At 43.4% G+C, this 144,179-nt stretch overlaps 1 pseudogene; it reads left to right on the plus strand.

Annotated features, from left to right (window-relative positions):
* The first annotated feature begins 90,613 nt into the window (after positions 1 to 90,613).
* LOC124726798 lies at positions 90,614 to 90,731 on the plus strand (annotated as a pseudogene).
* Positions 90,732 to 144,179: the final 53,448 nt, after the last annotated feature.

The raw sequence follows: 144,179 nt of genomic DNA on the forward strand, positions 1-144,179 counted from the left end.
ATGCAGTCCTGATTGTGGCGCTCACCTGCACGGCGCCAAACACGCATACGACCATCATTGGCACCAAGGCAGAAGCGACTCTCATCGCTGAAGACGACATGTCTCCATTCGTCCCTCCATTCACGCCTGTCGCGACACCACTGGAGGCGGGCTGCACGATGTTGGGGCGTGAGCGGAAGACGGCCTAACGGTGTGCGGGACCGTAGCCCAGCTTCATGGAGACGGTTGCGAATGGTCCTCGCCGATACCCCAGGAGCAACAGTGTCCCTAATTTGCTGGGAAGTGGCGGTGCGGTCCCCTACGGCACTGCGTAGGATCCTACGGTCTTGGCGTGCATCCGTGCGTCGCTGCGGTCCGGTCCCAGGTCGACGGGCACGTGCACCTTCCGCCGACCACTGGCGACAACATCGATGTACTGTGGAGACCTCACGCCCCACGTGTTGAGCAATTCGGCGGTACGTCCACCCGGCCTCCCGCATGCCCACTATACGCCCTCGCTCAAAGTCCGTCAACTGCACATACGGTTCACGTCCACGCTGTCGCGGCATGCTACCAGTGTTAAAGACTGCGATGGAGCTCCGTATGCCACGGCAAACTGGCTGACACTGACGGCGGCGGTGCACAAATGCTGCGCAGCTAGCGCCATTCGACGGCCAACACCGCGGTTCCTGGTGTGTCCGCTGTGCCGTGCGTGTGATCATTGCTTGTACAGCCCTCTCGCAGTGTCCGGAGCAAGTATGGTGGGTCTGACACACCGGTGTCAATGTGTTCTTTTTTCCATTTCCAGGAGTGTAGTTTGAGCAGAGAGTGTGACTTGCACCGTTTGAGCCGAAGCAGCGCTGCTCTGAGGTGCGGCGGGGCGACACGGAAGAGGTCAGCTGCAGCAAGTGGAACCAACAACGTCTTGTGAAGGCGAGCGCCGTCGACAAGATGGAACCCTGTAGTGCATATTCTGGGGCAGGACTGGCACAGTGGGCAACGTGTCCTTAACAGCGGACTGGGCCTGAATCTGTTGAAATGAGAAGGCTTGATCAGTTGCATCGAGTGGCAACAACAACAACGTCCCTAGGTCAGCGCCGATGCTATAGTAGTGACAGTGGAAAAGCCAGCAGCGCGTCTTAGGGCCAAAAATCGCCACAGCGGCCTTATTGACGAACTGGGCCCGGATGTGTTTTGGTCAGCAGACGGGGAGTTGCTGTGACTACGGCTTCTCCCTACGCCGGATAGGAAGACGAGTCTTGTAGTGGCACCGGTGCTGTGGACTTGTTTAGAGAGCTTATGGCGGGTCCAAGTTGTCGTCATGGACCATTTGGAGAAAACTAGAGAGTTGGTTGGCGAACACCAACCGATATAGAAGTGCAGCTGACATATGATGTGGTGAGTAGCCTGGCAGTCTGTGTAGTCAACCGTCAGTCAAGTATTTGGCCAAGCTACCTGGAGGACGGGCATATCTTTACCCCAGGACCAGATAAATGGTTCGGCCGGGATGGTTCCTTTGAAAGGGCACGGCCGATTTCCTTCCCCATCCTTCCCTCACCCGAGCTTGCGCTCCGTCTCTAATGACCTCGTTGTCGATGGGACGTTAAACACTAATCTCCTCCTCCTCCTCCTCAAATGGTTCGATGGCTCTGAGCACTATGGGACTTAACATATGAGATAATCATCCCCTAGAACTTAGAACTACTTACACTCAACCAACCTAATGACACCACACACATCCATGCCCGAAGTAGGATTCGAACCTGCGACCGTAGCAGTCGCGCGGCTCCGGACTGAAGCGCCTAGAATCGCTCGGCCACAACGGCCGGCGTCGGAGGCTAGAAACGATGGCAACCACTATCAGTTACGGAGAAGAGATGGTTTGTTATTGCTATAATACAAGGAGTATTACGAATGTCTTTTTATCGGCCTGTAGTGTTTCAGGTTAGCTGACAAATTACTGTCAGAATGAGATTATTGTACGACGGGTACTGTGTGAAGTGAAGACTGCCAGCTAGTGTACGTGTTCTGAATACGAATAGTTCGTTGCAGGTTCCGATATCACACGGTGTGTTCATTTGTGTGTTTTGTACTGTGTCTTATCTCCATGGAGAGGGTGTGTTCTAGTGTTGTACAAGAGGGAGGTCTGTATTCTGTTCGTAATCACGCTCCATCTCTTCCGATACAAAATTCAAATCCATCAGCCATTAAACCTTAGGGCCGTGGAACAGCGATTGTGTTTCGCCAACACTGTGGTCCACATTGATGTGAATATGCTTTGATTTAGCGACGAAGCCCGCTTTCATTTTGATTGCTTCGTCACTAAGCAAAATTGGGCCATTTGGGTGACTGAGAATCCACATTTCGCGATCGAGAAGTCTCTTCACCCTCAACGGGTGACTGTGTGGTGTGCAATGTCCAGTCATAGAATAATCGGTGCGACGTTCCTTGACGGCGCGGTGACTACCGAACAGTACGTCAAGGTTGTGGAAGATGATTTCATCCCTATTATCCAAAGTGATCCAGATTTCGACAAGATGTGGTTCATGCAAGACGGATCTTGACCTCATCGAAACAGGAGAGTGTTTGATGTCTTGGGGGAGCACTTTGGGGACCGCTTTCTGGCTCTGGAGTACCTAGGGACTATTGGAATGGGCCTCGATTGGCCGCCATATTATCCGGATCTGAACACATGCGACTCCTTTTTGTGGGGCTATATTAAAGACAAGGTGTACAGCAATATATCCCAAAACCGTTTGCTGAGCTAAAAACAGCCATTCAAGAGGTCATCGACAGCATCGATGTTCCGACACTTGTGCGGGTCATGCAGAATTTCCCTATTCGTCTGCGCCGCATCATCGCCAATTATGGCAGGCATATCGAATATGGAATAACCTAAATCCGAATACCTATAGTGACCATTACATGTTGAATATAGCGTGTAAACGCCATAGTTTGCAACTAATTTACGTTTTTTTCATATAGTTCAATAATTGACGCGCAGTAGCTATAAGCTTTCTGAAGTTTATCTTGCTGCTGTTGTCTGTATACCTTTTCTATGTAGCAGTAGTAAATTACCGGTAAGGTTTTTTGTACGAGGGTTATTCCGAAAGTAGGGAACGATCGGTCGCGAAATGGAAACCACAGTGAAAATCCGATGAAGTTTTGCACAGGTTTGTTGGGCAGTGTCTCTACTATGCCCGTCGATCGCATTACATTGTTCTTTTTAGTTCTGAGCACACAGGGCGCACATAAAGATTCCTTGAACAATAGTATCTCCCGCTAAGTACGAGGGCCTGGTGAGAAATTTCGCCTGAAGCTATGCAGCCAACATTACATAGCTGTCGTGCGTTTTCTTCTTCAAGACAATTCTCAGCCGCATTCTGCAGGGGCAATGAAGATGCTCCTGCATCGTTTACAATTGGAAGTGTTTGATTACCCGCAATACACCCCGTAATTGTCTCCCTCTGAGTTTCATGTCTATTCACATGAACCGCTGGCTATGAGGACAACATTTTGGCACAGACAACGAGATGTCGGCCAGCTTAGAGAAGTGGCGGAAAGCACTGGCGGCTGTCTTCTATATAGAGGGTATTGGAAGGTTGGTACAACGCTACGACAAACGTCTAAGTTGGATCGGCGACTATGGAGATAAGTAGCTGGTAGTTGTAGCTAACTGTTGCAAATAAAACAGTTTTCATTTTCGCTGTGGTTTCCATTTCGCGACCTATCTTTCCTTACTTTCCGAATAGACCTCGTAGCAGAGGTAACTCCTAATGTGATTTTCTTCATTTCTTATACTGCGACTATTGTTGTTGTTGTTGTGGTCTTCAGTCCTGAGACTGGTTTGATGCAGCTCTCCATGCTACTCTATCCTGTGCAAGCTTTTTCATCTCCCAGTACCTACTGCAACCTACATCCTTCTGAATCTGCTTAGTGTATTCATCTCTTGGTCTCCCTCTACGATTTTTACCCTCCACGCTGCCCTCCAATACTAAATTGGTGATCCCTTGATGCCTCAGAACATGTCCTACCAACCGATCCCTTCTTCTGGCCAAGTTGTGCCGCAAACTTCTCTTCTCCCCAATCCTATTCAATACTTCCTCATTAGTTATGTGATCTACCCATCTAATCTTCAGCATTCTTCTGTAGCACCACATTTCGAAAGCTTCTATTCTCTTCTTGTCCAAACTATTTATCGTCCATGTTTCACTTCCATACATGGCTACACTCCATACGAATACTTTCAGAAATGACTTCCTGACACTTAAATCAATACTGGATGTTAACAAATTTCTCTTCTTCAGAAACGCTTTCCTTGCTATTGCCAGCCTACATTTTATATCCTCTCTACTTCGACCATCATCAGTTATTTTGCTCCCCAAATAGCAAAACTCCTTTACTACTTTAAGTGCCTCATTTCCTAATCTAATTCCCTCAGCATCACCCGACTTAATTAGACTACATTCCATTATCCTTGTTTTGCTTTTGTTGATGTTCATCTTATATCCTCCTTTCAAGACACTGTCCATTCCATTCAACTGCTCTTCCAAGTCCTTTGCTGTCTCTGACAGAATTACAATGTCATCGGCGAACCTTAAAGTTTTTATTTCTTCTCCACGAATTTTAATACCTACTCCGAATTTTTCTTTTGTTTCCTTTACTGCTTGCTCAATATACAGACTGAACAACATCGGGGAGAGGCTACAACCCTGTCTTACTTACCTTCCCAACCACTGCTTCCCTTTCATGTCCCTCGACTCTTATAACTGCCATCTGGTTTCTGAACAAATTGTAAATAGCCTTTCGCTCCCTGTATTTTACCCCTGCCACCTTTAGAATTTGAAAGAGAGTATTCCAGTCAACATTGTCAAAAGCTTTCTCTAAGTCTACAAATGCTAGAAACGTAGGTTTGCCTTTCCTTAATCTTTCTTCTAAGATAAGTCGTAAGGTCAGTATTGCCTCACGTGTTCCAGTGTTTCTACGGAATCCAAACTGATCTTCCCCGAGGTTGGCTTCTACTAGTTTTTCCATTCGTCTGTAAAGAATTCGTGTTAGTATTTTGCAGCTGTGACTTATTAAGCTGATAGTTCGGTAATTTTCACATCTGTCAACACCTGCTTTCTTTGGGATTGGAATTATTATATTCTTCTTGAAGTCTGAGGGTATTTCGCCTGTTTCATACATCTTGCTCACCAGATGGTAGAGTTTTGTCAGGACTGGCTCTCCCACAGCCGTCAGTAGTTCCAATGGAATATTGTCTACTCCGGGGGCCTTGTTTCGACTCAGGTCTTTCAGTGCTCTGTCAAACTCTTCACGCAGTATCATATCTCCCATTTCATCTTCATCTACATCCTCTTCCATTTCCATAATATTGTCCTCAGGTACATCACCCTTGTCTAGACCCTCTATATACTCCTTCCACCTTTCTGCTTTCCCTTCTTTGCTTAGAACTGGGTTTCCATCTGAGCTCTTGATATTCATACAAGTTGTTCTCTTATCTCCAAAGGTCTCTTTAATTTTCCTGTAGGCGGTATCTATCTTACCCCTAGTGAGATAGGCCTCTACATCCTTACGATAATCCTCTAGCCATCCCTGCTTAGCCATTTTGCACTTCCTGTCGATCTCATTTTTGAGACGTTTGTATTCCTTTTTGCCTGTTTCACTTACTGCATTTTTATATTTTCTCCTTTCATCAATTAAATTCAATATTTCTTCTGTTACCCAAGGATTTCTACTAGTTCTCGTCTTTTTACCTACTTGATCCTCTGCTGCCTTCACTACTTCATCCCTCAAAGCTACCCATTCTTCTTCTACTGTATTTATTTCCCCCATTCCTGTCAATTGCTCCCTTATGCTCTCCCTGAATCTCTGTACAACCTCTGGTTCTTTTAGTTTATCCATGTCCCATCTCCTTAAATTCCCACGTTTTTGCAGTTTCTTCAGTTTTAATCTACAGGTCATAACCAATAGATTGTGGTCAGAGTCCACATCTGCCCCTGGAAATGTCTTACAATTTAAAACCTGGTTCCTAAATCTCCGTCTTACCATTATATAATCTATCTGAAACCTTTTAGTATCTCCAGGGTTCTTCCATGTATACAACCTTCTTTCATGATTCTTAAACCAAGTGTTAGTTATGATTATGTTGTGCTCTGTGCAAAATTCGACCAGGCGGCTTCCTCTTTCATTTCTGTCCCCCAATCCATATTCACCTGCTATGTTTCCTTCTCTCCCTTTTCCTACACTCGAATTCCAGTCACCCATGACTATTAAATTTTCGTCTCCCTTCACAATCTGAATAATTTCTTTTATTTCATCATACATTTCTTCAATTTCTTCGTCATCTGCAGAGCTAGTTGACATATAAACTTGTACTACTGTAGTAGGTGTGGGCTTCGTATCTATCTTGGCCACAATAATGCGTTCACCATGCTGTTTGTAGTAGCTTACCCGCATTCCTATTTTCCTATTCATTATTAAACCTACTCCTGCATTACCCCTATTTGATTTTGTGTTTATAACCCTGTAGTCACCTGACCAGAAGTCTTGTTCCTCCTGCCACCGAACTTCACTAATTCCCACTATATCTAACTTCAAACTATCCATTTCCCTTTTTAAATTTTCTAACCTACCTGCCCGATTAAGGGATCTGACATTCCACGCTCCGATCCGTAGAACGCCAGTTTTCTTTCTCCTGATAACTACATCCTCTTGAGTAGTCCCCGCCCGGAGATCCGAATGGGGGACTATTTTACCTCCGGAATGTTTCACCCAAGAGGACGCCATCATCATGTAATCATACAGTAAAGCTGCATGCCCTCGGGAAAAATTACGGCTGTAGTTTCCCCTTGCTTTCAGCCGTTCGCAGTACCAGCACAGCAAGGCCGTTTTGGTTATTGTTACAAGGCCAGATCAGTCAATCATCCAGACTGTTGCCCTTGCAACTACTGAAAAGGCTGCTGCCCCTCTTCAGGAACCACACGTTTGTCTGGCCTCTCAACAGATACCCCTCCGTTGTGGTTGCACCTACGGTACGGCTATCTGTATCGCTGAGGCACGCAAGCCTCCCCACCAACGACAAGGTCCATGGTTCATGGGGGGGCGACTATAAGACTGCCTATCTGTAAGGCAGCAGAAGTAGAGAATGAATGCTGCACTTTCTAATATGTTTTCGTGGTTTGTGTCCACTTGTATGTCGCAGGGGCTGAAACACATTTGAATTATGTACTGTATTGCTTCAAAAGCTTCTTTACTTATTTTATTATTATGTCACGCCAATTTTTGGTTAAGCAATGCCTAACATTCAATTGTTGCCCTCGTGTTTGAGTGAAAGTATATTACTAATAAAAGCTTTTATGAAGTAAGATCACGTCGGCACAACTCTCAGCCCACACTGGTCGCCACCGCAAACCTACACCACACTATAAAAGCGACTCCCTAGCGTAGTCTTAGTCGCAGACAAAATCTTACTTTCCCCTTCATTTACGTATTGATTCATGTTTCTAGTCGCTTTTTTACGACTTCTAAAGGCTTTTTAATAGCTCACAGTTTCTTTTACAGCTATATTAATATCATCTGCGTATGCCAGCACTTCACATCCCTTATTTTTGTTGTAACAGTACTTGATAACGTGATCAAAGATGTACACTACTCGCCATTAAAATTGCTGCACCACGAAGATGACGTGCTACGGACGCAAAATTTAACCGACAGAAAGAAGATGCTGTGATATGCAAATGATTAGCTTTTCAGAACATTCACACAAGATTGGCGCCGGTGGCGACACCTACAACGTGCTGACATGAGGAAACTTTCCAACCGATTTCTCATACACAAACAGCAGTTGACCGCCGTTGCCTCGTGAAACGTTGTTTTGGTGCCTCGTGTACGGAGGAGAAATTCGTACCATCACGTTTCCGACTTTGAAAAAGGTTGGATTGTAGCCTACCGCGATTGCGGTTTATCGTATCGCGACATTGCTGCTCGCGTTGGTCGACATCCAATGACTGTTAGCGCAACATGGAATCGGTGGATTCAGGACGGTAATACGGAACGCCGTGCTGGATCCCAACGGCCTCGTATCACAAGCAGGCGAGATGAAAGGCGTCTTATCCGCATGGCTGAAACGTATCGTGCAGCCACGTCTCGATCCCTGAGTCAACAGATGGGGACGTTTGCAAGACAACAAACATCTGCACGAACAGTGCGACGACGTTTGCAGCAGCATCGACTATCAGCTCGGAGATTATGGCTGCGGTTACCCTTGACGCTGCATCACAGACAGGAGCGCCTGCGCTGGTGTACTCAACGACGAACCTGGGTGCACGAATGGCAAAACGTCATTTTTCCGGACGAATCCAGGTTATGTTTACAGCATCATGATGGTCGCATCCGTGTTTGGCGACATCGCGGTGAACGCACATTGGAAGCGTGTATTCGTCATCGCCATAATGGCGTATCACATGGCGTGATGGTATGGGGTGCCATTGGTTACACGTCTCGGTCACCTCTTGTTCGCATTGACGGCACTTTGAACAGTGGACGTTACATTTCAGATGTGTTACGACCCGTGGCTCTACCCTTCATTCAATCCTTGCTAAACCCTACATTTCAGCAGGATAACGCACGACCGCATGTTACAGGTCCTATACGGGCCTTTCTGGATACAGAAAATGTTCGACTGCTGCCCTAGCCAGCACATTCTTCAGATCTCTCACCAACTGAAAACGTCTGGTCAATGGTGACCGAGTAACTGGCTCCTCACAATACGCCAGTCACTACCCTTGATGAACTGTGGTATCGTGTTTGAGCTGCATGGGCAGCTGCACCTGTACACGCCATCCAAGCTCTGTTTGACTCAATATCCAGGCGTTTGAAGGCCTTCATTACGGCCAGAGGTGGTTGTTCTGGGTACTAATTTCTCAGGATCTATGCACCCAATTTGCGTGAAAATGTAATCACGTGTCAGCTCTAGTATAATACATTTGTCCAATGAATACTCGTTTATCATCTGCATTTCTTCTGGATGTAGCAATTTTAATGGTCAGTAGTGTAACAATGTGTTATATAAAAACAGATTCCATGTCAAATTATGGATCGCATGTTTACTTTCGGAAATTGTAGTATTATTCTTGCCTGCATTACAACCTCAAAATTACCAGGAAAAGTACAAATAATTAATGACTTAAGCTTCTCATTGTTGGCGCTATTGTGTTTATAACGTCAGTGGAGCGTAAGGTATTAAGGTGTTCACTTCCCTTTTGGTTATGTAACGAGATGTTACCGTGAACACACTTCCAGATGAGATTTGTACAGGCGATCTGGATCCGACGACACGCTCGTACATGTGCCGGAGCGTAGGGTGGCCGTGTGTTCGTAATGTGCCTGCCTGCCACACGATGACGATGTGCGCTTTGATGGAGCGAACTAATGAACGGATAGCGGCTGTGCTCATTACAGCCGATGAAACGCCGCGTCTCTACAGCTCTAAACAATGTGACAGACTATTCCACGTTCCATCGCCTGAACATTCACTTGTCAGCAAGTAGAGTGACTATTCGCAATATCCGTTATTTGAGTGTTGTTCAGTTAAAATTTGAGTACATTGTTAAGCTTCTATTGTTTATTGCGTTCACTGGTGATTATTCGTAACAGTTCTATTGCCGTATTTTGCGGAGCATAAAACGCTACAGACTATAAGACGCACCTAAATTTTTAAGCAATTTTTTTAAAAAAAATGACATTTTTACCATTTATATTATCAGAGTGCAAAGCCAGACTAAAAAAAATTCTTAGTTTATGAAATCGACGTGACCTTTAAAATCCATGAGAACTGTCATCTGAACTTTTTTTGCTCTTTCTCTTCGCCATCGTCGTTGTTCTCTGTCATCGCTGCCATCGAAAGCGTTACTTATGATGAATCGCTTGAAATATTTAACAATAACGCCTCCTCTCACTCCAGACCACGACTGTCTTATCCACTGGCACACTTGTTTGATTAAGGTCGTTCTATGGCTCCCTTAGGTGTGAATTCATGTTGGGTTTCATCTGTCATCCATTTGTTCCGTTTCTCTCTCACATACACTTTGTAAGTAGGCTGTTTCGGTTTTTATGTTGGTAACGCCACGTAGAGCTCTGTATGAAAATCACTGACTGTGCTGTGTGCAGTCTGTGGCTGGTTTGCATTGTTGGAATTTTTGCTATTGTTGTGTTGGGCAGCTGGATGTGAACAGCGCGTAGCGCAGTTGGAGGTGAGCCGCCAGCAGTGGTGGATGTGGGGAGACAGATGGCAGAATTTTGAGAACGGCCGATCTGGACGTATGTCCATCAGAAAGACTAAATTTTTAATACTGTATATAATGAACTGATATATACATATATGATGATTATTGAATATTATTAAGGTAAATATATTGTTTGTTTCCAGAATGAGATTTTCACTCTGCAGCGGAGTGTACGCTGATATGAAACTTCCTGGCAGATTAAAACTGTGTGCCGGACCGAGACTCGAACTCGGGACCTTTGCCTTTCGCGGGCAAGTGCTCTGTCAACTGAGCTACCCAAGCACGACTCACGCTCCGTCCTCACGGCTTTACTTCTGCCAGTACCTCGCCTCCTACCTTCCAAACTTTACAGAAGCTCTCCTGAGAATCTTGCAGAGCTAGCGCTCCTGAAAGAAAGGATATTGCGGAGACATGGCTTAGCCACAGCCTGGGGGATGTTTCCAGAATGAGATTTTCACTCTGCAGCGGAGTGTGCGCTGATATGAAACTTCCTGGCAGATTAAAACTGTGTGCCAGACCGAACTCGAACTCGGGACCTTTGCCTTTCGCGGGCAAGTGCTCTACCAACTGAGCTACCCAAGCACGACTCACGCCCCGTCCTCACAGCTTTACTTCTGCCAGTACCTCGCCTCCTACCTTCCGAACTTTACAGAAGCTCTCCTTCGAACCTTGCAGAACCAGCACTTGCCAGCGAAAGGCAAATGTCCCGAGTTCGAGTCTCGGTCCGGCACACAGTTTTAATCTGCCAGGAAGTTTCACACAGTTTGTTCTCTATCAAAATCTTTCATTTGCTACCTATGCCTATCAGTAGTTAGTGCCTTTAGTAGTTTGAATCTTTTATTTAGCTGGCAGTATTGGCGCTCGCTTTATTGCAGTAGTTCGAGTAACGAAGATTTTTGTGAGGTAAGTGATTCATGAAATATTAAGGTATAGCTTATTGTTAGTTAGGGCCATTCTTTTGTAGGAATTATTGAAAGTCAGATTGCGTTGTGCTAAAAATATTGTGTGTCAGTTTATTGATGATCAGAATAAGTAAACAGAGAAATGTCTGAGCACGTTCAGTTTTGCTCAGCTGTTTTAAAATCAAATAACGTAAGGGGTTTACTAGCACAGTAATTCATAAATTTTTCAAAGGAGAAGTTTCACATTCCCTCCCACACTCTGTTAATCCATAACTTCATAGCACCCTCCTTCATCCAACCTTTGTCTTGTAGGTGAACAACAGTCTTTCTTGGCAACATTCTGTTACTCGACACATCAAATGTCAGAGGAGTTTCGTCTCTATCTGGCTAAGTTCCACACTGGTTTTCTTTCGATGTTGAATAATCAAGCAATGGAAAGATAATGTTTTCTCTTCTTACTCTTGTTGAATTTTCTGAGATGTTTTGGTTTTGGTTCGCATGCTAAGTCCATGACTCTTCATACACCTATAGCACCAGCCAACTCCACCCTTAAAGTCTGTTACGTTCCACTGTAGCGCTAGCTTACGTGAGTGTATTTAAATCACTTTTGTATTAATTCCAATGAAGGTTTGACGGTTCTTCAATCCATTTCAATACATCTTCTTCTAGCTTTTGGCATTTTGCATTCGGTCCTCTATTTGCACATTTAGTCTAACTCATTTTGTTTCAATTTTTCTTTACTAGTCCGCCAATCTTAAATAGTTTTCTCATTTGGTAGAGAGGCAGCAGAGGAGTGACATAAAATGCACAAGCTAGCAATAATTAAAATTTAATGTACAAATAGAAATCTGTACGCAAATTAAAAAACAAAATTACGCACCCGATTAAGAACTAGGCTAATTACATGTGGAAATCAAGACCTCGACAACTCATAAATTAAATTTGGATGCCGGTGGCTTTCAAATAGTCTATGAGCAAGTTACGTTTATCAGAATGCTGGAGTAAAACAGAAACCTTGGCGTGGAGGGGGTAATCTCTCGCAACCAATTTCTAATAAAGTCGTGTACTTGGCACATGCTAATATGATGTAGTTAAGTGCGGCTACTGCCGTTGTGTCCTTATCGCAGTGTCCAGATGTGATAATCTTCAACCGATACAGGGGCGCGGGGAAACATCCGTGTCCCAGTCTCATGCGAATGATAGAAGTTACATGACGTCTACGAGGTGAACCATGGTCGAGAAGAGATGTTCGGTTGTATGGCCGCTAGGTATCCGCCCTTACAGCGCCGAGAGACATGCCATTCACAGTTTCAGGCGTGATAAACAGTCTTCCGTATCGTCGAAGTGAGATCCGTGTAAGGGATCGCCGTTGGGCGTAACTGGCCTCCTGTAATACTCCTATTGGTAAGGCAGTCAACAGTTTCATTATGAAGAATTCCGTAATGTCCTTTAATCCAATGTAACTGAACGACAATACCCAAGGTCTGCGCCGCCAAGACGCCCAGAACATACCTGTTGGTCTGTTTATCAAACGCGGGATGTTGCAATCTATGCAACACACTTTGACAGTCCGTAGACGAACATGAACGTCCGGGTATCATAATGAACAGCTTCCCCGTTGGCCAGAAAATCCGCCGTGTAGATAGAAGATGCAAGTGAAAAAGCAAACATTTGGTAGGCGCCACTAGAAGGGCAAAGGAAGGCATATCCCAAACCCGCCTCAGATTCAGAACCGTCCGTACAGGTGTGAGCTTACTGTGACCATTGTAAGCTGAGAAAGTACTTTAGTTGCGAGTGACGTTGTTCTCCGTTCGCAAATCGATCGGCGGGTACGCCACTGGGGCTGGAGTGAAGAAAAGACTAAACGAAAAACGGAAACAGAGGAGTTTTGTGTCCTGTGGAATGCGTGGGAAGAGATGGCGCCATTTCTCGCAGCTGCTATCTGGTAACGTGTTCTGGCCATTCGTCGTCCGTGAGGTGCTGTATGAGTCTCCAGAATCGAACCACCGCCTTAAGAGAGGCACAATCAGATAACGAAGATCAAGTGAAGAGAAAAATATTAGACAACATCAGCCGTCTTACAGACAACGGCAAGGCGAATGCTTCCACTACCAGGACGTTGGGACGTGTTGATTTCATGGCTAGGAGGACAAGACGAATCACCTTATAATGGATGACATCGAGCTTGCGCAAAGTTGGTTGCGTTGCAGTGCCGTAGATAACGCTACCATACAGAACGGATCAAGTTCTTTTACAGAGCCAAGAGGATAATCGGTTCCGCTCCCCATCATAATCGGTCAGGCATACGCAAGACATTCACAGTGTTATCCAATTTGTCGATGAGATACCCAACATGTCACGTCCACGTGAGATTGTTGTCGAAGTAGACGCCAAGGAACTTAGCATGTGCCCGAACAGGAAACGTGTACGAACCAAGTTCGAATGAGATGATAGTACGCCATTCCAATGAATATCACAACTGATTTGTCACGTGACAAAGTGAGCCCATGCGCCCAACATTTCACATGCGTCGGCAAACCAAAGGCGTGTCACCCAAAATCACGACGAGTGAGGGCATATACAGACGCCGTCCGGGTACTGAAGAACTTTGACGGTGGGGCTGAACACAGTCTCTAGGTCGGCAACCTGAGGGAGAAAGGGGGGGGGGGGGGCATGAGACACTAGGCGGGGTCCATGCAACACATTGACCTGATCGCACATATATACGGTACGCCTACCAAGCAAGAAGAAGGAGCCGGGAGATGAAGCAGTTGCAATTTGTTGATAAGCTCAGGTATTAGGGTATGGTCGTACGTCCTCGAAAAGGCAAGTAATAAGACCGTTAAATATCCATTACTGAAGTATGTGTTTTCAATATGCATCGCAAGCGAGATAATATTACCATAAGTATTTCTGCACTTACGAAACCCGTTTCGCGTCCGCGGGGGCAAGTTCACATGTTCCAAACACCGCTCTAACCGAAACTTGAGGAGACGTTCGAGTGTCTTACACACGCTGGACGTCAGTGCAAAGGGGCAATACAACGTCGCTTGTTCATGGTCTTTCCCAGGCTTCAGTATGGGCACCAATTCCGAGTCTTCCACTCATCGGGAACGTTCCTGTCCCTCCACATGTCATCAAAGATGTTCGCAAAGACACGTTTTGCATCATCAGGCAAATTGACAGTCATGGAGTCGTGGATCCGGTCATAGCCGGGCGATGTATCCGATGAGGATGTCAGGGCCCGGAAGAGTTTGGCGAGACAGAATGGCATGGTTAAACGGTTTCGTACATCGGAAGTGGCACATGTCGCCGCGAGTTCGATGGGTTCCGGAACGGCAGTTGGAGGTACGACGACGGCAACAAACTCATCTATCCAGATCTGCAATCGCTGGGGAAGTACGGTTTCCGTTTGAGCGAGTTCACCATCGACGGTACGAGTTAGCTGACGTCGACGTGGTACCCTATGAATTTTGTGGCGTCACTTCCTGATACGTCTCGTTAAGAAGCCATTCCGTGACATGAAACAAAAAATAATTTCTGCGATATTATGGTAACGTGCCACGTAAAGTAGAACCAGTAGAGATCGAGAAAGCTCCCTACGACACGAGCAGAAACACGCCATACTGTATCTGTCGTGTTCAGCTGAAGACAATATTCGGTGGGGTTTCTACGTTTCACCCTACGAATATATGCTGTTTCTAATCACCAGCACGTTGAACATCTCAAGAACGAATAATTATTGGTTCGATTTGTTGTAATAAAATGACAGGAAACGTCATATTAGCGGTTAAATATTTTCGTATTTAGTTATTTTCACGTTATAACTCGCTTGTAATGAGAGTAAGTCATTTTATGACAACGACCAATTTAAGATTCGTGAAAACGTGTCCTCCTTATTATGATATAATTTAACATTTCGTAGACGGAAGTAAAGAAAAAGCGTGTGTCAAGAAGCGACTAGCAGCGTAACGTATTTGGTTGAAGCACCGCAACGCAACCTTCGCCAGCACGGTAGCTCAACGAGTTTGATCGGGGTGTTAGTTGCCCTCTGTATTTAAAAAACAACAAAAAGAAACTGAGTGAATGGATAAACAACGAACTTCAACGGTTGTCATGGGACGTCCGCATTGACTCTACTATTTTTTCCACCTTTGCGTTCTCTAAATGGTTGTGGGAGCTTAGTATGAAATTAATAGAAATAATTTCTGTAATATTTGAAGTTACATAAATAAAAGTGCCCTCTCCTTCAGGAGTGTCTGTGTGTGTGTGTGTGTGTGTGTGTGTGTGTGTGTGACTTGGTGAACTTATACAAACTGACGCGTTCCCTAGTTGGACATGGATCTTCCATTCATCTCTTATTACACGTTGAAGGATATTAAAGGTTTCAGTTGAGAGAACAACATGACTAGTGTACGCTCTGGAAATGAAATGTTCGTTGTGACAGGGCTACAGTAGGAATTCTGATCGCCTCCATTTTAGTGTACAAACTGTATGACTTGCGAGACTAGTAAATGCGACAGCAGCCTCTGGAGAGCGCTGAGAGTGCAAAATCACGTCAACCAGCTCGTGAGTATTGGAACAAGAGTGACACGGAGCCACTTTGCATTGTTGCCAGATGTATCCAAGAAGGCGGCGATGACGCCATCCAAGATGGCGACGTGTAGACTTGGCAATAGAGCATGACATCACTCAAGATGGTGACCATGACGTCATTCAAGATTGCGGATTTTGGCGGGAAGTTTGAATTTCGGTGGGAAGAAGGTCAATTGGGCTACCTCCACTAACCTAACCGCCACCCCTCCCCCAGAAAAATGGCGTGAGGTTCAAATTCCACCAGGATAATCGCAGGAAGATGGCTCACTTGGCCTACCTCCACTAACCTAAGTCACCCTATTGCACGGACAGAAAAATTTAGAGGACTGAGTCCACATGTTATTATTTGTTCTTCTTGTACTTCTGCATTTCAAGTATTAGATCTTTTCTTGTTATGCTGATCGTCTCTTCCCCGGCCTTCCCAATCTTCTTCTGTCTACCAAATTGAAACTGCTGACTTTGAATAGTAGTCTGTCACTATTCATTATGTTGGGATTTTCACTCTATCTCCTTTTGTTTTCAGTTTCGTTAGTTTTGTTAAATATGTGCAGTTCTTTCCTAATTTAACTGTCTCTTAATCTGTGTACTCTGGTACAGCATTTCATGATGATGCGAAATCTCATTGAGATACTTGGATCAGATACATGTTATCGTTTGTAAATGACACACGACTCACTTCCGTAGAATAATGTGGGGATGGTCACTACTTTACAAAACTTGATTTGTCTTATTTTTTGTTTCTATTTTCTAAATCAGGGAAGAGTGCTGTGCCACAGAACATTTTTCAGAATTTCGCCCTGTAATACTAGTGTTCACTTTGTGTGTGCTGCAGACTTCTTCTGCAATTACAAAAATTACTCCGGAAATGTAGTGTTTTTTCTGGCGTGAAAAACTGTTCAGTGGTACAATATAATGATGTACCTAGGGACAAATATTCTATTCAGAGTGTTTAAATTGAGAAAATCTCGTCAGTTCTGTATTTAACAGACCATTTATCACATAATTACTCTACTACAAGCCAAAAATCAGCAAGTGAAATCAAATTAAGCAGAAGTATTACCAAGAAGCTGTTACAAGATAAAAACATTTGAAATGGAAGCTATTGATAAATAGCACAAATTTTCGTTTTCAAGACATGGGTAACTTTTAAGAGGTTAAGGAACTCACTTTTTTGCAAATATCACGAGCCTTATGACAGAAGATCTCCTTCCGCTTCAAGACAGAACATACTGCACGACCGATGAACTACGGCTCAACCGTTCACACGTTATGTAACTGGTTTTAGAACATATACAGAGTTTTATTCACCATAAAATTTGTAACTGAATAGTTAACAATAATGTCCTCTAAGTAGCTTTAACCTGTTATACAGCACTTAAAAATGTAGAAATAGCAATTTTTACAACGTTGCAGAAAATACCTCATGTCTCACAACGACAAAAACAGCAGAAAATGCCACAAGCTGCTTACGGTGGCTTCCAGTGCGCACTCCTTCACGTAATTCTGAAATCGGTCACTAGACTGATCCAACAAACAGGAAAGAACGTATGTTTGTAGGTACACTATCCTACAGGTAAAACACTCAGCGCTACCTGCTTATTGTTGGACATATGCTTCCAGACTCTGCTACTTTCTTGTCTATACATTTGTCATACTCGTATATCAAACACGAGACAGTTAAAATAGCTGACTTATTTTACTACTTTAATATTTACCGCTATCTTTGTTGTGATGGGGCCTCATATTATAACAGCCATTGATCTGGTTTTATTTACGGTGAAAGACATACTGTATATGGTAAAAGACTTTGATTTTCTGTCACTGTTTAGACTGTGACATCTTTTGAATGTGCGCTCTTCGCCTATGACGCTACCAGAAGGCACTTTCTCACTTTAAGTAGCCAAAAAAGCCTCGTGCTTGAATATCATTTCTTTTCTGTCGCCCTGCGACCAAGAACGAAGTGTTCGGATTAAGCAGGGTGTAAGATAGGAATTTAGCCTTTTGCCCGTACTGTTCGATGGAATGATGGAAACAAAATAAAGGTTCAGGAGTGGAATTAAAATTCAAAGTGAAAGGATATCAACGATACGATTCACTGACGTCGTTGCTATCCTTCCTGAAAGTGAAGAAGAATATCCTGAACTGAATGAACAGTATAATGAGTACAGATCATAAATTGAAAGTAAATAGAAGAAAGACGAAAGTAATGAGAAGTAGTAGAAATGAGAACAGCGAGAAACTTAACGTCAGGAGCGATGGTCATGAAGTAATGAACTTAAGGATTTCTACTATCCATGCAGGCAAATAACCAATGACGGACGGAGCAAGGAGAATATAAATAGCAGACTAGCAGTGGAAAAATGGCATTCCTGGCTAAGAGAAGTCTGCTAGTATCAAACATAGGCCTTAATTTGAGGAAGAAGTTTCTGCGAATATACGTTTGGAGCACAGTATTGTATGTTAGTGAAACATGGGCTGTCGATATACCGAAACAAAAGAGAATCGAAGCATTTAAGATGTGGTGCTGCAGACGAATTTGAAAACTAGGTGGACTGATAAGGTAAGGAGTGAGGCGGTTCTGGGCAGAATCGGAGATGAAAGGAATATATCTACATCTACATCTACATTTATACTCCGCAAGCCACCCAACGGTGTGTGGTGGAGGGCACTTTACGTGCCACTATCATTACCTCCCTTTCCTGTACCAGTCGATTATGGTTCGCGGGAAGAACGACTGCCGGAAAGCATCCGTGCGCGCTCGAATCTCTCTAGTTTTACATTCGTGATCTCCTCTGGAGGTATAAGTAGGGGGAAGCAATATATTCGACACCTCATCCAGGAACGCACCCTCTCGAAACCTGGGCAGCAATCTACGCCGCGATGCAGAGCGCCTCTCTTGCAGAGTCTGCCACTTGAGTTTGCTAAACATCTCCGTAACGCTATCACGCTTACCAAATAACCCTGTGACGAAACGCGCCGCTCTTCTTTGGATCTTCCCTATCTCCTCTGTCGACCCGACCTGGTACGGATCCCACACTGATGAGCAATACTCAAGTATAGGTCGAACGAGTGTGTATATAGGAAACACTGATAAGAAGAAAGTTCAGGTTGATAGGACATTTGTTAAGGCACCAGGGATTGACTTCCACGGTACTAGAGGGAGCTGTAGAGGGCAAAAACTGTGGATGAAAGAGTTTAGAATGTATCCAGCAAATAATTGAAGTCGTAGGTTGCAAGTGCTACTCTGAGATGAAGAGGTTGTCACAGGAGAGGAATTCGTGGCGGGCCTCATCAAACCAGTCAGAAGACTGATGATTCAAAAACAAATCTTGCTTTATTAGTGGTTACTGCAGAGACGTATTTCAGGTGCCACTGAGTTACGTAAGATTGTTGGCTTATTGTATCAGCTTGGTTTCTAGCCACCAGACGACCTGTATCAACAGACACTGTGTCGCGGACTGATACAGGCTAGACGTCCGACGCCCCTGAGGCACGTGCGGCTCCAAGTCGCGAGGAATTCGTTTGGGAACCTGTTCAACGGCGCCCTTCCTGCGGCAGCTCGCCGCTGGTAACTCGATTGCGACGGTGGCGCCGCGGGCGGCGGCTGGCGGCGTGATTGCGCCGGTGGTGGGCCGGACGCCCCCACAACGTCGGCGCAGCTGTCATAACACGTCACCCTCCCGGGAGAGCGCCGGCTGCCCCGCCCCGGGGCACTCGTCTCAAATTAGTTTGTCTCCGGTAACCGCGTCTGGCCGCACAGTAATCGAGCGACAATGAGGGAGAGATTTAGTGTCGCGCGCTACGGCGGCCGCGCCTGGGGGCTCGGGACGGCTGGCTGCCGCGCAGAGGGAGCTGCCGTGTACGTTTGCAGGATACACGGTGGCAGGACGGAAACTCCAACTGTAATCAGCAACTTTGCTTAGCCAGCACGTTGCAGCATCCCACAGGGATTACGTCTGTTGCCATCTGAAAATGCAGAGGGTTTTACCTTCCTCTGTCCTCCGTCTAGTGGTCGGGCGTTCATACGCGTCACTGGTAATATCAGGAACACGGAAGACAGAGGGTTCGTACCTCGCTGTCTGATATCAGACGAAGTTGAGAGGGAGTAATTCCTTCTAATCAAGACAGGGACATTAGTAGAACGTCTGGAGGCAGAAGAAAGAGCGGTGGCTCGGACTTTTGGTATCAGTTTAGCGGATATTAAAGATGTACGTACGTGCAATTTTGTTTTTCAGTCATTAGTCATCTGGTTTGATTAGATTAGATTAGATTTACTTTCATTCCAATTGATCTTTAGTGAGGAGGTCCTCCAGGATGTAGAACATGTCAGAAAAAACAATAATACATGACAAATATTTGCAACTGAAAACCCGCCAGGTTAGCCGAGAGCGCTAATGCGCTGCGTCCTGGACTCGGGTAGGCGCACCGGCCACAGATCGAATCCGCCCAGGGGATTACCGACGTCGGTCGGTGTGCCGGCCAGTCTGGATGTGGTTTTTAGGCGGTTTTCCACATCCCGCTAGGTGAATACCAGGCTGGTCCCCACGTTCCGCCTCAGTTACATGACTCGCAAACATCTGAACACGTTCGCACTATTCCATAAATTACACTAGACGCAGACAGCAGGGGTCCACTAATTCCGTCCTGGGGGGTATGGGGTGGCGGCAAGAAGGGCATCCAGCCACCCCTTTCCACTAACCTTGCCAAATCCGTTCCTAACAATGCCGACCCTGCGTCAGCGCGGGACAAGAAACCAGTGAAAGAAAGAAATATCTGAAACTGAAACAAATAAGCTAATGAACCTTCCACAGGTCGCAAGTGGAATGATCGTAATTTTTTTAATGAACACTATATGAAAGAATCATTTTTCAAAAACTAATGCACTGAATTTAAAATAAAAGAATTTTTTTATTTATAAGGTAATAAATGTGTAATAGAACTACTACAATACTTATTTACAATGAACACATCACTGCACTGAAATAGTGCAGAAGTTATATTGTACTTTATATATATACGAGTAGAAGTCAGTTGGTTCTACTGAGAAATTCATCAATGGAGTAAAAGGAGTTGGCCACAATGCCGACCCTGCGTCAGCGCGGGACAAGAAACCAGTGAAAGAAAGAAATATCTGAAACTGAAACAAATAAGCTAATGAACCTTCCACAGTTCGCAAGTGGAATGATCGTAATTTTTTTAATGAACACTATATGAAAGAATCATTTTTCAAAAACTAATGCACTGAATTTAAAATAAAAGAATTTTTTTTATTTATAAGGTAATAAATATGTAATAGAACTACTACAATACTTATTTACAATGAAAACATCACTGCACAGAAATAGTGCAGAAGTTATATTGTACTTTATATATATACGAGTAGAAGTCAGTTGGTTCTACTGAGAAATTCATCAATGGAGTAAAAGGAGTTGGCCACCAATAAATCCTTTAGACTTCCGTTAAAAACTGAATTTCATTGGTTGTTAAGCTTTTTATGGCTGCTGGCAAGTTATTGAAAATGTGTGTTCCTGAATAATGCACACCTTTTTGTACAAGAGCAAGTGCCTTTAGATCCTCGTGAAGATTATTCTTATTTCTAGTACTGATTCCATGAATTGAGCTGTTGGTTTGAAAAAGTGATATATTTTTAATGGCAAATTTCATTGAGGAATAAATATATTGGGAAGCAGTAATTAGTATCCCTAGTTCCCTAAACAGGCTTCTGCAGGATGTTCTTGAGTTCACACCACATATAACTCTTACTGCACGTTTTTGTGCTCGGAAAACTTTAGCTTGGATTAATGAATTACCCCAAAAGATAATCCCATATGACATTATGGAATGAAAGTAAGCAGAGTATGCCAGCGTTTTCATTTTTATATCCCTATGTCTGACACAATTCGCACTGCAAACAGCGATTTGTTAAGATGCTTCAGCAGTTCTGTAATATGCTCCTCCCAGTTGAATTTATTATCAAGCTGTAATCCCAAGAATTTAACAAACACTGTCCACTTCTTCTATCTACTTGTTATCGTATGTTAGGCATATACTCGTGGGACACCCCTTACAAATTTGATGCGGTCACCAATTTCTCCCTTACGCTAACCTTTTCATCTCTTAGTGGCACTAGCAGCAGAAGTCCTCAGTCATTTGTAGCATGTATTTCGAAGTCTGTCTTCCCCTATAGGTTTTATCCTCTACAGCTCCCTCTGCAGTAACATGGAATTTTTTCCCTTCTGTCTTGACACATGCCGTATCACCCTGTCTCTTCCTTTTCTGAGTGTTTTCCGTATTATCTTCCCTTCGCCGATTTTTTGAGAACTTTCTCATTTCTTATCAGTCCACATAATTTTCATCATTCTTCTGTGGTACCACATCTCAACCCTTTCGTAATATTCATGTAAAATGACACTATTTCTTGAATGTAAAACCACACTCTGTCAGGGAGACGTCAGCGCATCACACAGAAACTCAGCAAGTATTTTTTTAAGATACCCCAGCATCTCGCTGGTTCTATGTGAACTTATTCTTCCCACAATCGTAATGGCTGATTGCAGACTACCGGCCAAGTCCTTGTCTCGTTGAGTAGAAGGATTCTTGTCATACCACCAAAGTTAAACGACTACGGGCATGGACGGTCTTGATGGGTAACCGCCTGGGTATTCCACATGCTGTTGGCTTCCATCCCTATGCTTTTGAGGCAAAGGGATGGAGGAGGGTTGGCGCCGCAAAGTAGCTGATTTTTAGACTTTCCGTCAATGTCATGGTTTAAATTCCAAACTACGCCGCAATATCTCAAGAAATGAGGGCATGTGATACTGTTGACGGTGCTTTCCCCATTGGACATGGACAGCATGAAATCTCATTGACTGTCACCCAACATACGGTCCAACAATAGGACTGATGGTCTGGGATGCTATTCTTTTCACGGCAGGATTTCGCTGCTCTCTTTTTCTGCTTTTCACTCAATCTGTGTTATGTGTACATTAAACTGTTAATTCTATTCAACAGTTCCTGCAAGTCTTCCTCATTTTCAAAGACGATGGTAACGTCACCAGCGAATCTTATCATTCATTCCTTCGATCCTGCATTTCTTTCATTTACGTCGTTCCTTCTTTGATGTGTAGATTGAACAGTACGGGCGAAAGACTGCATTCTTGCCTTATATCCTTTTTAATCCGAGCACTTTCTTCTTCGTCTTCTACTTGTGTTTTCCTTCATGGTTCTTGTACATGTTACCCTCCTTTCCCTGTAGCTTACGTGTAATCCGTCTTTCGCCATTTTACACTGTCGATCGCTTTTTATAGCTTTATTAATCCTTCAAACGTGTCTTAGTTTCAAGTCTAGCCTCCAACAAAAAGAGCAACGTCTGAACTGCGCCTCTGGTGCTACTCAAAAAGGTTTTTCTTGTTTTGTTTTAATGGAAACCCTTGTACGTATTCCTTACATACTATTGGTTTGAATAGAACCGAAGAACGTTTTTTTAGTCAACAGATGCTCGTTTAATTGGCCAGTTAGCTATCAGTTTCAATACTGTCCGTCATCCTTTGACTCCCTGTGGTCAAAATCACTTACCCAAGTAGATGTGTCGTTATACTCACTGTACGTAGTTAAACGACTTTGAAAGTTGCTTAGCAGTGGGTTTCTGATTATGGTACTGGGTACGTAAACAGTCATTTTAAAATGTTAAACTGTCTCTGAAGACTAAAGGAGACCTTTTCCTCAGTTCTATTCTGTCCATACGAAATACATCCGTGAACATACATCTATGACTGTGATAAGAGTAAAGTGGTATTCCCAGAGCGCACGTTGAGTTCAATCGTGAACGGTACGCTGCGAATTGTGCATACTTTTCACTCTATTAGCAGGCTTCCAAGTGTGATTTAAAGATGAGGCCATGTGCGTGACGTCACATTAAGCCAACAAGGACTGTCAGGACAAAGTTGCTCACCGAACTGGCGTACACAACCACGCTGACATTCGAACATTCAACTTCTTTGTCCGGGCGCCAAGACATCTTGTCGTATTTTCAGGCAAATGATAGCAGTTTCACTATGTGTGCTTCCCTGTCTACATCACAATTTCGCCAGCACTGCGATGTGCAAACATGGCGAGTAAGGTTTCATCTGGAATGGAATTGTGATCAACGACGTTACGTTCTCTTTTCACTGGCGAGCGCAGGATTTGTCTTCCGCTCGATAGTCATCGTAGAAGAGTGTGGAGGCAGAAGGGTACCAATGCAAGTCTTATGGTTTCATACCCACGGGTTCAGCAAAAAAGTGGCTGAGTCTTGTTTCGGGCTGGCATAAGTAAGTCGCTATAATTGGCAAAGGTACCGAGCGAGGTGGCGCAGTGGTTAGCACATTGGACTCGCATTCGGGGGAACGACGGTTCAAACTCGCGTCCAGCCATTCTGATTTCCCTAAATCACTTCAGGCAAATGCCGGGATGGTTCCTTTCAAAGGACACGGCCTGTTTCCTTCCCCATCCTTCCCTAATCCGAGCTTGTGCTCCGTCTCTAATGACCTCGTTGTCGACGGGACGTTAAACACTAATCTCCTCCTATTTTTCACTGTAAGCGGTAGTTGAAGGGCTGTGCAGTACCGGGTCAGGATCCTCCAAAATATGGTTACATTCTCACATTCAAAATTTCTCCAGTGATTTCGTGGTTTAAGATCAAAATGCCGACCTCGGGAACACCTTTCTCCCGAAGGCGGAAATCAGCCGAAGTGGATGACCTGCGCTGTTTTCAGACATGAACCCCACTGTTAGGGACCAGTTGAAAGTTGAAGCCCGTCTATCGTGACGGAAACCTTCGCCACACGCTGGATAACCACAGGATGCCGTCGTTGAACACTGGGAGAGTAGCGACGTCTCGAACACCTATGTACTGCGTGCGTAGGAGGATGGAAGAGTGTTTAGGTACACGAGGTGGAGCAACGTGGTATTCAGTGTTACAGAGCACCACATCCTGATTTCACATTTTTCACTTTCGATCACCGTTGTTACATTGACCATTGTTTCAATTTTGCTTCACAATAAAGCAGTTTTTCTTTTAATCTCTTAAGGCTTGTCCTACGATTCCCCGATACCCTTGATTCCAAACCCACTCCTGTTCACAGACTTGAAGTTCATGCAAAACATTTTTGAACAGTTTCTTTCGCCACATCTTATTCTGTCCAAGTTATACAATGCGCTTTTATTACGAGCTGAGTACGCTTTGTTTTCCGGGTACATATTAATTTTATTCCCATCTTTTATTAATCTCGATCATCTTCCCTCTGTCCATGTCCGCCTCTCCACTTTCTTTCTTCATCTCCTCTGCCTCGTTTCTCTATCTCCCTTCTCATCCCGCTATTTGACAGCATACCCACATGTCAGATGTACACTACTGCCCATTAGAATTGCTACACCACGAAGATGACGTGCTTCAGAAGCGAAATTTAACCGACAGGAAGAAGATGCCGTGATGTGCAAATGATTAGCTTTTCAGGGCATTCACAAAAGGTTGGCGCCGGTAGAGACACCTACAACGTGCTGACATGAGAAAAGTTTCCAACCGATTTCTCATACACAAACAGCAGTTGACCGGCGTTGCATGCTGAAACGATGTTAGCAGAATATGGATTCGGTGAGTTCAGGAGGGTAATACGGAACGCCGTGCTGGATCCCAATGGCCTCGTATCACTAGCAGTCGAGATGACAGGCATCTTATCCGCATGGCTGTAATGGATCGTGCAGCCACGTCTCGATCCCTGAGTCAACAGATGGGGACGTTTGCAAGACAACAACCATCTGCACGAACAGTTCGACGACGTTTGCAGCAGCATGGACTACTATCAGCTCGGAGACCATGGTTGCGGTTACCCTTGACACTGCATCACAAACAGGAGCGCCTGCGATGGTGTACTCAACGAGGAAGCTGGGTGCACGAATGGCAAAACGTCATTTTTTCGGATGAAACCAAGATCTGTTTACAGCATCATGATGGTCCCATCCGTGTTCGGCGACATCGCGGTGAATGCACATTGGAAGCGTGTCTTCGTCATCGCCATACTGCCGTATCACCTGGCGTGATGGTATGAAGTGCGATTGGTTACACGTCTCGGTCACCTCCTGTTCGCATTGACGGCACTTTGAACTGCGGACGTTACATATCAGATGTGTTACGACCCGTGGCTCTACGCTTCATTCGATCCCAGCGAAACCCTAAATTTCAGCGGGATAATGCACGACCGCATGTTGCAGGTCCTTTATGGGCCTTTCTGGATACAGAAAGTGTACGACTGCTGCCCTGGCCAGCTTATTCTCCAGATCCCTTACCAATTGAAAACGTCTGGTCAATGGTGGCCGAGCAACTGGCTCGTCACAATACGCCAGTCACTACTCTTGATGAACCGTGGTACCGTGTTTGAGCTGCATGGGCAGCTGTACCTGTACACGCCATCCAAGCTCTGTTTGACTCAATGCCCAGGCGTATCAAGGCTGTTATTATGGCTAGAGTTGGTTGTTCTAGGTACTGGTTTCTCAGGATTACTCACCAAAATTGCGTGAAAATGTAATCACATGTCAGTTCTAGTATAATATATTTTTCCAATGAATACCCGTTTATCATCTGCGTTTCTTCTTGGTGTAGGAATTTTAATGTCCAGTAGCGTATTTCACAGATATTTAACAAATGTCACACATATTTGTAAAAACAATATTTTACCTACGTCTCTAGTGAATTTCACCCTGCAGTTTCGTTTTCACGCAGTTCAATGTCTACAACGTCATACCTCCTGAATTGTGTGTTGAATAACGGTATACACTGAAGCGCCAAAGAAACTGGGATAATCATGCGTATTCAAAAACAGAGATATGTAAACGGACAGGATACGGCGCTGCGGTCGGCAACTCCGTGTAAGACAACAAGTGTCTGGCGCAGTTTTTAGATAGCTTACTGCAGCTACAATGGCAGGTTACCAAGGTTTAAATGAGTCTGAACGTGGTGTTGTAGTAGGCGCACGAGCGATGGGACGCACCATCTCAGAGGTAGCGATGACGTGGGGATTTTCCCGTACCACCATTTCAAGAGTTTACAGTGAATATCAGGAATCCGGTAAAACATCAAATCTCCGACATCGCTGCGGCCGGAGAAATATCCAACAAGAACGGGACCAACGATGACCGAAGAGTATCATTCAACGTGACAGAACTGCAATGCTTCTTGCAAATTGCTGTTGATTTCAGGCCTGGGTCATCAACAAGTGTCAGCTTGCGAACCATTCAAAGGAATATCATGGATATGGTCTTTAGGAGCCGAAGGTTCACTAGTGTACCCTTGATGGCTGCATGAAACAAAGCTTTGTGACTCGTCTAGACCTATCAGCACTGACATTTGGCTGTTGGTGACTGGAAACGTGTTTCCTGGTCGGATGACTCTAGTTTCAAATTGCATCTAGTGGACAGACGTGTCTGGATATGGAGACAACCTCACGAATCCATGAACCCTGCATGTCAGCAGGTGACTATTGAAGCTGGTGGAGGCTTTATAATGGCGTGAGGCGTGTGTAGGTGGAGTGACATGGGGCCTCTGATATATCTAGATAGGACTCTGGCAGGTGACAATTAGGCATCCTGTCTGATCACATGCACCCATTCACGTTCATTGTGCATTGGGACGGAACCGGGCAATTCCAGCATGAGAATGCGACACCCCATGTGTCCAGAATTGCTACAAAGTGGCTCCAGGAAAACTCTTCTCCGTTTAAACACTGCCCCTGGCACCAAACTCCCCAGACGTCAACATTACCGAACATATCTGGGATGCCTTGCAAGGTGCTGTTCGGGAGAGATCTCCACCCCTGGTACTCTTACCGCCGATTTATAGACAGCCCTGCAGGATTCAAGGTGTCAATTGTCTTCAGCAATGCTTGAGAGATTATTCGAGTCCATGCCAAGTCGTGATGGGGTACTTGCGCATGCCCTACAAGATATTAGGCAGGTGTACCAGTTTCTTTGGCTCTTCAGAGTATCTGTGCAGTTACATTCAGTGGCAAATGTGGATACTGTCTGCAGATTTTGTTGTGAATAGAGCTGGCAGTAAAAAAGTAATACAATAAAACGTAATTCAGTATACGGCAGTATTTCACGCATCTCAGTGTTTATGACGTATCTCTTGACCTACGTGTCCTACAGCGATATAATTTCAGTGGTATGTGTGTATACCGTCTGCGAAATGTTCTGTGAACAGAGTTCGTAGTAAAAAAGTAATAAATTAATATGTCATGCATGATACGGCAGTTTTCCACGCACCTCAGTATTTATGACGTCATATCTCTTGACCTATGTGTCGTACACCAGTATACGAGGCGGCGGACACAGTGGTCGGCGAACAAAGGCGAAGTGTGCTCCGTCTGCGAATTAATGCCCGCACGCACTCATAATTTTACAAGTACCTTTCGTGATATGTATCAATACTGTCTGAAAAATGTGTTAGGTGTAGAGTTAATAGTAAACAAGTAATAGATTAAAATGTCATGCGTGATGTGGTAGTTTTACTGCACGAAGGTCGAAAATGTAGTAAGCGATAAAGTTTCTTGCTTTTATCGTTTTGTGCAGAGTGTCAGCGAGAAAGAGTTTCGTAAAGGTTTGAAATTATACGAAAAGTTTATTGCAAGTCGCTAAGAGGACTCATTCACAAATGCTGCGGGAAATAATCCGGATATTTCCATGGGGTTCTAGGAGTATACGTTCAGATTCACTCTTAGGAGGGAACGTAGAACATACACTACTGGCCATCAAAACTGCTACACCAAGAAGAAATGCAGATGGTAAACGGGTATTTATTGCACAAATATATTATACTAGAACTGACATGTGATTACATTTTCACGCAATTTGGGTGCATAGATCCTGAGAAATCAGTACCCAGAACAACCACCTTTCGCCATAATAACGGCCTTGATACGCCTCGGCATTGAGTCAAACAGAGCTTGGATGGCGTGTACAGGTACAGCTGCCCATGCAGCTTCAACACGATACCACAGTTCATCAAGGGTAGTGACTGCCGTATTGTGACGAGCCAGTTACTCGGTCACCATTGACCAGACCTTCTCAATTGGTGAGAGATCTGGAGAATGTGCTGGCCAGGGCAGTAGTCGAACATTTTCTGTATCCAGAAAGGCCCGTACAGGACCTGCAACATGCGGTCGTGCATTATCCTGCTGAAATGTAGGTATTCGCAGGGATCGAATGAAGGGTAGAGCCACGGGTCGTAACACATCTGAAATGTAGCGCCCACTCTTCAAAGCACCGTCAATGCGAACAAGAGGTGACAGAGAAATGTAACCAATGGCACCCTATACCATCACGCTGGGTGATACGCCAGTATGGCGATGACGAATAGACGCTTCTAATGTGCATTCGCCGCGATGTCGCCAAACACGGATGCGACCATCATGATGCTGTAAACAAAACCTGGATTCATCCGAAAAAACGACGTTTTGTCATTCGTATACCCAGGTTCGTCGTTGAGTACACCAGCGCAGGCGCTCCTGTCTGTGATGCAGCGTCAAGGGTAACAGCACCCATGGTTTCCGAGCTGATAGTCGATGCTGCTTCAAACGTCGTCGAACTGTTCGTGCAAATGGTTGTTGTCTTGCAAGTGTCCCCATCTGTTGACTCGGGGATCGAGACGTGGCTGCACGATCCGTTACAGCCATGCGGATAAGATGCCTGTCATCTCGACTGCTAGTGATACGAGGCCGTTGGGATCCAGTACGGCGTTCCGTATTACTGCTAGGGGGTTCCGTATTACCCTCCTGAACTCATCGATTCCATATTCTGCTAATAGTCATTGGATCTCGACCCTCGCGAGCAGCAGTGTCGCGATACGATAAACCGCCATCGCGATAAGCTACAATCCGACCTTTATCAAAGTCGGAAACGTGATGGTACGCATTTCTCCTCCTTACACGAGGCATCACAACAAAGTTTCACCAGGCAACGCCGGTCAACTGCTGTTTGTGTATGAGAAATCGGTTGGAAACTTTCCTCATGTCAGCATGTTGTAGATGTCGCCATCGGCGCCAACCTTGTGTGAATGCTCTGAAAAGCTAATCATTTGCATATACACAATCTTCTTCCTGTCGGTTAAATTTCGCGTCTCTAGCACGTCATCTTCGTGGTGTAGCAATTTTAATGCCCAGTGTGTACATATATACATTTCTGTGACGTGTATGGATACACAATAGGCAGGGACGCATTTAATTAACTAGGCGTAGTATAGACCGGGATAGCAGAGATTTTAGTGGCTTTAAAAGATACAAGTAGCAAAGAAGCAAACAGTTACGGTTTAAGTCTATTGGATACTATCGAACATGACCTATACAGTGAGACCTGTAGATTGTATGTCACGAAAGGAACTACACTGAACAGAATCGCTAGCGTCAGAGTGCGTGCTCAGTGCCGGGCGTCACTACGCAGCTCGTTTAGACTTTGGCTCTGTTCGCCGCCCACGCTGTCAGCCGCCTCCGCCCCCTCCGCCCCCACAAGCCATTGTCAGCCGCAAGCACCTCACCTGGCGCCCACAGCTACACCCCCGCACTACCCGTTGCCCGAAGAATTAACGCAGAGAGAGCGTGTCGTCCAGTTTTAGCTCCTGGGACCGCCCAGGGGGGTCGCAGACGTAAGCACGGTATTACGTCAACGAGAGCTGTTTCGAAGGCATTCATATTTCTTTCCTTAGCAGGAACTCCGCTCGCCAGCCATTTGTACGCTGCCTTATCTTGCTAACCTCCTCACATTTTCGTATACTAAGTCCCCACATTTCTGACGCTGTACGGGGCAATTGATGCTAGAGAAAGAAAATTTTGAAAAAAATTAAACGTTTTGTGAACTGATTTGTCTAAAGGCAATAAACAAAAATAACGTAGAGAAGCATTACTGACGCAAAGAGACCACTGAATGAAGTTCCAAAAAACTGATATACTCTAGAACTCTTTAAATTTCGAAGATTCTAGGTTAAACATAGAAGTTTCAATTCTGAATCGGCACCTCATTTACTGTACCTGATTTTGTGCGTCAATCAAATGTGTGTCGTCTGTTTCTCTAACCTGTTTTATTTCTTACTTTCAGACAAATCATTCCACAAAGCATATGGCCGTATTACATTCAAGTTTTTTTTTTTCAAGTAGATTCGGTCGTGTTCTGTTTTCGTTACGAGTATGTAGATCCAGAGAAAGCAGAACAGATTCAATTTTTTGTCACTTAATTTACTGAGCTAGCAGCAACTCTTCGTGAAATAGTTCCATTTTCCTTCAAATTACTGATTAAATTTTTTTTCTGAATTGCACTGATTTCTTTCAAGCAATTAAATATTTTTTTTGCAAAAGTAAACCTCACGCTGATCAATTTGATACCCCATTTGTCCAGCTTTCACTCTCTATGTGATTATGATAATTTGAACAAGAAACCATTGCGTAATATCTGAGTTCGCTCCGCTCAAACATTTGACCGAAACTTATATAGGATGTGTCATCCTAGAAAAATCGTTGAGCAAAATTCTTTAACGTGTCTCAGTTCCCCGGAAATGCCACTGTAGGGAAAGGACAGTGGTATGCAATGTGTACAAAACCGAAGATCGAGAACGGAAACGGCAGAAGTACTCTGATTAATAAGGGATGTGCCCCTCGTCTTCTACTTCTAAATCTGTATACGGAAGAAGGAATGGTGGAACAACGCAACAAGCCACAAATAATTTTCAAAATTTTTGTTTCACTGACATAGCCTGTTTGGCGTTGTAATGCCAATCTTCAGATGGGTAGTTTTACCATTTACGCTAATGTTTCCGTCAGCAGCACGTCGCCTGCACAATAATATTTGAATATATAGCTCTGCTTCATATGTTGTTTGGATAGCACAAACGTGCTGATGTGCTTACGTTGTATACACTTATATACTTTCCAGTGGACAGCGCATCGTCTTGAGTGTGTCCTTATGCTTTTTGAGGGCGATGTGTAGCTTTGAGACATGAAAAAATGATCGCAGCAAAGGATAAAAGAGTTAAAAAGTCAAGTCCTGGTAGAAATCCTTGGATAACACAGGATGTATTGAATTTAATTGATGTAACGATAACAATCAAAAATGCATCAAATGAAGCAGGATGAGGAAAATATAAACCTATAAAAACTGAGATTGACAGGAAGTCCAAAATGGCTAAGCAGCACTGAACAGAGAACAAATGTAAGAAAGTAGAAGTATTTTTTACGTTTGTCTGTGTGGCTATCTTCCGCAGCAGCTGTTAACATCTGTTATTATAGGTTATCCGTCTTGAGATGACTGCAATGTAATTAAAAAGAATTACACCAGACGCGTTTAGCTTTTATTTACGAAGCATCTTCTGTGGTATTCTGTAAATTGTATACACACGTTTGTACATTTATTTTTTTTTATTCTTTTAGGTTAAACACAGCGTTTTCTTTATGAAGTTGGACTGCAAGCTACTTATAGTGTAATTAATAAAACATTAAAAGTACAAATATAACCACAAGCTCCATTTACCACTACCATTTCCTCTCAGATCTGTCCCATAATCACTGTCCAGACCATCCCTGTGGTTCCTCCCCCCCTCTCCCCCTTGGAAGGAAAAAAAAGAAAACACCCCTTTCACGGCTCTGCCTACATACAATTCCACCAACTCTCTCTCCCTTTCTGTCTGTCTCTCTTTCTCTGTCTCTGTCTCTCTCTCTCTCTCTCTCTCTCTCTCTCTCTCTCTCGCACGCGCGCACACACACACACACACACACACACACACACGCACACACACAAAATCGTTTCATAGGTTGGCAACACTCACAACGTGAACGAAAACAAACCAACAGGCAAAAACACTGTGGCAGTGATTAATGAAAAACAGTTAAGAAAGTCAATTATAAATAGTGCAGTGCGGGAAATAAGGCAAAATGCCAAAAACTTCAGATGTAAAATGAAGCCTGTCGACACCAACCACTGCTAGCAAGAAGGGAAGGCGCAGACAGATTATGTAAAGAAACACCGTAAGCAGCTTGCAGACCAACTTCATAAAGGAAACGCTGTTTTTAACATAAAAGAATTAAAAAATAAGCGTACAAACGTGTGTATCCAATTTACAGAAGACCACAGAAGATGCTTTGCAATTAAAAGTGATACGTGTTTGGTGTAATTCTTTTTAATTACACTGCGGTCAGCTCAAAACAGGAAGCATATTCCACTAGGGGAAAGATAGATACCGCCTACAGGAAAATCAAATAGGCCTTTGGAGAAAAGAGAAGCAGCTGTATGAATATCAAGAGTTCAGGTGGAAAACCAGTTCTAAGCGCAGAAGGAAAAGCCGAAAGTTGGAAGGAGTATATAGAGGGTCTATACGAGGGAGATGAAGGCAGTCTTACAGAAATGAGAGAGACCACAGATGAAGATGGGATTGGAGGTATGATACTGCAGGAAGGATTTGACAGAACACTGAAAAATCTAAGTCAATGCAAAACCGCCGGAAAAGGAGACATTCCGTCAGAAATATTGACACCCATGGGGGAACCAGCCTTGACAAAACTCATCCATCTGGTGTGCAAGATGTGTGAGACAGGTAAAATACCCTCAGACTTCACGGAGAATGTAATAATTCCAATTTCATAGAAAGCAGTTGCTGACAGGTTATCGAACTATTTAACAATTTATGGTTGCAAAATACTAACACGAATTCTTTATGGAAGAATGGAAAAACTGATAGAAGCCGACCTTGCGGAAGATCAGTTTGCATTCAGGAGGAATGTAGGAACAAGCGAGGCAATACTGACCCTACGACTTATTTTAGAAGGTACGTTGAAGAAAGGCAATCCTACGTTTGTATCATGTGCAGGCGTAAAGAAAACTTTTGACAATGTTGACAGGAATTCTCTCTTTCAATTTCTGAAGGTAGTAGGGGTAAAATACAGGAAGCGAGAGGCTATTTACAATTTGTACGGAAACAAGACGGCAGTTGCAAAAGCCAAGAGGCATGAAAGGGAAGCAGTGGGTGAGAATGAAGTGACACCGGATTGTAGCTTATCTCCGATGTTACTCAATCTGTACATTGAGCTGGCAGTGAAGGAATACAAAGAGAAATTAGGAGTAGGAATTAAAGTTAGGGAGAAGACATAAAATTTTTCAACTCTGTTGATGATAACCGTAATACTGTGAGAGACAGCAAAGAACTTAGAAGAAAAACTGAACAGAATAGTTCGTGTCTTGAAAGGAGGGTGTAAGATGAACATCAACAAAAGTAAAACAAGGATGATGGAATTAAATTGAATCAGGTGATGCTGAGGGAATTAGATTAGGAAACAAGACAAAGTAATACTCAGTTTTTGCTATTTTGGCAGCAAAACAAGTGATGTTGGCCAAAGTAGAGAGGATGTAGCATCTGGACTGGCAATGGTAAGATAATCATTTCTGAAGAAGAGCAATTTGTTAAATCTTCTCTGAAGATATTTTTCTACAGTATAGCCATGTATGGGAATGAAACATGGATGATAAACAATTTAGACGAGAAGAGAATACTCTCTTTTGAAATATGATGCTACAGATGAACGCTGAAAATCAAATGGCTAGGACACAGTTACTGAACAGAGCTGAGGAGACAAGAAAGTTGTGGCACGACTTGACTAAAAGAAGGGATCAGTTGATAGGACACATCCTGAGACATCGAGGGATCACCATTTTAGTTCTGAAAGGAAGGACGGTGTGGCATGGATAGAGTTTCACAGGATAGAATTGCATGGAGAGCTGCATCAGACCAGTCTTCGCACCGAAGACCACAACAGCGACATTAATAAAATCGTAAATGTGGCTGTCACTAACATCGCAGCACACCAGTTGCCTGCCCTTCTGTGCATAATAAACCCCACAGTAGGACATTGTGAGACGTTAGGCCCTTCTGCGAGTAGCGCTCCGTGTTGATTTACACTTTATTTTTTCCTGTCATTCACGGGCGTCATTTGACTCATCTCATCACCACAACTGCAAGTACGTAGTTATTTGGTCTACCCAAAGAAGACACGTCATTCAGTAGAAATGTAATCCCTGCACAGCAGAGCCCATTTTTCCAACTGTGTACAACATGGAATATGAACACCAAGGACGTTGCTGGACGGCGTGGTTTCTATGGAAGGAGGCTCATAAAAATCTAATCTCCGCCCGAATAGGTCATGAAGGCTCAAGGGCACCGACCGACCGCCGTGTCATCCTCAGCCCACAGGCGTCACTGGATGTGGATGTGGAGGGGAATGTGGTCAGAAAACCGTACTCCAGGCCGTATATCAGTTTACGAGATCGGAGCCGCTACTTCTCAATCAAGTAGTGAAGGAGGTCAATACGGGGCAAAAAATCATGGCTCCCAGCGCTGAAATGGCGTTCCAACTTCCAGGTACTGCCTAGAGTGGCTCTTTTACCTCATATAAGTCTTTCTCGTATCAGTACTATGGAGTCTGTCGCACTCGTTGGAGGAGAACTACTCGCATATCTTGGAATGTGAAATAAAATCCGTGCTGAAGATTGTTCACCAAAAGCGGCTAATCAGAAGGGGCCACCTCAGCAGAATTTAGGAGAATACGGTGGGTGTGGCAGTTCCCCATCTCAACAATTGCAGCCATAGTTTTCATACCTGGGGAGCGAGCGTTGTTGAGTTGCAAAAACGCTTTTCGTGGAGGTGCACCCACCACATACTGCCATCAACCGTCTGTGAATACCCGCAGTGTTTCCTCGCTCCTTCCACAGAAACCACGGCGTGGAGCACAGTCTTCATCATCACACTCCATATCCCCCCCAGGTGGAAAACGGGCATCGCTGTGTTGCGATTACATTTTTACTGAATTTCCTGCCACCTACGGTTAGACCGAAGTCCTATATACCTGCATATGTAATAACGAGTCAAATTGCTCACCATGAGTGATAGGAAGAAATCAGTAAGGAACGCCCCTCGAATTAACACACCTAAGACCAAAATCATGGTACTGCCTGAAAGATAAATCCCAACAAATCTCCCAATAAAACGACATAAGTACTGTGCCTCTTCAAACACTTAAGCAAATTTGGGACAATCATGCGACTCAAAGCGAGAGATAAAACCTAGGATTCAACAATGGAAAAAGATTAGAAAGTTATTTGTGTTCCAAGATGCTACTCTAAGCGGGTGTAAAATGAATGTGCGCAACGGAAAATAATAAACGCTAAAATGATGATTTGGCATTGTATGACTACCCCCTGAATCAGATCTTAGGATCTCTTAATGGACTTTAACATATAAATTACAATCTAAACATAAATTAATGATGAAGGCAACTAATCCTACTAAATGATTAACGTTGTTCGTGTTTATATATTTAAGGTAGATTAAGAAAAAAATCTTGATATTACAAAGTTTATATTTCCTAAGTAAAATTACTGATCTGCGCGGTCTATAATCATTCATACCAAACACTAGAAGACAATACTTTCAAAGATGATGTACGGTGGTGTGGAACCTTAGTGGAAATAAACTAACGCGATCACAGCACTTTAGCTATTATAGCCCTAATAATCTGCGATATCACCGTATGTACTGCGTCTGGTGCGTCGAAGTGATGGTTCTCGTACTCGTCTGAGACGCTGGAAGAACTCCAGCCACAAATAAACTCTTTCAAACACTAGGACGGCAGAAGGCGGTCCTCTGACTAATACACTCCTGGAAATTGAAATAAGAACACCGTGAATTCATTGTCCCAGGAAGGGGAAACTTTATTGACACATTCCTGGGGTCAGATACATCACATGATCACACTGACAGAACCACAGGCACATAGACACAGGCAACAGAGCATGCACAATGTCGGCACTAGTACAGTGTATATCCACCTTTCGCAGCAATGCAGGCTGCTATTCTCCCAAGGAGATGATCGTAGAGATGCTGGATGTAGTCCTGTGGAACGGCTTGCCATGCCATTTCCACCTGGCGCCTCAGTTGGACCAGCGTTCGTGCTGGACGTGCAGACCGCGTGAGACGACGCTTCATCCAGTCCCAAACATGCTCAATGGGGGACAGATCCGGAGATCTTGCTGGCCAGGGTAGTTGACTTACACCTTCTAGAGCACGTTGGGTGGCACGGGATACATGCGGACGTGCATTGTCCTGTTGGAACAGCAAGTTCCCTTGCCGGTCTAGGAACGGTAGAACGATGGGTTCGATGACGGTTTGGATGTACCGTGCACTATTCAGTGTCCCCTCGACGATCACCAGTGGTGTACGGCCAGTGTAGGAGATCGCTCCCCACACCATGATGCCGGGTGTTGGCCCTGTGTGCCTCGGTCGTATGCAGTCCTGATTGTGGCGCTCACCTGCACGGCGCCAAACACGCATACGACCATCATTGGCACCAAGGCAGAAGCGACTCTCATCGCTGAAGACGACACGTCTCCATTCGTCCCTCCATTCACGCCTGTCGCGACACCACTGGAGGCGGGCTGCACGATGTTGGGGCGTGAGCGGAAGACGGCCTAACGGTGTGCGGGACCGTAGCCCAGCTTCATGGAGACGGTTGCGAATGGTCCTCGCCGATACCCCAGGAGCAACAGTGTCCCTAATTTGCTGGGAAGTGGCGGTGCGGTCCCCTACGGCACTGCGTAGGATCCTACGGTCTTGGCGTGCATCCGTGCGTCGCTGCGGTCCGGTCCCAGGTCGACGGGCACGTGCACCTTCCGCCGACCACTGGCGACAACATCGATGTACTGTGGAGACCTCACGCCCCACGTGTTGAGCAATTCGGCGGTACGTCCACCGGGCCTCCCGCATGCCCACTATACGCCCTCGCTCAAAGTCCGTCAACTGCACATACGGTTCACGTCCACGCTGTCGCGGCATGCTACCAGTGTTAAAGACTGCGATGGAGCTCCGTATGCCACGGCAAACTGGCTGACACTGACGGCGGCGGTGCACAAATGCTGCGCAGCTAGCGCCATTCGACGGCCAACACCGCGGTTCCTGGTGTGTCCGCTGTGCCGTGCGTGTGATCATTGCTTGTACAGCCCTCTCGCAGTGTCCGGAGCAAGTATGGTGGGTCTGACACGCCGGTGTCAATGTGTTCTTTTTTACATTTCCAGGAGTGTATACTCTAACACTGTCTTCTCCTCTCTGTGTTCTACAGACGAGAAACGCGAACTTCCGACCACAAGGACGGAGTTCAGACAATTTCTCAACGTAAGTACAAGCAGAAGAAGTGCTCTCAATTACTGAACGCTGCGTACTCAACGACGACTTCCAACTTGAAGTCCAGAATCGCATAGGTTCGCAACAGTACAGTTCCTAACTGTTCTAAATATAAACTCTACTGAGAGCAAAGACAGCAAGTCCGTCTGTACCAACAAAAGCTGATATCGATCGACTGTCACAACGGAAGACTGAGTCTCTCCAGCGCTGGCTTCCCAGCAAGTCTTGGCTCCCCACTATCGTAATTCCGAAAGCGAATCATATTCCGGAAACCACGGAATATTCTCCCTCTCTTCAGATTCTTCCGAACGCCGACCAACCATATTTTAGTCGTTTGTCGTCCAGCGCGGAAAGTTTGCGAGGAAAAACCTATACTCGTACAATGTTACGCTTCTGAGTAAAACCCTTGGAAATAACCCAGTCTGCGTGGTTTCTGAGGTGCTGCTTCACCGTTCACTTCACCTACGTCTAAGATTTTCGGCGTTCAGAAGTACTATCCAATTATCCTTCCGGCCCTTACTGCAATAGCGGCCAGCCGTCACCCTCTTGTGCTCCAGAGTTCAGGTGCCAAGACGTCCGTTTAGCTGCTTCCTGTGTTTAAGCAGGACCAACACCTGTGCGAGCCTTCCACTCAGAGCTTGAGTTCTGCCTGCCATTTCATCTCCACTGGCGTTCCAACCTCTACTAGTATAGGCAATCATCCATTACGCCGTTTTTATGATAAAGACAGTCCCTCACCTTTCATGCAATAAGCGTCAACAGTTATTTACAAGGCGTACCTGACAATGTCAGTCTCATTTATATATTCATATATACGATGTACTACTTATCACATGATACCTAATTGTGTTTGTAGATCACGGCAAAGTATGTGGATGAGTTCTTGTAAGGTGCGAAACTATAGCCACCTTACAATGTTGGACATCAGTCTGCAACTGAAAATCAAAACAACCAGAATGACTCGACGATATTTCAGCGCCTGTGATGTTCAGAAGTACGATGCCGTGATCCTTCGGACATGCATGCAAGCCCTAAGGAACATGCACGGCAGTGACCACAGCCATTATCAATTATAGGAGATGTAGTCGCAGTTGCGAATATGGACCACCATCAGCTGTATAATGGTGACGATGATAAAAGCTTGTGCCAGACTGAAACTCGCACCGCTTGTTATAAGCGGAAAATATGGGTCTGAGTCCTGGTCCCGCACAAATTTTCTCTGTCGTCGTTCCGTTAGACAGCTGATGTTGTCCGTGCTCGCAACTGCGAATACATTTCGTGTAGAATAATTGTATGCTTCATATCCTCCGTCCTTCACAGGAGTAACAGTGGGACTTGAATCGAACTACTGAATATGCATAAATAAGTCTCATCGTCTGCTACCCGATTCTACAGGGTTATTACAAATGATTGAAGCGATTTCACAGCTCTACAATAACTTTATTATTTGAGATATTTTCACAATGCTTTTCACACACATACAAAAACTCAAAAAGTTTTCTTTGGCATTGACAAATGTTCGATATGTGCCCCTTTAGTGATTCGGCAGACATCAAGCCGATAATCAAGTTCCTCCCACACTCGGCGCAACATGTCCCCATCAATGAGTTCGAAAGCATCGTTGATGCGAGCTCGCAGTTCTGGCACGTTTCTTGGTAGAGGAGGTTTAAACACTGAATCTTTCACATAACCCCACAGAAAGAAATCGCACGGGGTTAAGTCGGGAGAGCGTGGAGGCCATGACATGAATTGCTGATCATGATCTCCACCACGACCGATCCATCGGTTTTCCAATCTCCTGTTTAAGAAATGCCGAACAACATGATGGAAGTGCGGTGGAGCACCATCCTGTTGAAAGATGAAGTCGGCGCTGTCGGTCTCCAGTTGTGGCATGAGCCAATTTTCCAGCATGTCCAGATACACGTGTCCTGTAACGTTTTTTTCGCAGAAGAAAAGGGGCCGTAAGCTTTAAACCGTGAGATTGCACAAAACACGTTAACTTTTGGTGAATTGCGAATTTGCTGCACGAATGCGTGAGGATTCTCTACCGCCCAGATTCGCACATTGTGTCTGTTCACTTCACCATTAAGAAAAAATGTTGCTTCATCTCTGAAACCAAGTTTCGCACAGAACGCATCCTCTTCCATGAGCTGTTGCAACCGCGACGAAAATTCAAAGCGTTTGACTTTGTCATCGGGTGTCAGGGCTTGTAGCAATTGTAAACGGTAAGGCTTCTGCTTTAGCCTTTTCCGTAATATTTTCCAAACCGTCGGCTGTGGTACGTTTAGCTCCCTGCTTGCTTTATTCGTCGACTTTCGCGGGCTACGCGTGAAACTTGCCCGCACGCGTTCAACCGTTTCTTCGCTCACTGCAGGCCGACCCGTTGATTTCCCCTTACAGAGGCATCCAGAAGCTTTAAACTGCGCATACCGTCGCCGAATGGAGTTGGCAGTTGGTGGATCTTTGTTGAACTTCGTCCTGAAGTGTCCTTGCACTGTTATGACTGACTGATGTGAGTGCATTTCAAGCACGACATACGCTTTCTCGGCTCCTGTCGCCATTTTGTCTCACTGCGCTCTCGAGCGCTCTGGCGGCAGAAACCTGAAGTGCGGCTTCAGCCGAACAAAACTTTATGAGTTTTTCTACATATCTGTAGCGTGTCGTGACCATATGTCAATGAATGGAGCTACAGTGAAATTATGAAATCGCTTCAATCATTTGTAATAGCCCTGTATATCGAATGAAAAAGAAAGAACTTCTGCATATTACAAAACGAGGACACAAAACTCGGGACATGTTATTAGGGGGGAGAGATATCAATTACTGAAGCCCACCCGGTTAGCCGTGCAGTCTAACGCACGGCTTTCCGGATTGGGAAGCAGCACCTGGTCCCCGGCACGAATCCGCCCGGCGGACTTGTGTCGAGGTCCAGTGAGCCGGCCAGTCTGTGGATGGTTTTTAGGCGGTTTTCCATCTGTCTCGGCGAATGCGGGCTGGTTCCCCTCATTCCGCCTCAGCTACGCTATGTCGGCGATTGCTGGGCAAACAAGCTCTCAACATACGCGAACATTACACCACCATTATTCTACCACACAAACATAGGGGTTACATCCGTCTGCTATGAGACGTTCCCTGTGTGTGTGTGTGTGGAGGGGATGGGAGGTAGGGGAGGGGGGGCTCCATCGGGGGCCGAATTGTACAATGAGCCTGAAAGAGTGGTTCGGTGTGGGCGGCGGAGGGGTGAAGTGGACTGAGGTAGTCGTCGTGGGTTGCGGACCACTGGGGCTGCAGCGGGGATGGAGACTCTCCGTCGTTTCTAGGGCCCCGGTTAACATACAATACAATACAATACAATTACTGAAACTTACACCAAAGTGACAGTACTCATGGCATAGCGATGTGAACATACATAGATGGCAATGGTATCCGCATTGGCGGAGCTGTCATTTGTACTCAGGTCATTCATGTGAAAAGGATTCCCACGTGATTGTAGACACACGACGGGAATTAAGAGACTTTGAACGCGGAATAGTAAATGGAGCTAGACGTTCCATTTCGTAAATCTTTACAGAATTCAGTATTCCAAGATCCACATTGCCAACAGAGTGCCTAGAGTACCAAATTTCAGAGATTACCTCTCACCACAGACAACACAGTGGCCGACACCAGCGTTGTCTATGTTAACAGACAAGAAACACTGCCTGAAATACCTGCAGAAGTCAATGTGGGACGTATGACGAACGTATCCGTTCGGACAGTGCGGCGAAATTTGGCATTAATGGGCTATGGCAACAAGCGACCGACGCTAGTGCATTTTTTACCAGTACGACATGGCCTCCAGCTCCTCTCCTGGGCTCGTGACCAAATCGGTTGGATCCTAGACGACTGAAAAATCGTGAACTGGTCAGATGAGCCACGATTTCAGTTGGTAAGACCTAACGCCAGGGTTGGAATATGGCGCAGATCCATCGACGCCATGGACCCAAGTTACCAACAAGACACTGTGCAGACTGGCGAGGGCTCCCCAACAGTGTGAATAGACTTGGTGCTCTGGTCCAGCCGAACCGATCACTGACTGAAAATGCTTATGTTTGGCTGCTTAGAGATCACTTACAGCCATTCATGGACTTCACGTTCCCGAACAACGATGGAATTTTTATGGATGACATTGCACCATGTCATCGGGCCAGAATTATTCATGCACTGCCAACACTCTCGCAATTATGGACAGCTATAGAGGCAGCAGGGTCTTTCAAAGACTTGTTTATTCTATGCCACGTCGAGCTGCTGTACTACACCTGGAAAAAGAAGGTCCGAGATGGTAGTTGGAGGTATGCCATGACTTTTGTCACCTCACTGTATTATTGAAGGAAAGATACATCAGGTCCATTAGATGATGGAGAATCTCATGTATGAAAATCATTTAAAGACCGTACAGTTGTACATCAGACGAAGTTTTCCATGTTGCACTTTCAAGATGAGAGCTAGCAGCATGTGGTGTGCGTACTGTAAGACCTTCGGTACACACACCATCGGATTATTTGACTTGTCGCTCTAATGAAGTAGGCGAGTGTCAGCAATACGTCTCGTGGCCTTATTGTGGCGTGTTTATCTTCTGCCGTTAGGTCAGACGATAGAAATGCCACTTGCACGCTTAGAGTAGCAGATTGATGGTGACTAACTTTAAACAGAGCTTGATTAATTTTCACACACATTTATTAAAATAATAAAAAGCATAGACATTACGTAACTTGATTCTGGATGCTGTTTACAATTGACAATCTGAAGGTCCTTTGGTCTTGGTACGTTTATCTTATTCTCACACATCTCTGATACTTGACAAAGTTTCTATTCATTTATCTTCATGGCTATGTACAGGAATATGGTAATCTTATTAGGCGCAGACTGAAACTTGACTATAGACTGGTACAGACAAATGCACACTAATGCAGACTGACTAATCGGAGGTCTGTACACTCGTTATAATACCTCGCGCGTTCAGGTATCACTGGGCAAGTGTGACCTGCGAGGAGAAAAGGTACTACGTTAGCAACAATCGCATTGGTTCAAATGGTTCAAATGGCTCTGAGCACTATGGGACTTAACATCTGTGGTCATCAGTCCCCTAGAACTTAGAACTACTTAAACCTAACTAACCTAAGGACACCACACACATCCATGCCCGAGGCAGGATTCGAACCTGCGACCGTAGCAGTCGCGCGGATCCGGACTGAGCGCCTAGAACCGCTAGACCACCGCGGCCGGCAGCAATCTCATTGGCTGCGTCACATATTAATACCCGGATCGGCGGAAGCAGAATTTGGTCCGTCTCTAAGGCAGCGCCATCTCGTAGTGCGGAGACGGACGAGCGCTGCGCCTGCGCTGTTGTGCTTAGCGAGGCGCGCTCTAGTGGGAAAGTTGTGTATGCGCTGACTACGCGGAACTATGTACACAACACAGCATCACCAAACTTCCCAAGGAAGTGACATGCTAAGAAAAAGAATCCTCTCTTTGTCAGTATTACAAGGACCAGATACAAAACTTCCAGTGGGATGGATCAGGACGTTCTCGGCAGTAAAACATGCACACCCACGATGGCACCAGACACTACAGTTAATATTAGGAGAGCAAATGAAACGGAAGCTGTGGTTAACTCGGCGCGCGTGGACAAAGGGCGCCGGTTCCTCCAGCCCCCCTCCACGCGGCAGGGCTCGGCTATAACCGTCGCGCGCGCGGCGCCTATTCGCGGCCGCCGCCACGTCACCCGCCACGTCACCGTGACAGCTGCCACGCGCCGCGGCCGGCGTGTGACGTCACCGAACCTCTCCTCTCCTCTCCGGTCCATCTGGCGAGCGCCCCGCGAACGATTTCACTCCCCGCGCCGGGCGGCGGACGCTGGCGTGCGCCCAGGGATTAAAAACAAAACGGAAGCGAGAGAAATGGGACCTCGGACAGGCAATTTTTAAATCCGAGAGCCTCCCGAACCGGTTTCGAAATTAAGAAACGCAGTGAGCCGCGCAATTACTTCGCCATTACGTTGTGATTAATCAGCGCCGGCGGAGCAAATAAAGATGATACGGGACGGAGCCAAGTCCGCACCTGTGCGGAACATTCCAAGGAAGACACACCAACTTTTTGTGTTGGGTTTGTTCAGCAAGAGCTGCCAGCCACATGCTCTCGTGATTATGAGTTTTTTTCTGTAAATATTAAGAATTATTTACTTTTCTCAGTAAAAACATAATAATCGCTCTTCCACTTCACAACGCGTTTCTGTCTTCTCTCCCCATTTCAGTATCATAAACCTGTCTGGTTTATTGCTTATTTAATTTTGAGCAATCAGTAACACGAATGCTGACTTGTATATTATTCATTAACCAGTTTCAGTCAAAAAAAAAGTCTCTGAGCACTATGGGACTTAACATCTGAGGTCATCAGTACCCTAGAACTTAGAACTACTTAAACCTAACTAACCTAAGGACGTCACACACATGCATGCCCGAGGCAGGATTCGAACCTGCGACCATAGCGGTTGCGCGGTTCCAGAGTGAAGCGCCTAGACCCGCTCGGCCACCACGGCCGGCGGTTTCAGTCCAAGTCCATGTTCATGGTAGGCAAAATACTATTACAAATACAACACTGAATATAGTATATTTTACGAGAACACAAGCCACATAATTGAATTCAAACAGTGCAGACCCAGTACACAAAGAATTCGGGATAAGCAGGCGCTAATCAGTTCAACTAAAGACAATTAATCTGGTTCAGGAGAGTGTTCACTAACATCATGGTCAAACACCATCATGGTTAATGGTGTTGAACCAGGATGTTAGTGAACATATGTGATCCTGTTGACGACTCACCCGAGAAATTTTACTCTCTTTAATAGAACTAATTAGTGCCAGCTTCTAACAGTCGTTGTGTATTGGGTCTCCAGTGTTTGAATGTATGTGACATGTGTTTTCATAAGATGTGTGACATTTAGTTTTGGATTTCTAACAGCGTTTTAACCACTGCGAACATGATCCTGGAATGAAACCGGTTGCGATAAAATACAAGTCTGCATCAGTGTTGACATTTCTTAAAATGCGTACATAGTTATCTGCCTCGAAAAGTAGAAAGTTGCCATGTAATTAACGTAATGGAGATTCAGTAGCAGAAATATTATTATTGGGACGATTACGTAACGTCTTTTGTAAGTTCTGTTTCTGGTTAGGTGTAAGAGAGGGCTTCAAGTCGCTTATCTGGTCCGGCTAAATAAGCAGTAAATAAACAGTAAACAAATATCTGGCGAGTACTTTATATGGAAGATTTATTAGACTAGGAAACTGAGCTTAGGCACTAAACAATAGTCAACCAGACACCGAAAACAGTGGTAGATAGAATAAAAAGTGAAAAATGAAAATCTTGGATTATTCGTGACATTGAGTACGGAAGATATGAGAGATGATTATCACAGACATCCATATCTAGATTTATACCTCACTGGTCACTTTAAAATGAGTGAGAGTAGTTTCATGCCTTTCCGATTCGGGAAAAATGACTGCATGTGAGTCTCCATAAAAGCAGAAAACACCGTTCCTGTGAAACACAACTACCTCTTTATTCGCATGAAGTGCTGAGTGCTATTGACAAGGGATTTCAGATCGATTCCGTATTCCTGGATTTACAGAAGGCTTCTGACACTGTACCACACAAGCGGCTCGTAGTGAAATTGCGTGCTTATGGAATATCGTCTCAGTTATGTGACTGGATTTGCGATTTCCTGTCAGAGAGGTCACATTTCGTAGTAATTGACGGAAACTCATCTAGTAAAACAGAAGTGATTTCTGGCGTCCCCCAAGGTAGTGTTACAGGCTCTTTGCTGTTCCTTATCTATATAAACGATTTGGGAGACAATTTGAGCAGCCGTCTTCGGGTGTTTGGGGCTGACACTGTCGTTTATCGACTAATAAAGTCATCAGAAGATCAAAACAAACACCAAAACAATTTAGAAAGAATATCTGAATGGTGCGAAAAGTGGCAGTTGACCCTGAATAACGAAAAGTGTGAGGTCATCCACATGAGTGTTAAAAGGAACTCGTTAAACTTCGGTTACACGATAAATCAGTCTAATCTAAAAGCCGTAAATTCAACTAAATACCTAGGTATTACAATTACGAACAACTTAAATTGAAAGCAACACACAAAATGTTGTGGGGAAGACTAACCAAAGACTGTGTTTTATTGGCAGGACACGTAGTAAATGTAACAAACTTACTAAGGAGACTGCCTACACTACGCTTGTCCGTCCTCTTTTAGAATACTGCTGCGGTGTGTTGGATCCTTACCAGATAGGACTGACGGAGTACATCGAAAAAGTTCAAAGAACGGCAGCACGTTTTGTATTATCGCGAAATATGGGAGAGAGTGTCACAGAAATGATACAGAATTTGGGCTGGAAATCGTCAAAAGAAAGGCGTTTCTCTTTGCGACGGAAACTTCTCACGAAATTCCAATCACCAACTTTCTCCTCCGAATGCGAAAATATTTTGTTGTTGACACCGACCTACGTAGGGAGGAACTATCACCACGATAAAATAAGGAAAATCAGAGCTAGTATGGAAAAATATAGGTGTTTATTCTTTCAGCGCGGTATACGAGATTGGAATAATAGACAATTGTGAAGGTGGTTCGATGAACCCTCTGCCAGACACTTAAATGTGATTTGCAGAGTATCCATGTAGATGTAAATGTAGATGTAGATGTAATCACAGGGATCAGTGTTCAGCCAAATTAAGCTACGCTGAGAAACGCAAAGTACCGAGTATTACTTGTCAGATGTGCTCTGATAAGACTCACTTTTTCTTATTTCATTGGCTTGGTGGACAGGCTTCTGCATTGGTCAAACTTCACTTTTAGACGACTCCAGAGTCGTCTGGGTTGAGAGGCTCTCACTGGGCTGAGCTGAATTGAGTCGCATATTACGAATAAGACGAGACTCAGCCATAATAGAAAAGCAAATTGTAGGGAACGACGAATCATTTGTATCACGTTCAGTAATTTCACTCTTCGTTCTGATGACTTGTTTGCAGTTAGAAGTCCAGCATGCTTTCAACTGCTGGCCGATGTGGCCGAGCGGTTCTACGCCCTTCAGTCTGGAACTGCGCGACCGCTGCGGTCGCAGGTTCGAATCCTGCCTCGGGCATGGGTGTGTGTGATGTCCTTAGGTTAGTTAGGTTTAAGAAGTTCTAAGTTCTAGCGGACTGATGAACTCAGATGCTAAGCCACATAGTGCTCAGAGCCGTTTGAACAATGTTTTTGCTTTCAACTCCGGCAGTAGCTGCACATGCATAAACTTATGAAGTATTTTCTGTCGCTCTGCGTTAACGTTTGTAATCACAGTATGACGTCCACGAATATAAGTGTTTTGTACAGATAAGCGTTCATTTGAACCACATTTCAGATCCGCTATACACATTGCCGAGACGTTGGCCTACTGTCTTCAACGTTTGTTCTATTTGTTTATTGTGAATTTAATTGGTTCAAATGGCTCTGAGCACTATGGGACTTAACTGCTGTGGTCATCAGTACCCTAGAACTTAGAACTACTTAAACCTAACTAACCTAAGGACATCACAAACACCCATACGCGAGGCAGGATTCGAACCTGCGGCCGTAGCGTTGCGCGGTTCCAGACTGTAGCGCCTAGAACCGCTCGGCCACTACGGCTGGCTGAATTCAATTACGTACGTGCGTAGCAAAGTGAGATTACAGAGATCTTGTCTAATTTCATAGTTAAATGAATTCCTTTTGCAAGCTGTCACTTACTTTAATCATAAATATATTGCTGAGTGATGCTAATGTTATTATTTTTACGTACAGAAAAGTGTTATCTTCTCAATAACCTTCAAATCCTGAGCTACACCTTTAATTTTTATATGTGAGCTAGTGAATTTAATCATGGCACTTTTGCTCTCTATGCCTGTGGTCACTTTCAGAACTCAATTGCTTATTCAAATTAACTAATTTAATAAGACTTAACTTTAAATGGTTGCTATACCCATGTACCAGCACATTAAAATAAAAGCATTGAATAGTAGAGGGAGTATGAACAGAACAGTGGCGTATTTAAGTTTACAAAATAATGAAAAGTTTAGTTAATCGTTTTGTAACTACAACTAGCTTATAAATCTTAAACAAAAATGACAAGCGCAAATCAGAAAAGGAATAGTGTTTCATTGTCAAAGCATACATTGCGGTTGAAGCTATACAAATTATCCCCTGGATTAACACATTTTTCAACGCAATCCACTGTGAGGCCCAACTCTATTCAAATGGAATCAACTACAACCAAGTATACCAAAAACTATGGTTCACCTGAGAACAGGGAACTTGAACATCACTTACAACCCTATGCCAGTGTAGAAGTATATTATCCTTTCACCTTATTCGGGCGGCAGCAGAAAACTGTGTTGTGGGCGAGGAGTGGTGCGCTGCAGCAGTTGTAAAATTCTGACTTGTCCACGAAACTTTGCATACTACGCGGTCTCACTTTCTGATTATCAGAATACGGGAAACTTCCCTATCAGAGACCTGAAATGAGGCGAGGGAAAATCAGCTGTCTATGTGCTTCTGTACAAGCACTGATTTCTCTTGTCTTCTCGTTCATCAGAAGAGATGTATGTTGGTGGCAGTAGGATAGTTCTGCAGTTTGACAGAAGTGCCAGTCTTATAGTGTTTCCCAAAAGAAAAATCTTCCTCCCTCCAGGTTTCCCCATCTGGGTTCACGGAGCACTTTCTGAATACTTGCGAGATAATCAAATCTTTTTTTTTTTTTTTTTTTTTTGTGGGTCATCAGTCTTGTGTTTGCTTTGTTGTGGCCCATCATGAAACCCTCTGCTGTGCCAACATCTTCACCTCAGAGTAGCACTTGCACGCTGCTTCTTCAGTTATTTCTTGGATATATTCCAGTACTCTACAGTTTTTGTCCTCCACCACTTCCTCAAGCATCACGGAAGCTATTCCCCGATGTCTTAAGACATGTCCTATCATGACTCTTCTTGCCAGTGTTTTGCAAATGTCCCTCTACTCCCTGAGTTTATGGAGAATCTCCTGAGTCCTTTTATTAGCTCCAAACGTATGTTATTAGAAATTTCTACATAAAATTAAGGCTGATATTTGATACTATTTGACTTCTTTTCGCATGGCATGCCCTCTTTGTCTGTACTGGTTACCTTTTTATGTCCTCCTTGTTTAGCCCGTCATGTACCTGTTTCCTTCCAAAGTCGCAGAATTCCTTAACTTCCTCTGCTTTGTAGATTCAGTTTTGATGTTAAATTTATTGTTAATTCATTTTTTTTCAGCCTCATTACTTTCGTCTTTCTTCAGTTTACTCTCGAATCACAGTGTGTTCTTATTAAACTGTTCATTCCATTCAACAGGTCCTACAGTTCTACCTCATTTTCATTGATAATACAGTAGTAATATCATCAATGAATCGTATCCTAATATCCTTTCAGTGTAGATTTTAATTCCACTTCCGAATCTCTTCTTTATATCTGTCATTGCTTCTTAGACAAACAGGTTGATCAGTAAGGAACGAAAGACACTCACTAATCCTGGACTTCATCTTGGTCTTCTATTCCTATTTCTCCTTCTTGCATGTTAACTATCTTGTGTATTACTCATATTTCCCAACAGCTTACACTTATTCTCCTGAGAACTTCTAACATCTTCCACAACTTACATTCTTTTTGACAATACTACGAACGTGTCTTGATTTTTCTTGTCTTGCATCCATTATAATGACAACGTCACCCATACATCTTGGTTCCTTTACCTTTCCATATAGCCTATAACAATTCCTCACTTTTTTTACTTCTTCTCTATGTTATTCTCGTTGGTTACTTAGCTTCATAAGGTGTTAAAACGATAGCGCGGTAATTCTTGAAACTTATCTGCCCTAACTGTCTTGCAGATCATGCAGATGATACTTATCCCAATGTCTGATGGTAGAGCTCTATTTGCTGACTCATAGGTTCTGCAAACCAACTTGAATAGTCACTCGGCTGCAACATCCTCCAATCATTTCCAATATTTGGAAGGAGCATTATCTATGCCTTTTGCTTATTTGATCACAAATCCTCCAACTCTGTATTACACTGGCTCTAATACTGGATCTCCATATCTTTCATGTCAGTACTGGGGCAACAGGGGGGCCGGGATATTTTGTTAGTGCAGTTTGCATACATTCAGAGACAAACTTGATTGATTTATAACTCCGTCCCCCCCTAAACCTACTGATGTGTTAATTGATTGATTTATGACCACATGGAGGTTGATTCGTGACCCCCTCGGGATAATCCATCCTTCTGAGAAACCCCCTCACATCCGCTCCCTCCACCACCTTCCTGAGCCTCTGGGAAACGTCCTCATTGGTACAAGCACGCCTTTGATATCAAATTAATCGACTAATTAATTAAATATACACACTAACTAACACCTCACCCTCTGGTACCTGAAAATATCAGTGAGTGATAGAGTGAGCAAAGTGTCTACAGAACCTGTAAGTAATGTGCCTTGTGGAGAGTGTCACAACAAAAGTATATAGTGTCCTGCTGTACACAAAACTTCCTCAATTTTATCATTGTTGTAACTTTGCCTGAAGGGTCATACTTCGTTGCGCTCCACTGGATGCCTTAGTAGGTCTCTCCTGAGTATATGAAGTTCTATGTAGCAGTTCATATTCATGTTAATCTTATTGCACTGAATGTCGTCGAGTCAGATTGTGCAAAAGACATCAAGAGTATAAGATAGAAGACATGTCAAGCAGCAGAATTTGCATGTATGTACATGCAGGAGCGTCACTACAGTTTTCCTCAAAACAGAAGAAAATTCTTCCAAGGCAACAGACTTTTCAGGCGCCTACTTCGCCAATAACTCCTAGCAAGAAAACAGCACCGTTTGTAACTATATACCTCAGTCCTTTGCTCCAGAGATACAGGACGTCCCTAACAGTTTCAGGTTTAATAATGACTGTGCAGCAGCAACAATTTGAAGAGCAAGTGTCAGGTAAACCCAGCTAAACATTATTATGCGTAATTTTGGCTGTACTGTTCGTAAATCCATTCGGTAGATACATGAACGTACGTAACGGCAACAGCAAACAGCCCCATATAGCTGTAATTTCGTAATAACTGGCTACGTGAAATACATTTATTACAGCAATTAAGTCGCCTTCAATGATACTCCGTGTTAATCCACACTAATGGTATTCATTAAGCTGAATATGAACAGCGAGATCAAATTTAGCGCAAGAGCTGATTTGTAACGCTCGAATGAACCTACCACACGTTAGTTTATCAGACAGACGATGTAGCAAAACTGATAACATTCATTCCTAGCCACAACAGTAGTAATATCCCGATTACGCGAACTTGTTCACTTATGCTCGAAGGGAAAGAAAAATAATTGAGACAGCAGGAAAGCCATAACCCACACTGAGAAGCCAGAACCTTTTGGAGCGACACACTTGCAGATTCTCTCTCTCTCTCTCTAGTTTTCCAGTACCTGTAAATATAAGTTAAGCATTTACTTGCGTAATCTTCTGAAATTAATCAACCATTACACGATTGTTGCATCTGGTCTTCAATAGGGTATGTTATACACAACTGGTATATACAAAATATGACTGATGTTTATGATTTTATATTAAACTTTTCGTAGTTGGCGGAATGTCTCATTTCTGTCTAGTGTTAGCAACTAGAGAACAGGTTTTGGAACTTGGAATGGATTACTGCGGACCATGGCTAGATTATATCGACAGCTGTGTACGATCAAGAAGGGCGGTGTGTGTCAATAACTGCCATAAATCAAATCACTATCTTCATTCCAAGAATGTCCTAGTTTTGTTTCCAAAATATACGTCACAGATATTGTTTTAAGATTTTACTATTCTTCTCATAAATTCCGCTGGTTTGTACATCAGCTGAAGCTAGCGCCATTCCAGATAAATTGATAGAATGTAAAAAGAAAGGAAAAGCCATACATTAGTGGGTGCTATATCAAAGCCATCTTGAAACTTTATGCTGAAAATTTGTGTGCAGTATTACATGTTTGTCATTTTCATGAGAACAGGTGCCGACCGCGGTGGCCGAGTGGTTCTAGGCGCTTCAGTCCGGAACCGCGCGACTGCTACGGTCGCAGGCTCGAATCCTGCCTCGGACATGGCTTTGTGTGATGTTCTTAGGTTAGTTAGGATTAAGTAGTTCTAAGTTCTAGTGGACTGATGACCTCCGATGTTAAGTCCCATAGTGCTCAGAGCCATTTGAACCATTTTGAGAACAGGTTTTCTTGGCCGGCCGGCGTGGCCGAGCTGTTCTAGGCGCTTCAGTCTGGAACCGCGTGACCGCTACGGTCGCAGGTTCGAATCCTGCCGCGGGCATGGATGTGTGTGATGTCCTTAGGTTAGTTAGGTTTAAGTAGTTCTAAGTTCTAGGGGACTGATGACCTCAGATGTTAAGTCCCATAGTGCTCAGAGCCATTTGAACCATTTTAGAACAGGTGTTGTCTTGTACAGACTTGCTATGCTTTCTCCGGTATTTCACGTCCTAATACAATCACTCGACAAACAATAGATTAACTTGATAGTTCTATGTTCAAAAGACTTAGTGAACCTAGTTAGGTTCATGGGACACAAGTGCCCTTCCCTACTGATTTTCAAATTCGGTCAAGTTATAAACTTCTTGCGCGTGACAGCTTAATACACTCTGGTCAGCTATAACATTATGGCAACCGACCCCTATCGATATAAACCCGTCCCGGTGATATCAGAGTCACCTGGCGAGGAGTGAGTACTATGTGGTATCAGAGAGCAGGATGTCAGTTTGTATAATGAGGAAGGCGTGCGATCTATCTGAGTTAGGTCGAGGTCAGATTATGATGGCCCAGAGACTTGGCATCGGGATTTCGGAAACAGCATGACTTGTCGGGTACTCAAAGAGTGCTGCGGTGTCTTCAACACGTAGTGAAACCAAGGTGAAACCACGTCCATACGTCGTCAGGATGGGAGGACATCGCTCACCACAGATGTCGAACGTCGTAGGTCGCGCAGACTGGTGAAACAGGAAAGGTGGTGAACTGTGGCAGAGTTCAAGTGTGTCTGAACACACAGTGCACCGAACACGCCTAAGGATAGGGCTCCGCAACTGAAGAACCATGCGCGTGCCAAGGTCAACACCACGACTTTGGCAGCTACGACTGAAATGGCCACATGACTATAGGTACTGGACGTTGGCGCAGTGGTAGAGCATAGCATGGTCTGATGAATCCCGATACCTTCTTCATCATGCTGATGGGGAGGCACGAAGTTGTCGTCTTCCAGAGGAACAGCTCCTTGACACCTGCACTGCGGAGCAAAGACAAGTTGGCTCCGGAGAACATTCACGTGAGCATCCCTGGGTCCAGTGGAGCTCGTGCAACGCACCATGACGGCCGAGGAGTACTGTACATGGTTGCAGACCACGTTCACCCCTTCATGATGATCATGTTTTCCGACGGCTGTGCCATTTTTCATCAAGATAACGCGACTGTCACAAGGCCAGGAGTGTGATGGAATGGTTCGAGGAACAGTAGCGAGTTCCAGTTAATTTGCCGCCCCCCCCCCCCCCCTCCCAGCCAACTTCCCGTATCCGTTCTCTAACGAACATGCCTGGCATTTAATTGCATGTGGCGTCAGAGCTCATATTCCCCCACCCCGCAATTTGGTGCCATGTGTGTGCGGATGTGCTACCAACTCTCTCCAGCGTCCTACGAAGGCCTCGTGGCTTCCATGTCACGACGCGTCGCCGCTGTTATCCGTACCAAAGGTGGACATACTGGCTATTAGCTAGGTGGTCGAAATGTTCTGGCTGATAATAGTAGATCATTATATTAATAATAAGTCATATTTACAGTACATTACTAATTCTCCTGTAACGTCACAACGAGTGCTAGTGCTTACCATCTTGTTCAAATGGCTCTGAACACTATGGGACTTACGCCGGCCGGAGTGGCCGTGCGGTTCTAGGCGCTACAGTCTGGAACCTCGTGACCGCTAAGGTCGCAGGTTCGAATCCTGCCTCGGGCATGGATGTGTGTGATGTCCGTAGGTTAGTTAGGTTTAAGTAGTTCTAAGTTCTAGGGGACTGATGACCACAGCAGTTAAGTCCCATAGTGCTCAGAACCATTTGAACCATTTTGAACTATGGGACTTAACTTCTGAGGTCATCAGTTCCCCAGAACTTAGAACTACATAAACTTATCTAACCTAAGGACATCACACACATCCATGCCAGAGGCGGGGTTCGAACCTGCGACTGTAGCGGTTGCGCGGTTCCAGATTGTAGCGCCTAGAACCGCTCGGCCACATAGGCCTGCAGATATTAACAATCTATTTATTCAGTAATTTCTTGAGATATGGGCTAGTAAGGTATGTTTAGAATTTTATTAATCGTTAATCGGAGATATATCACAATTTGCTGTTATGAGAGCAATAAACTGAGACCTCTTTGTGAAATGTTTATACCACTCGAGTTCAATAAGATCCTAGAAATCAGAGAGACATGAATGCTGTGGAAGGCTCTTTCCTTTGTGTGATGAGGTGTATTTCGAGTACGTTTTGTACTGTGCATTAGTTTGGTCCCACCTTGGGCGCTAAAGTGCGGTTTTAGTTAAGCTCCACATTGGGAAGCCTATTTCCAATACCTTTCGTGGTTGCTGGGATACGTATGTTTCATTACAGTAGTAGGCAGTTACGATCGTTTCGATGTGCACATGGTGAGTCACGTAAGACGTGACAAGCCTTTTATTTCGTGAACGGTTACATGTATCGAAAGGCGGGTTTCGTCAAATGTTACAGCGTCGAGGGACAAGTATGTTCTTCTTTGGCTAATGTTTTTAGCTCTGGTATCAACTGAGGTACTGAAGTAAGTACGTTTCTTTTAAATGGAACCACATACTTCTTATAACTTCTCTTGAGGAGACAGCTATGATGTATCGCTTTTCTTAATGTAGAAGTTGAAACCTGTCGTAGAAAAATTGATAGAAGTCGTAGAATGTGAGAGCACTGTGGCCAGAAGTGGCATTTGAGGAGCAAAGACAGCCCAGCAATCGTCTCGGGCAAGGCTGCGGAGTTGCATATCGTAGGCCGACGCTACGAGAATGAAGCTTCATTTCCCTTTGAACCAGTCCACGACCTAGGTGCAGGTTCACCTACGAATATTGTACATGAAAATACAACATAGGCTAGAATCTAGCGTATCTCAAAGAGGTTAGGAAAACTATTTCATAATTGTGTATCCTTCCAGTTTTACGTGAGCTGAAACAGAGAAATCAACTCTTCATTCTTCAAAAATAAAGAGATCTTATTCGCGGCAAAAAGTAACAACTGTATTAAATACCTTCATGTTAGGAGGAAGATAAGACCTATCTTTTCCTGTACCTGGCTGTGTTCTTCTTAGAGGTAAAATACATGCTGTCAGACAAATGTCTCTGCTTACACTGCCCTAAATTATATCATATGGAATACATTCGTTGAACCAAACATTTTATTAAAAGTACTTTGGTGACCACCTTTACATCGCAAAATAAACATTCTTCTTAAGGAAACGTCGTTCCATGCTGAACGTAAGCGCATAATGACAGTGTTACTAGCTACGAGCAATACACGCTGTCGGCTTATTTGACATTGCAATGCACTTTTGTATATACGTAAATGAAATAAATAATTTATTAACAATGATTTTGTAACCAGACAAACCACATAAAATATATTTTCCTTCCAAAAAAATAACTTTATCCTTTATTTAAGCAAGTGGTCAAACTGTGGACCATGGACTGAAGGGCACATTTTCAATCGCAGTTCGAAAGGAAAGTGAACAGATGTAGTTACAGTTAATGATATGGTAGAGTATGCACTGGCGAGTCGACGACACATCTCCTCTGGCGTAGTTGGGCTTCGTCATAGACTTTATCTTTGAGTGTTCCCCAAAGAAAGAAAGCAAGAGGAGTCAAATTGGAGGACCTCGCAGCCCATTTGACAACAGAATTTCGTCCTACCCAACACCAGGAAAATTCTGATTCAGTATTTGCGTTGCAACAAGGGACGAGTGAGCTGGACAATCGTCGCAATGCAAAAATGGTTCAAATGGCTCTAAGCACTATGGGACTTAACATCTTAGGTCAACAGTCCCCTAGAACTTAGAAATACTTAAACCTAACTAACCTAAGGACATCACGCACACCCATGCCAAAGGCAGAATTCGAACCTGCGACCGTAGCGGTCGCGCGATTCCAGACTGAAGCGCCTAGAACCGCTCGGCCACACCGTCGGCTGTCGCATTGCAGACACTTACACAGCCGAATATGTAGCGGTACCTCTTCTGAGGGAACCGGCCGAATGTTCGTCAGGAAGTGTGCGTATGAATGTCCATTTAGAACGCCGGATATGAAGTAAGCTCCCACAATGTAATTTCCTATGAGGTCGCACCATAAGTTTACGTTTCATGGCCGTTGATGTTGCACTTGGCGAAGCCAGTGTGAATTTTCGGCTGCTCCAGTAGTGCATATTATGCCATTTACATTAGTGTGGTTAATAAACGTTGCTCCATCGATAAAGAGCACACATTGGGAAAACGTAGGGTCATCTCTCAGTTGCTGAAGGAGAAACCGACGATCTAAACGACGTTCGAACTCACGGCCGTCGAGTAACTGATGTACTGATAGATGACAGGAATGGAAATTCTGTCGATGCAGAATGCAAATGAGACACGCCTGGCTGATTTCACATTCCTTATCAATAGTCTCCTACTACTGTGCGGATTCATTAGCGTCGTAGCCAGAACAGCTTCTTGTCCTCTTTTTAAAGTTCAAGCAGCCTGTCTGTGTCTTAATAATTCGTGTATTGGCGATTCGGATAGAGAGCCCTGTACCGCTGTATTGCTTTTATATTTCATTTACATTCATCATATGAAAGTAGTATATCCAGCTTCTCTTCATTGGTGTACATATCTGGACGCAATGAATGCTGAAGCAGTAATGAGCGGACTGCAGTGCAGTACAGCACGGCCTGCAAGTCAACAGGCAAATGTGTCGACGTTCTGGCACCGTGTAGAACGAGATATCTGTTTGGCGGTGTCGCTGATGACAATTCTGGCCACCGTGATCTCAAATTGTAGAATACTTCTCGAATTTTTTTACGACAGGTTTCAACGTCAACATTAACAAACGCTATACCACCGTAATTGTCTTCCTAAGAACTATCGAATGCAGTTATAAAAGAGTATACAGTTTCGTTAAACAAACGATTTGCTCCAATGTCTCCGTCGACATCAGCGCTAAAAACATTAATGAAATAAAAAATAATACGTTCCCCAGGACGCTCTAACAGCGTTTGGATATGTGTAACTGTTCACGAAATAAAAGGGGTGTTACGTCTTACGTGATTCACCCTGTATATCCCTTATGTCCGGTGCTATCATCTAGCAAGTAGCATTCGGACCTTGGAGAAAACTGATGTGGATTACGGGATGGATATGTAGATGGCTGTGAGCATCTATCGGCATTCAAGGGTTGGATCCCCACAGTTCCACGTCGAGTACTTACTCTGCCTGGGCAACACACAGGGTGTACTCGTCGCTTCGGAAGAGCCCGCTGCCTTTGCCGTCTGTCCGTCTGTCGCCGCTGTCGTTCTTCCGTCCGTTTGCACACCATCGCTGCCACCCGCCGCCCTGTGCTCGACGGCGCCGCCGCCGACGCCGGAGCCGCCCGTCACCGCCTCCACCACCCCCCGCCGCCCCCGCCTTCTGGTCTTCGCCGACGCTTGGTGCTCGCCGCCTCCGCCCAGCCGCCGTTGCCGTCGCCGCCTGCCGGTGCTCGCCCCTACCGCCGGCTCCGCCATCGCCGGCCCCCGCTTTAGTTCCTTTCGCACTTCGGCGACTCCCTTCGCCAGTGGACGCCGCCTTCAATCATGAACACCCCCACTACTGCCAACATCTACACCTCGCCTTCACCTAACCCCACTGTAACCCTGTGGAGTGCTTCCTCTGAGCTTAACCCCTCTCATCCACCTCTCCTACTCACGGTCTTCTCCCCTTCTGTCTCCTCCTCATCCCTGTATGCCCACCTGTACGTTGCTCCTCCCCCTGCTCCTTCCCCTACTCCAGCCCCTGCTCCTGCCACCCCTCCCACTGCTGTCCCCCACTGAGCTCCCCCTCTCACCCACCCCGCTACGACTACTCCTGTTTCCATGGCCCGAGTGACCGCCCGCCACGCCACAGTCGCCAGCACAGGGCGCCCCACCTCACACCCAGTGCTGCTGCGTCACACTAGGGGCAGGCCTCCTACCACCTCCCCATCCATCCAGTCCCTCATCCCTCCTCCCAGGCCACACCCGCCAAAAAACCTTCCAAGGGCCCAAGTGGCGATCTCTCCACCACCCCATCCTCCAAAGAACCATCGCACGACACACTTCCCTCTGACACCACCTTGGATACCACCCCTCCTCCTGCCTCCTCAGCCCCCACCCTGTGTACCTTCATCCTTGCAAACCCTGATCCGAAATTCCTAGATCCCTGCACCTTCACCCTTGAAATCCAAAAATTCATCCCCAGTCCACCCATTATCCAACTTATCCCTCACAGAGACACTGTTCTCATCAAGTCCTCCTCTCCCTCTTTTCATATTGATCTCCTCTGGCGCCTTCCCCACATCAACTTTGCCCCCCCCCCCCATGTGTCCCTCACACCATTCCTTACTTCCTCCTCTCCTTGTCAGCCTCAGCCCCTCTTTGTCCACCAACCCTCATCAACGTGATCACAAAACTCAGACTTGTGGTCACAGAGGCAGAGGTGTCGGTGGAACTGAATGCCCATCCCACCCTGCAAGTCCGCTCGACCTGACGTATTTACAGCGCTTCTGGCCCTACCTTCTTCATGCATATCTTTACTGAGTCTGCCTCCTCTATCAATCACCTCCTCACACAGAGAGCCCCGATTTTCAACTGCCACCATCCTGCCGACCCATCCCATTCCCCTCCTCAAACCTACTTCTGCCAGTGCAGTCTCCTGTACAATGACCACCTCACCCGAAACTGCAAGAACACCCCCCCCCCCCACCTGACCGCCATTGGAAAGCCTCCCACATCCTTAAAGAGTGTCCTAATGTCGCCTCTGCCCCTTCCTGCAACACTTGCAATGAATTCCATCCCACCTACTCATCCAAATGCAAAGCGAAACCCCCTCCCACCAACCCTGTCCCAATTCGCCCCATCGATCAGCCCATCCACCCCAACAGTTCCCTCTGACCTTCCCCTACAGCAGAAGACATCATCCAGTTCCTAACCATCGTCCTGAACATCCATCCCTTCCAGAGCCCCCACACCCTCCAGGAGATTTCCCTCGAAACGTGCTCTGTTTTCCATTTAAATATCTATGCCAACTACTCCCACAACCAGGCCCATTTTACCTTCACCCACCTCGACACCCACGTTTAACCCCTCACTTCCTTCCCCCATCCCACCTCCTGGTACATCAGCAGTATCATCTCCTCTACCTCACCATTGGCTCCCTCCCTGCCAACAAATACCTCTTCATGCATACTCTATCCCAGCACCACGTTGACTTCTTCATCCCTAATAAAACCTTCCTCCAACCTCACAATGTTGTCCACACCTTTCCCTATCTCCTTCACTGCACTGACAATCCCCTTCCCCACCCTCAATGTAGGGTCGCTATTGGCCACCTCAAGCATCTCCCTGTCCACTCACAATCTCTCCTCAATGACCCAACACCCTCTCCTCAGCATATTTTTCTCCTTCCCTGGCCATCACCTGTGCCATTATCTATTCTGTCCTGTAATCTCCCATGTTCACCATACCTTCTCCACCTATGTGATTTCTGCTGACCTCAACATTCACAGCCATGACCCTGCCACCCTTTGGCGGTGGCATCAGTTCCTTGTCACCCCACATGGTGACCTTGTTCCTCTCCCACAACACACTCGTCCTGAAAGTAACTCCACCCCCAATGTTATTCTCACTTCCCCCAACCTCCTTGACCGTATCGCCATGGACGTCCTTGATCCCATTGGTAGTGACCACCTGCCCATCCATCTCACCATCTCATCTGCCTGTGCCCCTCCCCCCCCCCCCGAAGTCCACCACCCAGTTGCCCCTCCAAAGCCTGTCCACAACTACTGCTGTGCTGACTGGAATGCCTACTGGGGACCCATTACCTCACAGGTCTAAAGCCACCCCCTCACATTTCACCATCCTGCTGACATCACCCATCCCTCTTCCTTCCTTCAGAAGACCATCACTGATTCTGTGGAGGCCCATTTCCCCACCAAACTCATTCACCTACACTGCTCTACCCTTCTTCTGCAGGTCGTCCTTCTTCCTCATGAATCCCACAGGCTCTACCGCTCCTTTCTCTGCATATGTCACTGGGATGCACTCATCCACCACTGGCAATTTCAGCAACACATCCAGAACCTCCTTACAGCAAGGGAACATTGGGACTGGTGCCAGACATGCACACACCTCAACTCCACCCTCCCTATCAACTCCTCCAAGTACTGGTCAGCCTTCCACCACCTTACTGGTAGCCATCTGACCCTGCATTACCCTATCCTCCATGACGATCGCCTCTTCCCTGACAAACTCTGTGGGGCTAACCAGTTTGCTTCCCATCTCTCTGAGGTCTTCTCCATTGCTGACAATCCCCATTTTGATTACTACCTGTTCCCCACCATCCTTGACCGCAATGATACCTCTGTCCCACCACTTGCCCCTAGCTTCAAGTACTTGGATCAGTTACCCCCTGAGACATCAACACTCCCATCACCACAAATTACATCACACTTGTTTTCCGCTCCAAATGCAACACCGCCCCTGGTCATGATGGTGTCACCTACCGCCACCTCCAGGAATTCCCCCATTCTTCCTAGCTATCCTTGCTACCCTGCACAATTCCTCCTTTCCACTGCTTCTACCCCAATCTGGGGGCCTTCCTTCTCAGCTGACGACCAGCTTCTTAACCTTAACAATCTTCTTTTCCTCCAAATTAACTCCTGTCACTCTGCTGTCTTTGTTTCCCTTGACCTCCAGAATGCCTATGACCATGTCTGGCAACCCAGGCATTTTTCACACTCCAGACCTATGCTCTCTCCATCAATTTCATCCATCTCGTTGCTTCCTTCCTCTCCCGTCGCCCCTTCTATGTCACTATCCACAATTCTACCTCCTCGACCTTCTATCCCTCCACTGGTGTGCCACACGGCCCTGTCCTTTGCCCTTTCCTCTATCTCCTGTTCACTGATGAATTCCCAAACCTCCCCCACTTGTTCATCTCTTCCAATTTGCTGATGACACGCCTTCCTAGACCTTTATCCTATGCTTCAATGGTCCCACGTACCCTCCAAACCCACCTTGACCAGTTCACCACTTGGTGCAACCAGTGGTTCCTTCGTACCAACCCTTCCTAGACCCAGGCCATAATCATAGGCTGAACTCCTGCTCCTTCCATTTCCATGATTTCTACCTAACCATTTATGGCCATCCTATCCACCTCACTGCTACCCTCACCCTTGAGCGACACCTCACCTGGACTCCCCATCTCCTTACAATCCAACACAAAGCCCACAACGGACTCCACCTCTTGAAACTCCTGTCTGGCCAGTCATGGGGACTGCATCCTTCCACCATCATTCACACCTACAAATCCTTGATCCACCCCATCTTTTGTTATGCCAGTGTTGCTTGGATTTCCGCCCCTCCCAGGTTCTGTAACGCCCTCCAAATCCTGGAGTGCCATTCACCCCACCTCGCCTTCCATATCCGCCTTCCATCCCGCATGTGCATCCTCTATGACTTCATCCCATACCACAACCTTCTCCATTTCCTTGAACACATCTGCACCCTGTATATTGCCCACCGACTTGATCCCACCACCCTGTGGTGTTAACCTTACTCTCTATCCCTAGCCCATTGCCATGCCTTTACTGGTGTGTCCCATACTCTCTCCATTTACACACCCTCCACCTCCATTCCCAGTGCAACTTCCAGCACATACCCCCTCTGCATGATGAACTTCGCCCTCATGTCTACAACTCCTACTGACTTTAGCCCCTCCTTTCTCCTGCCTCCTCCTCAGGGGCTTCCTCTTCTCCCTCTCTCTTCTCCTGAACAGCTTTTCCCCTCCTACACCCCCTCCCTCTCTTGTTCAGTGTCTCTGCACTCCCTCCAGGCCTTGGCTTCCCTCTTCATCTCCTGCCCCATCTGTCCCTTGGTACACCCCCTGGGCCCCCTATTCCTTTCATCCCCCCCACTGCACCTTGCTCTCCCCTCTTTTTTCTATCCCCTCAGGCCTCTCCCTCAGCAGATCCCTCCTCTTAAAGTGGTTTTAAGGTGTCTTTGTTTTGGAGTGTTTGAATACTGTGGTCAACTTTTACCCTGTGTGTGTGACTTCAGTGTCTTTTTTGTGCTGTACAAATTGCCAACTGTGTTTTTTAACTTTATGTAGACTTTTTTAATTGTCTTTGAATGAAAGTCTCTGTGTCAGTGTATATTTTCCCTCCATTGTCTCTGCTTACTCTAATTTTATGTTCACCTTTTTATCGCCTTTATATGTATAATTTTCTCCTTTTATTAGCTATTTTGTCACTCAGCTGAAGAGTGGCGGATTGTGCCGCTGCCAGCCCTCGCCTGCCCATATGAGGCAGGGGTTGAAATCACAATAAAGGAGAAAAAACGATCAAACGGGGTGGCGTTTGTCTATACCTGGCATTGTGCCTCTGTTACACGAAAGGTACTTCAAATTACCATCCTCTCCATTCTGGGAACATGTGAAACACCTTATTTTTTCTTCTAATAGATCATAGGGATTCTTTTAAAACGTTACTACACTCATCTGTAATTGTGCTGCTTTGTACATAATATGTACTTTCTCGGTCTTACATGTCGCACAGAACTTCAGGGAATTTAGAAAACAGTCAGCAAAATGTCAAAGCCACATTAAAAGTTTATGTTGAAAATGATTGTGCAATATTTTATGTTTTCACTTGTACGAGAATAAATGTGTTTTTGTACTGATTTATTATATTTTTTCCTATATTTTCCGTCCTGATAAAATCACTCACCATACAGGAATTTGAAAATCTTAGGTTCACACGAAAACATGGACACAGTTATGTTTGTGGTTGACATGTATCCCACCTTAGGAATCAGTCAATATATCTTTTTTTTGCGTATTATTTATAATTTCACATGACAGTTTTTGACCTTTTACGTTTTCAGATACATGTAAGCTAATTTCCAACCATTGAAGGGTTCAATAAAATTCCTCTGGGTTTGAGGCCCCATTGTCAACTATAAAATTCCGATGTTTCGGCGACTATTGCAAAATGCCTTCCTCAGGGTGTACCGCTAACTGCTGAATGAGCGCTAGTTTGGTTACTTATATGCTATGGAGGAGTGCTGCCATTGAAAATGGGGACGAGGAGGAAGGGTATTAGGTGTTCTCTATTTGGTCTTTGCATTGCGTGTGATCACTGGCAGGAATAGGCTTTTTCCACTGGAGTTTACTTTATTGCTTGCCATTGGTGAAATCGGCGAATAGGAAACTGAACGGCGACTGCAGCGAAGCGTTGTTTACTGACTGCCTAGTATCGAGTGGGGCGCGTCAGCACTCCGTGTACCCTCCGCCACGCTGGCCTAACGCGTGCCAATACAGAATAGTGAAATACGTACAGCCACCAGCAGACGAATTTATAGATCAACTATTTAGTAAAGAATTTGTTAATTTTTCCCACATTTTAGAAATTGGAACAGAATAAGAAGGACCTCTTTCAAAATATTTTCTACAATTTTTTATCAATTCTAAGCAATCTTTTATTGTTTCAAAATCTAGGTTTATTTGAAATATTCATTAGCATAATTATAAATTGTTGCTCATAATCTTGAACTTCCATTATTTTTAGCTAAAACAAAAATGTTTCTTTTAATTTTTTGTCCAAACAATTTAAAAAATTTATAATGTAGTTACCTTAATTTTTATCTACACTTCAGATTGTTGTGTGGCAAATAAATTTATCTTAAATTTTTACTCTCGAATTCGAATTTCCCAAAGTTAAACAATCTTTTCAGACAAAATTATTATTTTTAACTATTCTATTACATTTTTCTATATATTTTTCTATTTGTATATGAAAATTAAAATTAATTAGTAAATATTTAATATTTGTATTCTTTGTTAAAAATTTCCGCAAAACCTTGTGTTATATCTAAATCTAAGAGATAATAATGTTTTTTTTAAGTTATGTTAAAACTTTTGGTGATTCTCTCAATACTGTGTCTAATTTAACATCTTCTAATTCTATTTTATAAGGAATGGCAATGGGAATTTTATATTTTTTCTTAAATGTGTTTGGATCTTTATTAATAATATTTTCAACCCCACAAATTATGTCACATAGAATCTAATAAATAAGGAGTTTATCCTTAATCCCTTGTAGTGCTAAATTAAATTTAGAAAACCTATATCTTAGGACTCTATTAAAACTTCCACATGCTGATTTTCTTACAAGACATTTTCATTCGTTCATTTCTCCTTCGACAATCTTTAAAATCCATTATTTTAACAACCATAATGTTATTGCAGAAAGCTTCGGTAATTGGATTAAATTATTTTAATTGTTTTTCTCCATTTTTATAGATAATATTTCCAGTATTTGTAATAAGATTATTATTATTTAAATTTTCTGTAAGTAACCCTAACCCAGATCTTTTGTTGGTTCATTTGTCTATATTTCCCAAAAGTGCTGTTGTAGAATATTTTTTCTTTGTAGCAGACATTTTAATTTAAGCTGCAATTTATAGAGGGGGGAAAACATTAGATTTGTATAAAGGTAGCTAGAATTCAAAATGTTAAAATAGACTAATTAAAAAGTAACCAAAACTGGTTATCCAAAAGTAAAGTGAAGTGATTTTCTTACCTATCTGAGTGGTAGCATTGAAAATCTGTTAACTGAACTTAACAGTTGTAGTAATTGTTTTCCAGTAGTTTGCACTAAATTATGAGAAGTTAAAAAACATAAATCTGTTACCTCAAAAGCTGAAATTTTACCAACAAAATTTGGGGATAAAGTTTTGTTATTTTTAGATGATAAATATAAAATTACCCTGCCAGATCGATATACTAAAATCTTTAGAAATGATGATGATAAATTAGGTAAAATTGTAAATTTACATTTTATTTATCAAGATAAAAAACAAATAAAAATCGTCCAATTTATGTTATTGATACTGAATAAATTTTAAAAACTTTTTTATTTTTCCTTTAATTAAATTAAAATTATCTTTACTATAATTTGCTAAGTTTTTACATAACTCAACTTTGTTGGCCATTTTGTTTTCATTGTATTTATATAGAATTTGGTTGTGGAATGTTGAGAACTAGGTTCTTGGTTTGCCGGCGGGTCACTTGGCCTTTTCTATAGCCTCTCTAATCTCTCTCCTCAAAAAGATGGCTCTGAGCACTCTGGGACTTAACTTCTGAGGTCATCAGTCTCCTAGAACTTAGAACTACTTAAACCTAACCAGCCTAAGGACATCACACACATTGATGCCCGAGGCAGGATTCGAACCTGCGACCGTAGCGGTTGCGCGGGGGTTGGGTTGGGTTGTTTGGGGGAAGAGACCAAATAGCTAGGGAAGGACTGGGAAGGAAGTCGGCCGTGCCCTTTCAAAGGAACCATCCTGGCATTTGCCTGGAGCGATTTATGGAAATCACGGAAAACCTAAATCAGGATGGCCGGACGCGGGATTGAACCGTCGTCCTCGCGAATGCGAGTCCAGTGTGTTAACCACTTCGCCACCTCACTCAGTTAGCGGTTGCACGGTTCCAGACTGTACCGCCTTTAACCGGCCGGTAATATCTCTCCTCAAACTGTTTCACTAGTACGTGGGGCTTTTGAAATTCGATCTTCATGCTCCACTATTCCTGCTGTCCTGCCACCGCACTTTAGAGTTCTTCCAAAGAATCTAAGTCTAATACAATTTTTTTCTGTAGTAATTAAATATGCTACTTTTATTCCACTCATCCTGGACGCACACTCCTAGATATATTGCGCTATTAATGTTTCTAGGTATAGATCGCCAACTAGTGGACCTAAGGCTATTTGCGGAGAAGTGCACTTACTGCAGTTGTTTTATGTGGATACTACGATGCTGTCTTCCCAGTAAACGTTAGCTAAAAATTTATTCCGAAGATCTACGTCCCCTGTATAGCATTTAAGAAGAAGAAAGTTGCATCGGACGGTATTGGTAATATAATGGGAAGCATTACGTTAATTACAGGACCCAAGAGGAGACAAGAACACTAGAAAAGAAAAGGTAAGTCCTCACATTGTGAATGGTTTAAAAAAGTATTACAGGTTTTCTTAGTTGCTGTTCAGTATATACAAGAAGCAGTTAGGAAAATAAAAGAAAAATTGAGAAGAGAAATAAAATTTCGGAATTGAAGGAGGATTTCATGTTGCTGGACATTCTAGGCCAATGAGTTTCACTTTTATTTCCATTTATTTATTTATTTACTCTGTGTCAGACTTTTCATCTCACAGCAGAACTTTTAACCTTCACCTTAAATTATTTGCTGGGGGTAATCCAATCTCTGTCTTCCTCTACAGTTTTTACCCTTGACACGTCCCTCTAGCACCATGGAAGCTATTCCCTAATGTCCTGTCATTTGTCCATATATTACTTTCCTCGACAAATCTGTGGAGTATATCCACATTCCTTACCTTATCAGTCCACCGAATTTTCAACATTCTTCCGTCACACTAAATCTCAAATGCGTCGATTCTCTTCTGTTCAGATTTTCTCACACGCCATGTTTCACTATGATGCGAAGTTGTGCTCCAAACGTACGTTCTCAGAAATTTATTTCTTAAATGAAGGTTCCTGTTAGACACAAGTGAACATATCTCGTCCAGGAATGTCCTTTTGGCAGTGCTAGTCTGTTTACACCTTGCTCCATCCATCATGAGCTTTTTGCTGCAGATTCTGATGATAAGTTTTGTTTTTATTTCTTCTACTACAGATTAGTTTCGTCATTTTCGATTTACTAGAAATTCGTATTCTGCCCTCATTACTCTGTTCATGCCAATAAACAGGTCCTGTAATTCTTATTCAGTTTCACTCAGGATAGCATTGTCATCAGTGAATCCTATCATCAATATCCTTTCACGTTGAATTTTAATCCCATTCTTCAACCTTTCTCGTATTTCAGTCATTGCTTCTTCGATGTATAGATTGAATAGTAAAGGTGAAAGACTACTTCGCTGCCTTACACCCTATTTAAGTCGAGCACTTCCAGTCTTTTTTTGTTCCCTCTTGGTTCCTGTATCTGCTGTATAATACCCATCTTTCCTTATCTATAGCTTTCCCCTACTTTTCTCGTAATTTCGAACACCTTGTACCATTCGCAATCGCTTTTTACAGTACGACAGATTCTAAGAATGTGTCTTTATTGTTCTTCAATGTTGGTCTCATTCTCAACGTCAGAACTGCGTCGCTGATGCCTTTACCTTTCCTAAAGCCAAACTGAACATCATCTAATAGATCCTCAATTTTATTATTCATTCTTCCGCAATTCCAATGGAATGTTATCTACCCCTTCTGCCTTATTTGATCTTAACTCTTCTAAAGGCTGGAGGCTGTGGTTAGAAACTAGACCACCTGGTCTTTGCAAGTCAAGTTTCGCATTAAGGATTTGGGCAATTAAAATTCAGTGAATGATGCCCTACACAAACACAATCCATCTCTCCCATAAAAGCCGGCCGCTGTGGCCGAGCGGTTCTAGGTGCTTCAGTCCGGAACCTCCCAGCTGCTACGGTCGCAGGTTCGAATCCTGCCTCGGGCATGGATGTGTGTGATGTCCTTAGGTTAGTTAGGTTCGAGTGGTTCTAAGTCTAGGGTACTGATGACATCAGTGTTAAGTCCCATAGTGCTTAGAGCCATTTGAACCATCTTCCATGAAGGGAAATATTTTTTTATGTTTGTGGATTCAAACCACAACACTCTCTCATATTGTTTCCTTGATCAATAAATAGTACTTGTACAAGACAGATAGATGACTGATGGTCCTCTCATCTCACGTGCAGCCAATTACCATGAATATGCATTAAAAGGCATCCTTCGCTAATACATATACAGTCATTTTAAAAGTGATGTACAATTCGCGGGACGTTCGTTCATTTTAAAATGCAAAATGACATTGTAGGGCGTATTGTATGCAGTAGTTCGTGTGGACAGTGTGAAATATGTATATATAAACATTTCTCTAAACAAATTTAATCTAAAACATTTACAAACAATGAGAGAAAAGTCATCTTCATTGAGATAAATAACTAAATTGACTGAACAAGATTTAAATGTGAGTGCCCCCTACTCAATTAAAGAACAGATGACATAGAAAATGTTAAAATTAAAATCTGAAAATGGAATCACAATCTTGGGGAACAATGAGTTTTCACCGGGGAGATGTGTTCTGGTTCAGGGCTGTGGATTGTCCTAAGCAGAGCCATAGTATGGTAAGTGTCACAGACTAGCACTTTACTTCTCACCACATTAAGCACATAGACACAGGAGTCTGTCGGGTGGAGAATGTGGGCTGACGTAGATGTGTTCGTGTCTGTTGGGTCGCCAATTTGATGTCCCTCAGTAGCAGATGGGTGAAACAGCAACAGCGAGCAGCTCCAGACATTCTACCAGATAGGCAAGGGTGTCGTTTGTTGAACCAGGAAGCTCGCGATGTGGACTGACAGCTCATCATGGACAAGGTGGCAGGTATTGTTCTTGATTCTTAGTGTCTCTGAGTACCCCCACATTCAGCGCTTTTCAGCAGTACTAATTACTGGCTGTCTGAAGAGAGTCAGGTTGGCCTTGCACAGACCGAGCACTTCAAGATTTTTCAATGTTGTTGGAGTGACCCCACAGACGAGTGGAAGTCGTCCATCGTCAAACGAAGAAGGACAGCAGATCGATCCACTTGTAAACAATTGCTCTTTTCTGCTCTCACTTGGAGAGGAGAAAATATACAAAAAGCTGTGCAGTCCTCAGTAACATAACACGGATCTGTCTTGTGCAAGTAATCCGCCCAGTTCTGTGAGTTTCAAGAACTCGAAAGGTACCATAGCTAAAGCCAAGCATTAGTGTGGCCTTAGAACCATTCTCTTCGTCGCTGTGTGCTGCCATTGCCCTGGATGAGCGACATCCACCAGATGATGAACGTCTACCCCCTGGGGCCACCCAGGCAGCAGGCTGTTTACACGACGGCCTTGGTAAGCTCGCCAGTTGCTCCTTGTCCTAGCCAACCAGGTAACACTTCGCGCCCACTCTCGCTACCGCTCGGCTGCCACGTGCCGCTGATCCCCGCAGGAGGAAAGTGGTGTGGTGAGTTGACGGTCAACTGCTGGGCTGACGGACCCGCCTCTCCCTCACAGGGCTGTCTTTCGTAGCCGGAGCCCTTGCAAAGCTGCCCCGTTCAAACATTCTCCGTAGTGCCGTGTGATTGTTATATGCGCGTGCCGTATGATTGTTCGCCCGCCTGGGTTACTTCCCTTCAAGTGGACTCTCCCAACATTCCTCTGTTTCGTTTATCTCAGCCAGCGTCAGTAATATCGTTGGTGTGTGTCGTTACGTGTTGACGTGAACGTTTAAGTTTAGTTCCTTTGTTCGTTTGTTTCGTTTTTGTCACTGTTAAAATGCTAACCATTGAAGAACGTGTGTTTTTAGTCGATCAAATGTTCAAAGCTGGTGGTAAATACACAGTTTCAGTTCGTCAAACATTTAATTCAGTGTTCTCGGAGACAACACTCCTACATCGCGATACTGTGCGAGATTTGAATAACAAATTTCGAAGTGCGGGTTCAGTGATAGATGCACCGAAGAGTGGTCGTCCTAACGTTTTGCCTGAGGATAAACTGCTCGACATTTCCGATAAAATGTCCATGAGTCCGAACAAGTCAGCAAGAAAACTCGTCCAGGAAATCGATGTTAGTGTCGGAACGGCCCACACAGCTGTAAGGAAAAAATTAGAACTTTTCCCATACAAAGTGACGGTCGTGCAAGAACTGAAAAATACTGGTCAATGGCAAGAGACTGCATTATTGTCAATGGTTCAAAAATTTCATTCAACAAAATGGAAGTGATATTCTTAATGAAACGCTTTTCACTGATGGGGTGTGGTTTCATTTATCCGGGTACATGAACTCTCAAAAATTCGTATGTGGAATACTGCAAATCCATTGTGTATTCATGAGGAACCACTTCATTCTGTGAAAATAGGAGTTTGGATTGCAATTTCTAGACGTCAGGTTGCGGGTCCCATATTTTTCAACGAAATAATAAACTCACAACGGTACTGCAGTGATACTCTGTAGCCATTCATAGGAGAACTTGTGTTAAGTGAAATATTGAACGGTTATTTTCAACAAGATGGTGCAACCGCGCATACAGCTCGCGTTTCAATGTCACTGCTTACTGATGTTTTTGGTGATCGCATAATTTCGGACGGACTTTGGCCTCCACTATGGCCTGACCGAACACCACCTGAATTTTTCTTCTGGGGTGCATCGAAAGCAACTATCTATAAAAACCGTCCTAAATCCATCGATGAACTGAAAACTGCAATATCCACTTTCACTGCGTCTGCTACAGAAGAAATGTTACAGTTTGTGTTTGGAAACATGATTAGACGAATTGAATTGTGTGTTCAACAACAGAGGGGACACTTTCAACATTTAATGTGAAAATTTGTAAGTAAAAATGAATATTCAATAAATTAATAACTTGTATTTCATGGAGTTTCATTTCGGTATAGTCACTCGGCATATGGCACGCGCGGCTAGCAATCATACGGCACTGGGGATGGACATTTTGAACACCCCGTAATATCCCATATCCTGACGCTGAACAATTCTAAGCTTTTCCCCACAGTACATTATTTTCATACAAAATACCGACATCAATACGAGTAAAACAATACAGTACACAAAAATTGAGAGTGTAAAGTGTTTACAATTAAAATATAATGAAACTTCCAATTAAAGAGATATTGCATCATGAATACTAATTGCGTGATTAACGGTATCTCGATTTTGAGTTGGACATTTGAATGATACCTATCTTATTTTACTACTGCATGTTACTGGTAAGAGCGGCTACACAATATCTGCATCTACATCTACAGCTACATTGTTACTCTGCAGTTCACACTAAAGTGCCTGGCAGAGGGTTCATCGAACCATTTTCATACTACTTCTCTACCATTCCACTCTCGAATGGCGCGTGGGAGATAGGAACACCTAAATCTTTTCGCTCGAGCTCTGATTTCTATTATTTTATTATGATGATCATTGCTCCCCACGTAGGTGGATGTCAACAAAATATTTTCGTATTCGGAAGAGAAAGTTGGTGATTGAAATTTCGTAAATAAATCTCGCTGCAAAGAAAACCGCCTTTGTTTCAGTGACTGTCACCCCAACTCGCGTATCATATCAGTGACACTCTCACCCCTATTGCGCGATAACACAAAACGAGCTGCCCTTCTTTGCAGTTTTTCGATGTCCTCTGTCAATCCTACCTGGTAAGGATCCCATACCGCACAGCAATATTCCAGCAGAGACGGACAAGAATGACTGCAAGCAGGGGCTACGTTTTCTTTCCTGCCACAAGTACCTAGCACAAAATGTCCCATTAGTGGGCCAAATTTATTTAAATATTAATTAAACAAACTGATAAAAAGGCGCCACCTCACAGATCATTTGATGATATAATAATATACCAATCCATATATTGGATATAAAATAATCAGGGCAAATTTCATTGAAACATTGCTAGGAGGAGGTGTAACCTGACTTACTTTAAGGATCCTGACTAGGGAGCGGAATGGTGACAAAGACTTTAGCAATAATTCGGATTTGTTTTCTCATTAACAGCAACACATACACACACAGAAGTTAAAATACAGTTACGTTGGATGCTAGAGCTTGTATCGACGCATGGCTCATTATACAGCGCAACATCTGGACCTACATGTGGGGCAAGACTGCTAAATTACTTTATACGATTTATCAAGGTCACACATGCCACGTTCACATTGGTCGCTCACACAACGAAAGATGGGATTTCGGGAAAAAAAAGCTTCCCTGTTCCACGTGTAAGCTCACTGGCTCATAGCGCGACTGCCTTTAGCGGTCAATTTCAGAGAACGAAGTTCACTTCTGAAAGAACTGTTTACCAAATAAGGACACATGTACTCCGTCATGAACCTGAGGCTTCAATTCGAACACAAGAGGTGTTTACGTGGAACTGCACCCTCATGGTGGACAGAGAAACACACGTGGTGCACCAGAGTAAGGGCTACTAAGACCGTAGGAATAAAACAGAAATTGGGCGGTAAATCACATAAAATTTCGCACAAGCATTCCACAAAGCACACGACACATTCATACTGAAACGTCCCTTTAGAAAAATTAATGAATGACTGTGCTGATTAACCTCTTACATTATTTGATTTTCAAACCTCTTACATTATTTGATTTTCAAACAGCTGAGCAGAACTGAACGTACCCAGACATGTCGCTCTTTACCTATTCTGATCAACACTAAACTGAGACACAATATTTTTTAGCTCAACACAATCTGACTTTCAATAATCCCTACAAAACTACTGATAGGCATAATTAGCAAATGAAAGATTTCGATAGAAAAGAACAATGTATTTACCTTAATAGTGTTCAAAAGTCATTATATATATATATATATATATATATATATATATATATATATATATATATATATATATATCAGTTCATGACATCCAGTCTTACAAATTTACTGTCTCTGATGGACACACGTCCAGATCATCTGCTCTTATAACTCCGCCATCTCTCTCCCCACATCCACCACTGCTGGCGGCTCACCTCCAACCGTGCAACGCTACGCGCTATTAACAGTCAACTGCCCACTACAATAGAGAATATTTCAACAATGCCAACCAGCCACAGACTGCCCACAGCACAGCCAGTGATTTTCATATAAAGCGCTACATGGCGTTACCAACATAAAAGCTAAACAGCCTACTTACAATACACAATTAGCTAAACTAACTATAGCTGTAATTTATGTGGTGGCACCGCTCGTGCACGCCAAGATACACTTGCACAAAAGATCTCACCGAATAAACTGAATATTACTGAAATTAACACCGTTTCCTGATTAAATTAGTCGGTGCCGAATGATTATCAATGCCACGCACCAGAGTGACTACCGGAAACTCAAACAAAGCTCTCACACATTTCAACTCAGAGCATCTGTACTCACAGGCGTCCCAGGGAAGAGTAGCCTAATCGTCTCTTGTAGTGGGACGAAATTAAGCGTCACCTATCCACCAAAGTCAGCCCAGTTTGCAGGTGACTATAAGTTTAATTTAGTTTTGTTTATGTGTTTTCTTATTATTTATAATAGATGTGAATTATCTAAAAGTTTTGTATTTTTTTATGTGTTTCATGTACGGAGAGATCGGCGCAACGAACGGGGACAGCATCTTCGTTGCCGCGACCAGAGAGGAAATTGCTGGCCGCTATACGTCGCGGGTCGACAGCCAAGGAGCAACAGAAGATCCTGGAACCGAGTTGTTGCGTCGTGTTTCTAAAAATTAAAAATGAATTTTTATACTCTTTTTGTACAACAATGACAAAAAAAATAGAGCTTAATCTTATTGAGAAGTCAGTCACTGTCTGTCAACGCTCAAGTTCACATCTGTATGTGTAGGAAGCTAATAAAATAGTGTATGCTACTAAAGTTGAAACACGTGTCTTGAAGATTTATTTATGAAGAGTTATGTGAACGGATTAATAATATATTTGACAAGATTATTGATTCAGACAGCGTTGGCCGAAACTTTGAATCTAAAAGGTTTATTTAATGTGTGATTCTGATATCGATTAGATCAAGATAACGTGTGTCGATATAATTTTCTGAGGAGAAACAAACGAACTTTAAATTCGGAAAGGTTACGAAAACCAATTGGCCCAAGTGATGTAATTCTCTGCACACGACTCAACTGATGTTTTACAGTTTCGTTCAAGAACCATTCTATGACAATTTAAAAAGAATATGAACCATTTTTGAAGTGGGTTGTAACTGACGTAGGTGACGAAGTCTGCACATGGTCATATATCAAACGAAACCTAACACGTCGTTACACCGCACCGTGGCGACCTTAGAAACAGGACTTGTGTGCAACTAAGGCACACAGGTACGAAACAAAACATCAAGAGTCCTTCGGAAGTCAACGCGAGTTTTCGTGGAGCCTTCACCAGCCAGCGGCGACTTCGCGGGTGTGGGCATCTGACGGAGTGCAGCCAAGCAGTACGGTCACGCAGTTGTTTCACGAGAAGGCGCATCTGTTGGGCAGCAGCTGAACGCTGCAAACCCCGACAACCTTTTTTCTCCCTAAACTAATAGGCCCAGTACGTCAGCTGCGGGGCGTTCCTCCGGCTGGTATTAGAGGTGTTGCTGAGGGCTTCGCCTGTCTACGGCGGTGCCGGGCGTGGTTGCAGCCAGCGACGTTTCCGGTGTTCGACTCAGCGTCCGGCCGGTTGCGGAAGCGGGGTCGCAGCATCTCAGCGGCTGCATCGACGGCTGTTACATCTGCAGCCCATAGCAGCACACTAATCATCGAGAACTACAAATTACAATATTAGTGTCCGGTGAGTTTGTTTCAAGTTGGAAGTGGAGTGTTGTACATAGGAAGTGTGCTTTTACAGGATTGTTGATTACAAGTCTGCGTGTGTAAATAGTTAATATCTTACAATAATGTCGGGAAGTGAAATGTCAGACGAAGAGCAATCTATGTCCGATAGGAGCATGAGATCCCTTTTTAGGGCGATCGCTAAATTGAAACAATCTAACGAAGAATCTACTGCTAGATTAAAAGAGGAATTAAAACAGGCTAACGAGGAATCTACTGCTAGATTGAAACAGGAATTAAGACAATCTAACGAGGAATCTACTGCTAGATTAAAAGAGGAACTAAAACAGGAATTAAAACAGTCTAACGAAGAATCTACTGCTAGATTAAAACAGTCTAACGAAGAATCTATGGCTAGATTAAAACAGTCTAACGAAGAATCTATGGCTAGATTAAAACAGTCTAACGAGGAGTCTACTGCTAGATTGAAACAGGAACTAAAACAGGAATTAAAACAGTCTAACGAGGAATCTACTGCTAGACTTAAAGGGGAGCTAACAAAATCAACAGACAGGTTGCAGGAATATCTTAATGAAACCAGTCGAGAATTAAGTGATAAAATAGAGTCTTCTAAAGTTGAAATGCAGGAAAAATTAGTGGGACTTAGTAATAAGATTGCTGATAATTGTAAAAGGTTAGAAGAACATATCCAGGAATCGCGCGAGGAAAAAGCTCGCATGCGACACGATATTACTGACTTATCCGAGAGACTAGATAGTGTCAATATCTTAGTTGTAAATGAAATACAGAAAAATAACGATATGTTACGAGATGAATTTTCTATGCAAACAGAAACTGTTCGCAGAGAATTATTGAAATCTATTAAAGAGGTCTCTACCAAACCTGTAGAGATTTCTTCAATAGATAATGTAGAATTAGAGACATTAACTCATCAAGTAGAAAAGGACCATACCGAAATCGAAAACATGAAATTTTTAATTACTGAGATATGCAGTAATCTTGAGACTGCCAAAGATAATAATATTGACGAAGGTACAGAGCGTTCACATCGTGAACACAGTGAAGAATCGATATTAGCTAATCGCGTAGCCAATACAGAAATGCGGATACAGGAAATTACTAAACGATTATCGGAATTAGATAATAACGAGGACATTTCAGGTAGCAGAGGTAATAACATAATCAGAGACAACAGTCGCATCGAATTTGCTAGCTCGGACGACAACAATATGAATAAAGCAATCACGGCAAGCCAATCCGATGCAACTCCGTCTCTGCAATCTAAACAAAATCCGACTATTTCTCTCGCAGAATGTCTGGATGACATAACGACAAATTCAAATGTAGCAAGTCGATTTCCTGTATTTAAACCAGGAGGCGAACTTCACCCTATAATCTTTATAAAAGCTTTTGAAACATCATTATCTCCTAAATGGAGTAATGAAAAACGCATTCAATTTGTAATAGGACATTTAGAAGCAGAAGCTGCGGAATGGGCAGTACTGCATAGAAATGAATTCAGGGATTGGGATGATTTTGTTAAGCAGTTTAAACAAAATTATTGGTCAAGAGGAAAACAACAACACTTAACTTTAGAGTTGTTAGACCCTCCTCCATATTCTAAACGGTGGGGAGGTTATAGGAATTATTTTGAATGGCATTTAAACCGTGCTAAATTAATTGAAGAACCAATTATTGAAAGTCATTTAATACGGGTCCTAATTAGTAGGTTACCGTATTACATAAAGGAAAGAAAAATGTTATTCTACGAATTATACAAAACCTTAATAATGGGGACGAAACAGTTAACACCCGGGGTGTGTGGTTATATTTTAACGACTTGTTGTATTGAAAAGCACAGAGGGAACACCAGAGATGGAAAATCTGCATTCCGAAAACTGTTGTGGACGAGTTAATTACTTATATTCATGAAGGTTACGGGCATTTTGGAATTCATAAATGTATTAAACATCTAATGAAGTATTATTATTTCAAAAATATGTCACGTATTGTGAGAAGTATTATTAGGGCTTGTGAAACCTGTCAAAAGGTTAAAGTTAATAACAAATCCAAGCGTTATAAATTATATGCTGTAATTCCTCGAGGTTTGTGGGATCTACTATCATTAGATTTTTTCGGCCCTCTGCCTCGGAGTTCAGGAGGATTAACATATGTGTTTGTTGTAATGGAATGTTGGTCCAAACATGTGAAACTATATACTTTGAAACGAGCGAATACAGCAAGCGTTATACGCTGCCTCACCCGAAATTACTTTGTTAACTGGGGCATTCCTAAACGACTTATGTCTGACAACGGTAGTGCCTTTATTAGTCAAAGATTTCAAGATATGATAAGACAATATGGAATCAAACATATCTTAATTTCGAAATATCACCCTCAAAGTAATTTAGTAGAAAGAGTCATGAAAGAATTAGGACGATTATGTAGAACTTATTGTGCACATAAACATACTCGGTGGGCCAAACTAATGCCTGAATTCGAAAAGATATTAAATGAATTGCCTCACCTAACGACGGGATTATCACCTATAGAAATTTTAGGCAAACGAATTATAGGTGAGCCTTTACTAGCTGCTTTACCTTGGCCACCAGTAAATGAGATACAACAAGATATTCCAGACGAAAAAGTTTGCGAACAGATTGTAAAAAATGCCGAACGGAGAATTAAAAGTTATAATCAACAGGCTGTAGAACCCTCATTTCAGGTAGGAGATCTTGTGTTAGTACGATCTCATCCTAAAAGTTCTAAGATCGATAAGGAATGTAGAAAATTCTTCTTTACCTTTGAAGGTCCATATGTTGTACATAAGATTGTACATCCCAAAGCATTACTTCTTATGGAACCTTCATCAGGTGTAATTAAAGGATTATATAGTGTTGATCAAATGAAACTCTTCATTCCTAAATAAGTTAATATTTAGTATATGTTACATACGGAAGAGCGTTCATAGTTTATTCATGTGAAGTTTTTCGTGATAGTTACGTATTATTTTAAAGAATAGAACAGAAAGCTTAAACAAGTGTTCCACAATAATCTACTGGTACTTCAAAAAGAGAAAGATAACCCAAAGGGGGATTTATATGGAGGAAACTTTGCTCTTAGGTCTAAAGGAATTTTGCGTATTTTAAATTTACTCGGATAGTAGGAACCAAAGGGGATGGTTAATAGTTTTAGGGACCATGGGCGTCCAGAGCTATATGGCTCACGAGAACATAGCAGAGTGCCTTTAAATAGAGGTTTGTAATAGTGTTAATATAGAACACACCAAATAGGGCTCTCTCGCTTGTTTCTCCTAAATAAATGGCCATTACCCAACAAGGTGTCCGAAGGTAAAGAAAGCCGTGCCGAGATTCTAAAGAAAGTTTTGCTTGATTTCTTCTTGACCTCAGGCATAAATAAGGCATTAGGGAAAAGAATGACGTAAAGTAAATAGTACTATTAGTTATTGTGAGAAACGTATTGGTAATAGACATTCTTGAAAAGAATAACTCTAGTAAATAAATGAAACTGAAACTAATCTATCACAATTTGAACGCTCTGTCCTAATGTACAACGTTAAAGAACGTACTAAATTAGTATTTATTAGCAACTATTAACTGAAGAGGAGCAATCTCCCTATATTCGGTTACGAATTACCATAATAGCACAATTAAGAGTAAATAACAAATAGTCACAACAATATCGTATTAAAAGGATTAAATCTATCTAAGAGCAAGGGCTCTAGGTTACGTAAAATGTGAGGAAAATGTATTAACAGTTAAATATTGTATATTGAACAGTTTAATTCCGGTTAAAACCTGACAAACTGAGCTTGTGGGTGGGGTATGTAGTGGGACGAAATTAAGCGTCACCTATCCACCAAAGTCAGCCCAGTTTGCAGGTGACTATAAGTTTAATTTAGTTTTGTTTATGTGTTTTCTTATTATTTATAATAGATGGGAATTATCTAAAAGTTTTGTATTTTTTTATGTGTTTCATGTACGGAGAGATCGGCGCAACGAACGGGGACAGCATCTTCGTTGCCGCGACCAGAGAGGAAATTGCTGGCCGCTATACGTCGCGGGTCGACAGCCAAGGAGCAACAGAAGATCCTGGAACCGAGTTGTTGCGTCGTGTTTCTAAAAATTAAAAATGAATTTTTATACTCTTTTTGTACAACAATGACAAAAAAAAATAGAGCTTAATCTTATTGAGAAGTCAGTCACTGTCTGTCAACGCTCAAGTTCACATCTGTATGTGTAGGAAGCTAATAAAATAGTGTATGCTACTAAAGTTGAAACACGTGTCTTGAAGATTTATTTATGAAGAGTTATGTGAACGGATTAATAATATATTTGACAAGATTATTGATTCAGACAGCGTTGGCCGAAACTTTGAATCTAAAAGGTTTATTTAATGTGTGATTCTGATATCGATTAGATCAAGATAACGTGTGTCGATATAATTTTCTGCGGAGAAACAAACGAACTTTAAATTCGGAAAGGTTACGAAAACCAATTGGCCCAAGTGATGTAATTCTCTGCACACGACTCAACTGATGTTTTACAGTTTCGTTCAAGAACCATTCTATGACAATTTAAAAAGAATATGAACCATTTTTGAAGTGGGTTGTAACTGACGTAGGTGACGAAGTCTGCACATGGTCATATATCAAACGAAACCTAACACGTCGTTACACCGCACTCTCCCGTCCTATGTCCACACACGGTGGCCGAAAGGGCTCAGAGAGCGTAAGCGGTTTCTACCTGTACCAACCACACAATGCGTGCTGAGCAGTGGCTCAAATGGTTCAAATGGCTCTAAGCACTATGGGACGTAACATCTGAGACCATCAGTCTGACCAATGGCCACTCGTTTCTCCCTGACCCTACGTAACCGTTTTCGAAGCTCTACGCAGTGGTTGGCTACACTGCTCTTAACATTCATAAAACCATGCAGCGGCTCACATGGAGCCGTTACACGTTGTATAGACTTACTTAACTTACTGGGGCCGCCCGTCTCTAAAATACAAAATCTTACCTAGTGACCAACGGAAAGCATGCTCAAGAAAACTATACAAATATGAATTGATTCATAAGTTAACATTAAATTTCTAGATATGACTTGTATTTACGTTATACCCACGTCCAAAAACAATGCTAATGTACTTCCATTAAAATAATGGACTAATTACTGCATGTGGTGCTAATTCTCCACCATTACGGACTCCGGAGGTCTCGTGTAGTGCTAGGAGCATGGGCACACAAACACATACGAAACAAGAATAAATGATACATGGAGAAATCATATGCGATCGCAGTAACAAAGCAAAATGAAAGAAAAGGCTATGTTTAATCTATTGTCTGTGCCCTGCTTACCAATACGGTTACCCACAATGCTGTCGTGGTGAGTCGACCTGATGGGTCCCAGCCATATCTTGAGTCGATCCCTTCCTCTCTTTTCTTAGACAGTACAATGGTTCCCCCGCAATTATGCAATCAACTTAAGGTGGAAGCAGATCTTAAGGTCGTACATTTTAGGATGTAACGTCGCTGCCACAAATCTATATATATGCAAGTGATGCAGCGTAAGATATGAACATTCAGCTCCGTATGCTTAACATTCGACCAACCCATAGGCCTGAACTTGCTGAGGAATTTCTATCTTGTTGTTTTCCATTGCTCATTCTGTGCGTCTGGTGCTCACGTTCATGGACCTGCCATTCTCTCTCCCGAATAACTCGCTATACCCTCAGAAATATACCCAGCAACAGTGGCATGGGCGAGCACAGTGGCTATCATAACATCAATCGACTCGAAGCCGAAAACTCTCGAAAGTGTGGTTCTGCAAACATATGACACCCAAAACTCTACTGAAAGATGGCACAAAGCAACTATGGCACGCGCAAAAGACCCACGTAAACACATACAGCCAAGAAAGTGGCGCAACCCTCATAAGGCGGGCCCAAAAGCCTCCCCAACATCGTTACATTCATAGAAGTGGTCAAAGATCTAGACACAGAAATATGTAGTTGGAGCCCCTATTGCTTGGGTGGTTCTCCCACGCAGCAGAATGTTGGAGACAGGGAAATAGGAGTGATATATTGACGTTTCATCATCATAAGAACACAGCAGGTTCGCACATGATAACATAGCATGTATAGTCGGCATTATGAGGCATTCACAAAACCACACATAACAAACTGAAATATTTACATTATGAACATCAATCCTGTAGGCTTACCTATTCTGCAAATGGCTTAATGTGTAAAATGTAGTGCAGGATAATAGATTTCTTACTCTTCAATGTCTCCAGTCCAAATGCATGTTGGTAGGCCATCGTCCAAATTCGGTACGGACCGTTATACACAAAAAACAATTTCTGACATTTCAGCTTCTGTTTGTTGGACAACCGAAATGGTGTCACCAGTATCTTCAGTCCAACATAAAATTCTCGTTCTCGCGATTTCCTATCAGTGCATTCCAACAATTGTCCTGAGATGTACACGGGTCCTCAGTGAAGTCTACCACTTTCCTAGTGAGGTCCTATGGTTGTCAATTCTTCAGTACTGTAACTGATGACGTCCTGGAAACCTTCAGAAAAACTTACCAAGAGGTGTGCTGCCGACACAGGTTTCCTAGTTCTCTTAACAGTCGTCTGACCGAATTCGAATGATGGGATGAGATAACGATTGGTTCACTCTTGTGCACTCTTAGTGTCTCTTTCCATCTTCTTTACTTGTATTACGGGCCATTGTCGGCGGTAATTCTCTCCACGAGCTCCACCAGTGGTCGGAAATCTTCACATAGCGCTTGTGACACCTTCAAATCCGTAGTAAGTAGTGTGAAGTTGACAAACTCTGATTTTATTACGACGAAAAAAGGGCGTAATTTTAATTTCTCCGTGTCGTCGGTAACGGTCCCATGAGATCTGAGGCCGCGATGTGCTTTAGTTTGAAACTTTCTGGCAGACTAAAAGTATGTGTCGGACTGAGACTCGAACTAGGGACCTTTTCCTTCCACTGGCAAGTGGTAGAGCACTCGCCCCCGAAAGACAAATGTCCCGATTCTCGGTCCGACACACAGTGCCTTAATTTGTTTGGAATAATAGGGAACAGTGGCGCTTGCATGTGCTTCGCCTTCTGGTAATCTTCACAGACTGACAGTACATGTTCTCGAAGTGACACAGTGACTTCAGTTTCAAGAAGTGGTTGTGCCACACCATTTCGTTAACTGGGTTTTCGGGGAGACATAAGCACAATTCCGATTCCCCTATGGTATTCCTGCAGAAGAGAATTCCTTTCCGTATTAGGCTGAGTTGTATAATTGTAGCTTGATTTCGATCTTTCCATTTCTCCTTCAGTCTTATCAGGTGCAGATCCTTGTCCTGTTCCCTCTTAATGTCCCTCATACTGCAGTCGCAAAGTTTTCAAAAGCAACTTTACTTATGTAATACAGTCAAAAGTGGTTACCCTCAAAACCATCAGTGATATTGCTCGATAACGTGATAGTGTATCTGCTATTGTATTCCTACTGCCCTGTATGTACTCAGTGGTAAAAGTGTATTACCACAGGTACATTACCCATCATATCAGCGTTTTATAGGTTAATTTTGTAGTAAGCAAGAATTACAAGTCCTTATGATCTGTATAGGCTCTGGTTTGTATTCCATAAAGGAGAGATTTGAGCTTTTCAAACTCTCACACGATCGCGAGAGCCTCCAATTCAGTCATGGAGTAACTGTTTTCACATTTTGTGAGAACTCTGCTAGCAAATGTGATAGTTTTCTACACATGGATTCTGTTATCTATGTAGTCGTGGAAAACCATAACTCCTAATCCCTTGTATGAGGAAAACGTGACGTCCCAGAAATCCTTTCCCAGATAGGAGTGGGGGAGTATTCGCGCCTTAAGCAGTGCCGACTTCAGAGCCTGAAACTTTCTCTCCGCCGTTTCGTCCCAGTCTCACGTAATCTTGCTTCCAGTCATCCGATTCAGAGGGAGGCTACTCTATCTACATGAATATAACGGTCGTATAAATTTGTGATTCCGTGGTAGCCTCTTAGTTGTCTTTTACTCGTCCGTCTTTCGAATTTTGCAACCGCTTCTATCTTCTCCGGATTAGGTGCAGTACCATCGGTCATTATGATGTGACCTAGAACCGTACTAGAGGTAGTCCCGAAGGCCGACTTTTCAATATTTATGGTGACACCACGCTCCTTGAAGGTGTGGAGTAGTTTGTTCACAACGTCACTGTGTTGCTCAAAGATCTTTTCGATTATTAGAAGATCGTCGACGTAAGTCGTTACTTGCCGTTTGAGAAATTCGATGAGAATGCCGTCAAGGTCTCGTATGAATGACGTGTTTAGTCCAAACGGTAGTCTGGTAAAATGATAGGGCTTGCCACAGGCAAGGAATGCTGCGTATTATCTGCAGTTGGGATCAGCTCAGTCTGCCAGAAGCTCGACCTGATGTGTACTGCGGAAGAAAAGAACACTCCGTGAAACTTCTGGAGAAGCTCTTCTAGACTCTCAGGTCGGTCCCTCTCTGGCTCAATAATTATACTTACCTGGTAAGAGTCTAGTACGAGATGGATGGATCCGTCTAACACGTCGACCACTTTTAACGGGTTATATATGTAGATTTGGCGGGTTCTGTCACCTCATCAGCTAGCATTCTCAAAATCTTGTTCGCAACTTTGTCTCTATGAAACTTGGAGTACAGCATAGGGTGGCAGGAAGAATTTCTTGTGCGGACGCACATTACATTTATACTGGCAATCCTTTATCGAAACTGGTTTGGGCAGAAAAACTTCTGTGTTCTGCTGCAGTATATTTCGTAACTCACAATTCACAGCAGGCTCAACGCACTGCTCAGTTTTTACTTTCTTTTTATGACCTCTCTAATTACAGTGATCATTGCTTCATCCTTGTGTTCATTGTCTTCTTCAGATCATTGTTCAGATGACTGTTCTTCCCCATTAAGGTAATCAGTGTAATTAAGTCTAACTCAATTGACTGGACGTTGCGCTTGTATAATCTGCTCTTCGAATCTAATACAGATGGCAGAGGTTGAAAATACCGCTTCAGTTGTAAATTTATTTATTTTCACACGGCCGGTTTCGGACTGTTATAAGCCCATCTTCAGGTGTCGTAGCTGTGCTGTGGTCCCCGAGCACCGCGTGTACTCGGCGCAGTGTGCTGCCTATGAGCGCAGAACAGGCACACTGAAATCTGTTTTAGAAAATTGTATGTATATTACCACGACCACTTTATCCCGTTGCTGCTCGTCTCTTCGTTCGATTCAGTTTCCCCCAAATATTCGTTTCCGGTTCTGTGATTTCATTGTTAATTTAACTGTTTGCCGAGTAAGGAATAAGCATTCAACAAATTGAGAGGACATATTCGGCCGTTATAAAACGGCATTGCGTCACAGCCTCACGCTAGCTCTCTTTAAATACCCCAGTTCTCCAGCTCTTGCGATGAGCTGACTATTGGGTTCGATGCCATTCACAGGAATACCACTCGATTTCGCAATTACATTTACTGTAGTGACTCTATGTTCTACCTAGATGCTGCAGCACAGTCTATGAACTAGAAGATGATGTACTCAAAATTGATGGCCCTCACTGGATGAATTTTTTTTCTGATCACTGCCTACCGTCTACTGATTGAGAAAATGTCTTCCAGCAGCACCACATCGCAGACTGCTGCCAGTAGTGGACTTCAACGCGGCAGTCAGCAATTGGGCGTGTTTGATTCCACGTTCCTGTCGGGTGCTAAAACTTACCGGGGACGAGGGGAGATCAACCAGTCACACGAGTACCAACGCCAGGTACATCGGAGTAGGGCCGAGTACATTCCGCAGCCGGCATGGCAACCACTTTGCCCTAGGCAGCCGCCGGCAAACGCAGAGCCACCGGGGTCGCTGATATCACCTCCTAGGCGTGGAAACGCTGAGATGATTCGATGGACGTCATCTAGACTCCAACCGTGCAGCTGAATCAGCAACAGCAGAGGCTGCAACAGGAAAAAGACGACTTGCAAACACTGTGAATAAATATCTGAACTGTGATGATGTTTTACTGGCATCGTTGACGCAGAGGTGCCTCTGCTCGACCCTTTGTATCAGAGTATTTGCCATCGGAAGTGTTCGACTGCAACACTTACAACAAGTTAGCAGTAGTCTGCATCTACGATGGTTACGCATCACGACAATAAATGCAATGCGGTAAACACAAAAGAGATTTTTCCTTTGCTTTGTTTGTGATAAGGCAGAGTTGAGGTGTACAGATGGGCATGCTATGTTGAATGTATCTTTTGTCAAACCTATGGAACCTGTTGATATATCAGAATTTAGAGGAAACTGTAAACGGACGTATTGGCTACCGGCGAGGTGTGCTATTTGTAATTTAGCTGGTCATAGTGAACCACGTACTAAGTTGTACATGTAGATGGGCTGTGCGGAGTGGGTGCGTGGTTTGAGGCGCCACGTCGCGGATTGCGCAGCCCCTCCCGCCGAAGGTTTGAGTCCTCCCTTTGGTATGGGTGTGTGTGTTGTTCTTAGCATAAGTTAGTTTGAGTAGTGTCTAAGACTAGGGACCAATGACCTCAGCAGTTTGGTCCCTTAGGAAATCACCCACCCACACACACACACACACACACACACACACACACACACACATGTAGACGGTATGATCATGCGTCACACAAGTGTAGCAAGTGTCACTAGGCGATAGTCAGGAAAAAGTAGTAGTTGAATCTAGTTTCGTGTATTGTAAGTTGTATTTTTCTGTGGTATATGTTGCTCTGTTTGAAGCACGCATTTTCAGTGTGAAATTAAGTTAGGCTCGAAGTCAGCTAGTACTAGTGAGAGTATAACCGCTCTGAAGGAGCAAGTGACACAGTTGTTAGAGGAAAATGCTAAACAAAAGTTACGCCATAATGAACTGATGGTTGAATTAGAATCTTTGAGGGCTACGTATGAGTCACTTTTCAGTGGGTCCTTCAATAGCTAACTCGATCACACACTTCTCCGCTAGACCAATAAAGGATTTAACGGTATTCATTAATGATGTACTTATTGAAGCTGGAATGAGGAACTGGTCATATGAAACTGCTCTGCAGATGGCCAATATGCGCCTTACGGGTGCAGTCAAGACATGCGTGATGTATCACGAAACGCTGAGCAAGGTTCAAATGGCTCTGAGCACTATGCGACTTAACTTCTAAGGTCATCAGTCGCCTAGAACTTAGAACTAGTTAAACCCAACTAACCTAAGGACATCACACACATCCATGCCCGAGGCAGGATTTGAACCTGCGACCGTTGCGGTCGCTCGGCTCCAGACTGTAGCGCCTAGAACCGCACGGCCACTCCAGCCGGCGCTGAGCAAGGCAAATACATTCGAACAATTAGCGGAAGGTTTGCGTCAGAGATGCCGTCAGCAAAATAGTGCTATATTTTTTAGAGAGAAGTTGAGTGGGTTCACACAGAAGGCAACTGAGACTGTGGAGACTTTTTCAGACAGAATCCGTTAAGTAAATGCGCAGACATATACGTTGACAGGGAATCCAGAACCGATATCACGGGAGGAAGAAAACTGAGCTCTCGAAGTGTTTTTGCGAATAATTGCTGCGGAGTTTTCGCGAAAAGAACGTATGGAAAATCTAGAGGATGTTGCCACGCATTTTCAGTAAATAGATGTTGCTACGCGAGTACGCAATAATAAACGAAATTTTCCTTCCCAAAAACATTTGTATCGTTGTGAGAAGAAAGGGCACATGAACGCGCCGTGCAATCACAATGTTGTAGATGCGGGCGTTTTCAAAACAAGGCAAGCGACTGTGGGACCAGAGAGCAGAGTAACGGAAACAAGCAACGGAAAACGTTACCCATAAGCGGGGATGTTTCGTCTGTCAGAAACATCCTCAGTAAGTCAGAGTACTACAGACACTGATGCAGAGACGGAGTGATGATTGGTGGGCTTTGTAAATGTTGAAAACTGTAAGTATTTAGACGATAGTGGTGCATATGTATCTGTGATTAGTCTAGACCTCATTGGTAGAAGAAGATTACGGATTACAATGTATAAAATACTTGAAGTGGGAAAGAAAGATTTGGTATCAATACAGACAATACGGATCGTTTTCAGGATTCGAACTACAGAGTTTCGTGAGTATATGGAAGTGTTGCCAACTGTTGGGACAAGTGGCTTCCACGTTTCTTGGACTTGACTACCTATACTACCTATACATCACGCAAAAACTAATTTTTCACAATTCATAGTTGACCTTCATGGGAATTTGTTTCACGTGAATTCAGCAGTTGTCAGTGTTTCTACGTCACATGGTACACCGCTTGCTGTCATCAGCTCAATGGTGTTACACATGACAATGTGCCTGCAGGTACAGAGAAATTAGTTTGGGTATCTGTAGATGCTGATGTGCCACATGTGTTTTAGAGAGTGTAGACCAATGAAGCGTTAGATGGAATGCATTGTTTTATACAAAGCAGCGCTGCACGCATACCCAACGTTAATGGGGAACTGATGATCCCGGTTTTGATAACTATGAGACGGAGTGAACCCCCCTAAAGGATTAACTGTGGCGAGTTTAGAAAAACTCGAAGATGCGGGTATCGATGGCTCACGAAGGGCCCGAAGCATCAAACAAACCGTCAAAGAACCTGAACTATGTGCCGAGGTTCGTCACTTGAAAGACAGTGAAAACTTTGTTGTTAAAGTTTTCGGATTTATTCATTTCAGATGGTTCACTTACAGCAACTCCTATCACATAACACCGATACCAACAGGCGATAATCCACCAGTCTCAAAGAAACAATACAGAATAGCGAAATACGTACAGCCACCAGTAAACGAATTTATAGATCAACAATTACATAAGGATAGTATGAAGTATGCGATAGCCTGTGTTCAGCAAATGTTGCTATGTACCAAAAAAGTCAGTTGATGGTACTCGAAAATATCGATTTTGTTGCGACTACCATTGCTTGAATGTAAGAAACCACAACGGATGCATATCCGATCATGAACATTACAGATACATTAGACAACCTACAAAGATGTAAATATTTTTCAACTATTGATCTTAGAAGTTGCTGTCACCAACTGGAAGTGTTTCCCGAAGACAGACCCAAGACAGCTTTTACAACACCTTCAGGTTACTTCCAGAATCTAAGAATGCCATTTGGATTGAAATATGTTCCAGCTGCATCCCACCGCCTATTAGATTGGGTACTTCGTAGATTAAAACCAATAATTTGTTGTCTTACCTTCACATAATTTCCTATTCAAAAAGAATAGAAGGTCATCTTAAACATCTAGATGAACTGTTTGGCAGACTGAGGGTAGCATGCTTTAAACTTAGTCTGAAGAAATGCCGTTTAGCTGAAACACACGTAAGCTATCATGGTCATATTATCAGTCAAGATGGAGTAAGGACATATTTTCGAATTACTTCCGCCGTACTTGGTTTCCCAACGCCACAAATTGCTAAGCGATTGCAATCATTTATTGGATTATGCAATTACCATCGTAAGTTTGCGAAGGCGGTTGCTCAAATTACACAGCCATTAACTAAGTCGGTACGAAAAGGTGTTAATTTCTCGTGGACAATTCCGTGTCAAGAAGCATTCGAGAGATTCAAGGAGATATTAGCATCGTATACTTTCCTAACAATCCTAAGCTTTGAACACAATTTCATACTTGCGTGTGCTGAATTCAACAATGCTTTGGGCAGTATTTTAAGTCAGACTGTTGATAGGACAGAACATCTGGTGGCATATGTCCCTAGACAATTGAATAAGGATGAAACTGATTATGTGACAACTGATAAGGCAGTATTAGCAGTTATTTACGGAATCCCTTCTAGTCTCTTCTTTCTGTACTGTTCTCTTGTCCATAGGGCTGCAAAGCACATTAAACCTTTCATAAAATGGTTTCAAACATTTAAATTTATATTAGATATTAACACATTTCTCATTTCAGAATCATTTTCCTTACTCTTGTCAGTCCATTATAGCTATTGTCGTGCTCAAACGGCAAAACTTATTTACTTCTTTAGCGTTTCGTTTCCTAATCTCAGTTCCTCATCATCCATGTTGCATCAAGGGCGTTCAATAAGTAATGCAACACTTTTTTTTTTTTTAGTCGGCCAGTTTTTTTTGAAAATGCAGAATTTGTTGTGGGACATCACGTAATATTCCCGCTTCAGCCCCTATAGTTGCACTATACGTAGCTTTTAAAATGGCGTTTTTAAGGGAGGTACGTTAAAAACAGACAGCTGTCAGTGAGGTCCATTTGTTGGAAAACTAGGGTATCATAGATACTCATAGGTGCTTGCAGAATGTCTACGGAGACCAGGCAGTGAACAGAAGCACGGTGAGTCATTCGGCGTGGCGTCAGTCATCATTGCAACAAGTCTGTGTAAACCTGCCCCATCTTTGCCTCGCCGGCCGATGTGACCGAGCGGTTCTAGGCGCTTCAGTCCGGAACCGTGCTGCTGCTCCGGTCGCAGGTTCGAATCCTGCCTCGGGAATGGATGTGTGTGATGTCCTTAGGTCAGTTAGGTTTAAGTAGTTCTAAATTCTATGGGACTGATGACCTCAGATGTTAAGTCCCATAGTGCTTAGAGCCATTTGAATTTGATCTCTGCCTCTTGCCGGTCGACCGCACGTAGTTGTGGCTCCTGCAGAGTTGGAATGTGCCGCCACTCTCATTCGAGGTTATCGACGGAGGACAACCAAACACCTCGCTGCTCAATTGGACGTCTTTGTTAGTACTGCTCACGCCAGGTAGGGTACTCACAGGCGTTGCCCGCTGCGTTCCTCGCCGCAAACAGAAGGTCATAAAGAGCAACTAAGAATCTTTTGAACTGAATTGATTGGTCTTTATGAGGCTGACGATGACAAAGTTTTGTCGATCCTCGTCGCAGTAGATTGAACAAGGGTGCATCATTTCGAGCCGGAAATCCATGGAGTGGCACCACACCATGTCTCCTGCAAAGGTTAAATTCAAAGCTGCTCACTCTGCCACTAAAGCAATGACGATGATCTTCTGGAACTCTGAAGGGGTTATTCTGTTCGCTTTCCTCCCTCATGGTGCAACAGTCAACTCGGAAGTCTATTACGCAACCCTCAGGAAACTGAATGAAGAAACGACTCCCGCGCGCCTGCCGCCTCACAAATACAAACGAAGTTCTCCTTTTACATGACAACGCAAGGCCTCACATGCGTCCGAGCACCCGAGAGGAGCTGATAAAACTTCATTGGACTTTTCTTCCTCATCCACCCCACAGCAGGGATCTCACACCTTCTGACTTCCATCCGACTGGCCCATTGGATAATGCACTCCGCGGAAAGCAGTACGCGGATGAGGGGGAAGTTATTGATGTAGCAAGACGTTAACCCCGTGGTCGACCAATATGTGGTACCCTGCAGGCAAAGGGGCCCTCACAGTGTGGTGGCGTCAGGCCGCCACATCGAATGGATATCATGTAGAAAATAGAGCTTTGTAGCCAGAAGAATAGGGAATCATGTGGTTCACTGGAACCCTAAATGAAACCAGCCCGCTTTCAGAAAAAAAACGTGTTGCATTAGTTATTGAAAAAACTTCGTAATTCGACTGCACTTCATTACTTTTGTATCACTTCTAACAGTATTCAACTTTTAACATGTTTCCAGGACACTCCACTCAACTGATGTTCGAAACTGTTTGCTGTCTCTGGTAGGATTACAATACTATCGACAAACCTAGGAGTTTTCAGTCCTTCTCGCTAAATTTCTTCTCTTTTATCTTTCCTCGGGGCAATGGTCTTTCCGCAGTGGATACACCGGTTCCCGTCAGACCACCGAAGTTAAGCACTGTCGGACGTGGCCGGCACTTGGATGGGTGACCATCTGGGCCGCCATGAGCTGTTGCAATTTTTTGGGGTGCACTCAGCCTCGTGATGCCAACTGAGGAGTTACTCGACCTAAAAGTAGCTGCTCCGGTCAAAGAAAACCATCATAACGACCGAGAATGCAGTGTGCTGACCACACGCCCCTCCGATCCGCATCCTCAGTGAGGATGACACGGCGGTCGGATGGTCCCGATGGGCCACTTGTGGCCTGAAGACGGAGTGCGTTTTCCTTCCCTCCTTGCTCTAAGTTCAAATTGATTAATACAGGGGATTCCCATTTTTTGTTTTAAAAACAGAAATTCCCCAGCAACACTTGCATGTATCCATCCTTCGTTCATTGCGATTGGTTCCGCGGTAGCAGTCATATTACCAAGCAAACTTTCCTAGCTTAATCCAGTACGTGAAGCTTGAATAAGGCATTACCTTTGATACAAGGCGAACTAAATCTGCATTTTTACTGCGGCTGTGGCCTCAATGATTGCCGGAATGATATACTGAGAATGGATCTTCGATCCAGAAGCTGGCTGCAGTGAATGATAAGCAAATAAATAAATAAATAGTAACTGTTAGTGCTCTGGGAGAGAACTTGGAAAGTATCTAGAAAAGAAAGGCACTGCACACGTGAAATCCGATTAAACGCAGTAGTACTGAAGTGAGTACTGTGAATGGAGTGAATACCACCGGTGATTTATCGACACCGGAATTCTACACAGAGGGCGACCTGAAGCAATGGATATGTAGCCAACAACATGGTAACTATGGAAGAACCAGCAGTATGAATGAGAACTTATGTGATGTCCCAGAAAGAGCTGGCTGTGGATGGTGAGCAACGTAGGATCCGCTACATCTCACTGGCTAACTCCATTGGGGCTGTGGGCGAAAGAGACAGTTCACTTGTGACATCATCTCAGGGCTGACGCGCGGTGGGTTCGGAAACATTTGGGGATGAGGTGCGTTTCCTGGAACTCCACTTCTAAGGATTTAGCGGGCTCACCCGCATGGTGTCAGCATAGGTCAAAGATGTTGAATTTTGCAACAGAGGCTTACAGAAAAATATAACTTCTTTAATTCTGAGGTGATCCTGTGGTTACGATCAAAAATTGCCATCTGCTGCGATCCTAGTGTAGATGATCGACAAATGTAGTACCGTGGTTAATTATTTTGGGAGGTGTTTCCTTTTTCATTTTATATTTCGATTACGCGATAAGTCACACAAATATCAGTGCTGTAAATGCAACTAAATACTTAGGGATTACAAGTACAAATAACCTAAATTGGAACGATCACATACATAATGTTGTGGGCAGAGCCAACCAAAGACTGCGATTCATTGGCAGAACACTTAGGAGGTGCAACAGGTCTACCAAAGAGACTGATTACACTATGCTTGTCCGCCCTATTCTGGAGTATTTCTATGTGGTATGGGCCGGCCGGTGTGGCCGTGCGGTTATAGGCGCTTCAGTATGGAACCGCGTGACCGCTACGGTCGCAGGTTCGAATCCTGCCTCGGGTATGGATGTGTGTGATGTCCTTAGGTTAGTTAGGTTTAAGTAGTTCTAAGTTCTAGGGGTCTGATGACCACAGATGTTAAGTCCCATAGTGCTCAGAGCCATTTGAGCCATTTTGTGCGGTGTGGGATCCGCATCAGGCGGGACTGACGGATAACATCGAAAAGTACAAAGAAGGGCAGCTCGTTTTGTATTATCGCGAAATAGGGGAGATAATGACACAGACTTGATACGTGAATTGGAGTGGCAATCATTAAACCAAAGGCGTTTTTAGTTGCGACGGGATCTTCTCATGACATTTCAATCACCAGTTTTCTCCTCCGATTGCGAAAAGATTCTGTTGGCACCCACCTACATAGGGAGGAATGATCATCACGTTAAAATAAGAGAAATCAGGGCCCGCACAGAAAAATTTAAGTGCTCGTTTTTCCCGCGTGCCGTTCGAGAGTGGAACGGTAGAGAGGCAGCATGAAGGTGGTTCATTGAACCCTCTGCCAAGTACTTTGTTGTGAATAGCAGAGTAATCACATAGATGCAGATGTAGATATTTAAATTCACCATCTATAGTAGATGCTTAAACTACATTACAATTTCCTGTAGTTGTGTGGAAGTGCAACCCTTCTCAGTGGCTGCATCCTTTACGCCTTCCTCGACAGTTACAACGACGTGTAATTGGGAAGTGAGTTCACTTGGCGGGCCCAGTGATTCAGCTGCGGCAGTGACGGACGCGCAGCTGGTCGCCACATCACCCCCTGTGCCACGACGTCCTCGGCTGTTGGGGTAACATCTGCCGCCGGTCCGCTCGGAGCGCTATCTCCCCGCGCGAGCGCTGCCGCTATCGATAAATCGATGCAATACGCCGAGCGGAAAGGGGGACTCCCCCTGGCCGCTGACCGGAGCCACTCGTGCTTACATAGCGCTCCACGCCGCCGCCTGTCACCGACATTGTATTTAGTCAGACCGCTAGGTAGCCCCCGCAAGTCTGATTCATTTCTGCCGCAATATGAGATGTGCTCTTGGTTACCGCGGGATATAGTGCGGCTGCAATACGGTTCAGTATTTGCTGCAGTCTTTATTCCTGAATGTGCAACTAATTTTACAGGTCATACCGCGATAAGTACGTTAATAAACGAAAGAAGTGATGTAATAACCATTATAAACTGTTACCTCAATTTAACTGCCTTAAAGTGAGCTTCTGGTCGTTTGTAAATTACACCAGCGGCAAGACGCAATCAGTACCTCACCTGCACCGTAACAATGGTGATGTCACTGATGACAGTACCACTAAAAAAAAAAAAAATGGTTCAAATGGTTCTGAGCACTATGCAACTTAACTTCTGAGGTCATCAGTCGCCTAGAACTTACAACTAATTAAACCTAACTAACCTAAGGACATCACACACATCCATGCCCGAGGCAGGATTCGGACCTGCGACCGGAGCGGTCGCTCGGCTCCAGACTGTAGCGCCTAGAACCGCACGGCCACTCCGGCCGGCTAGTACCACTAAAGCTGAGTAGGTTTTCCGAAATTCTTTCGCCATAGAAGACGATGTGAATATTCCAGAAATCGAATCCAAAACAAGTGCCAGCATGAGTAACTTAGAAGTAGATATACTCGTTGTAGGAAAGCAGTTTAAATCACAAGGCTTCCGGTCCAAATTGTATACCAGTCAGGTATCTTACAATGTATGCTGATACAATAGCTCCATACTTAGCAATCGTATATAACCGCTTACTCGTCGAAAGAGCCTTACCTAAACAATGGAAAGTTGCAAAAGCCACACAAAAACCCAAGAAAGAAAATACGAGTAATCTGCTGAATTACAGACCCATATCGATATGCAGTAGAATTTTTCAGCATGTCCTGTGTTCGAACATTATGCATTACTTCCAGGAAATGATTCATTGAAAAATATTCAGCACAGATTCAGAAAATATCAATCTTATGAAACACAACTACCTCCTTATTCTCTTTATGATTGTCATAGACAAGGGATTATCAAACTAATTCCATTTTTTTACAGTTACAGAAGGCTTTTCGTCAGAAGCGACTTCTAATTAAATTACGTGCATATGGAGTTGTGCGACTGGATTCGTGAGTTCCTTTCGGAAGGGTCACAGTTCGGATTAACTGACGGAAAGTCATCGAGTAAAACAGAAGTAGTATCCGGCGTTCCTCAAAGAAGTGTTACTGGCCTTCTGTTGATCCTGATCTACATAAGCGGTGTAGGACACAAACTGAGCAGGCTCTTAGATTTTTTGCATGTAATGCTGTCATTTATCGTCTTGTAAAGTGAGCAGATGATCAACACTAATTGAAAATTGATTTAGACAAGATACCAGTATGGTGCGAAAAGTGGCAGTTGACTCTGAATAACGAAAACTGAGAAATCATCCACATGAATGATAAAAAAAAAATCCGCAAACCAAAGACTGCGATTTATTGGAAGAACACCTAAAAAGTGCAACAGGTCTACTAAGGAGATGCTTGCACTGCGCTTGCCCGCCCTCTTCTGGAATATTACTGTGCGGTGTGGGATCAGTATCATATGGGACTGAAGGAGGACATCGAAAAAGTTCAAAGAAGAGAGTCTCGTGTCGTACTAGCACGAAACAGGTGAGTGTGCCGCGGAGACGATTTGCGAACTGAAGTAGTAATCTTTCCTGTTTTTTTTTTTTTTTTTTAAAAGAAAAAAAATGTTTTTTCTTTGCGTCAGGATCTTCTCGTGAAATTTGAGTCGCTTGATTTATCCTTAGAGTGTGAATATATTTTGTTGGCGCCAACCTACATAGGAATGATCATCATAATGAAATAAGAGGAATCAGAGCTCGCGCAGAAATATTTAAGTTCTCGTTTATCCCGTGCTCCGCTCGGGAGTGGAACGGTAGAGAAATAGCTTTAAGGTGGTTCGATGAACCCTCTGCCAGGCACTTAACACTGTATTGCAGAGTAATCAGGTAGATGTAAATGGAGATGTGGATGTCCACAAATAGGTAAACTGATAACGACATACTAATATGGCATGTACTCATGTTTTGCACCTGCAAATACATGAAAGGAAATTGAATGTGTTATACGAAGAACATCTTGATCCAGCGCTACCTAACTTCAGACTTACTTTCACTATGCAAGCCGTGGGCGGTCATTTGAAAGTTCGTGGTAGATTATAGTTTGAGGGACCGTAATTCGAACCTGAGAATGAAATGTGGGAGGTGGGATGAGTGGTACTGCTAGAAGGAAAATTGTTAAGGAGTTTCGTGAGTAGTAATTCGATGGCTCAGTCGGTAGAAAATTTGTCCGGCAAAGGCAAAGATCTCAGGGTCGAGTCCCAATCCGACAGACAGTTTTAATATGCTAAGATGTTTCGATGCTCACTGGTACTGCAAGAGAATAATGAAGCGAGACAAAGAATACTGCAAAGTAAAACAAGACAAGGGGGATGGCTACAATGAGAAGAGGAAAAGAGCAGGTAAGTTATGTAGGGGAAGTAATGGCAGTGTGAAAGGAGGAAGATAGAACAGTTGGACGAAATGAGGGATAATAATGAGTTACAAAGTTCTATGAAAGACCTAGAGAAATAAAAGCAGTATTACAACCGAGAGCAGTATTTTGTAAGGACAAAGATAGAAAGCTAACTGGAGATAAAAGCAAGGCTCTGGAAAGATAGCAGGAATATTTTGCTGAGTTATTTGATGGAAAAGGGGAAAGGAACAGAGAGGTAACCTTGAATGAGGGAGAATAGGGACTGGACTTAGAATGAGAAGCAGAGGAGTAAGAATTATCTTAGAGGGAGTGAAGAATACAATTGAAAACTTAAAGAATAATAAAGAAGCAGGAGAAGACAGTAAAGAGCCCGAATTATTAAAGTTTTGGGGGCAAGAAGATGGAGACGGCTGTTAATGAATTAATAAAGGAAATATGTATAAAGGAAAATGATGTGCCTAACGACTGGAGCTTGGAAGTAATCCGCACATTAATAACAAAGGCGATAAAGCTGAGTGCAGCAGTTACCATGGGATTACACTCTTCGGTACAAGGTATCGGGTGTTAAGTAAGATTTTAACCTCCCGGCTAGAATACCGGGTGTAAATGATACTGGGGGATTGTCAGGCTGAATTGGGGAAAAACAGATCCAGAACAGAACAGATTTTTTTATTGTGACAAATGCCAGACAAATTTTGTGAGTATGACAAGCAACTGCGTCAGTTGTGTCTCGATTATAAACAAGCACACGACAGCGTGGACAGGAATAAGATTCTCCAAAGTATTAAAGGTTTTTCAGTTCCGCTAAAATTAGTGAAGTTCACCGAAATGACCATGAAAGCCACAGTTTTCAGGGTGAAACTAGAGAAAGAGAAGTCAGGAGAGTTGCATGTGGGAAGGAGGCTGCGGCAGGGAGATGTGATCTCTGCGCTACTCCTTTACATAGCACTAGAGAAGATAAATAGGCAAATGTCAACAAACACACGAGGAACAGTATTTTAGTGGCAGGTACAGATGGTGCCATAAGCTGATGACGTACCATTAATTGGAAGTAATATCAAGGCCTTGAGGGATAATTATGCTGCATCGGGAAGAACAGCGCAGAATTTAGGATTGGAAGTTAAAATGGGTAAAACAATATATGATGAGAGTATATCCTGGTGGGATAGAGGGCACACTTCAATAAAAACCAACGGTAAGGGTACTAGAGGGAGTAATAGTTTAAATACCTAGAGTCAGTGATACAGAAGAAAACAGAATAGCAGTAGAAATTCAAGAAATGAAAGAGGAAACCGATGTTACTACTCCCTGCACGATGTGTTCAATTCCAGAAATGTTAGTAGGAACACAGAAATGACTGACTTTATTAAGACCTTTAGTAGTGTACGGATCGGAAGGTTGGATAATGGCCACAAAGAAGGAAAGGAAGGTTTTGAGAAAGATATTTGGGTGTGTGAGAAGTTGGAGAATAAGGACAAATACATAATTACATATGCCTTTTGGACAGGTGATTACTGTAGTGAAAATCAAGGAAGGAAGAATAAAATGCGCTGGATGTGCACAGAGAATGCCAGAAACTCCAAGTGTTTATAGTAATGCTCGAAAGGAGCAGGTGAAGAGGAAGACCCAGAAAAGGGGGCTTGAAGTTGTGGAGGAGGACTCAAAGCAATGATAGTCCGGAATTGTAGAACTAAAGTGATGGACAGAGAAGAAATGAGACAGGTAACAAAGGAGGACAAGGTCGTAGAAGCACTGTAGCGCAGAGTAGTAACTAAACAGGCAAGCAGGATGTTTCGATACCAAACTGACACTCCAGAATTTCCATGTTTGTGGACCATACTTATTAAAATTTCATTCTTATGCGATCTTATTTTCGGAAGAGGCATTCCTACAGATGAAGAACTGTGTGAAAACATGATGATTACAAAAATGGTTCAAATGGCTCTGAGCACTATGGGACTTAACATCTGTGGTCATCAGTCCCCTAGAACTTAGAACTACTTAAACATAACTAACCTAAGGACATCAAACACATCCATGCCCGAGGCAGGATTCGAACCTGCGACCGTAGCAGTCGCGCGGTTCCGGACTGAGCGCCTAGAACCGCTAGACCACCGCGGCCGGCTGATGATTACAGAGTGTGTTACTGGAACACGTGGTGGAGATCGCAAAAACCTAAGCGCACGAGCAGCTTTGCTAGTTTTAGAGAGATCGTGAGGAATACGAGAGCATCATAAGGACAGGTCGAAGAGATAGTTGGCTGTAATGCAATGCCTGCAGAACGAGTGGGGACGAACGTACGCTGGACAACAGTGTAGGAAAAAGGGACAAACATAGATTCCCGCAGAAGGACAACACCACGTGAAGATCGTAGGGTACTTCCAATGGCTGAAATCTATGCAGAGTTTAGAGGCAGAGTGTCATCACAAACCGTCGAGAACAGATTACTGAAAGCTGGCATGTGATGTCGAGTTGCCATGCGTCGTTTCCCGCTGCCTCCATACAACAAGGAACAGAGACATGATGTAGAGCGTGAGCAACGTGAGACATTTTGTCAGTGTCCAGCAATGAATCTCCCATATGTTTCTGGCGGTCAGATCGACGCCAACGTATCCGTAGACGAACTGAGAGAAGGGCATAGGAATCAGTGATTCTCGAGACCAATACCTCTCTAATTCCTGGCTTCATGGAGTGGAAGAGGGGGAACGGAAGGAATTATTGTACTGATTCAGTACGTGTCAACAATGGTAAACCGCGTTGTCATACACTTAATGACCAGAGTACAAAATGGCATAGTCCAGCAGGATAATACAATGCCCTACCCCTAAACCTTGAAGAATGTATGGATGCTTGATTGGCCTGCCTGGTCCTTCAATCTGACACCCATAAATCACGTCAGCTTTCAGATAGGACGAATACTTTCATAGCAGCTTCCAGCAAGCAATTTTACTGAAACGATCTGCATGTGTTCCAGAAATTCCTCACGATAGCATTCAGATCCTGCTTGCTTCCACACCACAACGAACATTACTGTCAATGTTTAGTTCGTACAGCTATTAGGAGTAGTAAATTTTCAGGTTGGTTTGCATCTGCAACTATATTTGACATGAGCATGCCCTTAATGCTTATTTTCCCGTGGATCGCAGGACCGGTGTTGGAATCCAGATGCATGGACGCAAACGTTTATACTGACAGGCGTAGTCCACTTACTGATGCAGTTACGACGGTTATTGAAACACCAGGTAGTAAATTATGTGACGTGTTTGCGGGAAGCCTGTTAAACGCAGAGAAAAAAACAGCCAAAACACTGAAAGGTATACATATTAAAGTAGCAATGATTACAATGTCTGTGCATATACGCCTAACACCCTACATATATATTGTTCAGAATCGTACATCTCCAAGAGTGCTTCAATGATTCTTCGAAATTTTGACAAAACGTTGAATTCGAATTGATGCGTGTTTTGTATGCCTGTTTCTTATGTATGATATATAAATAAAGGTATTACCAAAAATCTCGAACAGTTGTTGTTCGATTTACTTCAGGTTTTTACACAACACTCTGATGAACCTTCGAATGGACGAAGGCTATACATTTTTAATACGTATGATACGTAAATCTAAATGTAATGTATAAATGTGAAACAAGGTTACTAAAAATCTCAAAAACTCCTTGATAGATTTATTTAAACTTTTACACGTACAATGTGTGGACAGACAGACATCACACATATATAATTGCTACAGTCTACAGAATCTGAATTTGTAGTTAAAATAAACACAGTTCACGGACAGAGAGAGGGGGTAGTAGAAACTGGGCAGAGACATGGGAGGAAATGTAGACAGAAGGTAGAAAGGAGAATATGAGCAAAAGAGTGGGAGGAGGAGGAGATGGAGAGAGCGGAGGGAAGAGAACATGAACAGAGAAAGGGGAAGGAGGTGGTAACCTGAGGGGGAAAGAGAGAGGTCAGCAAGAGATGGAGAGAGAGGGAGGGGAGGAGAAGATCGATAGAGATGGAGGAGGAGGTAATGGACACAAAGTGCAGGAGGAGATGGAAAGAGCGTGGATGCAGAAGACAGACAGAAAGGAGGAAGAGATGGACAGAGAGAGAGAGGGAAGGAGGAAGAGATGGACGAAGAGAGGTGTAGGAGGAGATCGATAGAGATAGCGGGTGAAAGTGATTAGCACGGATGTCCAATTCCCATATATATTAGGATCTTGTGCTTTTTCTTTTCTTTCTTTTGCATTTAATCAAACTGAGGCAGAGAAACATGTGGCTGGAAACAGCTAGTACACAATGAGCGTGGATATATGTATGTATGTTCCACATCTCCTCCTAAACCAAAGGATCGATTTCAACAAAACTATGTACACATATCGCTTACTGTCTGGAAGGGGGGTCTGGGTGGGGGTAAAAAGCACGCATCAAAGGCGTGGAGATGAAAAGAAAGCGTAGTTAATGACGCTCAAATAGCCAGACTCACCGAGTATTTGAGATTGGAGGATTTAATGATTTGCAACGTTCTTTTCACGTATTTCCGCTGTTCATGCAGTAAAATTGCTGTATCAGTATATTACTTCTTTACTAATAACTCTATCCGCAACACATTTGGAAAACAGTAGTCGCACTTGTCACTGAATGTAACTGTAAAAATATATCATTGTATGACACATAGTTTAGGAGAAATGACGTAATAAACACTGAGATCTGTGAAAAGTGTAGCGTTATGCATGATATTTTAATTGATTACCTGTTTATTACTAGCTCCATTCGCGGCACATTACGCAGACAGTGTCCGTATATACCACTGGATCTACCAGCAAAATTATACTGTTGTTAAACGTATAGTTGAGGAGATACGACGTCATCAAAATTTAGTTGCGTGAAAACGAATTACGGGGCGAAATTCGCAAGAGAGCAAGTTGGTTGGTTGGTTGTTTGGGGAAAGAGACCAGACAGCGTGGTCATCGGTCTCATCGAATTAGGGAAGGATGGGGAAGGAAGTCGGCCGTGCCCTTTCAGAGGAACCATCCCCGCATTCGCCTGGAGTGATTTAGGGAAATCACGGAAAACCTAAATCAGGATGGCCGGACGCGGGATTGAACCGTCGTCCTCCCGAATGCGAGTCCAGTGTCTAACCACTGCGTCACCTCGCTCGGTCAGAGAGCAAGTGAAGTAATGTTCAAATACGTGTAAAATATTTTAAATATGCGTATGGGGGTAAAGCCGTGAGCAAAAAGTTTCTCCTAAAGTCATGGATCGATTTCAGACAAAATTGGCACACATATTACTTACTATCTAGAAAGAGATACTGTTGGGGCTAAGAACCAGCAACCTCCTGTTGGAGTGGCGCTGATAACATGGAGAGAGAAGGGGGAGGAAGAGATGGGTGGAACGAGAGGGGGGAGGAGGAGAGGGACAGAGATATAGGGGAGGTGGAGATGGGTAGAGGGGAAGGGGGAAAAGGAGAGAGAAAGCGAAAAGAAGTAGACTTAGAGGGGGGAGGAGAAATAGACTTAGAGGGGGAAGGAGGAGACGGACGGAAAGATGGGGAGGAGGATATGGACAGTGAAATGGGTGGTGGACAGAGAAAGGGATGAGGAGATAGAAAGCTGGAGGAGAAGATGGACAGAGAAAGGAAAGAGAAGGAGATGGACAGAGATTTGAGGTGGGTGGAGGACGTAGATAGAGAAAGTGGGAAGAAGGACGGAGAATGGAAGAAGGAGATGGAGAGAGGAAGTCGTCAGGAGGATACGGATTAATAGAATTGAAATATTTACGTGCCCAAACACCACCGAGTGCTCAATTAGTATGTAAATACTATAAACGGTTTCTAAATGAGAAAAATCGCTGCATGAGTTTCCTCAGATACAAAATGTAGATGGTGTTACTCCCATCTGTTTTGCTTGGCTGCGCACAATCGGTAATTATTTGCATACCTAAGAATGTAGCAGACTTCGTGACCATCAGACGTTTTTTGCCTGCAACCTTCGTGTTGAAACGAGCTTGGGTAAAAGAGGATATTCAGGGGCGGGAAGAAAATATGAAAACAGCAAAACACAAGACATTGCCACTCCTAATACGGTGTAGCAAACCAGTTGGCATTCTGAACAGCTTCCGATAGTCTCGGAATGGGTACATATAGGTCTTGTACAGTTTTCAATGGAATTATTCCACCCTTCCTGAAATATAATAGCAAGTTCATGTAACGATGGTGTAGGTGGATCAAGATTAGGCAACCATCTCTTCAAAGAAGACCGTAAAGGCTCAATAATACTGATGACTGTGCTGGCCAGGGGAGATGTGACAGTTCATCGTCGTGCTCAGAAAACCAGTCCAGGACAATACGAGCCGTGTTAATAGGAGCCCTGTTGTCTCGGAACACAGCACCACCTTTGGGAAACAGACATCGTACCATGGGAAGGATCTGATAAACCAGTGTTCAGACAATTCTTGTCAGTAATGCGACCATGCAGAGTAACCCCGTAGGGCCCTTGGAATACCAAGACACGGCTGCCCAAATCTTCACCCAACACCCCCAATGTTTCTTTCTTCGCCTACGTTGCACCCACCAAATGAGCACCAACAGTTATCCCACGTTCGAATTCCCTTAGTTCCAACGTAATGAACTCACAAATACAGAGAACACTGTTCTAACGACTGACACCTGCAACGTTTTTAGCACATTGCACAGGTGCCGTGGATGGTGAAATACTCGAGCAATGTATAGCCTTGCGGTTGTGTTCGAGAACGCATTTCTCGCAGTGTTCCCACATATTTTTTCAACACCATTACATGCTACAGTTCGTCAACTTATGAACGAATAATTGAGAGATAATGTACAATTATTCTTTTAATAATATTTCACTAAACAGGGATTTTAGCCTCCAGCTGTAGTTGTTTTGATTATGTCTAGAAGATCCTGAATAAAATCGAAACGGTGAAACATGTAGAGGATGATTTTCTTAAAAAGTCTTAAGATATAGATTCACCATCAGGCTTGGTGTTCTAGCAGTAAAACGCGTGCCAGCGAACCGAAAGGTTCCGGGACAGAAAGCTGGTCTGCCCATAGATAATTTCAGTCTTTCTTCAGTCTATCCGTCACCTCTCAAAAATGTGGAGATTCACCAGAAACGAGACATGGTTTGGACCTTACACTAAACTGTCGGCCCTCTTTCGACGGTAGGATTTCCGGAATGGGTTACGGACTTACAAGTCGTCGGAGTGGCATTCAGTTCAAGGCCTTGCATCCGGACATTGAGCTTCGCGAAAACACGCAAACACTTACTGACAGTATCCCACCCGCGACTTATTGGTTGGTCAAGGGGTAGAAGGAGTGGATCTAAATGGAGATTATGCACCATTCGTGAAGTACATATTACAACTGATTTAAAACCATAGAACAAGATTGAAATACTGTCTTCAGACAATATTTAAAACAATATCCATAGGATTTAGCGATGAGAACAATATCCCGATTAACACAGAACACGAGCCTTTAGGCTTCATTAGAGCTCTGAAATAACAATTATTCTGAAATGCTAGTGGTAAACCGAGCACCAAATTCAATGCAATGGTTCAAGAATTATTAAGCAGTTTTTAGAACAAGAAATAACTTTACTAATCAGAGTCCCAGATGGAAATGATTAAGCGCTCTAAGGAACGTTAAACAAAAATTTTGCAAACAACAAGAGTTACAGAACAATTAATTTAGAGGGATCCGATTCAGTTGCGCCCGCATCTCGTGGTCGTGCGGTAGCGTTCTCGCTTCCCACGCCCGGGTTCCCGGGTTCGATTCCCGGCGGGGTCAGGGATTTTCTCTGCCTCGTGATGGCTGGGTGTTGTGTGATGTCCTTAGGTTAGTTAGGTTTAAGTAGTTCTAAGTTCTAGGGGACTGATGACCTAAGATGTTAAGTCCCATAGTGCTCAGAGCCATTTGAACCATTTTTTTTTTTTTTTATTCAGTTGCGCTAATATTTATTTAAACCTCGACCAGTTTCGAGATTTTAAAATCCCATCTTCAGTTGTATGAAATTGTAGTATTTTGTAATGCAGAACATGCGGCCGTGCCAGTCAGTGCTGTGCAGCCGCACGGTAGGATCGTCAACCGTTAGTGGTGCTGGTTTGCGTTCCTAATGTGCGACTACACAGCAGCAGACAGTTTCCCACAACATGCAAAGATCGGAATTCTTGCACTGACTGGTCAGACTGCACGTTATCCATTACCAAATGCTGTAATTTCATAGATTTGAGGATGGGATTTCAAAATCTCGAAACTGGTCGTGGTTTAAATACATGTTAGTGCAATTGAAGCGAATACTTCTAAATTTATTATCATGCCTCCCAGCCGCGGTTGTCCTACGTACCAAATCTTGCGCAGTTACAGAATAACAGTTGTATCACAGATACAGCAAAACATGAGAATCAGTACAAATCGCTTTAACCGCACAGAATCACGTCTGGCGCCGACTGGTCAACCCACCCGCCTCACTGGCGTTCAGGTTAAACGCAGGAGCAGAACATGTCTATAACACACAAAATACTCTCTCATAAATACACATAACAATTAAATACTAGTTTAAGCAACCAACCGTAATGTCGGGTGTGGATTCAGCTTACGACAGGTTGACGAGACAAAATTTTCAGGTGAGAGAACTAAGAACGCCATAAATAATTTGTGTTGTTATCTGCCTCTCCTTCTTACAGAATGGTAAACCCCTCGCACGGAGTCCCAGAAACAGCTTAGACCAATGATTAAATTCGACGCCGCAGAAGACAGCGCAAAAGAAGTAGCACGTAGTACCAGAAAATGTAAGTAGGTTCGCTCACATTTCTTTAAAAATTGAACAGCTACATCCCAGGGTAAATGAATTACAATCGCGCCGGTTAATCTGCACTTTAGTCTCTCCACTAGAAGGAACCAAGTTACACAACAATGCGCAAAAAGCAAGTAGGTCCACTCAGATTTACAGTTCAAGTTATGCAAATGCAACAGGGGATAATCAATATCCACACCACTACTGTTTTAAACAGCAAACAATGAGCAGCGCCAGTACAACCGAGGCCAACGGGTTAAACGGTCATCAACAACTATCATACGTAGAATATCTCAGAATCGCCAAAAATGCCACTAATCCGGGAAAAACTTACAATGCAGGAAGGCTGGAAAACAACTACTATACAGGGTGAAAAGTATTTAAATCGACAAACTCTGGGAGGTTCTAGGGTACATCAAAACAAATATTTTTCCCTAATGTCATTTCTTCCCATGAGGAGTATTTAAACCGGTAGAGGAAGATTTCTCTGGCGGCAAATTAATTAAACCAACAAACACTTTTCCATTTTTTTATGACCAAGAGACAGCACATTAACACAACCCAATTTCAATTACAGTAGATTTTCAAAAATGCCTCCATTGGCACGTAAACAAAGGTTACACCGTCGGATCATGTTCCGTCTGCCACGGGCAAAAACCCCAGGAGTATCCTGAATTGTTCCTGCTGCTGCTACTATCCGGGCAACCAGATCCTCTTCTGATGCAACAGGAGTTGCGTAAACAAGGTTGCGCATCTCTCCCCACACAAAAAAGTCCAGAGGGGACATATCTGGATATCGAGCAGTCCATGGTACAAGACCACCTCTGCCAATCCACGTTTCTGGGAACCGTCGGTCCAGAAATGGACGCACACGATGACTGAAATATGCCGGCGCCCCGTCATGTTGGAACCACATACGTTGTCTTGTAGGGAGCGGGACGTCTTCCAGCTATTCTGGCAATGCTCTGGCGAGAAAATTGTAATAGCGCTTGCCATTTAATGGCCTAGGTAGCAGATACGGCCCAATTACAGAGTCCCCAACAACAGCAACCCACACATTAACGAAGAACCGCACTTGATGAGTGTTAGTAACTGTGGCATGTGGGTTATCCTCACTCCAAACATCCGAATTGTGCATGTTGAAGACTCCATCACGCCCTAGCGTTGCTTCATCGGTAAACAACTCAGAGGATGGAAATGAAGGATGCATTTCACACTGTTCCAGGTACCACTGCGAAAACTGTGCTCTGGGTGGATAATCAACTGGTTCCAGGTTGTGGACACGCTGTAAGTGAAATGGAAGTAACAATTGCTCTCGAAGGACTGTTCTTACATTCGTCTGATTCCTCCCCATGTTACATGCAATTGCACGAGTGCTGTTTTAAGGATCCCGCTCCACATGCTGCAAGACAGCTTCCTCAAATTGCAGCGTTCTTACCGTGCGACGGCGTCCCTGTCCAGGAAATCTGCTAAATGACCCGGTCTCACGCAGACATGGGTACACAGCAGCAAAGGTCTTATGGTGCGGGATACGGTGATTAGGATATTGCTGATAAACCCGCCGTGCAGCTCGTCTGTTGTGGTTCGCTACGTAGTACGCACCAACCATATCAGTGTACTTACTCCAGGTGTATCGCTCCACTAGTAAACAGAGACAATGCACTACTAAACTGGTGGACAGCAGTTGCCTACAACTGAAGAGCGTAATACGCCCTCTAACAACTGAAGATCGTAATACGGCCTCCACCAGTTTACATAATCCTCCTTGGAAAAAATGACATTAGGGAAAAAATATTTGTTTTGAAGTCCCCTACAACTTCCCAGAGTTTGTCTGTTTAAATACTTTTCACCCTGTATAGAACATACAAGGGGAGGCCGCCAATTGTGAAATTCAGATTCGATTCATACTGCGCATAATAAAAGCTCATGGCCAGAGGTGTAATGTGGCAAAGCACCAAGATGCACTTCTCAGCCGTTGTCGAGAAAATCGACAGTTAAAAGCAACCGTTGTGGTGAAATACTCTCTACGATTAATAGTTTTCTACAGCGTCGTGGCACAGCGGTAAGCGATCGGGTTCGTAATCCGCAGGTCGCCGAATCGAATCTCGCGCCATGCAATTTTCTTTATTATTAGTTTTTGTAATTCAATATATATATATATATATATATATATATATATATATATATATATATATATATACTATTAATGAATTGCTTATGCATGTTGGTGAAGGCGGATCGCTCTCCAATTGTACCGCCTCCATTTTTCCGTTTTTTTAACAGGGTGTACCAAAGCTCTCCCGTCCGCACTGATTTTCGACGATGTTATAAGTTGCGCTAGGGACCGCATCTACCTTCTTTCGAAGTTAGCAGGCAACTACGCTGTTATGCGGCGGCTCGTTTCGGCCCATTCAACATCTGTCCTTCAAGTGTAACTAGCGAGTAACGGAGTTTATATTTCATACCTGCCACATCGAATTTGTGTTCGTGGGGGTCTCTATTCTAATTCGAACGTTTGACTTACGCTATACGTATTCGTTTCGGAATATCGTTTCTACGTCTTCCGTTAACTATACGTGGTTAACATAATGAAGACAATTAATAACATTTGTGAAATACAACTTTGTTTGCGGAAAACATAATGATGTTCGAAGTCGCCAGTTTTTCCACGACAAACGACTTATTATATGTATAATTGTTGCAACTGATTGCTGGTAATTATATATATATATTATATATATATATATATATATATATATATATATATATATATAATTACCGGCAACTGTCGATTTTCTCGACAACGGCTGAGAAGTGCATCTTGGTGCTTTGCCATGAGCTTTTATTATGCGCAGTATGAATCGAATCTGAATTTCACAATTGGCGGCCTCCCCTTGTTAGTCAATTACTGACCACTGTCAATACAACTAGCGATCGTTATGATTCTGGCGAGATCGTGTAGTACAGAGCCGTGAACTAGCAGTCGAATTAATCAAACATCAACAACCACCTAAAGCAGCACATGGGAAAAAATTGATTATACAGTAAGTGAGTCCGCTAGGGACTCTTGGTGGCGGCAGCAGGAAGATCGACGGACAAAAATGCAAACTGTCACACCTCCAAAAGCAGATCCTATTGCAGACAGACCAGGCCTTTCGGACGGCTCGGCTCTGTCCCAACCAGTAGCCCCATGTCCCGGGTTTCTGAGTGGCCACAACGTCTTCTACTGGAGCCAGGAGCCATGGAAGCCAGAAGGCTGTGGGATAACTCCGCACCGCCTCAGTTCGCAACCGCCATTTACCTCGCTCCGCCTCGCACCGCTCCCTACTGTCAAAACCCTGTTTGCCGCTCACGCGCACCCTCCCTCCGAACCGCTCCGCGCGCAAGAATCTTGACACAGAGAAGGGCTACGAATTAGTGACAGGTCAAGGCACGGCTCAACCGACACCTGGCAGGCTTTCAGTGCCTATAAGACTCCGCCCAATTGGGCGTGCGGTCTAACGCACAGTTTTCCGGAGTAGGAAGGAGCGCCTGGTCCCCAGCACGAATCCGCCCGGCAGACTTGTGTCGCGGTCCGGTGAGCCGGACAGCCCTTTGGATGGTTTTTAGGCAGTTTTCCAACTGCCTTGGCGAATGCTGGCTGGTTTCCGTTATTCAACCTCAGCTACACTATGTCGGCGACTGCTGCTCAAACAAGTTGTCCACGTACGTGTACACCACGATTACTCTACCACACAAACACAGGGGTTACACTCGTCTGGTGTGAGACGTTACCTGGGAGGGTCCACCGGAGGCCGAACCGCACAATAACCCTGAAAGAGTGGTTCGGTGTGGGGCGTTGGAGGGGTGAATTGGACTGCGGTAGTCGTCGTGGTGTTGTGGACCACTGCGGCAGCGGTGGGGACGGAGCCTCTCCGTCGTTCCTAGGCCCCCAGATAACATACTGGAGCTGCTTTAGTCAATAGTTGGAACAATTTTTATAGAAGTCCATGTCTTGGTCACATACAGTTTGTTGTTGTTGTTGTTGTTGTGGTCTTCAGTCCTGAGACTGGTTTGATGCAGCTCTCCATGCTACTCTATCCTGTGCAAGCTTCTTCATTTCCCAGTACCTACTGCGACCTACAGCATTGTGAATCTGCTTAATGTATTCGTCCCTTGGTCTCCCTCTACAATTTTTACCCTCCACGCTGCCCTCCAATACTAAACTGGTGATCCCTTGATGCCTCAGAACATGTCCTACCAACCGATCTAGTCAAGTTGTGCCACAAACTCCTCTTCTCCCAAATTCTATGCAATACTTCTTCATTAGTTATGTGATCCACCCATCTATCTTCAGCATTCTTCTGTAGCACCACATTTCGAAAGCTTCTATTCTCTTCTTGTCCAAACTATTTATCGTCCATGTTTCACTTCCATACATTGCTACACTCCATACAAATACTTTCAGAAACGACTTCCTGACACTTAAACCTATACTCGATCTTAACAAATTTCTCTTCCTCAGAAATGCTTTCCTTTCCATTGCCAGTCTGCGTTTTATATCCTCTCTACTTCGACCATCATCAGTTATTTCGCTCCCCAAATAGCAGAACTCCTTTACTACTTTAAGTGTCTCATTTCCTAATCTAATTCCCTCAGCATCACCCGACTTAATTCGACTACATTCCATTATACTTGTTTTGCTTTTGTTGATGTTCATCTTATATCCTCCTCTCAATTTTGTTAAAATTTATAATCGATTTCAGCTTTGCAGCCATCATATCCAACGAATACCGCAGCGAATTGTAAGCAATACATTGTTATGTACAGACTGCAGACCTCTGTGTCGCCGCTGTACTGTTTGGTCAGATGGTGAATGAAAAGCCGAAACTTGTAAAAATGATACGAAATAATCGTATGGCATTAATAGCCGGGAGACCTCTACTGGAGTAGTTTGGTATCCTGGTGCAAGTCCTGATTGATGCCATTTTGTGTCTTGCACAACTTTATGATGAAGATGAGATGAAATATTTAGGACAACACAAACACACAGTCCCCGAGTGAAGAACTCTCTGACCCTGCCATGAATCGAAGCCGGGACCCCAGGATTGCATGACGCAGCAATGCTAACCAGTAGACCACTGTATGCAGACTGAAAACGACTAAGAATGTCAGTGAACTGACACATAAACATGGACATCGAATTTCCTTGGTTAGTCCGTCTAAAAAGGTCACCGGTATCCTCCGCAAGTCCGAATGGCTTCATTTCTTGCAGTTCAGTATTAACTCTATGCATGTAGGTACTGCCCTCACCTTGGTCTTCTGGACTTATGAATCACCGGCGGATGATTAAAAAAATGGCTCTGAGCACTATGGGACTTTACATCTGTGGTCATCAGTCCCCTAGAACTTAGAACTACTTAAACCTAACTAACCTAAGGACATCACACACATCCATGTCCGAGGCAGGATTCGAACCTGTGACCGTAGCGCTGGCGTGGTTCCAGACCCTAGAACCGCTGGACCATAGCGGCCAGCGACCGATGATTGTAGCGACGGTCGCGTCTCGTAATACTTTAAAACTAGCCATTCGAGATAGTGCAAAGAGGGAGAAATTTTGTAGAAGTTCATGTGTTCCGTGAACAGTTTTTTATTTGAGGTCATTAAATACATTTTTCCAAAAGGCAAATTTGCAATGCCATTTGACCCTTTAAGTGCAGCATCCCAGTGGAAACAATCACAGTCAGATATGGGTTGGCAGGTGCTGGTCTTGGTTTGGTGCAGTACTTCACAGCACTTTTTCCATAAGCTTGCTAAACGCAACAGGTGCACATAACAGAGACTTTAGTCATCAACAGCATAGTCTCCTTCACTATTTACAGCATTTTGCCAACACTAATGTAACATTTAGATTCGACGATTATAGAATCCACACGGTTTTGTTGCGAAGAACTCGTCGAACCATGTTCGGAGCCCATTTTCATCCGGAAAGGAAGTTGCTTGAAAACTGTTCAATACAGAGTGGAGGAGGTGAAAATCTGAGGGCACAAGATCAGGTGAATGCGGTGGGTGCGGAATGACTACACAACCCAACTCCTGTGTGGTATTTCTTGTCAGTCTAGCAAAACGCGGGTGGGCGTTATTGTGGAGTAGTCACTTCCGCAGCCTCCCTGGTCGTTGTTCTTGGATTGCGTCTGCAGGTCGTCTCAGTTGTTGACAACATACGCCAGCAGTGATTGTTACACTTTAGGAAAGCAATTCGCAATACAGCATACTGTCGTTGCTCTACCAGACGTATGACATAATGTTTTTTGGATGCGCACAGTTCTTTGTACGGGCAATTGCTGTTTCGTTGGGGCTCTAAAAAATGGTTCAAATGGCTCTGAGCACTATGGGACTCAACTGCGGAGGTCATTAGTCCCCTAGAACTTAGAACTAGTTAAACCTAACTAACCTAAGGACATCACAAACATCCATGCCCGAGGCAGGATTCGAACCTGCGACCGTAGCGGCCTTGCGGTTCCAGACTGCAGCGCCTTTAACCGCACGGCCACTTCGGCCGCCTTCGTTGGGGCTCTATCATTCTTTTTTTTTCTTATGTTAGCATAAAGACATAATTTCTAGCGACCAGTAACGATACGGGATAGGAATGGTTGGTGTTGTTGATGAGAAAATTGATGAGGAGCAAGCAGATATGGTCATGTAGTCACCCACAGATCTTTGTGATTTGGGCTTAAGGCATGGGGCACCTACGCACCTGATTTTTGTATGATCTCCGTCGTACGATGGCAGGATGATCACAGTTCGCCTAATTTGCCAATTTTCCAGTACGCTGATGTGGATCGTTGTCGATTGATGCGCCTAAACAATCTTCATCGAACCCCAAAAGTCTTCCTGAACTTGGAAGGTCATTAATGTCCAAACAATCCTCCTTAAACCGAGAAAACCATGTTCTTGCCGTGCTCTGTCCAATGACGTTAACCGCGCGGGGTAGCCGTGCGGTCTTAGGCGCCTTGCCACGGTTCGCGCGACTACCCCCGTCGGAGGTTCAAGTCCTCGCTCGGGCATGGGTGTTTGTGTTGTCGTTAGCTTAAGTTAGTTGAAGTTAGATTAAGTTGTGTGTAAGCCTAGGGACCGATGACCTTAGCAGTTTGGTCCCATACGAATTTAACACCACCTCAACCACCACCAATGACGTTATAACCGTACACGGCGCAATTGTATTTGGCTGCCTCCGATGCTGTCACCCTTCTATTGAACTCAGAAGCAAGTATATGTCGGAATTGTTCCGATTTCTCGATTTTCAAGCGTCCACATCTCCACTCACTCTCTCTAAATGGCAAAACGACTACATGTAAACTCAAATAGCAACAGTGAACTACAAATAAAAAATGACAATCGATAAATAAACCCATAGTAACCGGAATAACAACATCCAAAACACAAACGTTACAATCTTAGCACCAATATAATACAAAAGTAAGCGTATGAGGGCCCACGCCGTAGTTTTTAGAAAAGAAGGAATTCCTTTTAATGTCCTCGCCAGCGGAAGCTACCGGTACTGAATTTGAGGCACTACAGTTAGCATCTGTCCGGTGCGATCACAGGATCACGTGAACTAAACCTATGGCAGCACGCTCGGTGAGCGATGACGAATCACTCTTGTTTAGTACGCAGCAAGAACTCCGTTAAATCTGGCCTAGAGGCAGCTGGAATTGCAACCCAGATTTGGATATTGACTTTCTGACTTACTTTCTTGGTGTCTGTAGAGGTTGTCTCAAATCTTTTGGGTCAAATTGAAACAGGGTCCACAACTGACCATATTCAGACGGGGAACCAATGGTCGGAAATGCATATTTATTATGTTATGGACATACACAGCCTACACCGCATAAGCATACATCGCATAATCACGACGTAGCTTGTAGTAATTGATCAAAGTGATGACCGTCGGTCTCAATACATGAATGGCAACGTCGCATGAAATTCTGCCACACTTTTCAAAGATCAATGGTGTCTGTTATATGTGGACACAGACAGTTTGGACCATAGCAGGCAGGTCTTCATCCTTTAACACTGGGTTTTCATACGCAAACGTCTTGACGTAACCCCAGAGGGAAACGTCCAAAGGCGTAGGATCTGGCGACCAGCTGCCCATGCGACAAGACCTCCCGTTCCAATCTAACGACGAAGATACGTGTTTTTCAGGCACTTGCGGACATCAAAGTGGGATGTGGCATGCCGTGGTGAAACCACTACCTTTCCCGGACAACAACGGATAAAGTGTTCAAAAACAGTGGCAGCACATTTCGCAGGAACAACAGGTCGAACGGGGAGGCACAAATAATGTCCTGTTAGGTGATCTTAGACAGTGTCAGCGTATACATTGGCAGAGAATCGTTGCTGGTGTCCACCGACGTGGGTGGCATGGGGATTGTCCTCACTACAGACATTGCAGTTGCAGCTGTTGAAAATACCACAAATGAAAGAGGCCACGATACAAACTGCAAGAATTTCGGCACTAGAGCGTTGCAGTGGATAACCCATTGACAGAAGTGAATGCGGGACTCAAAATCCGTTGATCCTAGGGCTTTTATGCTTTATTTATGATAGGGATGTATTACCTGTACGACCACTGTTCTCCATGCTGTATCGTTCGAACCATGTATTTCACGGGCTGGGTGGTCGACCACTCGATCCAACACCATTTCCACAAAGTCTGGTGTTCGAACATGTCTCTGGCGGTAATCTTGCCCGTTCCCCTGCGACGTGAACGACCCCGTCTTTTCTAACTTGGTATCCACGGAGAAAAACATCTGATTAGGACAGCGCTGTAGGGAATGTGTTCTCTGTACACTCGTGCTGCTTTACCAGCACTACATCCTTGCGCATCGTACATTAAGTGCAAGTGGGCAACTCACCCGTCTTTGACTACGTAATGCACTGTACATAGTAACACATCTCACCATGGCCATATCACAAGCTGTCTGATGCGGTGGACAACTGACACCAGGGATAGTGGTGTGCGTGCGTCCCAGGTAAATACGCCGGTGCGATACATGCGGTCGTCACATAACACGCGTGCTATGAGGTAAGTTGAGCGCAGTACGTCTGTTTGGTGGTTAGAGGTGTACGCTGTTTATCACCCGCTACCTGCTACAGTGTCCAACAGACTACCGCTATCTTCCGGAGAATGCGGCAGAACTGCATGTGCCGCTGCAATACTGCATGAATTAAGTCACTGTCGTCGCTTTGAACAATTACTATGAGTTTCGTCGTTGTTATGTCAAGTACGCTGTAATATATACGTAACACAACAAATATGTATTTCTGATCATTGGTTCCCTAAGTCAATATGATCGGTTGTGGACCCAGTGTCACGTGTTTCAGTTTGCCCCAAAGGTTTGAGACACCCTGTGCAGTGCTCCGTTGACGACCACCTTTGTTGTCGCATTGTGTCTTCGAGCCACGCGTGGACATTTTAAGGGAAAAGAGACCTTATCCTGTATGGTTTACTGCGATATGTTCGCTACCGCTTCCTTTGGCATGGACCCCAAATTTATGGAAATTCGGCGGTAACAGCTGTCACTCTGATAGCACCAGCTACAGGTACAACAGTTCGCCGCTCAAGAAGTGCAGAAAGCCGCTCTTTTCCAGCTTGTGTCTCAGCTGCAGCTACGGCCCCAACACCTTTCGCTACATTCACTGGGTCGTCGGAGAGCTGGGGAGTCTATCTCCATCAACTCCACTGTTTTGTAGCGTTTCTGGTAGGCAAAAAATTCTTTTGCTTTTGTATTCGAGTAATCGTTTATACGAAGTCGTCCAAAAATTGAAATCACTGTCGGACTCCACTGAGGTGTTTTCCACACATCTCTATGTCATGTAAGGCGAATACTGTGGTCAGCAGACGCACCTTGTAACGATTAGATTCCAGTTTAATCAGTGTCGTAAAAAACATGGTCAGTGGTAACCAGCTTGGGCTACTAAAGTGCAGCTTCATGTGTTGGAACTGTTAAGTCTCCAAATTGGGATGTAACTGTGCACCTTACCCCTGAAAGGGAGGTCGCTGCAAAACCTTTAGTTACATATGATTCTCGTCTTGGTGAAGTACTTCAGACTAAGAAATGTTTCGCGGTTACATCGGAAGCTCAAACGACAGCTTTCCCACGTTGTTAGTCACATTCCAATACCGGTCAACAGATGATTCTGTATCATCATCTGCTACCCCTAAGTCTCTTCCAAGATCATGCGCGACCGGATCGCTGGCGTCTCGTGAGAGATTTAAGTAAATCGACCATTCTGCTTCTTCCTAAGAATCACATGAACTTTTTCATAATGTTCGAGCGGTCCAAAAACAATCTCCTTCCTCGCCGTTGCGACGTACTTCACGCAGGTCGAAGGTCCTTCAGTCCTGTCCAGAATGCGGCAGAGGGGATAACAGAAGCCGATGCCCGCGTCATGCAGCTGACAGCTGGGCTTGCGGAAAATGTGGTCATCTGTCCATTTCTCTTTTTTTTTTCTAATTTAAATTTATTGGCTTTTGGGTCGTGCCTTTTCAGGCGTCTAAATAATGGAAATACGCTACGATAGCGTATTGGAGACAATTTTCTTGTCAGTTACGACGATTCGAACGCAAGGGCAGCGCAACACGCACTCCTCGAGAGGAGAAGATCTTCGACCCGTCTCGGAATCGAACCCGGCCCCCTTCAGTTAGCAATCTGCAGCGCTAACCGCGGAGTTAGTAGGCGGACATCACCTGGCCTTCTTACGTCAACAAGCGGCACACAGTCTGCGATGTCAGGGGCAGTATGAAGACAACACAGTCATGGCCGTGAACCTGGCGGTTTTCTTCCCTCCATGGAAAGTGGCTTTGACTTTGTTCGACCAGTCCATGCAGTTCGAGTTAGACACCTGTGTGGCCGTATCTTTAGTGAACGAGGATACATAACGCCACCTAGGTTCACCCTCGTTTTGGTGGGTCCGCCGCCATATCCAGTGTTACTACCGCAGGTCTCTTCCTCATCATAGAGAACTGTATCTGATAGCTAAGCACAACAGCGGTGAACGCGTACTGCCCTTCCTATCCGTTCCCTTCCCTGTTGCTACAAACACTTCGGCCTTATCACTTTGGATCCCGAAAGAGGACTACGTTCGTTGAATGTCATACACAGTGCCTTTCTCCGAAGTCGATGTCCCGTGCATGTCGCGTAAGGAGATTTTTGAACCGATGCTGAGATGTGCTCAACACATTACTGCTTTATTATTATTATTATTATTATACAAATGTGGCCGTTAAAGACCGTGAAAACAGTTATTTCTTGCGCTTCTGGGAAGTCTTCTTTCTCTCAGTCCACACTTCTTTCATTCTTGCGCTGAAGGTGGCTTCTCTCTCTTCAGACCATTTAGTTCCACAAGTCTTCTTAATTTTCACACCGAAACCCGTGAATGAATTCAGTTTTTTTCTAAAAAGGTTTCTGTTAAATATTGTTTCCTGATCTACGTCCATTTCTTTTAGATCTCTTTCTGTGTTGATAAACCATAAATTTTTATTTTTTAGATTTGCGATGTACGGAAATATTTGTTTTGTAAGCCTATTCGGATTCATCCTCATGATGTGAGCATAAAAGGAGCATATTCTCTTTCTAATTTCGTCTGTAATTTTGCTGCACTTCGTATACACTTCTTTGTTGCTTTTTAGTCTGTATACAGGCTTGCCTTGATCATCTGTTATTTTCCTGTGTCCAAGAATCGTCCTCACAATTCTTCTTTCACGATTTTCTATCTGTTTTGCGTATGTAAAATTTGCTAGTGTTTCTGATGCATATAGTATCTGCGTTCTAATGACAGTCTGGTAGTGTCTGAGTTTAATGTTTTTGGATATACATTTTTTTGAATACATTTGTCTGCAGTAGTGAGTTGCTGTCTCTAGTTTTTGTATTCTAGCCCTGCAGGCTGGATGACCTTTTGCCACAGGCTGAATTAGTTCACCAAGATATTTAAAATGTTTAGATACCTGTATTTTCCCGTATTTCGTAGTTATTTTCTTTGGTGGATTTTTGATATTTGTAATGATTTCTGTCTTTTCAAATGAAATTTGCAAGCCTGCTTTTTCAGCAGTTTCTTTAAGTAATTCTATTTGTTTTATTGTGTCTTTTTGTGTGTAAGCTAAACAGGCGAGATCGTCAGCGAAGGCAAAACAGTTGGTTTCAATGGCTTTGTAGCACTTCCCTCCAATTTGGACTTTCTCAACTCCATGTTTTTGCGTGAGTTTTCTCCATTCTGCTTTATTATATTTGAAACCTTCCCTCACCAGGCCGACCCTGTTTTTTGCAATTATTTTGAGTTATATTACCTTTTCAGTGCCGTGCAGGGTGTCTTAACTTTGACCACGGATGATGCTGATTGCCAGGTAGTCATTCCACCCCTACTCCAGTTCCACATCCTCCAGCTCTTTTATTTTTGTTATCAGGGATGATGAACATGAAGGCATTAGGCAGACGCAACGCCTAATGGCCCAGCATCGATGCTGACACTGAATGCACGTGCCGCTCGGTCCGTGTCTGCACCATCAATCAAGTATCTACAGCTCAACGTTTTTCACCGTGACCCTGCACTGACCATCGCTGGAATCTCTTCCAGTGATGGTCAGTGCAGGGTCATGGTGAAAAACGCTGAGCTGTAGTACAGCTCACGTCGATTTTCCAGGGCCACTTTAGGGCAGTGTGTTGTTGGTGGTGGCAGACGCCTCCTCTAACTTACCACTTGTTGTACACATATAACCGACCGCCACTCCTGCTAACATTCGTGCTCTTGAGACGGTTTTTGAAACTGACGATGCACCTTGCGCCATGGTGTCAGAAAATGGGTTGCAATTCACGTTAACTCAGTACAGAGCCTTCCATCACTGCAACCATCTGACCACCACTCCTTTTCGACCCATCTCAGATACAGAGGTATCGACTGAGGATGCCTGCACAGCTTACTCATATGGTATTGGTTCACTTGGTCCACCCCCATGAATGGGCTCAGTCCGGCAGAAATCCTGTACAGGTGCAGACATACACGCTTTAGACCTCCAGTGTCCCACACAACATGCAAATCTTGTGTACGTGCCCACCTACATGTCTGGCTGCAGTTAATAGTCAAAAACGTTCGATCATAATCTGGGGTGGACCAAACGGGTCATTGTGGGCTGCAAGGACCATCAGCTCTTCAACACCATGTGCGCGTCTTGTTTAGTACACTGCATGACCTCTGTTAAACCGTATCAGCTACTGTTCGGATATCGATCCCACTTTCCACATTGACTTTCTGGCTTATGTTTTTCGTGTTTATACACTGCTCGACTCATGAGCATCTTGCCGTTGTTCCCGGATTATGTGTTTGTAGGAGGTGTTGACACTTCATTCCTCGTTTTGAGTTGCCGCCACGCGGATTTAATTTTATCAGAGAACTGTTTTCTTAGGAAATGCAGGCTTGGCTAGTGTGCACCCACTTACATACGCAATGCTGTATTATTCTCGGAATGCAAGAAAGTTCCATAAAGCTGTAAAACTTGATTGTTATAGAAAACGATCTCAAAAGCACATTCACATTCATTTTTATTTTGTATGTTTGAACATACAGATGTATCATGTATGATACAGATGTATCATAATACAGCGAAAAGAATTTGACAGAACACTGAAAGACCTCAGTCGAAAAAAGACTCCGGAAGCAGACGACGTTCCATCGGAACAACTGACTTCCTTGAGAGAGACAATCATGACAAGACTGGTGTATCGGATGTGCAAGATGTATGAGGCAGGCTAAATTCCCTCAGATTTCAAGAAGAGTGTAAGAATTCCATTTCCAAAGGAAGCATTTGTTGACAGGTGTGAATATTACCGAACTATCAGTTTAGTAAGAGAATGTTGCAAAATACTAACATCAATTCTTTATAGAATGATGGAAAACAGGTAGAAGCTGACCTCGGGGAAGATCAATTTGGATTCCAGAGCAATGTAGGACCATGATGTATCTTAGAAAATAAGTTAACAGACACAATCCTACGTTTATAGCATTTGTAGATTTAGAGGAAGCTTTTGACTATGTTGACTGGAATATTCTCTTTGCAGTTCTGAAGGTAGCTTGGGTGAAATACAGCGAGCAAAAGGCTATTTACAAATCGTACACAAAACAGATGGCAGTTGTACGAGTCAAGGAGCGTGTAAGTGAAGTAGTGGTTGAAAAGGGCGTGAGACAGGATTGTATCCGATGTCCGATGTTATTCAATCTGTACATCTGTAAATTGAGCAAGAAGTAAAGGAAATAAAAGAAAAATTGGAGTAGGAATTATAGTTCAGGGAGGAGAAATAAAAACTTAGAACATTGACCAGTGATGCCGTAATTCTGTCAGACACAGCAGAGGACTTGGAAGAACGATTGAATGGAATCGGCAGAGTCCTCAATGTGGATATAAGATGAACATCAACAAAAGCAAAACAAGGATAATGGGATTTAGTCGAATTAAATAAGGTTATGCTGGGGGAATCACATTAGGAAACGACTCTTAAAGTAGTAGACTAGTTTTCCAGTGAAATAACTAATGATGTTCGAAGTAACTGCCAATGGCAAGAAAAGCGTTTCTGAAGAAGAGAGATTTGTTGTTATCGAATTTAGGCTTAAGTGTTAGGAAGTCTTTTCTTAAAGTGTTTGCATGGAGTGTAGCCATGTATGACGGTAAAGAGTATAGACAAGAAAAGTACCGAAACTTTCGAAATTTGATGCTACAGAAAAATGTTGAAGATTATATGAGTAGATCACGTAGCTAATGATGAGGTGCTGAATATAACTGGGGAGAAACGAAAGTTTTGGTATAAACTAGTTAGAAGAAAGGATCGGTTGATAGAACACATGCTGAGACATCAAGAGATCACCAATTTAGTATTGGACAGAAGTGTGCTGGGTAAAAATTGTAGAGGGAGATCAAGAGATGAATACAGTAAGCAGATTCAGAAGAATGTAAGAGTTACAGTAGTTATTCGGAGATAATGAGGCTTGCATAGGATAGAATAGCAAGGAGAGCTGCATCAAATAATTCTTCGGACTGGAGACCACAACAACAACAACATGTTTGAACATATAACAGTGCTTTCATAGTGTGCTACTAAAGGAGGCATTCATTTGCAACTCATTTCTGTTTTCCATGACTACAGTGTTGTAATTAGGAGAAGTAGATGGCACCATGTGGTGAGACAGGATTGCTCCGTCCTTCCCAAGCGATGTCTTTCTTGAGAAGGTATGCAGTATTCTTCTCTGCCTTGTGTCCATGGAACCACCAGAAAACGTCTCCACATTCTTAAATTGCCATACTGACGCCTTGTTTTCTATCGCTGCCCTAACACATCGTACTATGAAAACTGATCAATAAATTAAAGTATGAACTCTACGAAGATAAGAAGTCAAATTATGGTAGGACTGTTATTTGAATTAAATCTACTTGGAAAATGAATGCATTAATCTTAATCTGAGTTCAAATCCTTTGACTGTTCTTTAAAAGGCGAGAACAGAGCTCCGTCGCAGAGTTTTCGCGGAGTTCTGTCAAATAATCGTCCGTGATACTCTTGTGTGGTGATAGTCTTGTACTGAATGTGTATTCTACGCATTTTAAGAAGTTTTATTATGATGCATATATGCAGGCTGAAATGACGAATGAAAATTTGTTCTAAGACCAGGATTCGAACCTGGGTCATCTACACCTACATGGATACTCTGTAAAGCACATTTAAGTGCCTGGCAGAGGGTACTTCGAACCACCTTCACAATTCTCTATTATTCCCATCTCGTATAGCGCGCGGGAAAGAATGAACAACTATATCTTTCCGTAGGAGCTCTGATTTCCCTTATTTTATCTTGGTGATCGTTTCTCCATATGTAGGTCGGTGTCAACAAAATATTTTCGCATTCGGAGGAGAAAGTTGGTGTTTGGAATTTCGTGAGAAGGTTCCGTCGCAACGAAAAATGCCTTTCTTTTAATTATGTACAGCCCAAATCCTGTATCATATTTGTGACACTGTCTCCCGTATTTCGCGATAATACAAAACCGGCTGCCTTTTTTTGAACGTTTTCGATGTACTCCGTCAGTGGTATCTGGTAAGGATCCCACACCGCTCAGCACTATTCTAAAAGAGGACGGACAAGCGTAGTGTAGGCAACCTCCTTAGTAAGTCTGTTACATTTTCTAAGTGTCCTGCCAATAAAACGCAGTCTTTGGTTAGCCTTACCCACTACATTTTCTATGTGTTCTTTCCAATTTAAGTTGTTCGTAATTGTAATACCAAGGTATTTAGTTGAATTTACGGCTTTTAGATTAGACTGGTTATCGCGTAACCGAAGTTTAACGAGTTCCTTTTAGAACTCATGTGGATGACCTCACACTTTTCGCACCATTCAGATATCTTTTCTAAATCGTTTTGCAATTTATTTTGATCTTCTGATGTCTTCATTAGTCGATAAAAGACAGCGTCATCTGCAAACAACCGAAGACGGCTGCCCAGATTGTCTCCCAAATCGTTTATATAGATAAGGAACAGCAAAGGGCCTACAACACTATCCCTGGGAACACCAGAAATCAGTTCTCTTTTACTCGATGACTTTCCGTCAGTTACCATGAACAGTGACCTCTCTGACAGGAAATCACAAATCCAGTCACATAACTGAGACGATATTCCATAAGCACGCAATTTCACTACGAGCCGCTTGTGTGGTACAGTGTCAAAAGCCTTCCGGAAATCCAGAAATACGGAATCGATCTGAAATCCCTTGTCAATAGCACTCTGCACTTCATGTGAATAAAGAGCTAATTGTGTTTCACAGGAAGGATGTTTTCTAAATTCATATTGACCGTGTGTCAATGGACCGTTTCCTTCCTCTCCTCTCAATCCAAATTTCATTCGCGCCTCAGCCCACTTGGAATTGTCCCTAAACTCGAACACCGTTGCAAAAGCTCTCCAACTGTGTTGGAATAAAATATAAGCATCGAGCGTAACGGGCGATCCTTCCTGCATCCCAAGCATATGTGCTTTAATCAAATGACACTGCCTGGGTCCAAAGGCCTTTTTAAGTCTGACATATCTATGATGTACATATACAGACTGAAGTGGCTGTGGCGTAGTGGTTAGCGCATCTGTCTAGTGGACAGGAGGCCCAGGTTCGAATCTTGAAGTTAGTACAAATTTACATTCGTCGCTTCACTTTGCATGTTGTGGTCTTCAGTCCTGAGACTGGTTTGATGCAGCTCTCCATGCTACTCTATCCTGTGCAAGCTTCTTCATCTCCCAGTAACTACTGTAACTTACATCCTTCTGAATCTGCTTAGTGTATTCATCTCTTGGTCTCCCTCTACGATTTTTACCCTCCACGCTGCCCTCCAATACTAAATCCCTTGATGCCTCATAACGTGTCCTACCGACCGATCCCCTCTTCTAGTCAAGTTGTGCCACAAACTCCTCTTCTCCCCTATTCTATTCAGTACCTCCTCATTAATTATGTGATCTACCCATCTAATCTTCAGCGTTCTGCTGTAGCACCACATATCGAAAGCTTCTATTCTCTTCTCGTCTAAACTAGTTACCGTCCATATTTCACTTCCATACATGGCTACACTCCACATAAATACTTTCAGAAACGACTTCCTGACGTTTAAATCAATACTCGATGCTAGCAATTTCTCTTCTTCAGAAACACTTTCCTTGCCATTGCCAGTCTACATTTTATATCCTCTCTACTTCGACCATCATCAGTTATTTTGCTCCCCAAATAGCAAAACTCCTTTACTACTTTAAGTGTCTCATTTCCTAATCTAATTCCCTCAGCATCACCCGACTTTATTCGACTACATTCCATTATCTTCATTTTGCTTTTGTTGATTTTCATCTTATATCCTCCTTTCAAGACACTATCCATTCCGTTCAACTGCTCTTCCAAGTCCTTTGCTGTCTCTGACAGAATTACAATGTCATCGGCAAACCTCAAAGTTTTTATTTCTTCTCCATGAATTTTAATACCTACTCCAAATTTTTCTCTTGTTTCCTTCACTGCTTGCTCAATATACAGATTGAATAACGTCGGGGATAGGCTACAACCCTGTCTCACTCCCTTCCCAACCACTGCTTCCCTTTCGTGTCCCTCGACTCTTATAACTGCTATCTGGTTTCTGTACAAATTGTAAATAGCCTTTCGCTCCCTGTATTTTACCCCTGCCACCTCATAGATGACACTTAAAAAGATCTCTGGACCATATACTTTCATAAGATTTATTATGTTTTAACGCAGATGTTTGTAATTACATGATTGTGTTCTGTATCTTTTTCGTATAACTGGCGATCACCGGGAGAATACGTGACATCTTCAACGAGCGGGATGTGAGAGTGGTCACCAGCAGCAAATCCGGCGAAGGCCTTTGCTCTTTGGAGAAGGGGTCGCACTTTGTCCTCGGACGTTGCGTTCAGTATTAAAACTAAAACCATTATTTGTAATGACGATGTTGTACACATTCGATCTTTGGATGAAGAGGTTTTGTGCAGTGATTGTTCTGTAGTTGTTGGGTTATAGACAGATTCATTTCGAACCGAATAAAAATTTATGTTAATCGCAAGTAGCAAATTCTTATTTACGCACAGAATACTGGAGTGATTTACTGTTATTTTTGCCTGCTGCGAAGCTAGAGGGATGCTTACAACATTTTAGCAGAAGTGAAGACTATTTTGGTAAACAGCCTGGTCGCATTTTGAAGTGAAGGGACCGATTGTAACAGAATTTCAAAGACTTTTGCATATTTACATCCTCTGCCGATCAGAGACAGATATTTAATTAAATTAACGTCTTTGCAAACAAGATTTTAATCACTACCACCTTCCTTGCTTTCTCTTGGCGGGCGGGGATGATTTTTATGCGGGTTACAAATCTTGGTCGACCAGCAATTAAAGTAATTAAAAGAACGTAACACTACAGGCTGTTGCTGTATTTAAGAATTTTTAGCCGGAGTTAATGCCTGTTGGCCTGTGTTCCACGTCACTATGACACTTTGCAAATTTAAGGTGACAGCTGTTACTTGTTATTTGATAAAAAATAAAATGAACTCACTGACGAGCTATGAATGAAAAGGAAAGAAACTGTATTCGCTCGAGGCAGAATTTATATATATATATATATATATATATATATATATATATATATATATATATATATATATATCAGGTGATCAAAAAGTCAGTATAAATTTGAAAACTGAATAAATCACGGAATAATGTAGATAGAGAGGTACAAATTGACGTGAGGTTTTATTAGAACAAAAAAAAAAAAAAAAATACAAATGTTCAAAAGTGTCCGACAGATGACGCTTCATCTGATCAGAATAGCAATAATTAGTATAACAAACTAAGACAAAGCAAAGATGATGCTCGTTACAGGAAATGCTCAATATGAATGGAAAGGAAAGAAACTGTATTCGCTCGAAGCAGAAAATATATATATATATATATATATATATATATATATATATATATATATATATCTGGTGATCAAAAAGTCAGTATAAATTTGAAAACTGAATAAATCACGGAATAATGTAGATAGAGAGGTACAAATTGACGTGGGGTTTTATTAGAACAAAAAAAATACAAATGTTCAAAAGTGTCCGACAGATGGCGCTTCATCTGATCAGAATAGCAATAATTAGCATAACAAACTAAGACAAAGCAAAGATGATGCTCGTTACAGGAAATGCTCAATATGTCCACAATCATTCCTCAACAATAACTGTAGTCGAGGAATAATGTTGTGAACAGCACTGTAAAGCACGTCCGGAGTTATGGTGAGACATTGGCGTTGGATGTTGTCTTTCAGCATCCCTAGAGATTTCGGTCGATCACGATACACTTGCGACTTCAGGTAACCCCAAAGCCAATAATCGCACGGACTGAGGTCTGGGAACCTGGGAGGCCAAGCATGACGAAAGTGGTGGCTGAGCACACGATCATCACCAAACGACGCGCGCAAGAGATCTTTCACGCGTCTAGCAATATGGGGTGGAGCGCCGACCTGCATAAACATCGTACGTTCCAGCAGGTGTTTATCAGTCAGACTGGGGATGATGCGATGCTGTAACATATCGGCGTACCTCTGACCCGTCACGGTAGCAATTACTGACGTTTTGCTGTCCAGCGCCATCTGTCGGACATTTTATGAACTTTTTATTTGTTCTAATAGAATCCCATGTCATTCCAAGCATGTGTGTCAATTTTTACCTCTCTCTCTAAATTATTCCGAGGTTTATTAAGTTTTCAAATTTATACTGACTTTTTGATCACCCTATATATATATATATATATATATATATATATATATATATATATATATATATATATATATATATATATCAAAGTTTGGTTACAAAAGTAACTCTCCGATTACGTAGAAATAACACATCCAGTCTGCCGCAACTTATCGATAACTTCAATGCAGCTGCGTGTTTCTTTCCCACGGTCGTCCTTGCCTACTCTAAAACGTGAGTCAGTTTGCTCCCCACCCTGCCAATTCGCTTTATGAGTGGGTTATTACGTCACTTTGGTGGAACAAAAAGCAGCTCGGGTCTCGTGACACGGTTTCTTGCGCACCCCCCTCCCCCCAACCACCGGCCTTCCCCCACCCACCCATGAGCCCCTCCGCTGCGTTAGCCACCCCCGTAATCCCTGTGCGTGAGCCGACAGACCGCGCGCGGCAGCTGCGTGGGGAAAAATGACGCAAGAGCTGTGAGCAACAGGAGGGATGCGGCATACCCACTGGCTGCGAAGGGGGGGGGGGTGTGTACCCGGCCAAGAAGTGTCATCTGCTGGGCCACGGAGCTGCTCTACAAATACAGGCGGATCAAAAATCGATGGACAGATTTCTGAACTACCGCACATGCTGAACAGATTTTTGAAGTACCTTAACTACACAGTAGCTGAAAAATACAGAGTAAGACTACTTTTCTTTTTTAATTTCAGTTTATTTATTTACCGGTTCCGCAAGACCATGTGAGCCAAAGATAATTGGTTTTGGAACAAGTCAGTACATAGTTATGGAATGTACAAAGTGAGTCACGTAAAGACATAATGTCACTTTCATTTAGTGAACGCTTCCTGCTGTCGAAAATTGCTTCTCGGCAAATGATAGTAATCCAAGTGGCATGTACTTTGGCATGTGGTTAAGGGTCGTAACTCTTGTATCGATAGAGATATTGAATCAAGTATGAGTTTCTATCGCCTTCCGAAAACGCTTGATAAGACGAGTACAGTGATATAATTCTCGTTAATGTTTCAACAACATCTCGCACACAGCATGCACACAACCTCCACATCCCACTACGGCTAACTGACGAAGTACACAATAAAATCACAGGCAGTTATCTATGTATGCTATCGTCCTAGCGTGTTACCAATGGAGGCTGAAGACTAATGAGCAGCGTAGCTAGGTGTTCAGAAGAAAAGACAACTGTGCTGCCTGACTCTACAATCGCCAGACAGAAAAACGCAAGAATACATCTGTTAAATAAAAAAAACATACATGGAAGTAAACAGGTATACTATTAACAAAGCACAGAAAAAGCCAAATACGTAACTTGCCGCTCTGCAGGTATGTATCAGGCGATAGTTGAATCCCGACTGATTGGCTTACAAGGCTAAAACAAACGGTCCCTAGCTCTTCAAAACAAAGAAATGGATAAGAAGTTAACTAAAGACTGCCTGAATTTACACTTACATTTACAAAACGCACATTAAAACTCTTAAACAGAAAAACATTTAAGAAATATTAAAGGGCGTGCAGAACAGTAGCGTCTCCGAATTTTCTGTGTGAAAAGTCTTATAGTTTTTTAAATAAAACAAACGTTATTAACATTCTAAATCTTTATTCTTGGTGTCTACTTATTCATGCCTCAACATAGTCACACTAGCGACGAACACATTTCGCCCCCGGGAGACCAGTTCGTTGATACCATCAATGTAAAATATTTGACTGTTTTGATGAAGCCACAGCCTCGCCTCTGCTTGCACCAATTCATCACTATCAAAGCTCTTCTTTACGTTTTGGATGCAGATGAAAATCGGATGGGCCAGGTGGGGACTCTTGGGAGGATGGTCGGTGACAGAGAACCCAAGGCGTCGGATTGTTGCAGATGTCACAACGTTCGTGTGTGGTCTACGTCTATCATGCTGAAGGACAGGGTGCCCCATATGGGAGAAACTCTTCTAATTCGGAATTCGAACACAGAAAGGTGTTTCTCAAACACCAACATACACTACTGGCCATTAAAAATGATACACCAAGAACAAATGCAGATGATAAACGGGTATTCATAGGGCAAATATATTATACTAGAACTGACATGTGATTACATTTACACGCAATTTGCGTGCATAGATCCTGAGAAATCAGTACCCAGAACAAACACCTCTGGCCGTAATAACGGCCTTGATACGCCTGGGCTTTGAATCAAACAGAGCTTGGATGGCGTGTACAGGTACAGCTGCCCATGCACCTTCAAAACGATACCACAGTTCATCAAGGGTAGTGACTGACGTATTGTGACGAGCCAGTTGCTTGGCCACCATTGACTAGACGTTTTCAATTGGTGAGAATCTGGAGAATGTGCTGGCCACGGCAGCAGTCGAACATTTTCGGTATGCAGAAACGCCCGTACAGGACCTGCAACATGCGGTCGTGCATTATGCTGCTGAAATGTAGGGTTTCGCAGGGATCGAATGCAGGGTAGAGCCACGGGTCGTAATTCATCTGAAATGTAACGTCCACTGTTCAAAGTGCCGTCAATGCGAACAAGAGGTGACCGAGACGTGTAACCAGTGGCACCCCATACCATCACGCAGGGTGATACGCCAGTATGGCGGTGACGAATACACGCTTCCAATGTGCGTCCACCGTGATGTCGCCAAACACGGATTGGACCATCATGATGCTGTAAACAGAACCTGGATTCATCCGATAAAATGACGTGTTGACATTTGTACACCCAAGTTCGTCGTTGAGTACACCATTGCAGCCGCTCCTGTCTTTAGTGCCGCGTCAAGGGTAACCGCAGCCATGGTCTCCGAGCTGATAGTCCATGCTGCTGCAAACGTCGTCGAACTGTTCGTGCAGATGGTTGTTGTCTTACAAACGTACCCATCTGTTGACTCAGGGATCGAGTGGCTGCACGATCCGTTACAGCCACAAGGATAAATGCCTGTCATCTCGACTGCTAGTGATACGAGGCCGTTGGGATCCAGCACGGCGTTCCGTATTACCCTCCTGAACCCACCGATTCCATATTTTGCTAACAGTCACTGGATCTCGACCAACGCGAGCAGCATTATCGCGATACGACAAACCGCAATCGCGATAGGCTACAATCCGACCTTTATCAAAGTCGCAAACGTGATGGTACGCATTTCTCCTCCTTACACGAGGCTTCAGAACAACGTTTCACCAGGCAACGCCGGTCAACTGCTGTTTGTGTATGAGAAATTGGTTGGAAACATTCCTCATGTCAGCACGTTGTAGGTGTCGCCATTGGCGCCAACCTTGTGTGAATACTCTGAAAAGCTAATCATTTGCGTGTCACAGCATCTTCTTCCTGTCGGTTAAATTTCGCGTCTGTAGCACGTCATCCTCGTTTTGTAGCAATTTTAATGGCCAGTAGTGTAGTTATGTTATACACCGCCATGTTACGCGCTACAATGCTATGTCCTCTATCGGCGGAGGGTTGCAAATGTGTAGACATGAAGGCAAAGATGTAGAATATTAAAAACGTTTGTTTTATTTAAAAAGCTTTATGAGTTTTAACATAGAATATTCGGAGGCATTACTTTCCAGCACGTCCTGGTTGTTGTTGTTGTTGTTGTTGTTGTTGTGGTCTTCAGTCCTGAGACTGGTTTGATGCAGCTCTCCATGCTACTCTATCCTGTGCAAGCTTTTTCATCTCCCAGTACCTACTGCAACCTACATCCTTCTGAATCTGCTTAGTGTATTCATCTCTTGGTCTCCCTCTACGATTTTTACCCTCCACGCTGCCCTCCAATACTAAATTGGTGATCCCTTGATGCCTCAGAACATGTCCTACCAACCGATCCCTTCTTCTGGTCAAGTTGTGCCACAAACTTCTCTTCTCCTCAATCCTATTCAATACTTCCTCATTAGTTATGTGATCTACCCATCTAATCTTCAGCATTCTTCTGTAGCACCACATTTCGAAAGCTTCTATTCTCTTCTTGTCCAAACTATTTATCGTCCATGCTTCACTTCCATACATGGCTACACTCCATACGAATACTTTCAGAAATGACTTCCTGACATTTAAATCAATACTGGATGTTAACAAATTTCTCTTCTTCAGAAACGCTTTCCTTGCCATTGCCAGCCTACATTTTATATCCTCTCTACTTCGACCATCATCAGTTATTTTGCTCCCCAAATAGCAAAACTCCTTTACTACTTTAAGTGCCTCATTTCCTAATCTAATTCCCTCTGCATCACCCGACTTAATTAGACTACATTCCATTATCCTTGTTTTGCTTTTGTTGATGTTCATCTTATATCCTCCTTTCAAGACACTGTCCATTCCATTCAACTGCTCTTCCAAGTCCTTTGCTGTCTCTGACAGAATTACAATGTCATCGGCGAACCTCAAAGTTTTTATTTCTTCTCCATGAATTTTAATACCTACTCCGAATTTTTCTTTTGTTTCCTTTACTGCTTGCTCAATATACAATACGTCCTGGTACTACCCAGAAAACAGTGAAAATGCTGAACACATAACTTGCCGCTTTGCAGTTGTGCGCCAGGCGGCAATTGGAGCCTGATCGGAACAAAAAACTCTCATCAGTTACTGGGACGAAGGACAGATAGCAAACGTCTACAAGAAGGGTACAAGTAGTGACCCATAAAACTCTTGTCGTATGTCTTTGGCGTCCGTCTGTTTTGCAATCGTAGAACTGATACTTATCTCGAACAGAATGGGCCTCCTTCCTCCCGCACTGCAATGTTTACGAAAATATCGCTCAAGGCAGTCAGGTAGCTGCCACATTTCTTTACCCTCGAAAAGTATTTGACTCAATACTCCACATACATGTGTTACCGAACGTACAATCGTATGAGGATGGCAAAGACATTTGTGACTGGACGGCAAATTTATTAATAGAAAGGACACAGCATTGTATCTTCGATGGACAGTCATCGACGTACGTAAAAGTTACTTCAGCCATGCCCCATGTGTTGGAACGTTTTTTGTTGGTGTTGTATATTAATGACCAGGGCTTACGAAAATCTATGAATGTTGACACAGTGGACATTGGTACTACACACCTTTAAGGATAGAATATCTGTTTTCTGAAAACAAACATAATTACCTAATTTGAACAATGCGATATCCTCAAGTGCAACTAGTATGTATTCCGATAACATCTGCTTTGTGAAAGTCATCTCACACTCACAAAACCTCACAAGGCACTATGCCCCAAAGGAATTACACTTCACGTTGAATATGCTGTGAATTAACGCCTTATGTACCTCAAATTTTTCGGCAATCTCTTCCGCTGCGAATACTCTGGCTATGGAACGCGAAATGGAACGCGAAATATTGCTGCATATAAAAATACGTAAAAGAAGAGATACACAAAATTACAGATCGATATCGTAAATGCATGATCCCAGAGCGTATTTTAATCCCAAACGTTACGACTTCACTCAAAAAACCTGCGAGGATTCTGGAAAAGCCATTCGTGTTGCTTTAAAATGAACATAAATAGTCTCTGCAAAAACAGACATAATGTCTGATGGGATAGTAGCAATCAGTGATTGTATAATGTTACTTATAATCCTTCTTGATTGCAAAAAAAATTTTTATTCGTATGATCGGTTTCGGTTCATTCAGAACCATCTTCAGATCTGATATTTCAGTTACAGGAGTAACCCGTTCAAATACAGCATGTGAAAGTTGCTGCATTTGGACGGGTTACTCCTGTAACTGAAATATCAGATGTGAAGATGGCTCTGAATGAACCGAAACCGGTCATATGAATAAAAAAAATTGCAATCAAGACGGATTATAAGTAACATAAATAGTCTTGACTGAAAGACGCCTTTATATTTGTGATTATCGGTTTCGGTCAGGTGCTGTCCGTCTTCAGGCCTCACAACAGGTGAAAGTCCATTGAATACAAATCTGGTGGGCAGGTGATTCATTACGTTATTCGCCCAATCCATCGTTTCGGAAGCTGTTTATCGGGACGCTGGAGCAGAGAAGTGACGTACCATCGTGCATAAATCACATCAAGTAACTCATGAGGAAGTAGTGAAAAGAACTGGCGAGAAATGAAATGTGTAGTACAACTTGAATAAAAGAAGGGATCATTTGAGGAGGACATGTTTTCAAGTGTCAAGCTATCACCAATTTAGTATTGGAAGGAAGTGAGTGGGAGTAAAAATTGCAGACTCAAAAAGATGTAGATTTCAGTACTTATTCGGAGGTGAAGGGGCTTGTACAGTTTAGAGTAGCACGGAGAGCTGCATCAAACCAGTTTTCGAACTGATGATCATAACAACAGCTTAAACATGATGTTGCTACGAAAACGTGGTGTTGAATAGTTATGAACATGTATGGGGAAACCAACGGGACGTTCTTTGTGTAAATGCGGCACATAGCTATTTGAATGACAAACACACACTCTTTTCTGACATGTGTAAGATTATCAAGCAGCCACCACAGTGCAAGGGGACAATTTGCATGTGACTGACGTTTTGTGCTCCAGAGTTTCCTTTGCTAAGAATGGTCTCGGATCCTCATTAGAAATCACGTTTCTGTGGTTGTTGGAACTACCTGATGTGCTGAGTGTGGAAGAGGAAGCAGAGGTTGGCAACACAGGCAGGGGAAGCCCCGTGTCTCTGCAGGGAAGGCCCGCCTCTGTGGGGAAGTACCGGCCCACACAGCGTGGCCAGCTGGCGTCTGTATCCCCCTCGGTCTTGTCCCCTCCCCCGCCACGTCATACTGGCGCCAGTGCTGACCCTTCCACATGCTTCATACTCACTCTGCTGACGTGTTGTACTCAGCGATTATTCATAACTCTGTTACTAGATTTGTCCTAACATTTGGAATTTGGGGCCGGCCGCGGTGGTCTCGCGGTTCTAGGCGCGCAGTCCGGAACCGTGCGACTGCTACGGTCGCAGGTTCGAATCCTGCCTCGGGCATGGCTGTGTGTGATGTCCTTAGGTTAGTTAGGTTTAAGTAGTTCTAAGTTCTAGGGGACTGATGACCACAGCAGTTGAGTCCCATAGTGCTCAGAGCCATTTGAACCATTTTTTGGAATTTGGGTGAATGTTACGACCTTTCCGTAGTGCTTAATGCATAAGATTCGAATTTTTTCCTGCTACGTAGATCCACAGTCACAAGAAGTTGTTTTTCCTGCATAGGTTGTTAGTTCTTACAATAAATACTTTATTCCATTTCGGCAATCGGCTGACAGTGAAACTGAAATTAAATGTGTTCAGTTGTTTTATTCTTCAGCCGAAGGTTTGTCTGATGGAACTCTCCATTCTAGTCTATCCCGTGGAAGTACCTTCATCTCTGCATAGCTGTTGCAACCGATTTCCATTTGAACCTACTTGCCGTAGACAAGCCATAGCCACCATCTACAATTTTCACAAGTTGCGATATTGTCGCGGAGTGAAACAGTGATCCACGAAGTGTGGCATGAACTTCTTTTATTTCCGGCAATGGTTACAAAACTGTCGGTCCTTAGGCTACCGGTTTCGGTCAGCAGTGATCATCTACATCTACATCTACATGACTACTCTGCAAGTCACATTTAAGTGCTTGGCAGAGGATTCATCGAACCACAATCATACTATCTCTCTACTATTCCACACCCGAACAGCGCGCGGGAGAAACGAACACCTAAACCTTTCTGTTGGAGCTCTGATTTCTCTTATTTTCTTTTGATGATCATTCCTACCTATGCAGGTTGGGCTCAACAAAATATTTTCGCATTCGGAAGAGAAAGTTGGTGACTGAAATTTCGTAAATAGATCTCGCCGCGACGAAAAACGTCTTTGCTTTAATGACTTCCATCCCAACTCGCGTATCATATCTGCCACACTCTCTCCCCTATTGCGTGATAATACAAAACGAGCTGCCCTTTTTTGCACCCTTTCGATGTCCTCCGTCAATCCCACCTGGTAAGGATCCCACACCGCGCAGCAATATTCTAACAGAGGACGAACGAGTGTAGTGTAAGCTGTCTCTTTAGTGGACTTGTTGCATCTTCTAAGTGTCCTGCCAATGAAACGCAACCTTTGGCTCGACTTCCCCATAATATTATCTATGTGGTCTTTCCAACTGAAGTTGTTCGTAATTTTTACACCCAGGTACTTAGTTGAATTGACAGCCTTGAGAATTGTACTATTCATCGAGTAATCGAATTCCAACGGATTTCTTTTGGAACTAATGTGGATCACCTCACACTTTTCGTTATTTAGCGTCAACTGCCACCTGCCACACCATACAGCAATCTTTTCTAAATCGCTTTGCAACTGGTACTGGCCTTCGGATGACCTTACTAGACGGTAAATTAAAGCTCAGATTGTCACCCAGGTGATTTATATAGATCAGGAACAGCAAAGGCCCCAGGACACTTCCCTGCTGAACATCTGATATCACTTCAGTTTTACTCGATGATTTGCAGTCTATTACTACGAATTGCGACCTTCCTGACAGGAAATCACGAATCCAGTCGCACAACTGAGACGATACCCCATAGGCCCGCAGCTTGATTAGAAGTCGCTTTTGGAACGGTGTCAAAAGCTTTCCGGAAATCCAGAAAGACGGAATCAACCTGAGATCCCCTGTCGACAGCGGCCATTACTTCGTGCGAATAAAGAGCTAGCTGCGTTGCACAAGAACGATGTTTTCTGAAACCATGCTGATTGCGTATCAATAGATCGTTCCCTTCGAGGTGATTCATAATGTTTGAATACAGTATATGCTCCAAAACCCTACTGCAAACCGACGTCAATGCTATAGGTCTGTAGTTCGATGGATTACTCCTGCTACCCTTCAGATCTTTTTTATAATACGTCCTAACGTTGATACCGTGTTCCTTGATTTCAGGCATTTGACACCGTCCCGTACTGCCGTTTGATGAGTATCGGAGCAGACCTGCGATTGGATTCAAGACTTTCTTGCAGACAGAACTTAACACGTCGCTCTTAATGGAACTAAATAGACAGACGTCAAGGTAATATCCAGAGTACCACAGGGAAGTGATAGGACCGAAGCTGTTGACAACATATATAAATGATCTAGTAGAAAGCGTCGTATGATCTTTAACGCTCTTCGCAGATGATGCAGTTGTCTATACCAAAGTAGCAAAGCCAGAAGATAGTAAGAATTTGCAGAACGACCTACAGTGAATTGATGAATGGTGCAGGCTCTGGCAGTTGACCCTGAACGTAAATAAAGGTAACATACTGCGCATGACGAACAGCTGGAGGAAGCGTCTACCGTAAAATATGTAGGCGTAACTACCCACAGCGACCTTAAGTGGAACGACCACATAAAACAGATAGTGGGAAAAGCAGACACCAGACTCAGATTCATCGGAAGAATGTTAAGGAAATGAAAATCATCCACGAAATAAGTGGCTTATAAGGCGCTTTTTTGTCCAATTCTTGAGTATTGTTCATCTGTGTGGGACCCCTATCAGGTAGGACTGATAGAGGAGATAGAGAAGATCCAACGAAGAGCGGCGCGTTTCGTCACGGATCGTTTAGCTGGCGAGACAGCGTTACGGAGATACTCAACGAACTCCAGTGGCAGCCGTTACAAGAGAGGCGTTGTGCGCCATGGAGAGATACACTATTGAAATTTCGGAACAGCACTTTTCAGGAGGAGGGCCCCCCGGCTGTATAGCAGGGGAATGTTAGGCACACGCAAGTCGCCGAAGTGACGTCCAATAGAAACACCATGGCACAGAGCCACACGAAATAAATATATATATATATATATATATATATATATATATATATATATATATATATATGGACAAGTTCTACATCTGTTGACGACTTCCCATCGAATATTTCTGACCCCCGTGCCTTAATGTGCACGTCATTATGTGCTTATGAGAGTTGATGGCAGCAGATCGTATTATTCGTTTGAGACCTCTTGATAAGTATGGAGGTGTGATTCCACATGTCAATCACATCGCGATTACGGGCAGCATGGGGTTCACGCCTGAGCCTCAGGACGTGCACTAGCAGCGCATGTCTGGTGTTTCAAGCGTCAACTTCGCGTCTCAATATCTCGGGATGTAACGGGAATATTGCGATGCAATCAACGCCATTGTGTATGTGCTTTGTCATGCTATGAAATGCTGGAGAAAAAATATAGGAGGTCCATTTAAAAAAACATAAGTTGGTGTTAAAAAAAACATATGCTTTCGTTTTAGAATGTTTCCAAATATGTACATTCATGGGCCCCAGCCCTACATTGATACCGGTGAAAGTCGTTTTCCAATAGCTGTTATTGTTCCAGAGATATTTTGGGTGGACAAGATAGCTGGGACACCCAAGTCATTAGTATTCTGTTTAGTTTTGTGAGGCCCGCAACTAATTCCTCTCCTGTGACAAACTTTTCATCTCAGACCAGCAGTTGCAACCTGCTTCCTCAAGTATTTCCTGGATGTATTCTAATCTCTGTCTTCCTCTACAGTTTTTACTCTCTACAGTTCCCTCTCGTACCGTGGAAGTTATTCTCTAATGTCGTAACAGATGTCCTATCATCCTGCCCCTTCTTCTTGTCAGTGTTTTCCAAACACTACGTTCCTCTACGAGTCTCCGCAGGACCTCGCCATTAGTTACCAGCCCACCATTTTTTTCAAAATTCATCTGTAGCACCACAACTCAAATGCTTCTAATCTCTTCTGTTCTTGTTTTCTTCCAGTCCATGTTGCATTGCCTTACAAAGCTGTGCACAAAACGTAAATTATCAGGAATTTCTTCGCAAAACTAAGGCCTTTTCTTGGCCAGGGATGCCTTTTTCCAAGTGCCACTCTGCTTTTTATGTCCTTGCTCCGTCCATAATGGGTTATTTTGCTGCCTAGGTAGCACAATTCCATAACTTCGTCTACACCGTGATCCACAGTTCTAATGTTAAGTTTTTCGCTTATCTAATTTCTCCTACTTCCCATTTCTTTCGTCTTTCTTCGATTTACTCTCTATCCATATGCTGTACTTATCAGGCTGTTCATCCCATTCAGCAGCTCCTGTAATTCATGTTCACTTTTAATGAGGATAGCAAAGTCATCAGCGAATCTTATCATTGATACGCTGAATTTTCATCCCAATCTTGAACTTTTCTTTTATTTCCTTCGTTGCTTCTTCGATGTATAGATTGAATGGGAGGAGCGAAAAATTACGTTTCTGCGTTTCACCCTTTCTAATCCGAGAACTTCGTTCTTGGTCCTCCATTCTTGTTGTCCCCTTCTGTTTCTTGTACATATTATACATTACCCGTCTTTCCCAATAACTTACTACTATTTCTCCGAGAAATTCGGACATCCTGTACCTTTTTACATTGTCGAACGCTGTTCCCACATTGGCAAATACAAAGCAAGTGCCTGTTTCTCTTCAGTCTCACTTCAATTCTCAACCGCAACGTCAGAATTGCCTTCCTGATCATTCTCTAACAGGCCCTCAAATTTCTTCTGTTTACTATTCTTTTCAGCAACTTGGATGCAGGAGCTGTTAAGCTGACTGTGCGATAATTTTATTATTATTTGGTATATTCTCCAACATCTGGAACGTCTTTGTTGAATTCTCGACACCCACGGAATTTTTACGGTGACGTGTCCTGTTCAGTGCCGGTTCACTTCCCCACCTGCGGACCTGAGATGCGGCAACCTTTAATTTTCCGACCTCGTATTCTGGCGTTGCATTTCACGAGACTCCTGCCCCTCTAATCTTCGTTTCGGTTTTGATATCTGTTATGGTGATGATGATGTTTGGTTTGTGGGGCTCTCAACTGTGCGGTCATCAGCGCCCATACAAAGTCCCAATATTTACACAGTCCAATGTTTTTCACAGTACAATACAGCTACTGTCATGAATGATGATGATGATGATGATGATGAAGTGATGAGGACAACACAAACACCCAGTCCCCGTGATCCAGAGGCAGCAACGCTAGCCACTAGAGCACGAGCTGCAAACTGAAAATTATTCTTAACCTAGCGGTAATAATTATTTTGCTGATTATATATAATTTCCACTCTGGTACCCATTTCCATGTCTACTGATCCCATTATGTGGCTTGAAGTTCTGCATCTGTTCAAGTTTCCCAATAAAATCCAAAAACTCGTCAATTGAATTTACCGGGCTGTGGTCATGATCCCATTGTAAAAAGCCCAGTAGTCGTCCCTTCATCGTCTTAATCTCCGTCAACACTTCCAATGGACGATTTACGTGCGTCAACTCAGCCAGTTCACGTACATAAAAATCCCAAATCGTACCACTTCCGTGTTTGAAATGTGGCCCGTTTAGGAACTCATTCTGAAGCGGAGTTTGTTTCGCTTCACTCCAGAACTTGTCCAGGAAACAAATCTCAAATGGTTCATAAGTAGTAAATCAAGTACTCATTAAATTTACTCATGATTGTGCATTGCCCTCATGACCTCTGTTAGCGGATTTGATTTATGCTGTTCTAGGCGCTGCAGTCCGGAACCGCGGGACTGCTACTGTCGCAGGTTCGAATCCTGCCTCGGGCATGGATGTGTGTGATGTCCTTAGGTTAGTTAGGTTTAAGTAGTTCTATGTTCTAGGGGACTGATGACCTCAGATGTTAAGTCCCATAGTGCTCAGAGCCATTTGATTTATGCCTCTTCCGACATTCTCACAAAAACTATCTTTACGTGCAGCAACAAAATCAACTGATTGGTATTTTCCAATATCTGCAAAAGACTTTGTCGTTCCTGGATTATCACATGGAACACCTATCATAATCATTAGGTGCTAAATAAAATTAATTGTGCCCTTATGTCCTTAAACTGCTATTGCAGTTGTGCAGTTTCATTATTTGATCTTGATTCAAAATGCTCTCTATTTTTAAACACATCCTTTTCACATTCTACTACTCTGACAAATTCTTGACAGTGGTTACTTCCTCAAGTGCATTTTGCCTCAGCACAAAATTCTTAACATTGCCACCCAGCTCGCCCTATATCTTTTCCATCTTTTCCCCAAAATCTTTTTCTATCGTATCGAATCTGGTGTTAACCACGCCAACCTCCTCAGAAACTTTGCCCATGTCTGCCCTTATAACTTCTAATACCGCATCAATAAATCCTTCAATATCTGAGTTAATTTTTTCCATATCAGCTTTTACAGTTTTAGTACTTTAACTGAGATCGGAATGTCTCTGTTCCATTTTTGCAGTCAATTGTGCTATACTAGCTGCACTTATAGCAAAATTTGCATTCATTGTGTTGACGCAGTGTCTGAAAGCTTACTTTTCCCCTCTGATATTGAGCTCTCTGCCCCAGCAGTGTCGCCCCAATCAGCGCAACCACATTCAGAGTCTGGACTAACTGGCCCACTAAAATTACCTGAAGCACACGGACTGGTTGACTGCCTACTCATTGGAAGCTCCGTCACTGACGACGATCCTGCAGGTTCACAAATATTAACATTGGCGGCGCAAGTACTTAACCTGTCGGTCATGGTGGCTGCTTCTGCTGTACTGCTGCTGCCGAATGTGTAACTGCTGCCTATGCTGGCGATCTCGAAATCGCCGCCGGTATTCTGCGTTGACGCTTGCAACTTGACAGTTGGTGTGTACATGCTACAGAATTTCTGAAACGCCTAAAGAAGCTATAGGAGACATGTAGTAATCTTTTACCGTGATATGAAGATGGTAACCATGCCCATCAAAACCAGTAATCAAGAATAAAGTTTGTTTTACAAGCTATCTAGGCTAAGAAGTTCACCTTCTCTCAAGTAATTATTACAAATCGGTAATTATTACAAATAGCCCAACACAATTCAAGATCTTTAATGTTTAATTGAATTGCAGATATTGTCTGACATACGTCATATGAAACTAATGGAATAAGGGATAATATTTGAGGGTAACTCTTCAATCCAAACTAAAGTTTTCAGTGTGCAAACGCGTGTAATACGAATTATTTGTGGTGTGAACTACAGAAAGTTCCGCAGAGGACTTGTAACGTCGCGAATCAATACGCAACAGCATTTATTGCCTTACTTCGCAGTACGGCTCGTAGCTTTCGAGCCGTTGGCGGTGATAGAAACAGCCGTTTGTATTTTACCGTGACTCATTCGCATCTGTCGCTAGCCTAGCCATGGGAAGCGGTACCTGTGTCAAATCGAGCGACAGAATACTCAAGCCCCTTAGAATCTAAATAAACTATATTAAATATTATTAAAGGAAGTTAAAAATCAATATACTGCCCTTTGTTATTAAAAAGGAGATTGTGTAAAAATCTCAGCTTTCTAGCTGGCATACTTTCAGAGTTAGAGAAAATTACCTAAAACACTCCAAACCGACACTTGTAAGACATGTATATTTCTATTGTCTATTGTCAAACCACAATTTATGAATGATGTTTATATTTTATTAATAGGATTGATGTTGTTGTTGTGGTCTTCAGTCCTGAGACTGGTTTGATGCAGCTCTCCATGCTACTCTATCCTGTGCAAGCTTCTTCATCTCCCAGTACCTACTGCAACTTACATCCTTCTGAATCTGTATAGTGTATTCATCTCTAGGTCTCCCTCTACGATTTTTACCCTCCGTGCTGCCCTCCAGTACGAAATTGGTGATCCCTTTTTGCCTCCGAATATGTCCTACCAACCGATCCCTTCTTCTAGTCAAGTTGTGCCACAAATTTCTCTTCTCTCCAATTTTATTCAATACCTCTTCATTAGTTATGTGATCTACCCACCTTATCTTCAGCATTCTTCTGTAGCACCACATTTCCAAAGCTTCTAGTCTCTTCTTGTCCAAACTATTTATCCTCCATGTTTCACTTCCATACATGGCTACACTCCATAAAAATACTTTCAGAAATGACTTCCTGACACTTAAATGTATACTCGATGTTAACAAATTTCTCTTCTTCAGAAACGCTTTCCTTGCCATTGCCAGTCTACATTTTATATCCTCTCTACTTCGACCATCATCAGTTATTTTGCTCCCCAAATAGCAAAACTCCTTTACTACTTTAAGTGTCTCATTTCCTAATCTAATTCCCTCAGCATCACCCGACTTAATTCGACTACATTCCACTATCCTCGTTTTGCTTTTGTTGATGTTCATCTTATATCCTCCTTTCAAGACACTGTCCATTCCGTTCAACTGCTCTTCCAAGTCTTTTGCTGTCTCTGACAGAATTACAATGTCATCGGCGAACCTCAAAGTTTTTATTTCTTCTCCATGGATTTTTATACCTACTCCGAATTTTTCTTTTGTTTCCTTTACTGCTTGCTCAGTATACAGATTGAATAACATTGGGGAGAGGCTATAACCCTGTTTCACTCCCTTCCCAACCACTGTTTCCCTTTCATGCCCCTCTACTCTTATAAGTGTCATCTGGTTTCTGTACAAATTGTAAATAGCCTTTCGCTCCCTGTATTTTACCCCTGCCATCTTTTGAATTTGAAAGAGAGTATTCCAGTCAACATTGTCAAAAGCTTTCTCTAAGTCTACAAATGCTAGAAACGTAGGTTTGCCTTTCCTTAATCTTTCTTCTAAGATAAGTCGTAATGTCAGTATTGCCTCACGTGTTCCAATATTTCTACGGAATCCAAACTGATCTTCCCCGAGGTCGGCTTCTACCAGTTTTTCCATTCGTCTGTAAAGAATTCGCAGTATTATTTTGCAGCTGTGGCTTGTTAAACTGATTGTTCGGTAATTTTCACATCTGTCAACACCTGCTTTCTTTGGGATTGGAATTATTACATTCTTCTCGAAGTCTGAGGGTACTTCGCCTGTCTCATACATCTTGCTCACCAGATGGTAGTGTTTTGTCAGGACTGGCTCTCCCAAGGCCGTCAGTAGTTCTAATGGAATGTTGTCTACTCCCGGAGCCTTGTTTCGGCTCAGGTCTTTCAGTGACCTGTCAAACTCTTCACGCAGTATCGTATCTCCCATTTCATCTTCATCTACATTCTCTTCCATTTCTATAATATTGTCCTCAAGTACATCGCCCTTGTATAGACCCTCTATATACTCCTCCCACCTTTCTGCTTTCCCTTCTTTGGTTAGGACTGGGTTTCCATCTGAGCTATTGATATTCATACAAGTGGTTCTCTTTTCTCCAAAGGTCTCTTTAATTTTCCTGTCGGCAGTATCCATCTTACCCCTAGTGAGATAAGCCTCTACATCCTTACATTTGTCCTCTAGCCATCCCTTCATACCCATTTTGCACTTCCTCTCGATCTCATTTTTGAGACGTTTGTGTTCCTTTTTGCCTACTTCATTTACTGCGTTTTTATGTTTCCTCCTTTCATCAATGAAATTCACTATTTCTTCTGTTACCTAAGGATTTCTACTAGCCCTCGTCTTTTTACCTACTTGATGCTCTGCTGCCTTCACTACTTCATCCCTCAGAGCTACCCATTCTTCTTCTAATGTACTTCTCTCCCTCACTGCTGTCAATTGTTCCCTTATGCTCTCCCTGATACTCTGCGCAACCTCTGATTTAGTCAGTTTATCCAGGTCCCATCTCCTCAAATTCCCACCTTTTTGCAGTTTCTTCAATTTTAATCTGCAGTTCATAACCAATAGATTGTGGTCGGAGGCCACATCTGCCCCTGGAAATGTCTTACAATTTAAAACCTGGCTCCTAAATCTCTGTCTTACCATTATATAATCTATCTGATACCTTTTAATATCTCCGGGATTCTTCTATGTATACAGCCTTCTTTTACGATTCTTTAACCAAGTGTTAGCTATGATTAAGTTATGCTCTCTGCAAAATTCTACCAGACGGCTTCCTCTTTCATTTCTTACCCACAATCCATATTCACCTACTATGTTTCCTTCTCTCCCTTTTCCTACACTCGAATTCCAATCACCCATGACTATTAAATTTTCGTCTCCCTTCACTATCTGAATAGTGTCTTTTATCTCATCATACATTTCATCAATTTCTTCATCATCTGCAGAGCTAGTTGGCATATAAACCTGTACTGCTGTAGTAGACTTGGGCTTCGTGTCTCTCTTGGCCACAATAATGCGTTCACTATGCTGTTTGTAGTAGCTTACCCGCACTCCTATTTTTTTTATTCATTATTAAACCTACTCCTGCGTTACCCCTATTTGATTTTGTATTTATAACCCTGTATTCACCTGAACAAACGTCTTGTTCCTCCTGCCACCGAACTTTACTAATTCCCACTATATCTAACTTTAACCTAACCATTTCCCTTTTTAAATTTTCTAACCTACCTGCCCGATTAAGGGATCTGACATTCCACGCTCCGATCCGTAGAACGCCAGTTTTCTTTCTCCTGATAACAACGTCCTCCTGAGTAGTCCCCCTCCCCCCCCCCCCCCCCCCTGAGATCCGAATAGGGGACTATTTTACCTCCGGAATATTTTACCCAAGACGACGCCATCGTCATTTAACCATACAGTAAAGCTGCATGCCCTAGGGAAAAATTACGGCTGTAGTTTCCCCTTGCTTTCAGACGTTCGCAGTACCAGCACAGCAAGGTCGTTTTGGTTATTGTTACAAGGCCAGATCAGTCAATCATCCAGACTGTTGCCCCTGCAACTACTGAAAAGGCTGCTGCCTCTCTTCAGGAACCACACGTTTGTCTGGCCTCTCATAGATACCCCTCCGTTGTGGTTGCACCTACGGTACGGCCATCTGTATCGCTGAGGCACGCAAGCCTCTCCACCAGCGGCAAGGTCCATGGTTCATGGGGGGTAATAGGATTAAGTAGGAATAATTAGTATTTGTCATGTTGGAAATAATTGTGGTAGCAGGGAATATCTGCACCAAAATATTGTTGGCAGGAGAGACAGCACATTGATATAATTTTAAAAAGGGCGGGGGAGACCGCGTATGGATACATTTTAAGAAAAGAGCGGGAAAGACCGCGCATTGATACATTTTGTAATGGTAGCAGGGATTGTCTGCACCAGAAAGCATTGTTGGCAGGAGAGACCGCACTTTAGCGTTCATAGTAAGTCAGTAGTATGCGAGAAGTGAAGCGAGTCGGCAGCAGGTCTGAAGCGAGAGGTTGAGAGGAGCGGTGTGCCTGCCAGCCACCAGCTATGATTTATAAGAGATTATACACGGATGTACAGAGATATCAGCTAACTATTATCATAAGAGGAACTAATATTATTGAATTATTTTTTAGAGAAACTCAAACAGCATTGCTAGTTGTAAGATTATTGTAAAAAATAAGTCCCATTTGAACGTTTGTAAATTCATTTCATTCAGAATATAATTAATTTTTGCCAGAAATATTGCGTTACTGATTATAATTCATCTCAAAATCCATCAACGTAAAACTTCGCAAAATTTTATTGTTGTCGAGAAAAAGTTTAACTATGAATTACGTAACTTCAGTCAAATTAATTAAAGAATAACGTCACCTTTGCTATTAAAGAATAACGTCAGCTTTGGTAATTAATAAAGCCAGTTATTATGACAGCCCACCAGCAGCTAATACAGTATATTAAAACAGAGTAAGTATATTCATGTCGCAGTTCGATGTAGTAGTCAGATGGCGATCCAGTTACAGTAAAAAAGGTAAGGAACAGTGTTGGGTTATTGCAGGTAACGACTGAGGGCCACGACAACGACACATTCTATGTTTCGTCGAAATAATCAGCAAATCACTTTTAATATGCAGCTTTTAAATTTGTATGCGAAGATTGAGAAAGAGTATTAATTTCAAAGGGAAGATTTCATTTGTTATTACTAAGCAAGCGGTATAAATCCTAAGGGGAGGTTTCATAGGTTATTGTAAAAGGGAAGGTTGCGTAGCAAAAGAGATATAGAGGAGACGGGAAGTTTTCACCTTGTAAGATTAAAGTCAGTTAGGATTCATAACGGTTTGTCTTTTAGTATAATTTGGAATCATTACTGAAGTTCACAAAATGTTAGGTCAATTTGTTTGAATTTTCATATTGAAAAACGTTAACTATTTTTCATCTTCGAAATATAAAATTCAGAAGAGATCAGTATTTATTTAATGTGCTGTTGTGTGAGTAAATGAGAATGAGTGAGAGTGAGTATGTGGGACATACGAAAAAATTCAATATTATCTCATGTTAAACATTGTGTAACTATGTCATGGGAAAGTGTTAAGCAAGCAAGTTGCAATGAAAAATGTAATTTCTCCACCATGCTGATGACGTATGTTCAAGTGCCGTAGTGGCCGAGCGGTTGTAGGCGCTTCAGTCCGGAGCCGCGCTGTTGCTACGGTCGCAGGTTCGAATCCTGCCTCGGGCATGGATGTGTGTGATGTACTTAGGTTAGTTAGGTTTAAGTAGTTCTAAGTTCCAGGGGACTGATGACCTCAGATGTTAAGTCCCATTGTGCTCAGAGCCATTTGAACTTGCTTTTTTAAGAAGGC

Source organism: Schistocerca piceifrons, chromosome 1 (genome assembly GCF_021461385.2).
Source record: "Schistocerca piceifrons isolate TAMUIC-IGC-003096 chromosome 1, iqSchPice1.1, whole genome shotgun sequence".
Taxonomy (NCBI): Eukaryota; Metazoa; Arthropoda; class Insecta; order Orthoptera; family Acrididae; genus Schistocerca; species Schistocerca piceifrons.